This window comes from Emydura macquarii, unplaced genomic scaffold (assembly GCF_026122565.2).
Source record: "Emydura macquarii macquarii isolate MOO-44397 ecotype Brisbane River unplaced genomic scaffold, CSIRO-AGI_Emac_v2 contig_1263, whole genome shotgun sequence".
In the NCBI taxonomy this organism is placed as follows: domain Eukaryota; kingdom Metazoa; phylum Chordata; order Testudines; family Chelidae; genus Emydura; species Emydura macquarii.
In genome coordinates, this window is record NW_027131400.1 from 1,327,361 (window position 1) to 1,435,649 (window position 108,289).

General features: G+C 40.1%; 3 protein-coding genes, 1 long non-coding RNA gene and 1 pseudogene across 9 annotated transcripts; 4 read left to right on the forward strand and 1 right to left on the reverse strand.

Annotated features, from left to right (window-relative positions):
* Positions 1-9,380: 9,380 nt before the first annotated feature.
* Positions 9,381-34,815, reverse strand: CUNH7orf57 (chromosome unknown C7orf57 homolog). 5 transcript variants are annotated; one of them, XM_067550423.1, is made up of 10 exons: positions 34,481-34,815; positions 33,691-33,754; positions 29,665-29,862; positions 28,402-28,510; positions 28,086-28,245; positions 22,230-22,274; positions 16,753-16,853; positions 14,859-14,995; positions 13,193-13,364; positions 9,381-10,678 (listed from the first exon to the last, which is right to left on the reverse strand). In XM_067550423.1, the coding sequence occupies exons 2-10, from the start codon at positions 33,743-33,745 to the stop codon at positions 10,609-10,611; spliced, it is 1,047 nt and encodes a 348-aa protein (XP_067406524.1). In that variant the 5' UTR covers positions 33,746-33,754; positions 34,481-34,815; the 3' UTR covers positions 9,381-10,608. The 5 variants fall into 5 exon arrangements, with proteins under 5 accessions (XP_067406524.1, XP_067406529.1, XP_067406526.1 ...); XM_067550428.1 differs by having other exon boundaries at positions 13,350-13,364; positions 29,779-29,862; positions 34,481-34,730; XM_067550425.1 differs by having other exon boundaries at positions 13,350-13,364; positions 34,481-34,730.
* On the forward strand, positions 31,078-31,280 carry LOC137154681 (U2 spliceosomal RNA; annotated as a pseudogene).
* Positions 34,606-55,007, forward strand: SUN3 (Sad1 and UNC84 domain containing 3). Its single transcript, XM_067550408.1, is given in 11 exon segments — positions 34,606-34,723; positions 44,520-44,607; positions 45,031-45,092; positions 46,832-46,932; positions 48,292-48,332; positions 49,747-49,906; positions 51,447-51,531; positions 52,426-52,541; positions 53,149-53,316; positions 54,080-54,172; positions 54,861-55,007. Coding segments are annotated over 11 exon segments (1,179 nt in total).
* A 4,281-nt stretch (positions 55,008-59,288) lies between these two features.
* On the forward strand, positions 59,289-68,828 carry HUS1 (HUS1 checkpoint clamp component). The gene is made up of 8 exons (XM_067550429.1): positions 59,289-59,509; positions 61,335-61,462; positions 62,762-62,938; positions 63,674-63,781; positions 64,820-64,894; positions 66,920-67,019; positions 67,482-67,613; positions 68,244-68,828. Exons 1-8 carry the CDS (start codon positions 59,458-59,460, stop codon positions 68,324-68,326), a joined length of 855 nt encoding a protein of 284 aa, XP_067406530.1. The 5' UTR covers positions 59,289-59,457; the 3' UTR covers positions 68,327-68,828.
* A 5,164-nt stretch (positions 68,829-73,992) lies between these two features.
* Positions 73,993-77,749, forward strand: LOC137154663 (uncharacterized). Of its 2 annotated transcripts, XR_010920265.1 has the most exons (4): positions 73,993-74,030; positions 75,239-75,380; positions 75,716-75,837; positions 77,615-77,749. It is a non-coding gene; the product is annotated as an uncharacterized lncRNA (long non-coding RNA). The 2 variants fall into 2 exon arrangements; XR_010920264.1 differs by lacking the exon at positions 73,993-74,030 and having other exon boundaries at positions 75,145-75,380.
* Positions 77,750-108,289: the final 30,540 nt, after the last annotated feature.

Genomic DNA, 108,289 nt, shown 5'->3' on the forward strand with positions numbered 1-108,289 from the left:
GCAGGCTATTCACACAGAATTTGCATAAATATGAAGCTATCCTTAAATGTTTGCTCAATGAGGTTATAAAACATTACCCCTTCTGATTCCTTTTCTTTACATCTACTGTGGCATTGTTCTTATAGAAGAAAAACTGTTCTTCCAAAGTGTGAGTGTTTTTTTCCTAGTTCAATCAAGCTACTTAAATCAGTGGTTCATGAGAATGTATAGTAACAAAATAAATAATACTGTTGTCCCTAGTCCTGATATCTTTTTTCCATTCTGGTACCAACATTGCTCTCTGATAAGCAGTAGCAGATGTCTGGGAACTTGCAGAACAGTTTTCCCGTGGAGGAAAAATGAGTAGAGACTATGTATAGTGTAAGTGTAACTTGCTTATTTTACATTATATACACCAGCCATAGAACAGAGGTAGTGAAACAGCACGGAGCAGTCCCTTTTTTCAGGATCTCACCCCAACACCAATACCCCATTCCCAGGGAGCAACGCTGCCTCAAGAATTTGCTCCAATCAGAGGCAGAGAGCAAACACACCTGCTGCCCACATAGCTCCCTCTCCAGAAACTGCCTCTACAAGAACTTTGTGTAACCAAAAAGTAACAACAACATAGCATGTCTTTCCATGACTGACCATTTACATGGAAGACCATTTGACAACACCATAACAACTGGCATAACAATAATTTGCACTTATGTAGCTCATTCCTTACCAGTGTATAGAACTGCTTTATAAAGGTGAACGAATGTAGCCTCACAACACCACTGTGAGGTAGCTATTATTATCTCCATTTATTGGAGGAAATGTACATGTTGCAAATTTTTCATGGGTTTAGAAAGAGTGAAAAGAAGAAGTGATAAGGAATTGATCTGGAAAAGGAATGACAAATGTGAACTTCATTTTTTGTTGTACATTGTAAGATGATTTGTTACCCCCAATTTGTTACTAGTTATGAGTAAAACAGTCAAAGTCAGAGTCACATCATGAAATGCAAGATAAGAAACTGTTTTCTCCAAGAAAAGTGAAGGAGTTTGTGAGTAATGCATCCATGCTGTCTCATGGATACACTTCACCTTGCCCCCATTGTAGTGTTTTAAAAAATTCTTTGAACTCATACAGCTTGCAAAGGAGACAATTTATTGCTGAAATGGCTATGCTATTAACAGAATTAAACAGAATTTACCTGCATACAGCAAAGGTTTCATAAACCGATTATACAACCTCAACAGAGCCTGTTGGTTAGCAACATGCAGCTGCAAACCCCCTTTTGAATAAATCTTTCTGCCAAATAAATCTAGTCACTTAGTGTCTTTTGATTTGGGGGTGGCAGCCTGGTGCCCTGTCATTCTCTCTCACCAGCCAGCCTGATGACTAAGGAGCTTGGAGGTGGGTGAGTATAAAGGTGTGTGAAACCTTGGGCAGATGTATAGTACTTTCCTTCTGCCCTTTTAGAGGTGGAGACAGAGGAGGAGCATGTTGTGGCCAGTTTCCCCACTGATCCAGTGGTGACACACCCTTCCACTGTTAGGGCCCTGGGCTGGGACCCGGAGGAGTACAGTGGGCCTGGGTACCCCTACCCCCTGCACTCCACTCCTAGGGTAGCAGTATCCTCACTATAGGCCAGGAGGCCTGTGTTTGATGCCCCGTCCTACCCGCGGGCCTGAGCTCCTAGACTTGACTGCTCTGCCCTGCCCTGAGGCCAGAGCCCCTAAGTTGTTTACTGGCTCTGTCCTGCTCCAAGGCCAGAGCCCCTGAGCTGCTTACTCACCCTGCCCTGCCTGAAGGCCAGGGGCTATAGACTGCCTATTGGCTAATATCCTGTCCGTAGATGGAGATCTATGACATAGTGAGGTGGAGTGGCCTCCCGCTGAGCCAGAGAGGGAGGAGCCCACCATTGAACCCACTACGCTCCCCAAATGGGAAAAACAACACGTCCAAAAACTATTTTTATATGTATAAAACACAACCAAAACTCACTAACTACCCTAACTACACTGAAGACTAGACTAACTATATATAATACTCTATTTATATTTATAAAGGCTGAGCGAGAGAACTGTTCTGGTATTGAACAAAGTTCCAACAACTGTTGCAGGTCATAAGGAACTAATGGGGGCTAGGTGCAGATCTGCCTTTTATATCCGCACACAGTGGCACGCGGCAGCAGGGGGAGGCCGAGCCTCCCAACACTGAGGGAAAAAGTTTCCAATGGCTGTGCAGCAGGCGCATCGACAAGAGAATAATGCACTTGTACAATCACTCAAAGAACAATTATAGGTGTATTTCCAGTGGCTTTTTTGCAGCAAACACACTGGTGGTGGTATCACTGTGCCATATGCCAGTCGCGGAGCTTTGGCCTAGAGCAGTTCCAAGTTTCTAGGAGTTGTTTCTGAAGCTGAACCAAAAGTTTGGCATCCATAGTCTAAAACAGGTCTTGTCTTATCAATGTTCTCTACATTATCATCAATATGTTCTTATCAGCACCCCATTGCTTCAGCTACACTTTTAAATAAGTTCATCCTATGTTTACACTTTTGTATGGAATTATCTATGTGACCTTTCCAAGTTAATTTATTATCAAACATTACTCTTAGGAACATACATTTTTGAATATCTGAATTGTTTCACCATAAAGAAATAAGTCCTATTCTTCCTTAATTTTCTTCCTGGTTATAAAAGCATGTCCTTTGTTTTTGAAAGTGAAAATTTAAATTCCCAATCATTTCCATACTTGGAAATTCTCTGGAGTGCCTCATTTGTCTTTTTCCATGGCTACTTTAGGCTTAGTCAATATAGCATAGTCATCTGTGAAAAGGGAAATAACTATTCGCATCTGCACAATTTCTGGGAGATAATTTATCATAACTGAAAACAAAGTAGGGCTGATAATACTCCCTTGTGGATTTCCATTTGCAAGCTTATAGGTTTTTTTATAAAGTTATTCCCACTTCGACTTGTATAGTTCTGTCACTGAAAAAATCCCTTATCCACCAAAACATTTTCCCTTTTATTCCAGTTTTGGCTAGTTCTTACAAGAATCCTTCCCTCCATAGCATGTCATATGCTTTTTCCAGTGTCCAGGAACACTATCATAAAGTTCTTAGTCCTTATACTTTTTTGTACTTCGGTTTCCAGTCTCACTTTGTGGTCAATTGTGTGTCTTCCTTTTCTGAAACCACTTTGTACCTCAGTTATAATATCAATTTTTCTCCAAGTATTCCATTAGACTTATATTTATCATTTTCCCCATGATTTCCCCCAACTCCCTTGGTTCACTGGCTCTCTCCTTGATCTTGACCTCCCACTGCCTCCAGAAGCTGCCCCCCTTCTTAACTATCCAAATTAGGAGCACCTGTTCTGGCACAGGGAAGTTGGACCTTCTTCAATTCCTGTGGCCAGCTATCCTGTGGTAGCATTATTATCCTCCCACATACAATTCTCTGGTTCTTCTATTCTCCTTCCATACCAGAGGCTCTATCTATCCCCCATGGCAGGGCCCCTCCCATATCATGTTCTCTGTGTTTCCACCCATTCCCCGTATGCCAGGGGTACTGTGTGTCTCTTCTTTTCCTCTCCCCTCCAAAGTACGGTTCTTCCTCCTCTTTGCCCCTCCCCAGACTGGAAGGGATGGACAGAGAACTGTTGCCCTCTCTCTCCATCTCTCTCCCCCATGGAACAGGCTTTGGAGGCAGAACACCAGGAGGGAGAAAGAAATGAAACCTCCTTGACTGTCCTCTCCTTCTGGGTCTCCCGACTGGCCGCACATTGGCTCCACAGCTGTTAGATGGCTCTCAGCAGGAAAAAGTAAGGAGCAACTTTTAAAACATCAGGGTGAGTAATTCGCCAACTCTGAGTTCTGATAGCCATACTGGACTCTTTTCATCTTATGCATCATCACCTTTTCCAGTTTTTGATTTTCATCAAAGCAATACCTATACCTAGAACATTCCCAGAAATTCTGGAATTGATGGGATGTGGTGTTCAAAAATTATTGCGTTAAATACAGAAAAATAGGCAAATAGAGAAACCAACTTGCTTCACTTTGCCAAATATCCCACAGTTGAGATTTCTTTCTTTTTCCCCCTTCTGATCTTTTATTTACAGACTACAGACTCATTGATTACAGATGAAAACATCTTCACAGATTTTAAGGCCAGAAGTGATCATTATGGTCATGTAGTCTGATCTCCTGCATAACTCAGGACATAACCAGCATTCTTTTTTCATAGAGAAGCTGTATTGCTTATAGATTTTTAGCTAACCAGTAGATCTGATTTTTTTTCCCCAGAGAGATTTGCACGTGTGGCTCTTAGGGCCTAATTTGGCTTGCAGAATTTTTACTACTGCCGATGATGCGTAAGATGAAAAGAGTACAGTATGTCCCTATGGGTGCTCCACTCTGGGTATGCTAGCCCCCCCCGCACCTTTGATCAGTGATTTCTCAAAGCAGTGTCCTTTTGGCCCGCACATACGTGTTAGTCAGTCTCTTATCTTGTGCCATTGATATATAGCACTAAGCGGGCCAACCACCCTCAGTTCCTTCTCTACTATGAAGGTCCATGACAGAAAACTCTGAAGCAAAGGGGAAGGGTGGGTAGAGGAGTACCCGTGAGGACACACATCTAAAATCACAGTTATGGCACAGGATGAGTAACTATTTCTTCTTCTTCTAATAGTATCCTTATGAGTGTGCACTGTCTAGATGACTACCCTCTTAGCAGTGCCCTCTAAGGCGGAGGGAGCTTTGAAGTCGAGTCCAGCACGGAGGAAAGTGCAGCCAAACTGAACCACAGTGTCAAAGGCGAAGTCATGAGTTAAAGCATAGTGTTCAGTCAACGTATGCATAGATGCCTGGAGGCCTGGGACTTAACTCACCCCCATATTAAACCAGCCTTGGACATAACTCAGGAATTTCACCACTAAAATCAAGGAAAATGCTCCACTGCTGGTAAAGCACCTCCACCTCAGGAATGCCCCTAACAAGAGTTATAACACCAAGGGTTATAAAGTAGAGACACCCAGGCGAGGATACAGAAAGAACCAGCAAAGGGTACGATAGATAAGATAGGCTCTGACCAGTGAATTTATGCTGACCATCTGCACAAACAAAGATCATAAATAAGTTACAATTTGGGCAAAAAAAAAATGGAAAGACTTGAGAAGGAGAAAACATAGTTGCCAGTGCGTGATTGGTTAAATTTTGTTACCTACGGGTATTGAATAAAGGGATAGGCTTAGTAAAGCTAAAGGAGGTAGGTAGCTTTACCTATATAAAGTAAATGGAAAACAATGCTTTTGGGGAAAACCATCGCTGGACTGCAGTTCAACATCAAGCTGCTAGAACTCTGACCCCTTTGCACAACTGATGTGCAGAGGCATCACTAACAACCCCAGAGGAGTGGGTCCTGAATGGCCATTGGGTGAAGTTTGTCTACATATTGGGAGTGCTGAGCATAATAGATTTGCTTGGCATATGCAGTCTGTGTGTGTTGCTAATAAATGGATGTTTAGAGCACAGTTATGTAAGGCTCTTTCACAGGGAAAAGATCCCGCAGACCCATCAAGTCCCAAGGGTAGGGGCGGGTACTTAAGTTGACTAGGTTTTTCCCTGAGCTCCATGGATAAGGTAGGTGCCTTACACCCCAATCCCTCAGTAGGGAAAGGTGGGTGGGTACCTAAATTAACGGGGTCATGCCTTGAGCCCTCAGTAGAGTATAGGCAGGGTGCCCTATATTTATGCGGGTAACATGCCCAAGTAGCAGCTTTACAGATTTCAGTAATTGGCATGTTCTTGAGGAAGATCATACAAGCAGCAATGGACATTGGATATACGCATTCATTCTACAAAGGTGATTGAATTCTGCAAGATTTGTAACAAGAGTTAATGCAGCCTGATATCCACTTGGAGAGTCTCTGGTTAGAAATTGCTGACCCTTTTGACCTATCTGCTAGTGAGACAATTAACTTGTGGTTCTTTCTGAATGCCTTTGTCCTATCTAGATAGAAGACCAGGGCTCTCCTGACATCAAGGGTGTGTAGCAGTGCCACCTTGCAATTTAGATGGGGTTTGGGGTGAAAGTCAGGTAGCTGAATGAGCTGATATAGAACTTGGAAGAAACTATAGATAAGAATATGGAGTGGGACCAAAGCCTGACCTTGTCCTTAAAAATACTATGTGGGGGGGCATGTCCTTAGGGGCCTTATTTCTCAAACCTATCGTGCCAATGTGATAGCTATCAGGAATGACATCTTCACAGACAAATGGAGCAGTGAGCAGGGAGCCGGAGGTTCAAAGGATGGTCTTGTGAGGCACTTAAGGATTAGATTGAGGTGGATAATTTTAAAGATTTCCAGGACCTGGTCAAGAGAGCTGCAGGTTCAGCTATATTCACCTCTTGAACCAGATCCTGTGCTCTACTTAGGACTAAATCAAGAACTGCCTCTCCTCTTTGGGTTCCAGGACTAGATGCTCCAAAAAGCAGTCACTTAAGGTTTCAAGAAACTATCTCTGCATTTCATCCTGAGATGACATGTACCCAGCCAATATAGGGATAGTTGAAATCCCACATTATTATTGAGTTTTTATTTTTATAGCCTCTCTAATCTTCCTGAGCATTTTAGTCACTAACACCATCCTGGTCAGGTGATTGGTAGTATATCCCTACTGCTATATTTTTATTATTTAAGCGTGGAATTACTATCCATAGAGATTCTATGGCACAGTTTGGTTCATTTAAGATTTTTACTTCATTTGACTTTATGCTTTCTTTCACATATAGTGCCACTCCACTTCATATGAATAACAACAATAAAATAGTGGGTTTTTACTTAAAAAAAAAAAATAACTGGTCATTACTGCAGTTCTACCACTTAAAAGTGTTTAAAACACTGGCAACAGTGGCAGGGGCCCCCATGGGACAAACACCACACATGAATAATACTTTCAAAGACCTAACTACCTGAGTAGCACGATCTGGACCCGATGAGGGTTCAGATTTCCTGGAACCTTTAAGGTGCTTCGACTTGTTTGAAGTCATCACAGAAGCTGTAACAAGAGTCTGGATTTGGAGAGTTTAACATCAAGGGCTTCTTTAAGGAGAAGTGCCTATCAGATATTCTGCTTCTCCTTGTGAGTTCTGGGTGTGAAGATCTGGCCGATGGAACACCCAGAAGGAAAGTGGACCTCTTCCAAGCACTAAAGGCACCTAACTTGGTTCTCCATGCCAGGAAGACAGCTGGGAACGATGTATCCCTTCAGTTTCAACTTCTTTTTCTTCAGTTCCACTCCAATCCAAGCTACTAACTTAATTACCTATATTTAACACTAACCTATACTAAATAATTAACAAGACAGTAAGAATGGAGAAAAGCTCTGGAACTGAACAAACCAGAGTGGTTCATTTCCATATGTCACAGTGGTTGGAAGGAACCAAGATGGTAGAGGGTCCTGTGCCCCCTTCCATACATTTTTAGACAAGAACACTACCAGAGGGAAAAATGACAAGGAAGAGGACTTATGTATCCAAGTCTAATGTTTTAAATTAATTTGGGAAATTTTGGATAGAACTGTGTGAGGACGGAGCATGAAATATTACAGCTATGAAAGAAAGAGAGAGCATTATAGAAAAGGAAAATCTAATATGACTCATTTGCTTTGCTTATAATTCCCCTGTCCAAGTCAAAGTACTAAATAGATTACCATACTTTTTGTAGCAATTCCTTTAAATATTAGATTTTTTGGCAGTGCATGTAGCTTTAAGTCTGTATTAGAGCTGCCAAAATAATTTGTTTGATGAGTTTCACGTATTTCTAAGAAAATATTCAAATAAGTTGTTTCCCCCTCATTATTTGCCCAATTCTACAATGCATGTTCTTGAAGGGAATTCCTTAAAAGGAAATTTGTAAAGGAACTAAGAGTCTGTTTAATAGACTGAAAGAAGTTCATCATCATGTCTTAAATACTTAGGTCACCAATAGTACTTAGGAGTCCAAAAACTCCACAACATAAATAATCAAAACTATAAAGGACTTAAAAGTGGATTCTGCTCTTAGCTATCCTAGAGCTGGATTGCTTAAATTTGAAGAATTCTGTATTTCCACTTCTTCCCTCTTCTGGTTTTCCTTCACTAACGTCCATGACCGTGAGCACTGAAGAACCTTCCACTTAACACAGTAGGGGTTTCTTTTGCAGTGAAAAAGAGAAGATTAAGATGGCAATATTCCTTTTTACAATTTAAGTAATATAGGTATTCCCAAGGCTTTTATGAATGATATTGATCTTACAGTTGTAGGTCACCATTGTTAGGAATATACTGTACAACTAGAACTGTCCATTGTACTGTAAGGTAGTCACTCTTTTCAGACATTAACAATAGATGTAATCCTGTCAGCAGGCATACAATTTACAATGCTGTTTCAGCTGAAAAATGCTGAATTTCCAGGGTTTGGAGAAGTTTATATGTGTACACGGTTCCACAACATATTCATAAAACTATAGAGTACTTATTCTGCTGAGCGCTTTGTGGAACTACAGGTAGGTATTACAACAAGTATGACATTTTGTAACTGACCATACCATCTGTCCATTATAAAGCAAAAGTTCTTATACAAAATATATACCTTATATTACCACCTCTTTGAAATCCTGTCCACAATCTGCCTGTTATATGTAAACCATTTCTACACACAAATTCCCTTTCTCCCAAAATCACCCGTCATTATTCAGAGGCAGTAGCCCCTGCATAGTTCAGGTTGTAACAAGCTTCCATTATAAAGTCTTATTTTAGCATCCCTATAGTTTTGGCCTGGAAAATTCGTTTTGACCCAAAATTTCCACATTTACTCTTAAGACAAAAGACTTCTGCAAAGTAGGAAGAAAATTAGTGAAACTGTTTTTGATTTATAGGTCACAAACAAATTGTCCTGAATTGAAATTCTGACTTTCAGATGACATTTCTTTGTCTTCCTCTTTCTCATAAACAGTTTGCTACCATTTTTTCAACCTTTCCAAATTGTTAAATCTCCTGGGAAAACTCATGCATTTCTTTATACTTAATAAGAATGTGCTTGCTTATTATGCGGACATTATAAGAGTTATTTAAGCACCTGAGTTTTGTAAATAATGTGATAGGTAAGTACGTTTGCCATTTATTTAGAAACCTGAATGTTTGAAATGAAAAACGAAATCTTGGCCTCACTGAAGTAAATGGCAAAACTCTCACTGACGTCAATAGGGCTAGGATTTCACCCTAAGTTTTTTGGTTTTGAATTAATAATAGGCGCACTTTCATAATAAAGTTTCTAACCAATTTTCATACCAAACCAATTAAAAAGTATTACTAAATCGATGCAAACAAATTCTCAAAACACTGTATTCAGATAGATGCTTTTTTGGTAATATGACTTAAAACTTTTAATTTTGAACTAACAGGTTTATAATGAATGGTGAGTATATTCTGAAAAAGAAATAACCAAATTAACATTTCAGTTGTAATAATAATTGTTGTTATTTTTAATTTTTTTTTTTTTTTACAGTGTAACAGGAAATTTTCTTAATGAACCAAATCCAAAATTATGTCCATTCTGTAGCGGAATCTGCTCAATCAGATTCAATGTTTGTGTGATTTATGGGATTCAAAGGATAAACCCTATTTCAGACAGACAAAAGTAAAAGTGAAAGTGAGGTATTGAAAACTGTCAATACATTCCAGCTTTCAGAGTAACATCTTTACCTTTAATATGCATTGTTATTTCAAAAATATAACTATTTTTGCTTAATATGAACCAACAACACAGAACTCTAGCATTAAATAGATTTTTTTGACCCAGTAAAAATTTCAAGACATACAAAATCATTAGTAAGAATTTAAAGGCTTAAGGTGCAGACAGCATGCATTGCTCAGATCAGTCTCATTGTTTGCTCTATTGAACCACTTCCAGTGGTGCAAAACATGCAAAACTATGACACATGATGCTACAGAATCTGCTGATTTGGTCCTGTTCCTGCAGCAATGCCACAGTTCAACCAATTCTTATGTAGCAGGTGCAGTGCTGTAAGAAAGCCGTAAGCCTGGTCTAAGAGTTTTTTTTACCAGTTCTTTTCAGTTAGGAATGTGATTTTTTTAAGTAGTTATACCAGTACAATCCTTAGTGTAGACATATTTACACCAGTGTACTTTCCCTTTTTTAAAATGGCATAATTGTGTCCACAGTACAGGAGATCGTACTACTTTAACTATACTGGTATAGTATTTGTGTAGACAAGCTCTTAGTGATAAGTAAATTGATGGTAATGCTATAGTACTAGTCTGGTGGAACAAGTGATAATAAAGGCTTCAATTTTGTATGCTGATATCACATTAAAACCAGATCTAGATGCATACTTTAGCAGCTATTACCTACACTGTAAAATTTGCTGGAGTGAAGCACTGAATCAATTTCATCTCTGGTGTAAACCTATTTAAATAAATGAAGTTGCACCGGGGATGAATAACTATAGTGGTTAGATACATGAATCTAACAAATGCCAACCTATAAACATAGAAGTCTGTTTCATAAGCCATATCATGCTTTACTGTTCTTGATGCTCTTTTTAAAATAATAGTATCTTTATTACATCTCTGAAGCTGCAGCTTTTACTTGTTCTCTGTTGGAGTCAATTCGAGCTGGGATGTCTCTGAACCTGCAAAACAAAAAAATGAGAGAATAGATGAAACCTCTGCCATTAGAACAATACAACCAAATGCTGACCTTTCACTTACCAAAAATCAAAAATACCTAAAAGTCTAATACTTCTATATTTATAAGTGACTAGGAAGAAAGATAATGCTACATGTGAAGTTTGCAATGCACTGCTGCTCTCTAACCAAGCATCAATGCCCTATAATGCTTCCTTATCCACTGCTCACTTGTATGCATCCTGTGAGGTGAATGGTAAAACAGCATCAGATATAGCAATGCTCAACACATGAAGCCAGCTGCAGAGGGAAACTAACACACACCCTGATTCTGCCAGTTCTGTGTGGATAGACCCCAGTGCCTATGCAGAAGTCAATGGTCAGTGGAGATGCCTAGCTGTAGATCTACCACTCCAGCCATACTATGCCCTGTAAACTAAACTAAACTAAATTAAACTACCTCTGCCCGTGAAAGTTTGAAATGAGCCCAATCAGAGCTGAACTCTATTTCATGTGGGAATGTGTATTCTCTGTGTGGCGCCCCCATATTCTGATATTCAACTGTGCAGCAGAATCGCAGTAGCTGTGCTCTATCTGAGATGCTCCATACCCATTAAGGATGGGGCAAGATTTATCACTTCATTTAAATGTGAATTTACAATCCTAGTTAATGAAAGTCACTTTAACTGCAGAAGAGTTCTACATTTGTTACCCTCCAGCTCCCTTTCAACACACAAAGCTGACTAAGATTACTACTGTTGCTAAGTGTAACAAGAAGAGGCAGGAAAGATTTAAAAAAAAGACAGAAAAAAAATTTGGGGTGGGAGAGGTAAGGATGGGTAGAAAAAGGCAGCAAATGGAGAAAGAGCCAAGCACTTAACACAAAAGTAGAAATAATAGTCCTAACATTTGTATTCCATATAATTTTCCCACTTATTATTATGTGGAATATCAAATTGAGAAGTAAGCCAGCAATATGTGAACTTTAATAACTTAATACCATGCAATAAAACAGTTTGTCCTCTGCTTCCAATTAATCTTGGATTATTTGGAATGAGTTATATTTAATGTGGGAGATTTACATTATCATAATCTAGGTAAATCCTAACACCTTTGCCCTTTTAGTTATTTCTTTGCATGGTTGGTACTCAGTTTAAAGTTGCAAATTAAAAACACTTATTTCTCACTGTCACTGCACTTGACTCAAAACAAGTCCCTTAACAAGTTGATGTAATACCAACTGGTTAGCTACCTCAGTGACAACTTTCCATCTCCCTCACACACTATGGAACTCCAAAATCTAGATACTCTCTGGCAATATACATAACACCAGTCAATATGTTAAGTGTTTACATGGACCCTTCAGTTTATGAAGTGTTTTGGGACTGTTGCAATTTAAGGATGGTGCTGTAGTCATTTACCTTAAATGGCACCCAGTAAATGTGCACAGAAATTATAGTGGTAGTGTTCTAAATTCTAAATTATGTCTTTCCCAAGCCTGAGCCTTGCTGTGAAATGGGAAGAGATATACTGCTGCAGCAACATTGACTGGCAGCACTAAATCTTTGAAAGAGTGTGGGAAGTGGAGGTGAATTGAACAAGGTACAGCAAACAGTCCTCCCAATGGAGATCTACCAGCATGAAGGGAGCAAGACCAAGGTTGCCCAAAGATACAATGCATGTGGGGCAAGTCAGACCCGCTGGCAATACTATCTAGCCCCTCTGCTTTACATACTGGGAGAGATACTATATCTGAGACTGTATGGGTGTGCTGTGTGTGGGAGGTCTCTACTGGGAGAAAAGCAAGCATAATCTCACCTTACCTATCTAATAACAGCTAGAAAAGGCATCTTATGTCATTAAAAGTCTAACTGTCATACATATATGTTGTGTATAAGTCATTGACTTTTCACCATTAACCATTCTGTCACTTCATTTTCTTTTTTGGTTGATGTTTAAATTCTGTTTGAAGTCACACTATCTAAATTAATTTAAAAAAAAAAAAATGAAAGGTGAGAGACTCAAACAATTAGCCATTAACCTGAAATTCTTGCATCTGTGACGCAACATTTAGTCACACATACCTTGAGTCAGAGCTGGACAGGTTAAGCTACCGTACCCAACCTGCCCCAGTTTCAGATGCACACAGCAAAACGATTTTTTTTTTTTAAAAGCATGCATGCTCTGAGACTCAATGTATGCTCTTTCCCATCATTTCCTGAGATGCTCCTTCCTCACACACAAACCTGTCTCCACCAGAAAAATTAAGTTGGAAATTTAATAATTTATAAATAATAATTAATAATAAGCTTAAATTTCCACACACACAGACCCCAACAGTGGAAAAATTCAGGAAGAAAAAGTGTTAAGTGCTAAGTAGAATCCAAAAACAAGAGTAATAAAAACATTAAATGTTTGTGTTAGGGAGAAGTTTTTATGCTGCTTAGTTGATTAATGAAATCTTTAATTCTCTTAAGACAGCAATGGGTTTTGTGTGGATAGGGACTGGGGTGGCATACATGTTGAGTTTGAAGAGTGACTTCTTAGGCGGGGCACCTATTTCAGGTCCAGACTGAGATCTGGGTTCATCCTTTATTTTTGCAACAGTTTTTCTTTTGAAAGACAACGTATATTTTTTAGCTTTTTGCTTCTTTTCTATTTTCTTCTGGTACTCACTTGGAGGAAGAGACTCTGCAAGAAATAATACAGAAAGAACACTTTACTAAACGTGCCATAATAATAAAATTAAGATAGTGTATAAAAAAAAATGATTAAGCAAGTTTTGAAAATCTTAAAACAACCTAAATCAATTAACTGCTTCTAAACCTATTTATATTTACCAAATTGCCCAATTATTAAGATCAATATTTATATTCTTTTTGAGAGAAAATTTGAGTGAGTAAATGTATCAGTACACCGTTTAATACACATATGGCTCTCTATAGTATGCTAGTATGCATACACTAACATAGTGTGCATACAAGTGTACTATAGAGAGCCATGTCTTTATTCATAATCAAGAACACACAGTACATATTTTTAGATTTGGCTTTTGGAATTCCCCTGTTCACAAGCACTTTAAAAGGCATATGTTACTTAAAAAACTCAAATGTTTCTAAATTAAAGATAACAATATAAAAAATTAGAGGGACAAATGAGGAAATCTTTGAAATAAATGTATTTAAAGAAGTCAAATTTACTATAAGAAATAGCAATTTCAGTTTCATGAAATACCAGTACAAATGAAACATGTTTTCTATGCTTCAGAAATGAATATAGTGAACACAGTCAGAGACATTAGAGATTTGTTGTAAATGGCTACTAGGGTGCCCAGGAGTCTTGCCAACTCTTGGGGTGGGAGGAAAGATTACATAAATGGAAATTAACTGTAAAAGTCTGGGGGTCCAAAATTATATGTTTATATATCTATTAACAATGGTTGTTTTTCAGTGTAATAGGAAAGCATAAATGACATGTAGTTTTAAGACTACCATATAATGATTAATAGAAGATTTTTTAAGTCAATGCTGGATATGGATGTTGCTCTATAATACACAATATAAAACACTATAATACACAAACAATAATGCTATATTTTGTAGTTTTATAGAACAGTGCATGACAAAGTGAGATTCTAAAGCATGAGCATTCCCTAGCTGTGTTTTTGTTTTTATGTTGTTGGATTTTTTCACACTAATAGTGTTCCCCAAAACCTCCATACTCAAAAGCAGATAGGAATTAGTTTTTGCATAATGACCCTCACTGATCTACCTATCCTACCATTGGTTTATGCTGTATTTGGGATGGAGATTTCAGAAAAGAAGCTAAATTCTATGTACTTAAGCCAGGATCCAGCAGAGTATTTAAACGTTTGCTTAACTTTAAGCATGTGAGTAGTTTTGTCTCTTCAGTCTCTTACATAAATAAAGCAAACAGAATTTAGCCACAAGACAAAACCATACTATCACAACTTAAGAGATCTACAAAGCCACTGACACCCTTGCCCCTACAATGAAAGTCACATGTATTTTATTAATTAGGCCCATATTGGAGTAGTTAGACCAAAATAATAAAGTCAGTGTAATCATATTTAAAGTAAGATGTGTGAGCTGATAGACTTAATTCTGATTGCTAACTTTAGGTAACTGCTAAATTAAAGGAAAAAATAGACACAACACACTCCACCTTTAGGCTGCTCGTTATTTTTTGAACTTTGCTGAATCTTTTTCTCCCAGTCATTGCGCTGCTGAATCCAATCATCCCTGTAACCATTGCTAATCAGTTTGCTGAAGTTTACTGGTTCACTGTTTTTCTGACCACGCCTATACAAAAATAAATTTAAAAAAATAAAATATATATCAGACAAGAGTTCAGAAATAAACCATAAAAAGGAACTTGCAACAATCTTTTTATTTTACAGAAAAGAGAGTCTCATCTTATACCAAGGTCTTTTATATGCAAGTAAATAACAAAAATAGAAATGCCATTCTACTAATTATTTTTCAAGGGTTTAATTAATGTAATATGAATTTAACATACTTCTTATAAAATAATGTCATAAGGCTTGCATAATAATACCATTAATTTTTTTTATCATCATTAAGAGAAAAAAATGTGTAGACCTCATTCAATTATACATTCAATCAATGGAAGATTTGCAAGATTGAGGGCTAAAAGATTTGGCCCTGTAGCAGGACGGTGAACAGCAAGCGATGTTAAATAAAAACAAAATAGCTGTCAAAGAAAAGTGAGGAACAGACATACACATCTGTTGTATTGTCATTATAATATTCATCACATCTGTATCTAACGTGGGGAACACAGACTCCTAGCCCTTGCTCCTGCAAACCTGGATGTGAATAATTTTACATAGGAGTAGTCCCTCTGACTTCAATGGAACGGCTCATGTGTGTTTATAGGATTCGGGCCTTAGATGGATCAGGGAAGTGAGATGAAAAGGATAGTTCATATCAGAAATGAAGAATTAAAGCAAATACAAGTCAACAAGTTTAAAAACTAGATTCCTAAGTAGTGTTAACTATATGGGTATATCTACATTGCATTTTGGAGCAAGCCTCCCAGCACGGGTCAACAGACTTGGGCTAGTGGGGCTCACACTAGCACTCTAAAAATTGCTGTACAGACAACACCTTTAAGTTGCGGTTCGAGCTCGGAAGCCTATGGATGCGGTGGGTTTCAGAGCACCAGCTTCAGTCCAAGCCATAACTTCAAAGCGCTGTTTAGACAGCTATTTTTAGAGGGCTAGCTCAAGTCTCATTACCCTAGTTCTGCCAACTCAGACTCGGAGGCTAGCTCCAAAATGCTACATGCTAAAGTTGCATGAATGTGGCATTTTCTATTCCCATTTTTGCTGTTAAATATATACACATTGTTTTCTGTTTTAATTATTAAGCGTATATTATAAAACATAGTGGAACTATTAACCTATTCCTTTATATTTTATAATAATTAAAATAAGTCTAGAACAACTTTATTTTTAAATAGACATAAGTTTAAAAACAACTTGAAACCATCTAATTATGCACATAGCTAGTTGATTTACCCACATGTTCCTATTAGTTACCCTTGTTCTCCCTTGAACAGTTTGTTACACCACTTGTTGGGTCTTGTCTTTAATTAGATGGTAAACTCTTCAAGCCAAGATGGTAACTTAATGTGTCTACACAGAGCCCAGACTAAACAACAATCTCAATCTTAACTGAATTATTTGGGCACTACTGTAATACAAATAGTGATAATGGACATTACAGTCCATTCACTGCATTGCATTGAGAACCAAAATAAACATAATTTTTAAAAAGTCTTGTATTTTTAAAAAGAACAACAAAAAGGTACTGGATGTACAGAATAAACTTCATTGTAGGAACTTAAAAGTTTTGACTGTACTGATTTGTGTGTGCTTACTCTTTCAACTTTGTAGTTACATTTATTTAATGGTATATTTTAAAAATTAAATAGTGTGACAAATTACATTTTAATATTTCAGATAGTAAATGTGGGAGCACTGAGAATCAAGATAGTTCAGGGCCTTAGTTAATACAATATTTGTACTACTTACATAGGTGGAAAGTAAAGCCTATTTCCCCCGTGGAATTCCTTATTTGCAGTAGAGGGTGGTATTCTGTTTGGGTATTTGGGATTTATAGCAGGAAGCTTTACCTGTGTTAAAGAAAACCTAATTTAATAACAGTGTTATGATTAAGGACATATACATAATCAGGGAACATCAGAAAAGGGGATTACTTTGGTGGCTCTAAATATCTTCAGTATTCAATGTCCAGTATTTCCAGCAGTAAGTTTAGGTGAGTAAAAGAGAAAACTGAAGATAATGAGTAACCTTATTTATTTATCACTGGTTACATTAGCAGGCGTTTAAGTGACACCACTAATAAATCTGGTGAACCATAAACATTTATCGATGACAAAAAAGAGCTGTAGTACTTTCTAACTACTAAACTGCCATATTAAAATTTAGCAGTCACAGGTTCTCATCATGGATCAGTCTACTGCATGGAAAAAATGAAAAATTTTGAAGTAAAATCCTGGTCCCACTGAAGTCAATAGCAAAGCTCCCTTTGACTTCAATGGGGTAAGATTTTCATCCCTGGTTTAAAAGCCACAGCATGTTTGGTTAAGAAACAAAGGCTCTCCCAGAGAGTAATAAAGCCATTGTACTATAATTATCTGAGTTGGTAAATTCCAAATAACACAGATACACTGAAGGTGGCCTGCAAAATTGGGTTTTTGCCCTCTTTTCTTAATTATATTTAAGGAAGACCTGAAAGGTGATGGTTTTTAAATTCTATTTGTTTATTTACCCTGGAAATTCAGGTTCAGTCTAGCACGGAAGATTCTTTGCTACCTGGAGAATTAGTGAAATGATCACATCAAAAGACCCAGAGAGTAAATGTTGAGTAACTAAAAAAGGATGGGAATCTTAATCAGACCATTTAAAACTGTTTGCGTGTGTTAATTTATATTTTAGATAAAGATGTTATCAATTGAAGTTAAAGGAAGACTTTGTTAAAGGTTCAATATCCTTGTCCCTTCAATTAAGGTGTTGGAAGTCAAAATAAATATCCCCCAAACCTCCCATAGGTCCTCCAGCAAAAATAGAGACCAAACTTAACTTTCCCAATATTTCTAAGGTAAAAAAACCCCCACCGAAATAATGTTTTAAAACATATTCTTTTAAGCTTCCTTTATACATCATAAAGAAGTTAAAAATGGCACAAACCCAATTTTTAAAGGTCACCTGTAAGAATTTTTTAAATCTTTGTGTATTTTTTAGATTATTAGAACCAAAATTATATTTGAACATATTTTTATCTACTAAACTATCTTATGTAGCTGGTTGTAAGTCCCAGTTATCATGACATTCTAACACACTAGAATATATAGATATCATCACTGCTCTCATATTATTGCAAAAGCTTCAAGACTGGATGATTAGAAGTGAAGTATATTGCTATATAAATCAGCTATACGCTACTGTGCATAAAGCCATACTGTATTATTACAAAAAGACAATATATAACTGTTAAACAAAGTGCATAATAATAAATAATATCAGAAATTGCAACTGGGTTTCAACTATTACAATACAATTTATTTTTGTATAGTGGCATTCATAGGAAAATATAATTGAAACACTTCCTAAACAAATGCATCTTATTTTTTTAAATACAAGTAAATTATGGCGGTTGCAGGTAGCCCATGCAGATGTGGTGTGGTATGAGTGAATAGTGCAATAAAAGTGTTTAATGACTGAGCACGGACTAATCGGGAGGCCAGTGAAAGACAAGATACAATGAGATGTGGTGAGGAGAGGAGGAAGAGGAGAGATGAATATTTGATGAGTTTGGGGAAACTGGATTATTTTCCCTGCACCTCTACTTTATGGAGGACACTGAAGTCTAGGATAGAGTTTTTGTACTGATTCTGAAATGGCAAAACTCCCACTAACTTCATTGGGATCAGGATTTCACCTAGGGTGATAGATTCCAGTATCTGGTAATGAGTAAGGTGATGGGCTATTTCATTGTGGACAAAATTATTGCTGAAAAGTCTGGTCTTAAAAAGATGAAAGAGGTGTGAAATTCACTGTCAAAATATGAAGAGATTACACGAATAATAGTTTTATGTAGTGATGGCTTTTACTCAGACCTGGGAGTTCTAGATTCCAGCTGTTTAAAATCATTCTCCTACTCTCCAAAGCACAGAGAAATTGAGGCTCAATTTTTCTAAGTAATTTGTCTGTGCCTTGTATTTCAAAGTAATATCCTTAGGTGCAATTAATCTGTCTTATTGTTGCCTTCTTCTATCTCCATTAAATTTCAGGCATTTTTTTATTTTTATCAATTTTAATTTTCACAGTTGTGGGAAATTAAGCTGGATCCCATAATTGAGGAGGTGTCAGACAATAATTATTTAATAACAATAGACACTGAGATTCAGAAAAGTTAAAGCTTTATAACCATAAAAAGACAAACTATCAACATCACAGGTCAAAAAAAATAAATTAAATAGCCTTAAATTAAACACTAATAAAATCTCAAGCAGCATTTTTCTTACTTTGCCTATTTGTAAGTTTGGATTAGTATTGATGAAAATATTTTTTATTGGCTTGTGTGTGTATGGTGAAATTGACATAGATCAAAATTTGCTGATAAAAATCTAATCCTTCCAACTCTACACAAATAGTACCACAGAAACACAGTTTGATATATTTATGTATACTATGATAACAGATGGAAAGAGAGATAAAAGGTAAAAGGTTTTGGCAGTGGAAAGAACCAAGAACATAAGATGGAAAAGGAGAAGGGAAGCCTAAACAATTACAAAAGTAGGACAGGAAAAACTTATAGTGCAGAGGTAGGCAAAAGCCTACTGCTTTTGATTGTCAAAATTTAAGTCAAACAAAAAAACAGTCACATTGCAACTGAAGGCCAAGGAATAGTTCACTAAATTGTTCCCTGAAGGTCTGAAAACCTTACTTGATTATGGAAATGAGAAAAATAAAAAGCTATTTTGTCATACTTATTGTGTAGTCTTGTCTTGTGCTCAGTCTGAGATTGGATTTAAACAGGGACTTGGAATGGCTATCTCATTACAAAAAGTAATTTTCTCTGTTCACACATTCTCACCTCCTAATTAATGGTTGTGAATAGGCCTCAACTACTTCCCATTGTTGTTCCTTAAACTTGGATGTATATATATACATGCCATTTGATTTCTATTTCTTGCATCTGACGAAGTGAGTTACAGCCCACAAAAGCTTATGCCTGCAGAAATTAAATTTGTTAGTCTTTAAAGTGCTATAGGACTCTCGTTGTTTTTACCATGATCAAGGAATCTTGGCACAGCCTAAATATATGCCTTGCTGTAGCACGGGTGTAATTCATAAAAGTCAAAATGGCTGAAAACTTAAAAACTGGATAGGAACATTCCGCCAAACCCAGTGATGACTGAATCCAGGGGGGCTAGAACAATTTGTACCGTGGTGGTGCTGAAAGCTATTGAATCAAACTGTAAACTCTGTCTTTAAAGGAAACGTCTTCAAGCCCAGGGGGTGCAGCAGCACCTCCCGCATCCTTAGTTCCAGACCCTATTAAATCTGGTGGTATTCTGAACCAAAAAAGCTCTCTGTCATGCTTATAGCTGTTTCCATTACTTCACACTGATTCTATAGATGTTTTAGGTTTCAGAGGGACACACGGTGACAATCCTGGAATCTTATTACTGTAAATAGATACAATAATAAAAGCTGTGTATATTATATTTTAAAATCATTTTATGGAAAAGTGGGTCATTTTATGTACATTACAGTGTAAAGTGTTCCAACTTTATATGACGGGACATTGACAATTAAAAATGCTGTAAGTAAATAAATTTATTTACCTACGTTTTTTAAAATACCATCAATTACTAAGTAAAAGAATTTTTTTAAATGCTCACTTTTCATTATTTATGCTCTGCTTATTTTTTCATTTCTATTAGTAATGAAGCTGGTTTCAATGAGTGAAATTCCTCTCTGTGTAGAAAGCCCACACAAAATGTATGCATCACTTTAGTCTGGATAAGTGGACCATAGGCCTTGTGCTAGCCTTTTGCATAGGAGTGATTTTCACACTCAGATTCTTAGTACTGAATATTTGGGTTTCAAACATTACCTGGGAATGATTGTTTAAAAACAACTGCTTTCATAGACGTTTTTAAAAACTGTGGAGATGATTCAATTGGCCTTATATTTCACAAAAACTTGACAGATGCACTTAATTTCACTAGGAATAAATGGTAAAGAAATATGAGGAAGCAAAGAAATGTTAAGGTACCTATACATGAAATTAACATTTTATTCTTAATCCTTTTTGCTGTTGCTTCTCATATGCTCATATTGTAAATAATTACCTTTCCTATGTGTTAAATAAAAATAGCTGAATTTAAGATTTCTGGTTTTAGCAACAAGAATGAGAGAGGAAGGACAGCTGAGTAAATAAAATGGTTCATATAAAAATCTGCAGTAATATTGCACATCTCTGTGATTTAGTGTTAAAGCCCTGTTCAAATCTAGGGGTTCTCAGGTTACTCGAGTTTTTAGAACTAGTTTTTAAATTGTATGATATGTCCTGCTAACTATATGTTAGTAGGAGTTTAAATTCTGAGATAATTTTACCACTGAGCTCAAGCATAGTTATGGCAGAAAACAGATTTCTTCATCCATAGTAAGGGAGAAAGTCCAGGAGTTTACTTGGGTGCTTATTTTGAGTTCCACTGCATATCAGTTGGGAATCAAGAATCGAGATAGAAAGAGCCAATGCACACAACTAGTACACAGGAGATGTGAGTTTTAGTACCAACTGTGCCACAGACCTTCTTAATGAATTGGGCAAGTCGCTTACTTTCTATATCCCAGTTTTCCTGTCTTTAAAACTGATGACAATGACTGTCTACTTTACAGGTGGTGAGGCTTAAATCATTAATGTTTATAAAGTGTTTTGAGGTCCTTGAAGATAAGGCATTATAACAGTACAAAATAACTGTATTAAAAGGCATCTCTGAAAAAAGGAAGAAGGCTGACTGAGTGACAATGATCAGGTTATCTTTTTTAAAAATATTTTTTAACTTTTGATACTGAACTTAGTTTTTAAAAACGTTTGAAAATTTTAAATCAGAATCATATAGCTACTTCTAAATCTTGTATAAAAGTGATTAAAATGCGTAATTCCGAAGAAATTGTTTACAATAAAATGTAAATTGTTCTGTACATAATAGAGTTAGTAAATGAGATACAAGGAGATACATTTTAAAAAATAAAAAAGAGCCAGAGTAATTTTAGCCCTAGAAGAAGGAAAATTTTAGTGAAGAAGCTGACACTGTCAAGTGCAATATTACAACATAAATTAAGTCTGCTTTTGAGAAGAATACTTTTTGGAAAGGTAATATATACTGTTGGATAGTACTGTAAAACAATTAGTGCATTAGGCAAATTTATCTTTTGTCAAATCACACCCCCTATTTTAGTGATATACGCACCTCTTTTGTGTTGCCCACATGGACTTCAACTTGAGCAGCATTTTCCTGATAGGAGAATTAATTAATATTGTAACTTATGCAATAGACATGACATAAGATGCTTGCCTTGTGTAAACTGCAATAAAATTTAACATCAGTTGTTGTAAAATTTGACCTGCTGGCTATCACAGGTCAAATTGGGGAAGAGACCAGCCCTGGAAACATTGTATCACTGCCTTAGGGAAAAGAAGTCCCCGCTGAAATATCCTTGCATACCTTTCAATCTGCCAGTGCTCAAATGTGAAATAATGGCTAGGAAGCAGGGTGAGAAAAATTACATTTCAGGATGGTTATGTTAAAAAAAATCAATATCATAATCTAAAATGTCAAATTTCAAAGATTCAGAACAATGAGGCAGCATGATATAGCAGCTGGGCCACTACACTAGAAGTGGAAAGGTTAGGATCTATCCTCAGCTGTCACTGACCTGGTGTGTAATCCTGGTCAAGTCAATTCACCACTTTGTACATCTGTTTGTCTGTATTGCCCATTTAGATTGTAAGCTTTTTGGGACAAGGTATGTCTCTCTATGTGCCTACACAGTGCCTAGAATAATAGTGCCCCAGTTTTGGTTGGGTGCTACTGTAATGAAAATAATAATGTATTAATGAGGCCATTAGGAGATGCTGCAGTATCACCAGTATGCTGTTGATACTCTGTTTAGCAACTCTTTCCTTTAAACTTTGATTCCATGATTTCTTAGCATTCTTCGTGCCTAACCAACATGAGGTCATCATGGATGAAAACTAGCTGGTTTAATTGAGTGTTGAGATGGTTTAGCTTCAGGTCAACCAGGTCATAGTAATGAGAATTGGAATTATACAGAACTTGAAGCTTATTGGAAGTACAATATCCTCTCCTGAATTGGGGGAATGGACAGGCATTCTTGGGAGGAATTCTTGGGAGGAAGCTTTTGGGTTTGGAATTTGTCCCTCTTGCATTCACTCAATTAAAAAAAAAAAGTCCACCTGGTCTGAGTCTGATCTCATTTACACCAGGATCAATCAATCAAAACTCCACTGGAGTCAATTCAAATACTCTTGTGTAAGACCTGTAGTAGTCAGATCAGAATCGGACCCCAAGGATCTAGCACTTACATAAACATTAACTTGGTCCATTCTGTCTTATCCGAATATGAGTCCTTAGGTTAGATTTTACCTATTTTAGTGGGTAGGAGTCAAAGATAGTTTGATCTGTGACAATTGGTGGTGACAGTTTTGTTTAAATTTTGCAACACACATGTAGGTAACAGTGGGTACAATGTAAGTTTCTATAATAACAATAAAGAGAAAACAATGCCAAGTTAAAAGCAGGGGAGAGATAAAGGGCCAAATCCTGCTCGTCTGACTCACTCACCTAGCTCTATTTTCTAGTAGTGTGAGTGAGGCAAGAGTATTTGGCATACAATTCCCCAAAACAGGAAGAATTAATAGGCATATGCTGTAGGCTGGGGAAGAGGACGTAATAAAGGATATCAGAATTGGATACCTTAACTTCACCACCATATTGGAAGGATTTGACCATATTTTAACAGTAATTATTCATAGATGCCAATTTTCTGGGGAAGTGGGATATTAATGAATGAAATTATCAAGAAATAATCCAAGTACAAAATATGGGATATCGTTAAGGAGGATGCTGCACATTGCCAAACTGGGATTTGATTATACTATGTAATGTAACAAAAATGTATGTTTGAATAATATAGTAAAGTTTTGAGTGTAAGAAAGCACCAAACATTTCTGATAAAGTACCGATATATTTAAATGCATTTAAATGTGTGGCTAAATCACCAAATGCAATGAAGAGAAGCAGATTTTGCATGTAGTGCAAACTGTTTTATCTTGCTAAAGAAGGAAGTTCCAGAACAGTTCAAAGTTTAACACAGAATGCCAGAAGTAATCCTAGCATGCCTGTTAAAAACTTGCACATTGTTTTAAATGTAATATGTTTTTTTCTTGTGTTGACATAAGCTGGCACGATGTACAGAAAGCAGGGGCATGTGCAGGAATTTAAATTCCAGCAATTTTGGATGGGCATATTCTGTGTCCCTGGGGAGGAGCACGGGCCCTCCCTGCCAAGTCCCCTGAGGAGCTCTGCGTGCATCCTCTCCACTGGGACCCTGGAGGAGCAGAGGAGCTCTGTGATCCTCTGCCGATTATTGAGAGAGCAAGTGTTCCTTCTTGCCCCCCCTTGTGCACGCCCCTGACAGAAAGCAAAAACTATGATCACCAAAAGTACTTCACAGAGTGTTCAATCAAAAAAGAGGAAACTTAAAAAAAAAATTACAGGGTTTGGGTTTTTTTTTTGTATACTTTGAATCCTGTCAGGTGCCATTTGTTATATCACTAGATTAATCTGGCAGGAGGAATAAGCTATTATACTATCACATTACTATGGTTACAGCTAAGAAGGCATTTTCATTTATAATCTATTTAACAGCCTACAGTTCTCAAACAAAAACTAGAGGCCCATCCTTTGTTTCAAGCATAGGAAAAAGCCATGCCATGTGTAAACCTTAACAGTCCTTTATTTTAGTCAAATATGCCTGAAGGATAACAAATTTAGTCCATAATGAGATGGTATTCTGAAGTTATGTCTTTACTGCAGAGTTAACTCAGGCTCTCACTCAAGTGTTGCCCCAACACTCTTCCTGTCCACATATAAAACCTTCTCACTTGAGTTTAGTAATGATTTCAACCCAGGCCAGCTAGCTCATCTGGGGTTGTAGGCTAAAGCTTGAGTGCTGCTTTCACTTGGTTGGTAACCTGCTCACTTTGCAGTGAGGATGCAGGCTAACTCACTTCAGTGCTGATAGTCCTCCACTACTTTCCACAATTTACACTGTGCCTAGAAGAACAGACAAGTTCCCCCACAAGTCACTGGAAAAGAATCATAGACAAGGGAATTTACTGCAAGTACAAAAGACCATAGGATATAACCCCAGATGTCCTAGTGACGCATATGGGTTAGTGTAGCACCAGTGAGGACAGAGGAATTGCATTGCAGAGTGGCAGCTCACAGCCAGGTTAGGCTAACCTAGGCACTGATCACCCAAGTTAACTCTGCAGTGAAGACATGCCTTAGGACTGTGCTTACATGATAAGAAAACAGCACAAAGAGCTGCAATCTTTCTTAAGGACTGAGCTTTGTCCACTTAAATGTTACAAGTCTTAATAATACCAACAACCACTTTGGCAGAATGTGGCTTTGGAAAAATGGCAAGTAGTATAATTGTATGATTGACATGGAATTTGAGCTCAATCTTTGGCAATAAGCTTGCAGCTCGACAGTTCAATATTGTCTTTAACACTGAAGTGAGTGGGTGAAGTTTAAGTAAAAGATCTCCAAGGTCCCCAGTCCTCCTGGACATGACAACTGTCAGAAACCCATCTTTCAATATCAGGAATGAAAGAGTTCCTAATAATTCAAAAAGATAGAGGAGGCACAGAAGATTCAAGAATCAGCACTACAACCCACAAGGGAACTTTGTTTTCTAAACTGGGATGAACAGGGACCCTCAGGGGTAAAATGTTTTCGCACTTGTCCTTATGGGTTTCCTTAAGTATATCCTTAAGGGTTTCTTTCTGTGACTTCAGCAAACAACTTTTGTACACTAAAGAACTGCCTAATGATGTTGGATTTAAAAATGGCACTTGGCTTTCAGATTTTTAAACTAATGACTGTCCCGTTACTGCATTCAAAGCCTTAGCTCTACCCTAGCAGCTAACTACAAATTATCTAAAGCTGTATCATAAAACAGCCACACAGAAATAAGAAAATGAAAGATTTCTTGGAAATTTGTTTAAAACAGCATTAAGAATCCATTTGTAAAGGTTCAACTATATAGATTGCAGGGTCAAGAAACTAGAATAAAAATTATTCCACAGTGCTCTTTCCATTTTCTTACTAGAAGAATCTGTTGGAATGATAAAATATTTGGTAGGAAGGCATTCTTAAGCAATAACAAGATAGAAACTCCTTATGAAAGTGGGATAAGGGATAAAACTTGCTATGGAAGCGGGGCACACCATGATATTTAAGGTTAAATGCCACCATAACTGCCACCAGAAGAGATCCACTAACAAGCGAAGAAAATTCCCTCTTGAATCTCCTATAGCCAAGACGTTTTTTCAGTAAAGACAGACCATTTCCCCAACCTTAGGTTGATATATGCTTAAGAATACAAGTAGTGTTTGGACTGAGTAACCCCTCAGAAACACATGCCTTCTTCAACTTGTCATAGAAGTCAGATTAGTGCTCACCCTCCTCTTTAGGGCCTAATTCATCAAGGTACTTAAAGAAGAAAAATACTGAAGGAGAAAGCTAGAATGACAGATGCATGAACCAAGGGCCCTAGAGAGGACAATCAGGTAGGACGCAAAATAAAATTTAAACTAGAAAGAGCTGACTGGTCAGCAGATATTGTCTTTGGCATTTAGCCTATGGGAGTTACTTTCTAGATTTGGCATCTTTGGGTCAAATTCAGCAATGGTGAAAATGGTGGTGTAAGTTACATGTTGGGTCTTGACAGATTAGAAAGCAGATCTAGGTAGCATAGGGTAATGTATTCCAATTTCCAATTCAGTGGATCTACAAAATTAATGTAAGTTACTAACTTGCTATGATATGGACCAAATTCTGGCCTTGGTACAAATAAGATCAACTCCCATTGGAATTAACTCATTATGCCTGCTCATTCCAAGGATAAACTTTCCCCTAGCTGTGTTCATAAGTAGGAGGATGAGGGGACCTGCTTAATCTTACTTCCGCCTGTTTTCATCCTTTTAAAAAAGAAAAGGCTTGCATCTCTGCTTACGTCATTGGAATTTACCCAGGAGGCTTCCTTGGGAACTTAAGCTTCTATTTTAAGTATGGGTAAGACTCCTAAGGGACTGGAGAGTTCAGGAAATAAACTTCATGTGTCTAAGTCATCATCTAAATTACAGTGTAATCACCTGACAAGAGTTTGATTGCTTATGTGGAATGACAAGATGTTCCCTGTCCAGTTCTGCATGGGCAAACATCATGACAGGAGCCCGATTCCCAACTTCACTAATTAGTAGTTTCAGCAGAGGCCAAGGGACTTTGGCCCAAATTTTCACAAGTGATTTGGGTTCACAATTTGAGATACTTAGAACCTGATTTTCAGAGGTACTTTCTTTGACATCAAGAGAAGTGAAGGTATTCAGCGCCTTTGAAAATCAGGTTCCAGGTGTTTGAAATAAAGCATGAAAAAACTGAGGCACTCAAAACGAATGAACATGTAAAAAAAAATTTAGGCCTTAACTGCCATCACAGATGGTTTCAGCCTGGTCAATTCAAACTAGAAAGACAATGTGTGAAAAATTGCACTAATTATTGCTTGTGCTGTACCTATTTTGTGGATAAATGGTGACATCAGTTTCCAGCACCGTCAACAAAGCACTTTTCAGAGTATTTCCTCAATTAAACTAAACACAAAACCCAAATAGTCCCCGTAACATTTATCTGTCTCTAACAAGAAAAGATCCAGAGTAAGGCCTACATCGGCAGACAGTAAATGGAAAATAAACTATATTATTAGAGATGATTGGAGAACATTTCACTTTCATTAACTTTGAAATATACAAAATATTCAATATGATTGAAAAATGCATTCCTGGTACAGTATGCTGCAAAAAAACCACTCCGTGACAGAACAATTTTTTAAGTCATTTCTGTAACTTCAGTACACAAATTTTCTGTTTTAATGGAGAACCACTTCCCTTAAGAAGCAAAATAAACAAACAAACAAAAAATTAGGAAATTTTACACCAAGAAGTTTCCAAATCATACCTTTTTTTTCTCTTTGTTCTCCTTGTCCTCAGCATCCCTCTGCCAAATACTTTTCATATCAAAATCAAAAGGTCCTCTTTTTGTTTCATAGTTACCATTGAGCTCATCAGTCCTAAACTCTTCATGAACCATGTAGTCTGGCACTGAAGAAACATGGGCTCTGTAGACCAAGGTTTAACAATTATTTTTCTATAAATAAATTCCATGCTGTTGCAAAAGTATTAGTTCAAAATATAAAATTTAACAGACTAACAAAAGAAAAATACAGTAGGTTATAAAAAGTTACACAGCCTCCATGGAAGTACAGCATACTTACTTAGATTCATCAGCTATTGGTGGTTTACTGTGGTGTGCATACCAGTCAGGTATAGCATAACATACTGGGGATGTTTTTCTTGTACTAGGTGTAAAATGTTTCAACAAATCTTAAATTAAAAAAAATATATATATTAATGCATTTTCCATGGTTAAAAATACATATTTTATGTTGCTATTATATTTTACTAAGAATTTTTATAAAAAAAAATATATTTCTATTTTTATCTTACTGAGATTCAATTGGACAATCAGAACTTTCACTACTTTTTAATCCTAATAGGATTATCACCATCAGTGATTACCCACAAGGCCAGTGAGCGTCAGCAGTGTCGAAGGTCTGGCCAATTCATTTTTCTGTATTATTTCCAATACTGTATTTAATTTGTATCACATATCTCATTTTACGTATCTTGACATACAGTTGTCAACTCAGTGCATGATAGCACATGTAGATGTATTTCTCATTTTACGGACTGGGAATCACTGAAATTCTGTGGAAAATTTATGTCTGTTCAAATTTCTCACTTGTCTTTGATGAACTGAATGAAATAAAAATATGTGTAATAGTAATAAAAAGTATTTACTTGCAAAAATAAAAATTTAATTTTAAAGAAGTATTAAAGTAATTTTAATAAAGCCTTTATAGACTTTTTCAAATTTTATGACAATATCCTTTTGGGATGAAACTATTTTGCCCCTAAGTTTCAATGCTAAAAGCATATTTTTAGTAGTTATAAACCTTCCAAAACTCAGTCCCCATGTAGCTATGTTCTCTGTAACACAACATAAACTGTTTAGATCCCCATGTAATGCAGCTAACCTGCCAAATAATTTATATTGTAGTTAGAATATATGAGCATTAACATACCCGGGTTTTACCATAAAGGAAAAACATTCTGGATCAGATGGAATATACTTTAAGAGCAAATCAATGGATTTTAGCCTAATAATAATATTTTAGGCATGAAAGTTAGGGCAACTAGGGCACAAGCTGGAGCAGAAAACTGTTAAGATTTAGACAATCAAGCATTGGGGTTATTGCAATGTGGTGGAAGACCATAAAGATTAAATTCACTGACAAAGGTTACTGCACTGTTTTCGTCAAGATTCAATATATCTTTCAATTACATATGACATTTCCCTTTCTACAATTTACCCCCAAATGTGCCATTTTTAAATTCCTGGAAAAGTCTCCAGTTATACTGGTCCAATATATAAGCTCCCCACGGCACCAATAAAGCTAGAATGAACTGAGGTTCACCAGGTCGGCCTCCTTGCTTTGCCAGCTTTACATATTCTGAGTCAGTGTCTTTGATCCATTTCCTGCGGCCCCCAAATGCAATTTCATTGTGCTGCTCTCCGAGGTTGCTCAGACCTGGGATCTGGGATGGTGGAGGGATTGGGATTTCTGAGGTCACAGACTTGTCTGATCGTTTCAGTGGAACATGGTAGTACCATTCTATAATCATCAAAAAGAAAATATTTAATTTTTAAAATAAATATTAAAAATATTAAAAATATTTAATAAAGGTTAAATGTTTACTGATAACATTACTGTGTCAAAGAGCAGATGTAATAATCAAAATCCACATTAAACTACAGTGTGACTAATACTATATTTTATTAAGGATGTAAAAAATTGAAATGTTCACTAAGGAGGGAATAATAAATACTTGCTATTCTAAGTAATTGCACATACCAAAAGACTGTGATACCACTGTAGAGCCTTGTTTAAAAAGTCAGAAGTTTCAATTAACTACTGAATATAATCTGAAGAAACATAATGATAAAATTAAACAGTGCACCAGAGAGTAAGCCATTTCCACAATGTAACTAACTTCTTCTAATTTAAGAAGAGTTCCAAGTTTTGCACAGCTAAACAATATTTCACTACACAAGAACCAATCATCAGGTAACGCATCTGCGGGACATCGCTGCATACTGCATACTGATGTGCCATTTTAAGGGAAAACAACCTGAAATCAAAAACAACAAGAGTTTTGAAGCACTTCAAAGACTAACAAATTTAATTTCTGCAGGCATAAACTTTCGTGGGCTGTAACCCACTTCCTCAGATGTAAGGAATAGAAATCAGATTGGGGGTATATATATACATCTAAGGTTAAGGAACAACAATGGGGAAGTTAGGTATAAACAAAGTCCATTCAGTTAGAGTAGTTGAGGCCTATTCACAACCATTGATTAGGTGGTGAGAATGTGTGAACTGTGACAATTACTTCTTGTAATGAGATAACCATTCCAAGTCCCTATTTAGACCCAGTTTGATTATGTCAAGTTTGCAGATGAGTTCCAATTCTGCAGTTTCTCTTTGGAGTCTGTTTTTGAAGTGTTTTTGTAGAAGTATAGCAACTTTCAAATCAGTTACAGAGTGTCCTGGGAGGTTGAAGTGCTCTCCGATTGGTTTATGGATGTTATCATTTTTTATGTCTGATTTGTGTCCATTTCATGGACTCACTCGCCTTCCCTGGCAATGCCTCCCAGAGACGCTCCCTCCACGCTGGATAGCGTTCCCCCCCCATACCCTCCTGCAACCCTCAAGCCCCACACCTCCAGCCCCTCCCACGGGCCACAGCTCATCCTCGATCACCCCCCATTCCCCCCCACTGCGTGTCATCCCCGGATGCTGTATTGCTGTGCTTTTTTAACCTTGACTATTGCTTTATTGTTTTGTGCTTAAACATTTCCTAATAAAACGTTTTTATCTGTTCTTATCAGTTTAATATCTGATATGTTCTCTATCTGAGAACTTTTTTTATTAAACGGATTTTTGGAACAGGGAGATGGAATAGGAGCTTGCTCCGTCCACCCCACGCATCAACCCAGTATTGCAGTACTTCTGGGAATGGTGCACCTCCCTCCAGGGGAAAACAACGTGGTGGTGAAAAACAGAAAGAAAAAAAAAAAAAACAAGCGGTGGATGTGCTGGAAGTATTTTGTGATTTAAAGTGAGGTGTGTCAAGCTAATTGTTTTTTATCTGTATGTACGCTGAGCATCTGTATGTATGTTATGCTTGGATGCTGAGAGACTTGTTTAAACTCTGTACCTGATCCTGTTTTTTTTTGTTTTGTTTGTTTTTTAAAGTTATCTTGAATAAAAGTTTTTCATTCTTTTGCGTAGTTATAGTCCGGTTTGGCCAATGTACCTGGCAGAGGGGCATTGCTGGCACATGATGGCATATATAACATTAGTAGATGTGCAGGTGAATGAGCTTCTTATGGTGTGAGTGATGTGGTTAGGACCTGTGATGGTGTCACTAGAGTCGATGTGTGGGCAGAGCTGGCAACGGGGTTTGTGGCAGGGGTATGTTCCTGGGTTAGTGATCTTCTTGTATGGTGTACGTTTGCTGGTGAGTATTTGCTTCAGGTTGGGGGGCTGTCTGTAAGCAAGGATAGGTCTGCCTCCCACAGCTTGAGCGAGTGCCACAAAAGTGCTACAAAACTCTCGTTGTTTTTTGCTGTATACAGATCAAATGGCTACCCCTCTGGAACCTTTCAACCTGAAATCAAGTCTCTTTAAAAAAATGAGCTTGGAGTAGCCTGATGTACTACACCTACCCTTGAATCTCACTCTCAAATTTTGTAGTTTTACAAACACATTTTCCCTTTGTTTCTTTCAAATATTCATCACTCCCATTACTGTAGGAAAGATCCATACAAACAAGGGAAATGAATGGCTGACTATATGAGGAAAATGATTGAGTTCAATACATACAATTGTGCTGTCAAAGCACAAAGTAAACACAGGAAAAAACAGAAGATTTTTTTTATTCACCTTTAATTATAGCAATCTTAGGTGTTACTTATAGCAAGTGTAGGTAAAACAGTTTCAGACAGAACTGTGGCTTTTACGTTGACAGGTCTCTTTAAAACAGATATTCCATTGAAATCAGTTAATATATTCCACATAATGGCAGTGGAGGAAGTGTATAAATTGCCATTAAAAAACAAAACACCTTTCCTTAGTGGCAGGGCCAACAAGCATTAGATTGTCAGTTTTCTTTCACCACCCTTACTAATTGGTCCATCAGGAACCCGCTCATTATCAAGAACCTTCTCATCCTAGTTAATTTGCTGGGTAACTACCAACTTGGAACCCTATCTTATTCAAACATATTGTCATGTTTGTATTTAATACTTTAAGCCCAGTGAGAGTTTTTACAGTTAAACTACAAACTCTTTAAAATTAGTTTATGATGGAAAATGCCAATGAACTACACTGCAGTGGCAACAGAAATAGGACCAGAGATCCCAATTGAACAGGCTAGCCTATGTTCTGATTTATAAATCAGACTGTGAAATTTTAAGGCTGATTTTATCCCAGTTGAGTTTCTCTCAGGCAACACTGGGAAAGCAGAACAGTTGTATGATTTAGAACGCAACAAAATAACTGTTGGTATGGAAAGAGGAAAGGGTTCAGTCAGGAGCAGCAAACAAAAATCATGCTCAAATCCATAGGAAGCATTTCAAGAAGACAGGCGGGGGGAGGAGTGGATAACTGTGATGTACCCTGTAATCTCCCATAAATCCTTAAAACTGTGTTAATAAACCAGACCTAAGAAAACACAAGGTACTGACTTACAGGAGAACTGTAATTCCATCACTAAAAATTCTACACAAACACCACATTTAAAAAAACTTAGTTAGCTTCATCAAAGTAAGTTCACTTCCTTCTTTCACGATGCTATTTTTAAGAAAAAATGACCATTTTAAATCTGAGTTTACTGATTTTCATGAAAATTAGTGGCTGTTGCTGGACACTACAGTATGCAAAACTCAAGTTTGGGAACAACCTTGGGTCTTCAGGCCAGCACTCAGGTATGTCCTGGAGATGATGTCATGAAGCCCTGGGCAGATAGAGTCACTTGATAAAGTGCATCTAACTAGCTGGATTATAGTGTGGCATTAGCTTCTACCTCTGAGCAAGAGAGGGGGGTGTTTCAAACAAGAAAAACTGAAAGAGGTCAAAATGGGAAATGGTGGTTTCCTCACATTGGTAAGGTTGAAGAGCATCTCCGAGTCCTGTCTTGAATGTCTTGTCTGACCAGGCTAGAGAGAATCCAGAGGAAATTCCACTATCAACCTCATCCTTCTCCACCAAAAATGTTTAGGATTATGGTATTGAGGGATGCATGTTCCCCACAGAATAAAATGCTGATATAATAGGTGAAGTCTCCCTTCTTAGGAAGCAAAGGGTTCAGTTCATTTTGCATACCTGAGTCATGTAAAAAATGTACATTTACATAAAGAGAGCAAACAGTATACTTGCCACAAGGAGCATATCGGTTAGGGGGTCCAGAGGGCTCTTTACTCATATTCCTCATTCCTCAAGCCTATATGAGGGAAGGATCAAAAAAGGGAAAGACAAAAAAATAGTTATTTAACAGGAGTGTAGACAACTTGTTTTTTTAATTGGGGCACGGCTAGAGTTAAAAAACAATAAAATAAGAGCTGTTGAATATGAGTAGCTTTGCATCAAAATTAAATCCGTTCCCTTTTCATAAAGCGAGATAAACGTCTGTTCCAGGCTCAGTGTTTCCTTCCTTTAGTCATGCAATTCCTAATTTATTGTTCTTGGGGAGAAGGCCCCAATTGCCTTTGCCCATGTTTAACCAGGTGGTGCATAATCCCCCCCAACACACACACACACACACACAGCGCCTTAGGCCCCTGGTACCCAACAGCCTGGCCATGACCAGCGTAAGCCAGGGGTCCCCTGAACTAGAACAGCACCTAGGGTGACCAGAAAGCAAGAGTGAACAATCGGGAGGGGGGCGGCGGTACCAGGCGCCCGTATAAGAGAACGCCCCGAAGAGCGGGTCTGTCCCTATCAAATCCGGACACCTGGTCAGCCCAGCAGCACCTGGGCATGGCGGGATGTGTCCCGACAGCTCCCTCCACCCGCACCAGCAAGGGAAGGAGGCAGCCTGAGACCCCAAATCAACCCACAGACACCCCCCCCCTCCCGGACAGACAAACGGACAGACACCCCACCCCACACAGACAGACACCTCCACTGACAGACACGCCCTCTCCCGCCCCCTTTTCGGGTCCCTTACCGGGCGTGCGGCGGGGGGGGAGGGGCCGGGGCAGGTCCCTCTCGAACCCGGCTGCCGCGCGCGCTGGAAGGAACCGACCCAGCGCCAGGCCGCTTTCAGCAACAAGCACAACAATCCCCGTCGCCATGGCAACGGGCACTCTTTCAGGCCCGCGCGTGGCGGAGGCGGGACGCCAGGGGCAGAAGCAAGGCGCGCGGGCGGGCCCGCCAGCCGCCAGCAACTCGCGCGCCCGCCAAGGGGAGGGTGAGTGAGTGAGTGACGGACGCGGACCCCGCCTGCCCCCTCGTGGACTCGCCCAGGCTTTCGAGGAAGCTCTTCCTACCCCCGCCCCTGTCTGCTCCTGCACTGCTGGGCTGTGCGGTGGCCCTGGCGCGTGTCGGGCAGCGCCCCCGGTACCAGAGCCAGGGTGATGCTGTGATCATCAGGGGTGCGTCTGCAGCCTTTAGGGTGGCATGACACTGCTGGACTCTAGCACTCGTATAACTACCAGTGTAGATGGTGAGGCAAGGCTTAGGTGAGCATGCCTGAGCCCTGTGGGTACCTACCTGGAGCTTTATGCGTCCAAGCTGTGCCTCCCACATCTACACTGTTCTGTTTAGTGAAAGATTCTGCCACTGTCTTGTGTAGCTACACTCTGCAGTGTGGACACGGACTGCTTTTCACTGCAGCAGGTAGCTAAACGTACCCTATGTCAGTGCTGTGCAGTATAGACAGCTTGCTCAAAGCTATGTCTACATCAGGGGTGTCAAACTCGCTGATGGTGACGGGCCAAATTCACAGAGCCTGTACGTCAAAGGGACCATGCGGGCCATGCCCGCGGGCCGTATGTTTGACACCCCTGGTCTACATGTTGTGCAAAATGAAGCACTTGGGACTGTTTCAAGGGGAAAAGGCAGTATGCCGCATTTAACAGAAACTAAATTAGTAACTAGCTTAAGCCTATGCACCCACACACACATACACGTGCCCAAACATACCAGAAAACGTTCTATAGTTATATATAGCTACCAGTCCTGATCGTGGCTTGAGGTCGTAGCTTGGGTCCATTGTTGGAGTTCGTGGCTCGTGGCAGCTACCTGGCCAGGGAAGCTGGGCACGAGGAGAGCACCAACGCTCTTCCCCCCAAAGCCTTGCAATCTCACCCAGTCTTTTATAGTTTTTGAGTTTGGCTGTGTCATGTCGCTTCTCTGTGACTGTTGATTGCTGGCACAATAGCAGACGTGACTTTCAGCTTGTTCTTTGATGTCTTTGATTAAGTTTGTTCTTTTGTTTTCTGGAATGGATTCTTCTTTTGTTTTTTAGGGATGTGTTCGCACTCTTCAGCAGTTAGGATGGACTCCACACTTCATCAGGACAAACTGGCAGTTTGGGTCTGACACACATACATACACCCTCCTTTCACACCTTGTTCAGATAACTATCTTATTCATCTAAAGGTTTAGAAAGGGTTTGATACAAGATGGAGTACATAGGGTCAAAATGGGGTTTTACACAAGATGGAGTACATAGGGTCAAAATGGGGTTTTACATTTACAATATGGAGTATGACTGAGAGAAGTTCAAATGTTATAGACAAAATTGTGAAATGGTGATTATACATAACCATATAGAGGTTGACACAAATAAGGTATGAATTAAAAGCTATGAATTAATCTACACTATGAATTAATCTACAGGGTTACAATTATAATTTTATTCCTACATACACAGTGCAATAAGTGCAATAAGAGGTGTACCCAGGGTCTCAGAGCTTCCCTGCTACTGTTGCCAGAGCTTCCCTGCTACCGTTATTTGAGCTGGCTCGATCAAAGCTAGCTCCAGTATGTCCATCTTTGCTGCAATCACACCTCAGATTGCAGCCCAGAAGTACTGTACTGTGGCCCTATTGAGTGTCCTTTACAGTCTGCCCTGCCTGGGTGCACTAAATGTGATGGGCATGTTAGTGACTGCCTTAGCCAATGCACACCATCGTATCTTCTGAAATACCAGTTTAGAGAAGGCTCAAGTAAAAGAGCAAGACAGGGTTTTTCCCTCTTGTTGGTGCAAATGCCACTCAATTCCTTGGTACATGAGGTGCAGTCCAGCACTCATGACTGGCATGTCTGGCTGAACTGGGGGCCTGAGACAGGGTCTTTCACATTTTCTCGGCGTGTGCTCCAACTCTTCCCACAACATCTGTGATTGCAGGGGGATCAGATAGCAAGTGTGAAAAATTGGGACAAGGGGTGGGGAGTGGGGTTATAGGTGCCTGTTTAAGACAAAGCTCCAAATATCGGGACCGTCCCTATAAAATCAGGACATTTGGTCACGCTATTGCACAGACCATCTTACATCATCTTTGTGATTGCACAGCACCCCTGTGGCAATGGCAGCAATTGCTTAAAAGTTACATAGGAAATTATTTTTGTCTATTCTGATTATTCCAGTCTCTAAAGGTGGCTCCTGTTTCCTCTCTTCCTATGTGGTACCAACTACAAGAGAAATCAGCCAAGCTACCTTCTCCTTTTACAGACATGCACACTCTTATTTGCAATGAAGAACCTCGATATCTATAGAAACAACTAGTGGAGCCAACACACTGTAATCTGCCAGCTCTTGACAGATCATAAGAAATGGTCTACTATCCACAGTATGAGAGCTCCTGCCCTTAATGTACATTAATTAATTCAAGAAAGTCCTCTGATTTGTGTTATGCAGGTCAGACTAGAAGATCACAATGGTTTCTTCTGGTCTTAAAATCGAAACTTCAGTGGGAATAAAAGGAGTTCATCCTTTCACAGTACACAACCTTGCAGTATTCAGCTCCACATTATTTCTTTACTCCTTGAGCCTCTTGAAATAAGAATGTTGAACATATGTCCCATCTGGTCCGGCTGTGCTCAGGAACCTTATGCTTGGTTTGTTCATTATGATATCACAAAGAGCAGCCTGTGACATATTTAGCAGCACTCGGTAGGGCAAAGAAAATTCCAGGTTGACTCCCCCTATGATGTTACTCCCTGTCTATCCTGAAGGCAAGTGCAGTACAAGGATAGCTTTTCTTTCAAAGAAGACATAAAATTATTAGATTTTACATTATTTTAAATTAATGATTAAAATATTGGGTCATAAATAATAATAATATGATTAATACCTTATTTCACTTCATTTTCATGCTCCTATTCTTTCAGTGGTAAATGCAAAGCAAATAAAAACATGTACAAAACTTCAAAGTCTTCAGGGAGCACCTATCTACCTCAGGATGAAACAAGCCCTGGCACCAACAGTGACAGCTCAGACACAGAAAATCAAAGCCAAGATTTAAATTGGTATGGATACTTTTCTTTTAAAATATTCAATCTCTATTAACTTTTGTCATGTGTAAAGAAGTTATATAAATAATTATAAAATCTTTTTAAAGTTCTTAAGCTCCAAAATACATTTACCACTCTTTCATCCACTTCAGAAGAAAGGAAAAGAGAAAAATAAAACAACAACATATTCTAAAGGCCCAATCAAGTAGTCATTGAAGTCAGTGGCAATCGTTTAATTGATTTCAGTTGGTTCTGGAACCTAAGTAGGATTTCATTTTGCTTCAAATGAGCAAGGGAGGTGGCAGTTTTGTAATGTGATATATAAATCCACAAATATTTGCACTGCTAAATTATATATTCTAATAATTTACAGATATCAAACAAAGCCATTCTGTTTTGAAGCCTATAGATTAACTGTTTAGTAACATCTACTATTGCAAATATGCAAATATTACCATTTTAAAGTATTTCTATCTGGCCAAATAGTGAATTTGTGAGGGAAAATATGAGCAAAACTTTGTCTTGGAATCTTTCACTGTGTGTGAGAGAGTAGGCCAAATGCCCATTTTTCATCTAACCAAATCATTTGCTTTTCCTGCATCTCTGACCATGTCAGACCTTTCTTCAGTCCCTTCACTGGCTTTCTCTTGTGTGCTCCTCGCTTTTAACTTGAATAACTTATTCTTTCCTGAAAGTCCCTGCAAACTTTTCCCCTACCTTCCCCTGTTCTCAGTTACCATCCAGTCCTCCCATTCCACGCCCCAGTCAGTCCAAGTCACACCGTTTACTGTCCTTTACACATTATTTTCTCACTGCTAGGGCAGGAATAAATAGTTAATTTTTAGAGTGGAGAGAGGTAAATAGTGGTGCACCTATGGATCTGTACTGGGACCAGTGCTGTTCAGCATATTCATAACTGATCTGGAAAAAGGGGTAAATAATGAAGTAGCAAAGATTGCAGATGATACAAAATTACACAAGATAGTTAAGTCCAGAGCAGACTGCGAAGAGCTACAAAGGGATCTCACAAAACTGAATGACTGGGCAAAAACTGGATGACTGGCAGATGGAATTCAATGTTGATAAAGTAATGCACTTTGGAAAACATAATCCCAACTATACATACAAAATGATGAGGTCTAAATTAGCTTGTTTCCACTCAAGAAAGAGATCTTGGAGTCATTGTGGATAGTAAGCAAACAGAATGTTAAGAACCATTAGGAAAGGGATAGATAATAAAACAGAAAATATCATAATGCCACTATATAAGTCCATTCAAGCCACACCTTGAATACTGTGTGCTATTCTGTTCACTCCACCTCAAAAAAGATGTACTAGAATTGGAAAAGATACAGAGAAGGGCAACAAAAATGATTAAGGGTATAGAACAGTTTCCATATGAGGAGAGATTAAAAAGACTGGGACTTTTCAGCTTGGAAAAGAGATGACTAAGAGGGGATATGATAGAGGTCTATAAAATCAGGACTGATATGGAGAAAGTAAATATGGAAGTGTTATTTACTCCTTCACATAACATAAGACCTAGGGGTCACCCAATGAAATCAATAGCCAGCAGGTTTAAAACAAAAAGGGAAGTACTTCTTCACACAACATACAGTCAACCTGTGGAACTCGTTGCCAGAGAATTTTGTGAAGGCCAAAACTGAAATGGGTGTTCAAAAAAGAACTAGATAAGTTAATGGAGGATAGGTCCACCAATGGCTATTAGCCAAGATGGTCAGGGATGCAAACCCATGCCTTGAGTGTCCCGAGTTTCTGATTGCCAGAAATTAGGAGTGGATGACAGATCACTCAATATTTGTCTTGTTCTGTTTATTCCCTCTGAAGCACCTGGCATTGGCCACTATCACAGCATTGGTCTGACCCAGTATGGCCATTCTAAGTTCTTATAACCCAAACTGCTCGCCTGCTCATTAAGGTCCCTCCTCAAAACACTTCTCTTCCAAAAAAAGTCTCATAAATCCTAATCCTCCCTGCAGTGAATACTGAATTGAAATACATAACAATAAATTCAGAACTGTCTAGCAAACTATGAATAAGTTTGCTATTCATAAGAAGCTCTGGATTGTAGAAACAATGAAAACTGTGAAGATACTGTACACAATGCTCTTTAAGATATTTGCTCTTGATAAGAATGGGTAAAATGATTTTTTGAAACATTTTTTTGAATATCAAATGCTTGGTCTTTCATATTAAACAAAAATGCTTGATTCCAAAAATTGTGGGGATCCATAAGAGCCGTATGGTCAGGGCTTGTGTAGCTTGTGTAACTCCCGTCGACTGCTGCCGAATTTCCTCATAAGTATAGACCAGGCCGGCATCAATGTTGTTACCAGATTTGCCTGTCACCTTGGGGTATGCTCATTTATTAGGGTTACCTTCCTGGAAGGGGTAGGGGGATGATTCTATGAATGTACTGCTTGTGTTACTTGTGTGTTCATATGGCTACAAGTCCCCTCCCAATGGAGCTATCCTGCAGGACCTAAGGTTTTCAGGGCTGGGTTCCTCCAGCCCCAGATTCAACTAAACCTCCCACATATACACACACACATTCCAGATTAACCGAGTGCATCTGAGCGGACCAAGCTATCAGCACTCTCAGCTAACCCCTTATATGTCTCTGAACTGAGCAGGCTGGGTGACACAGTACTTTCAGCGGCCACCCTTATATGCCCCTTTGCACCGCACCAGAATAGAGCACACTTCTGAGCAGGCTGGGTCCAAACAGCACTTTTCAGCTGCCCCCCTTATTTGCCCCTGGACTCAATCAGGCTGGGTCAAACAGCACTTTCAGCTGCCACCCTTATATGCCCCGGGACTCTGTAGGCTAGGCAGAGCAGCACTTCTCAGCTGCCCCCTTTATATGCCCCTTTGCACCACACCAGAATAGAGCGCACTTCTGAGCAGGCCAGGTCCAAATAGCACTTTCAGCTGCCCCCCTTATATGCCCCTGGACTCCACAGGCTAGGCAAAGCAGCACTTCTCAGCTGCCCCTCACTACTCTACAATTGTTCTAGTAGTAACCCTCTTGATAAGCAAACCCCAGAAGATTTTTGGGCAATCTAGGGATCTTTGGCTTAGGTAAAAGAAGTGTTGCTGCAGAGCAAGATAGGGAAGCCAAGAACACAAAAGAGTAAATGAAGTTTGGAGAGAGAGACTGGCAACCAGCGTGATTATAAGAATTATTTTATTGCCAGGTATATAAAACTTATGATACTAATAATAATACCATACAAGGAGAGAAAAACAATCAAACGCTTACAATACTACACAATTACAGTTGGGGTATTGGAGAAAGCTATCCCAGATTTGATTACAAAAGTAGAAAGTTATACCTGGATTAAGAGAGAGAGAGAGTGTTGGAGGAAGATGGGGGAGAGAGGGGGAGTCTCACCACTCCATGCAGCTCAAAGGTTCCCAGGAGACAGGCTGTTCTGCTTAGGGTCCGGAGCGCTTGAGACAGGCAGAGCCCCCAACACGATCAGTCAGGAAAAGGGGAAGTTCCAGTGGAGCTGATGCAGCATTTGGATCCAGGCATCAGAACTGAGGTTTGAACTTGGGTAGGGGTTTTTGTAGGGAAGAAACAATGGTTCAAGGGAAAACACTAGGTTTGTTTATGGGTAAACAATAACTCAAGGGAGTAAACCAGAGTAGTTTTCTTTATGCTGGACAATAGGAGCTGATTATTTCTGGCTATGAGCAGTATTTCTTGAGGGAGCTCACAATGCAATCAGGCAGATTGAGTGTTTTGGATATCAATAACTAGAATGGTCTGATAACTGCGAAAATGGGTGTGTGCAGGTGTGGGTTCATTTACATCAGGAGCAGAGATCTCCCATCATGCAGTGCATCCCTGCTTTGCCAATCCCAGAGCTCAGTGCGGTTCCTGCTTTGGAGCTTGGTTCTCCATTCAGTATGCTAATTCTTGTTCCATCTTCGATATAGATGAGGCTTCTGTTCTCCATTCGATATACTAATTGAGATGTCTCCTTTTTACATCTTTGATGTAGATGAGGCTAGGGGAGTTGCCTTAATCCTATCACTCTTGTTTGGAGGGGTTTAGGTGTGTCTCCCACTGTCTTTTCATTGCTTTTGGTTTCTGGTTCAAGCAGAGGGTGGGGGAGGGGATTCAGGTGAGCCAGAGAGAGTTGGGGTTTTGCGCTCTGGTTCCCCAAGAACACAGAGCTGACAGGTAACAGGGTAGCTGAAAAAAGCTGCTGAATGAGCAAGAATAGAATCTGAGCCATACTTAAAATATCCTACTGTCACATACTGGTAACCATTTCAATTATTCTAGGTATCCAATATTTGTGTCAGATTTCAGAAGCAGAGTTGTATAAATTCGAATTCAGCAAAATTGCCAGATTTGTGTACCAGTAGATTTCATTTTGAGGTTCATCACGTTTGTACTTACAATTTCAGGCATGTTGTGGATGACAAAGTTTGTTAGACTGCTAAATATTCTTGGACCATATTATAAAATACTATCTCCAAAGACTTTTCAGTCAGTCTTGAAATCTCTGAATGTATGTACCTGTCACTACTAATGCTGACATAAAACACCTTATCTCACTTTATCTTTCTTCTCTGAACATTCAATTAATTTGACTATGAGTTTAACTGAAGAACTACATTTCTGCATCGTGAAGCCGCAGGACTGCACCTGCAGTGCTTCATAGAAAATGCTAGATGTTAGGAAGGGTATCACTTGTGCTGGTTATTGCTGCCTCTTATTCATCCCTGAGGGATGCAGAAAGGTTTAGTTTTAAAACATGAAGTGTACCAATTAAATATTGCAGGTATGGTTAAGTGTACTTACTGCAGGTTGAACACCTGAAATTATAGCAAATAATATTCATTATGGATTGTACTGTATTCTTTATCTGATGTTATTTGTTAGTTCCTTAAATATTTTCCATAAATAGAAAATATGTTGAAAACATTATGGTCGCACAATTAAACACTCCAGAATCAGGCAAGTTGCATGTGCAACCTTAATGCTGGCATTTCCTGGCTTTTAAATGCTAATTATGTGACTTCAAAGTTTTCTTAGTACAGGATTTTTAATGGAATTTTAAAAAAAGATTTAGAAAACTAAAGTAGTTTCTTAGTTATTTTTATTCATTATTGCCAAATTCCAGAGCTCAGTGATAGTCCGATTAGTTGCATTGACTGTTGGGTAGATAAGCTAGAGAACACAGGGTAAAGAATTCTGTCCCCTGCTCTATGAAATGGTAATTAAATCAAGGCCTTCAATTTTGCCTCCCAGTGTTTACATGTACAATTAATTGTACTGATTTAGATAACTAATTATCTGATTTTATAGGTTCAGTCAGATACGGGTAGCTATGCTTCTAAATGAGTGCAACTGTGGATGCAAATATTTGTGCCTTAGTACTAGCAATTGTTTTTGAAAATGTAGCCCTTGTTGTTGTTGCTGTTTTTTTTATGTTTCCAAAACCATTTTCTATTTTCCAGGCAATCTCTAAGCAAAGGACCCAGGCCCAGTGGTTCTGAAAGCCAGACCCCTGTTAGTCACAGGCAGGAAGATAGGCAGCTTCTACACTCACCCAAGAGTAAGTTCAAGTGATAGTGATTGTAATCTGTCTACTTGTATTTGTTATTATATGTTGTACATTCACAACATATGTTGTGCCACATACAGCAGTTCTCTTTTATAAGTTGTACTGTTGTATGTGCTTTTACGTTGCTGATTGTTTGTGCACCCAGAGAGATGTTGTTGATAGCCACATCCTATAAGGTGTGGAAAAAATATATTAAAGCAGAACTGAATTAGGAGCATGTTAAGGTTGCATGGCTAAGAAGTCAAAAGTCAGAAAGTTACAAAGTTAAGGTTGTGTGTGCCAAATTAATTCTGTTCCCTTACATCTCTGCATTACAATACAGGCTTTAATTACATGTTTGTATGCTATTTCACAAATAATACTATATAATGTTTTTCTACAACCCTAAATGCACAGGAAGCATCTTATAGCATCATGTGCTAGTCAGACAGAGTCCATGGCAGTCATTTATATACAATATTGGCAGAGACCGAAGCTAGAGCGCCACAGAAACTCTGGTCTCATTCATTGTGCACCTTCAAGGACTTGCCTTACAGTGCTGGAGACAAAAAATGATCATTGTGGAGGCTCTATAATGGATCTGTAGTTCAGGTTACATTGGGATTAGGTTAGTTCAAGTGTACCAATTTGAGTTAATTGTTGCATTGGAGACAAGACCTAAGTGCCAGTTGCAGAATCTTAATTACTGATGAGGATGCTTGAGCCAGAAAGAAACCAGCTTGACTTTCTGTAGAGGTGGTGACTAGAAAAGCAACAACATCTCTTTGCTTTATAAGCTGAGAAAACTTGATCTAGAACAACTAGAAACAAGAAAAAAAGGTCTTGTCTTTACTGGAAAAAAGAAAAAAATGGTTTTTTTTTTCAAGTTGGGTTTAAAGAGCAGTGAAGATGCATCAATTTGGGGGAGGGAGGGGTTTAGCAATTCAAGATCAACCCCAGGCTCTCCATATGGTTGAAATCAAAAGCCTTTACTGCTATGCTAACCCGATTTAAGAACGCACCTTTTTTGCAATGAAGACACGCTCTGAGAGATAAGCACAAACCTCATTATGCCTATTTTACAGCAACTTTTGAGAGTAGAACTGCATTTTTAACCATATCTGAGCTCATTCAACTGTATGCTTGTTGCATGTTTTCCAGAAGGTATCAGGCTTGTCTTCCACTTACTAGTGCTATGCATAACAGTTCTGTGGCACTTTGTGATGAAAAACTGCAGTGCTTTTGCAAGGTAAAGATTAACAAGAATTTTTTCTCAAGAATGGGTGGGTGCATAAATAGATAAATGCAAGTGGGCAGGAGAGACAGATTGGTATTAATCACACTCCCAAACTTGACAAAAAATTAAGAGAGTGATTTACATTGGTGTCAATCCGGGCTCTTGCTGAAACCAGTTCTCACAGTTCTGGGATCAGGGGTCATAAACCCAATCACTAATTGTAACATCTCTTCAGTTTTTGATATAGTGCCTGAATCTCCACTGCTGAAGTCAGAAGAAGGTCCACCATTATTTTCAATGGGTGCAGGATCAAATCAATGGTGAAGCCAACAAGATGGGCTTCAACTAAAGACATTTTTTGCTAATGCAGATTATGTATGTGAAATGTATGGATGCTGCTAACTTTATGCTTTCTATCTCCTTGCTGTTTCCCAGGAAGATTTGGGCTCGAAAAATTATTTCACTGGTGCTGTTCCTCCTCTCTTTATTTTTTTTGGGTGAGTTTCTATAAAGTACAGAGTTAACTGAGACTCTGTAAGGGAGACCAAATTCTTTGTTCAGCCCTGGCCCCTTTATGCTGCTTTGACAGAGAAGCCCAGCTGAGAACTGAAGTAACAGCTGGTGTAAGACATCCCCTCTGGATCTGCCTGCCTGCATCTCATCCACTGTCTGGGAAGAGACTGATGTGGGGGGCCCAAGTGCCTTCTCCCAGCTCAACCATATGGGGCCAGAATTTTCTCAGTCTTGAGGAGCAGCAGTGATTGGCCTACACTCTCTGCAGGAGGCAAAGCAGCCCAGCTTGGGAACAAGAGTATCTACTAGGGGCAGAAATCTTCAGAGCCTCAGTAGTCATTTTGATATCACTAACTTTTTTTAGTTAAAATAAGGAGGGGAAATGTCTTTACTGACTATGGGGCAATAACAGCTTGTGAAATTGGGGGTGACCAGGGAACCATTTGTATTGTTTTGATTCAACTGTTTTTGTCTCTTTTCTGATAGTTATCAACAGTTATTAAAAATGAAGTTAATAAACAGAGGGAAATAAAAATAATTCAATAAAAATAGGCAATAGTAATTTTTAAAAAATAAGTGGAAATTGCAGTAGTAAATAACAAAATTAAATAGCAGGGATTACAAAAAGTTAATAAAAACATAAGCAGGTGAAAAAAGAAGAAATAAGCAGAGGTTAAAAAAATAAACAACAAATAAAGCAACTTTCCAGTTGCATCAGAAATCATATTATCATATACTTCATCCTTCCTTCTTTTACCACTGCCTACAATTTGTTAAACCCGGTAGTTATCTCTTATCTTAGTTTTTGACTACGAACCTGCAAAGAATTACAGATGCTTAACTTTATGCACAGGAGCAAAATTAAACCCATGTGTAATTCTTTGCAGGATCAGTGGCTTAGACTCTGGTCTTGCAATGAGCTCCATGGAGGCAGATCCTTGAACCTGCACAGATCTTCACTGAAGTCCATGGGCCTCTGTACAGCCATGGGTTGAGATCATTGCAGGACGGGAGCTACAATAATCCCTGTTCCAAAGAGCTGTCTTTTTATATGCTTTCCCTCCAATCCTGCAAACATATACACATGTGAACAGACCTATTGACTTGCCAGTGAGTAAAGCCAAATGCATGCTCTCAGGCTTAAGGCCCATAAACCTATTCCCAACTGTAGGTACTACTTCTATACAAAATAATAACACGTCATATGTGAACAATGTAATGTAACATAAGTCTTAACCTTTGCATTTGATAATTGAGTTTAACTATGTAACCCATAATGCTGCATTAACACGTTGAAAATATACTTTTCAGGAGAAAAAATTTGAAAATATATCTCCCCAACTAAAAATAAGAATGTCATTCCACAACCCCTTCAAAATATCCAATTTGGAAACTCAAATGGAGGGATGGTAGGAATGTAGAAAAGGAGGGGAGCAATAGAGAGAGAGGTTGATTTTGCTTATTGAAATGCTGATGACAACTAATACAGCTCTTGGATGTCCCTCAAGGCTTCATTTAACATCCATTCCAAAATTAGGCCACAGTCTTGCATACACTTACACATGTGTTTAACTTTGGTGGGACTATTTGCAGATATCTTTACTAAAACTAAGCATGTGTGTAAGTGTTTGACAGATTGGGGACCTTTGCTCTGGAAGAGAATAATCTGCTGGGATGATAATTTTTTAAATTTAAACAAAGTTGTTCTTTTTATGTCTAACAGGTACTTACTACATGGGACTGCTTGACGGAGGAGGAATTCAGATGTTCAGGGGAACATATAATGGCTTTGTCCTCTATGATTTTAACCATTTCTGGCACAAGGTGACTTTTATTATTAGATTTAACCAAATAAAGACTGCCACTACCAGTCAAGCTTTAGGACAGAAAATGCTTACCAATAACTTACACCTTCTTTCTGTGGTTGAGCCCAGATTCAGTAGCATACATTTCCAAGTACAGTATTTTGGGGTTTCAGGTAATAATTCAAGTAATAATTATTTTGTTTTTGGATCTGCTACTATTTTACTATATAGCTTTGAGCAAATCGCTTGTGCTAAAATTTTCAAAAGTGGCCTTTAATTTTGGTTTTCTTCATTTTTGATTGCCCAGCTTTAGATATCTGGGGCCCGATTACCAGACATACTGAGCACCTACAACTCCAGTTGAAAGCACATGATCAAACAACTTCATAATATAACAACTTAAAAGGAAACTCTTTTATTAAAGTTTCAGTGTTAGTTAGACTTGTAACAAAAAGAGAAACTGTAATAGGAACACACTTTATCATAGGGAGTAACAAGAGTGTGGCCAATAGTATTCGAGTCTCTCCTCAGAGATAATATATTTACTTGTGTCAGAAGACAGTGAAGTGATGTTGTATTGATAACAGAGAGGAGATCCTCTCCCAGAAAACAACTGGAAAAGAAAAGAGGCAAAACCCAAAATGAAGCTAGTAATGGAGTAGTTTTAGGGAAGGTTCTAACCTTCAGTTGGCTGGCTACTAGTCATTTGATCTTTTTTTTTTAACCAATATCCAGGAGCCTGTCATGCAAATTCTTTTTTTAGCAATTATTGTTAATAAGAATAGTAATGTCTAAAATTCTGGATATTTCTAGCAATCAGATAAGTTTGAATTATATTATAATAAACATTTATTTGAAATCATACCTAACAACAAAATTCTAGTTCCAGTGTTTTCCCTATTCCCTCCACAGTAAAAGGTGTTTCCTTTTATTCTGATTTCTCTTTCTTCCTGTGTTCTAGCTGCAATATAGCAGCCTCTATGGAGTAAGCTGAGAGACACATCTACAGACACAGAAAAATTGAAAATTCAGTACAAATTTTGTATATATATTTACCTATATGACGTTGGTTCCTATGGTGTTGTTTTGTTTTTAATAAATTATATTTACCATCTTTGATTGAATAAATCAAATGCATGATGAGAGACTGTGATATCTGCTTCATTAATAAGGAAATGTCCAACATTAATCTTGTGATCTATTTAGTCATCAGTTACTGTTATGTGTTAGTGTTAAACACTTTTAATATGTAGGCGTTGTGTCCATGAATGTCTACCATCTCACATTCCTGTACAGAGTGATTTCCACTCTCTGCAAGAGGCTTTTTAAGGGCTGTGTTAGTGTTTGAAATGAATTTTTTAATAATTTTTCCATCTAGGATGAATCAAAGATATATGGAATGGATCTGGAGTCTCTAAGGTAAGGTGGATTTCTGGATGATTACTTGACTTACTGCTTTAAAGAAATTTCAACCCTGGGCACAACAACTGCACAGATAGAGGAGTTGGGTCTCCCACAAACTTTATACACATTAATGATGTTCCCAACCCCAAAAGTATCTGTAGGGATTTTTTTTTCTCCCCTCCCTTAAAATCCAGAGGAAAGGAAGATGTTGGAGCCGGTAGTTTTTCTTCCCTGTCTTGCAGGCATATAAGTTGCTCATGTGCACCACTAGATAAGAAGGATAAACTGCTTGCTGTTCCATCTTCCCCGGATGTTTGAGGAGGAGCAGCAAAGATTAATATTCTTCTGTTGCTCAGCTTTGTCTCCCTTGAGGTGGAGGGATGGAGAAGTTCTTTTGCTGGTTTCCTCCATATTCTGAAATGGATAGGAATAGAAACTTCTGATTGTTCTATTATCTTCCTGTAAGGTGGAATAGAAACTCCTCTGAACACGGTTTCCACTGTAGGTGAAGAAAACCTCTGCTTCCTCCCAATTCTAGTCAGTTGGTATAGGAGCTTCATGTGAAGAAGCCCTGCCTAGTTAGCCAAGATGAGAGGAATAAGAGGACCCACTGCTCCTATGTGTAGAGGAAGGTATAAGTAAGGAAAGGGGGACATATTTTGTTTAGTAACATTGTTTTAGAAGTTGTTGCACTGGTGACTGCACTTTTTAGTGTGTATTTTGCATTGTTTTATATCTGTTTGTGGTCTATGTGAGAGATGGCAATTGAGAGATTGGAAGCGGGCATATTCTTTTGTGATCCTGTCTGTCATTTGTGTGAGTAGTTTTTGATCAAATGTAACCTGCTGTTGGCTTGGTTTGCATTCCATATAAAACCAGTTACTTTTTCAAGCATAAGTTCTTTCTTGTTTTGAAATGCCCTGAAATCTTTGAAAATGCAGGGTATTGTATCTTGTATGTCAATATTTTTCAGGGAGGACCCCTACTCTTTTGTCCATATTTTATTTTTTTCTACTTCAAACAAAATCTCACTCTTTTAAGCCTGCCCTTGCATATTTTTTAATGTAGTTGCAGATATGCTTCCATTCACTCTGTGTTACTCAGGAAGCAGGGTAAAATTTTTGAAAATGCCTAAGTGACTTAGAAGACTAAGTCCTATTGAAAGTCTATTAGACCTAGGCTTCTAAATTGTTTAGATACCTTTGAAAATTTTGCCCACAGGGCAGTGAGGTTGCTCCTCTAGCTGAAGGTATTAGAACTGGTATTTCAATCTAATTTTCCTCTCACTTACAAATTGATCATCTGGAGCAGATTTCTTTAGTGGTATAAAAAGAACTGTTTGTTGCTTGTCTCTCATTCTCATGACATACCGTAAGCGAGACAGTCCAGAGGAATCATGCTTTCTGTCACTTTTCCCCACTTTTTCTAGGCAGGCAAGCCATGTAGTAAAAGAAATCCAATCCCTTAGAGAGCAGGTAGATAAGCTGCAGACAGAGCTTCATGCTCTGAGGCAAGGTATGAAGGACATCACTCAGCGTGCTATCAGTGAAGCCCTGGAAGGAAGTGAGCTCAAAGGTGTTACAACATGGGTAAGAGGACATTGTAGGATTTTGTAGATAGAGATTTCTATCCTTCTTTGTATCTGCTATAGTTCCTTCTCACACATTCTTTTATACTTCATTGGCATATGTAGTGTAACAGTCTTGGAATTCAGGAACGAAAGTTAGGTTCATCCCCAATTAAAATTTTCCCTTTTGGCTGCAGACTTTTTTGCAGGGTAAATGGGATAACATAGGTAGGAATTTTCATCACCCTAACCATCACTAGAATATAGTATCGCCTACCTCCTGAACAAGATGTACACTACATAGACATTTTAAGGAACAGCAGTCTAAGGTACAGCATTGAATTTTCACCTTTACACCAAGAGAATGATCTGGTGGAAAATTCATAAAGAGAACTTACAACCCAATCTCCTGAGTCACTTCTGGTACCCTTGGGCTCCCTTTGGTCCCTGGTGGTGTGGTCCATCGGAGACCTGCTGCCAAGGCTTTCTCCAGTCTCTCCCCAGGGAAACTCTGTAAGGAGGCACTATTTCACAGGGCTTGCAGGGGATATTATGTGTCCCCTCCTAGCTTCCACAGTCTGTCCCACAGGTCTGTGCAGGAGATCCTCAGCACAGGTAATAGTGTCTAGAGAATCTGTTCCTTCATTTGCAGCAGCTGGTCTTTAAGGTAGAAGTGAATGGTATGGCAGGAATTTCCCAAGGGGACTCCTGTTGGCAGTATGCACTTAGTATTCTTGAGTATAACACACATCCTTGCTCTTTTCAGTTTCCTTCTTTTTCTTGGAAGATACTGGAATTTAACCAATTGATACGATCACTCATTTTTATGAACTACTTGGTGGATGGTTATTAAATTGCACATATATAAGGGACCATTAAATAATGACCACTAAGTGGTCATTATATAGATAGTTACCACTATTATGACATAGTATAATGACTATCCAGAAGGAAGGTTACACACACTTTCCTACAAAGATGGCGATTGCCAAAATTAGAGAACAAAGTGAACACAGTAGTTTTCTGACACTTTGGTTGAGATTCCAGCTGGTTTTCCGAACCTCTAACTCAAGAGATAATACATGCACTTGATACCATGCCTCCAAGCCCAGCCTCTTAGGGTATGTCTACACTTTGAGCTGGGGTTGTAATTTCCAGTGCAAGAAGACATACCTATACTAGCTGTGATCGAGCTAGCATGTTAATTATATAGTGTAGCCATAACGATGCAAGCATCAGGAGGGGCTAGCCACTCCAAGTAACCATCCTAGCATCTTGGATGAGTATGTACTTGAGATAGCTAGCTTCTTTTGCCACCATGACTACACTTTATTTTTAGTGCAGTAGTAACATCTACACTAGGGGAGTTAGGGATTTTTCACACCTCTGAGCACCATAGCTATGTCGATCTCAATTTTAAGGGTAGACCAGACCTTAGTCTAACATAATGGTTACTTGATGATTGTTTTACACATACTTTGGATTGTAAGTGAACTAGTGTATATTCTACTTGCAAACTCCTTTCCGCTCTCACAGTTCTTACCTTTTATATTCCTTCACAGACTGTTCAAAGGATGCTGAATAAAGTACTTGAAAAGCTGGATGAAGACCAAGTCCAGATGCCTGATTATGCCCTCAAATCAGCTGGTATTATCATCATTATCCCCAGTTAGAAGCAGGGTCCTCATTGTGCTATGCACTGTAAAAACATATAAGAAGACAGAGTCCTTGCTCCAAAGAGTTTACAGTCTAGTTTAAGACAAGATGTACAAATGAATGTCACCTACAATAGGAGGGAAATGGAAGAGAGGACAAGGGTCACAGTATAATAAGATAATGTATTTACATAGTCTGACAATGTTCCAAGTCTTTTTTAAAAATGAATGCTTTTATTTTAATAATCACTGCCTATTTTCAGTTTTATTGCCTATTATCAATTTTAAATATTTTAATTAGCCACTGCCTTAATAAGCAAAAGAGAAACAAATGCTGATGCATTTGTAAAAATGCATCACTAAAAAACTTGTGCTTGTTCAGGTCAAAGTACATTAAGAGCCAATATGCTTATGGTTTTATCAGGGGGGGAAAGCTGTGCCAACATCCCTTCCTGCCCATTTGAGAAGAGCATATGGAAGTAAGTATGTGGGGGAGAGAGAACTGTAAGAATTATGAGTAGTGTATGTTGATTGGGTCACATAAAAGAGTTGTTTGATAATGAATTTTTTAGGGTCACACGTGGGGATGAATTTCCAGTTTGAAACAGTCATTCACATAAATGATAATTGTATTACAGAGGCTTTGTTCTCCGTATGTTATGAGTTAAGACCACAATTAGTGTTGTTCATTAGATCCTTTGTATATTTCACATTGTTAAAATACCTGTAATGCTATATTAGAGAGACAGGGTGGATCCAATCTTTTATTGGATCAACTTCTGTTCGTGAGAGAGACAAACTTTTGAGCTTAGTCAAAACTCTTCTTCAGGACCATGTAATGCTATATGTGAGATATCTCATTATTGCATGAATATTTTAATTTCAGGTGCCAACATTGTTCAGCCCAGAACTACTAGGAGCTACCGTCATAATAAAGGAAAATTCTTTTGGTTATCATTTCCAATGCTGGTTTTTGTAAAGTCTCCAGAGGTTATTCTTCAGGTAGAAATCAACATAAAAGAAGTCCTGAGAGGTTTTCTTTCACCCTTTCTTCTTTCCCTTGTAGGTCTCCTTTTCCCACTACTATTCCCTGTGTCTGCTTTCCCTTTTCTTCTCTCCCTATTACTTGAAGTTCAGGGAGGGATAGGTGGAGATAGAAGGCCAGCCTATGCTGCTGTACTTCTTGGCATTATTGCAAACAAACCCAGGTTGGCACCACACCACAAGTGAAGGAAAGTGTGAAATAAAAGCAACAAAGTTAAGAATTGGGACCTAGGAAAAAACATGGGTTGTAAGTGTGGGGGAGTGATGTGCGGGGGAGTTAGACCTTTTACGAATGGTGCAGCCAATGTAGTCCATCTGAATACTTCATCATGGAACTAGTATTTATCCTCAGGATTAAACATATTTTATATTTATTTTTAATTAGACTCTAAATATATGAACTTTATTATTTAAATATCATTAGCATGTTTCAAGTTAGAGTCTAAGGCACCAAAGGAATCCCTGATTTCAGGAATTGCATTGATTTCAGTGTAATTATACCCAGGATACCGTTAGCCGCAGAGTTGCCTAAATCAATCATCATTATTTTGTGTTCTGGTTTTAGCCCAGTAATTACCCTGGGAACTGCTGGCCTTTCCCAGGAAGTCAGGGTGAAACTGTCATCAAACTGGCTATGGAAATAATTCCAAGAGCGGTTACAATGGAGCACATTTCCAAGAAAATCTCCCCTACAGGAGAAATCTCCAGTGCTCCTAAGGACTTCGCTGTTTATGTGAGCATCTTCCTTAGCTTTTTATATAGTTTTTTCTAAGTATGGGGGGAAATATAGGAAAAAAGCAACTTCTGTATATTTCCTTCACATCTGCAACTCACTCCATGTTGAGGGAAAGGAGTAGTTCATATATAAAAAACTATCAGCAGAATCCTTGTTATTCCATTTACTCTTAAAAATGAGCATTTCCCATTCCTGTACAGCCTGCTCTGACTACATGCTACCTACAAGAAAAGTAATGTGGTATAGGGGACTTTGCACAGGGCTGGGCACTAGGAACTCCTGATTTCTATCCTGGCTTTGCCATTCACTCACTCAACCTCTCTGAGCCACAATTTCCCCATCTATAAATGGAGATAGTACTTGCTTACCTATCTTACAGGGATGTTGTGACAATTAATTAACCACAACATGAAGTGAAGGCCACAACTAACAGGCTTCTCCTGGTGTTTGTAACTTTTGAGATGTATTTGAAATAAATCCTTGATTTATGAGCAAGAGTTAGATATTTCATGTGTATACCATCTATGTTTCAGTTTTTTGGATATACTATGACACCACTAGCATGATCAAACCTGGCTTTGAGAATGGACTTGTTCTACGAATACCTTGTTTTATGGATTTAGCACATCACTGAACCCCTGGGATATCATGTCATGCTTTTTGTTTTAACTGTGTCTGCATCATCAGAAAACACGTTTAAACCTCTTGTAATTGGGTTTCCACTGTATTTTGTTTCCTCCGTGTCTATGTTTTTCTGCAGGGACTGAAGGAAGAAGATGAGGAGCAAGGAATTTTCTTAGGACAATTCATATATAACTATGAAGGAGATTTATTTCAGACATTCCAGTTGAAGGTACATTGAAGAAGAGAGGAAGTAATTGTGAGATTAAGATGGATACTGTTGCTTGAAGTAGGGGATTGTTTGAGCTTCCCTGCAGAAGTGATCTGCAGAACTAGCCTTGGATGGAAAGGATTGTAACTTAGTCTGTAGTTCTGTTAATGGCTTTTGAACTAACCTTTTTTCTGCTTCACTATTGCTAGAGTCTAACCTGCTGCATTACCCAAAATGAATTTGGGTGATCTGCCTTTAGGCTATATACACAGAAAACACATCAAATACCATCAGAATATTGGTCCATCAAGTTAAACATTAGTGATAATTGTAAAGAAATCTTTTTGTTGATAGTGTTTAAGTGCTTGTTTGTGTAGAAGTTCTGTGCATGGACCTCACACAGATATCAATGGGATTTCTGCATGTTGTAGAGTCAACCTCTAACAAAGTGAGGAGAACTTCAGTGAGTTACTTTGCTTACTGAAACAGGCAAGCCTTTTTGGCTGTGTCTCTATAGTTAATATAGTTTCTTAAAGTACAGTTAACAGGGGTGTAAGAATTTTCATATCTAGTGGGCAATGATTTCACATGGCAGCAAAGAGTAATATGGTGAACAAGTCACCCCTGCACCATGCTAATTGTTAATCGACAGGTAGAGATAAATAAAGCAAAAAATAATAGGTTGAATTTCTTTCCTTTTCCCTTTCAGAATGAACTTTCTGAATTCATGAGGTATGTGAAACTGAAAGTGCTGAACAATTGGGGCCACCCAGTATACACCTGCATTTATCGATTCAGAGTACATGGAGATCTAAAACATACCTAGGAGTTCTTTGAACATAGCCCAATACTTTAGGACCTCAAAATGGCAATAACACCAGCAAATTAAAAATGAAATTCTTAAGATCCACTCCACTTCATCAGCCAAATGAAAGGGTATCCATAGAAGACAAAAATAGAAAAATAAAAATGCAAACAAAAATACTTTTTTGCAAAATTGTTTTTATTCTTCAAAATGTTACTGTTTGTAGAGAAAAAAGGTATACCATCTGGGATGAATAAATAGTATTTGTCTAATATTTTTTAGATTGCCTGGGATAGGAAATTAGAATCACAGTGAAGAGAGAGAAATATGTTGGATGGATTTATCTCCAGATCTAAGTTAACAACCAGAGAAAATAGTGGGTTTTTTTCTTAGAGATGGACTCTGTATTTCCTATCAAAGCTTTCCCTTGTGTTCTATGTGGTACTCTTTGCTCATCCTCTGCTGGCCCATAGTATGGGTTAGGGACTCTGAATTCCGAGACAGTGATTGATCTTGAGATATTCGCCTACCCCTAAACTCATGGGGGCAGTTTCTCAGCTGGTGTAAATAGTCCTACCTCCATTGACTTCAGCATTAACAACTTATACCAGTTGAGAATCTGCCCCTTACATGTTATTTTTTCCTGATGCATCCCCAATCTCCTTTCTCATTTTCACATGATTTCAATGTAAGTTTGGAACCTCAATACTGTTGATGATCTGGGCCTGTATGCGAGAAGAGGCATTGTATTCCCCAAGCTTTTTACCAAGGTCAGAGAATTTGCCACTAAAATCCCATCTAGTCGCAACAGTTATTTTATTATATATATGCACCCCTCTCCCATTTTCTCTTCAGTTTCTCTCTGCCCTTTAATTTGTAACTTATTAATTGGTTTTGTACAAATAGGATAGCTGGCATTCACCTTTTGGAGATTTAATTAATCACCTCTGAGACATGCCATTTTCTATTCCCATAGAATAAATAAATTGTGAATAAATAATAAGATTGGTGCAGATACCTCCTGGATCTTATCATGAAACTTATTCTTTGGTGTCACAGATAGTTAGCAGCTCAGCTGCAATGCTATTGATCAATGTTATTGGATGAATTTTCTAGCAATAGCAATCAATAGCAATAGCATTGCAGCTGAGCTGCTAACTGTCTGTGACACCAAAGAATAAGTTTCATGACAAGATCCAGGAGGCATCTGCACCAATCTTGTTATTTATTAATCTCTCCCATATGCATTCCTCCTGTATAATATTTCCCAAAGTCTCTGATAGCTCCCAACAATTCAGCCAGTGACCACAAAACTACATTGTACTAGTTTGGTTAAGTTAGGTATTGCAATTCGACTGGATGTGTGGCATACATTTCTCTCTCTCTCTCTGAGCAACCAGATTCTGTGGTTAGAAAACTTACTTACATGGCAAACAAACAGCATCTGCAGTGTTTTCCAGATCATTGTAGGCACCATCCTGCAAAATGCAGAGCACTTTCTGCATGGTGCTTAAACCTTCAGCTAATATTTACTTCAATGAGAGTTGAGAACAGAACACGTCATGGAACTTGCCCCCTTGTGATTCAGTTATTGGTCCCTGCAGTTTTGCAGCTCTGAGTTTGGAGAAGTATTTACTTCTAGCTTGTTTTACTAAGAATAGCTTGAGAATAATACAGTTGACATAAAAGTAAAGCAAAATAAATATATGCTAGTTTTGCAGGCATTTTGCCCCCAGTTTATCATTTCTCTTGTTTAATTGTTTTCATTTTTTATAATTAACACACAGACAATACTAAACCAATGTAAGCATTAACCAAATAAAATAGAACTAGAAAAAGAACTTAATTTAACATGCATGGAGCAATCATTAAAATATTATTGAGTCACAAAAGATCATCAAAAATAAATGATGGCGCTGGAAGATAATTCTACATATAAATGCAAAAATATTTAAAAAAATAAAGCTATAAGAATAAAGAATGAGGAGACAATCAAATCCACTCAGAGGACTTGCATGCAGCACAACTATAGGGTATGTGGAAAGCAGACTTGAAGCTCACCTTTGCACTTTTCTTATCCTTCTGAAGCTACCTTCTAATCCTTCACAGCACCTTCAGAAGGATTGCACCCACTGGCCAATTTCGAACAGCCCAATGACTTTGGGGTTAGAGGGAATCTTGGGCTTTGATGTTGCTGGCCATTTTAAGAGAGTTCCATTTTTAAGAGATGTGAGCTAGCTTGTTTCTTCACACTACCCAGCCCCTTCATGGTCCCTCTAGCTGCCCCTCATATGGGGAGAACAAAACTGCACCAGGGACATCTACTAAGTTTTATATTTCAGTGGTATCACTCACTATCTTTTATGGTAATGCAGTAGAGGAAGCCCTGCAGTCTGCCCCCAGGAGGGGTGTGTGCTGGCTGTCATGATCCCTGCCTACTGCTGAGGGGACTTCTTAGGATCTGATTAATGCTAAATGGGTGCAAACTCCAGAGAGGCCTCAGTATGGGAGCCTGGATTTGGCCCCAGATGCTTTGGTTTATAGCAGAGTTTGTCTCAGTATGTTCTAAGATGATTCCCCCAAATAATTTAAACACAGGTGTGCAATTCATTGTGATTTCTGACAAGGGTTATACACTGTGTCTGTAAGAGTGGGTATTAAAGCCTCATGACCCTGCCTCCTCTCTGATATATGATGCAAAATTACTATATACATTAACTTTTCACATGAAGTGGGTTGCTTAAATTATGCTACTCACAGATCCTGCCACTGGAAAATTCTACACCATTGTCATTGTTGCTGGTTTATCTTGTAAAAAACCACTGCTTTCACTGGAAGACGAGGCTGACACCAAGGTGTCTTGCTATGCCTTTCCAGTGAGTATTTGCTCCTTTTGACTATTCCCTCCTAGTTACTGGCAGGACATGGAGTGGGCGCTGTACTCTACTTACACAGAAAATCTCTGACTTCCCCCTCAGCTGCTCCATCCACTACATCCACTCTTGCTTTCCATGAAAGGAGCCTCTGCCCTTCCTTCTCCACTTGCACAGGGTAAAGGATTTTTCTTCTTTCTTGCCTCTTTTCTTGTATTTATAATGATTTCAGCTGCTACATGACATCCTCTTCACACTCTGAACCACCTGCCTTGATAGTTATGGAGAGAGAGAGGGTACAGAACCACTAGTAAACTTCCTGGGGTAAGGATTGTCTTATTGGCTTGTGTTTGTACAGCACCTAGCTCAATGGGGTCCTGGTCCATGAATAGAGTTCCTAGGTGCTATGAATACAAATAATATGCGGTATAATATCAGCTGTTTCAACAGCAGCAACCTTGGATCCTGTGGCTTTAAGCACTGATTCCATATAGGGTTCCCCTTGTACCAAGAGTCAGAGCAGCATAAACTGTTTTATACTATAATGCTGGGTTTTTATTAGTATGCCTAGATGTATGCCTGCCATCAGACTGTAACAGACTGTGAGCTCATCAGTCCCATCTAGTGTTCACATTAAATCATTTTGTTTCCCCTCTCCAGGCAACTCCTGCCTAACTTTAGTTCTTTAAAAATATCCAGTTCAGTGTTTCCTTTTCCTCTACTCCTTTTCACTCTTTTCCTAACATTTCTCTAGGCCTGATTCCCCAAATGGCAACACTAGTTATGCCAATTTAACGCCTTGATTTCCATCAGTGTAAAATTGGTGTAACTGAGTGCAGAGTCAAGCACAGGTCTAGCCTCCATTTTTTTAACGGTTACCTATTTTCACTTTTTATTTTATTGTTTTATACTCTCCCCTCCCCCCCTAATATTTTGGGCCGTGTCTAACACTCTGGGGTTTTTTTTTTTTTTTTTTTGTTCAACTCATATCCTTTTATGTGGCTTGTTTTTTTGTTCTGTTAATATTTTATACCTGTTCTTCCCTATTTCCTTTTGCTCTTCATTGTTGTTTAAAGGAAAGAAATAACATCATCACCATCTTTATACAGTAGCAGGCCCATTCATTAGAGGAATGCATTGTAGTGTGTGTGATCTGCTATCTTTGAAACATCCACTCTATAGGGCTGATGCTGGTGTAAAAGCTCACTGGCACAGCTTTTACACCAGCACAGCTCCATCGGCCTCAAAGCCGAGTGACTTCTGATTGACACCGGTGCGAAGTGGCGAGCGTGGGAGCTGCTGCTTTTTTTTGAATCACACTCTATGGGGCTGAGACTGATCTCGCTGACACAGCTTGTACCAAACCCGCGCAGCTCTATCGACCCCGCAGTGGAGTAACTCCGAACTGACACCAGTACGAGCCGCGAAAGTGGCGCCCTTTATTTCAGTGTGACGCCATTGGGCGCACGTTATACGAGGCAGCAGAGAGGTGGGACTGGCAGAAGGGGAAGCGGAACTGGGTTGCATTGCACGGGGCTGGGTTTCCCGGAGTGGTTGAGCCGGAGCCGCTCCGGTGGAGCGGCGCGGGGGCGTTTATTTTGTCCCCCGTTTCATTGTGGGCGGCTGCCATGCGGTTTCGAGCCAAGATCGTGGACGTCGCCTGCCTGAACCACTTCACCCGTGAGCCGGCTGGGCTGGGCGGGCCGCGGGGAAAGGGTCTGCAGCAGCAGGGGAGGAGGTGGCTGGGCCCGCCGGAGCTCCGGGTAGCAGGGAGCCGACGAGACCGCCTGGTGGGCAGGGAGCTGTCTGTGCAGCAGTGGGGAAGGGGGCCGGGTGAGCTGGAGCTGGAGCTGGGAGATCGAGGGGGAGGGAGATTAAAAAAACCTCTCACCCCCGAGCTTTATTAAGGATCGCCCTAGACTCTCTGTAGCGCAGGGAGTTATGCACCCCTATAGAGTGATACGCATCGGGAGGGAAAAAGGGGGGGTGCTGCAAGCACAAGACCCATGAGCCTCATCTTGCTGGCTGCTGCTGGCCTTGGCCATACAATGCTTTATAAAGCAACTAAATTGGAGTCACTAGCTGGTTTGGGAAACAGATTCCAAAGCCTGCTCACAGGCCAGTATAACACTTGGCCCTTGCATAGCACATTGTTACCCAAAAGCCTTTCATTACTAAGAAAAGGTTGCCTTGTTTTCATTTTACAAATGAGGAAACTGAGGTACAGAGAATTGCAACAACTTGCCCAAGTTCACACAACAGGTCAGTGGCAGATCTGGGAATATCTGCCCATCTGGGATATTTCCAGGGCATGTTGCACTGTAGCATGTAGGCACAATTATACATTATTAAAATAAGAAAAAAAAATTGTGAAAATGGCCTCTGCTCATTGCAGATCCTAAATCACTGTAGTCCTTTCCTTTGCTTGATATGTTTTATCATACTGTATATCTCTGAGTAATATGACCAGGTCAGTTCTTAACCCTGTTTCAGAATACAGTCCATTTCTTTGTGTAGCTGGGACCAGATAACATGAGATGCTCCAGACTGAGCAACATCCATGACAAACTCCAGAGTTTTTCTTGTCTAAGCAAAACTGTGTCCCAGAAAATCCATATATTTATTTTTGCATTGTGGTGTTCACACACAATTACAGTTTGCAATGCACAAACCTTTTCATCCAAGTTTTAGTTTCACATTAGCAGTTTTTAAATTGTGAAACTAACCTGTATGCTAGATGTAATACTCCAAAGCTAGGTCATGTGGATAATTAATTCTGGGGATTTGGGGAGGGAGGCAGGGGACAGGATTGCGATTGTTCAGGGCATCTGCTCACTTCTGGAGATAGGATATCTCACTAGACAGACCATTAGTCTGCAGCTTGTTCGTATGTTCCAAAGATTTTGTTCAGTAATCTTCCATTTTTGTTTGTTTACTATTTGTGGTAATGGTAGTACCTCTGAACCCTAAACAAGTGGGCCTCTTGCCCAGCAATATACAGACAAAAATGAAGAAGACCGCTCCTGCCACAGATTTCTTATTGTTTAGATGTCAGGCAGGATAAGAGAGAGGTGACAAAACAAAATAATTGTGTGCAGAATAGTTGTAGCTTGTCAGTCCCAAGATATTGGAGAGACAAGATGGGTGTGGTAGCATCTTTTATTGGACCAACTTCTGTTGGTGGGAGAGACAAGCTTTTGAGCCACAGAGCTAGAACACTGTGTGGCTTGAAAGCTTGTCTATCTAACCAACAGAAGTTGGTCCATCCAGTAAAAGATATTATCTCACTCACCTTGTCTCTCATAACAAAATAATGGTTTTAGGAGAGGTAACAAAAATAACAGAATTTAGCAAAATATAGAAGTTTTGCCTTGCCACTTTCCATTGATTGATTTATTTTAATAATGTCCTTTTCTACTGAACTGCAACCATAACTTTGTGAGCAAAGTTTTTTGTCCTGTCCTAGAACTTTTAGGAAGTCATTTAATGAAACTTTATCCCATAGGTGTGATTAATACAATTGCCAAACTAGCCAAGACCTGCACTCTACGCCTTACAGACGACAAACTTTACTTCATCCTTACTGATAAAGTAGCAAATGGAGGGGTCAGCATGTGGTGTGAGTTAAGTCAGGTAGGTTCCAGAAAAATAGGCTGATACTGCATAAGATTAAAAATGTGTTCAATTGATTATGAAGCTTTAAAATTAACACTGAGTGAAACATCTCTCAATGTCTTTAAAACTAAGGTGGCTGTTCTAAAGGCTTAAGAGGGACTTCAGTGATGTATAGACTTTTGCAGGAATGTATTTATTCAGCAATCAAAAAAGCTAACAGTGTGAGGAACCATTAGAAAGGGATAGATAATAATACAAAAAATATTATAATGCCACTATATAAAGCCATGGTGCACTCACACCTTGAATACTGTGTGCAGTTCTGGTCGCCTCCGCACAAAAAAAGATATATTAGAATTGGAAAAAGTACAGAAAAGGGCAACAAAAATGATTAGGGGTATGGAACAGCTTCCATATGAGGAGAGATTAAATAGACTGGGACTGTTCAATTTAGAAAAGAGATGACTAAGGGGGGATCTGATAGAGGTTTATGAAATCATGAATGGGGTGTGAATAAGGAAGTGTTATTTACCTCTTCACATAACACAAGAACCAGAGGTCATCCAATTAAATTAATAGGCAGCAGGTTTAAAACAAACATAAGAAGTACTTCTTCACACAGTGTATAGTCAATCTGTGAAATTCGTTGCCATGGGATGCTGTGAAGGCCTAAAGCACAACTTGGTTCAAAAATGATTTTGATGAGTTTGTGGAGGATAGGTCCGTCAATTGCTATTAGTGAAGATAGTCAGAGACGCAGCCCCATGCTCTGAGTGTCTCTAAAATTCTGACTGTCAGAAGCTGGGACTGGACAACAGGGAATGGATCACTCGATAAAATGCCCTGTTCTATTCATTCCCTCTGAAGGCCACTGCTGGAAAATAGGATACTGGGCTAGATGGACCATTGGTCTGACCTGTGACCATTCTTATGTTCTTACATTTATGGGTGAAATGATCTTCATGTGGCTGAACTCTTCTGTTTCAGTCACATATATTTTGGCTCAGATTTTGTGTATAGTGGCACAAGTAATAAGAATGTTTTAACTTCTGTGTTTATTAATGAGAGTTGGCATGTGAGGGACTGAAGTTAATAGGTTAAACACTGATTTTGCCAAAGGGTCCACACAGCTGGATCTTTATGCCTGAGAGCCAGTTTTGTTACATTCAGAACACACAGAGCAGAGGAAGTTTCAAGCTTCAGAATATATGGTACGATATTTTAATTCTGCTTGCTGTGACTTGCTGTATTTTAAATTTAAACAGGTTTTCCTGTTAATTCTCTTCCTCTCCCCCAATTTTTTTTTTTTTATTAAAGGGGAACTTCTTTGATGAGTTCCAGATGGAGGGAGTAGCAGCAGAGCACAATGAAATTTATTTGGAGCTGACACCTGAAAACCTATCAAGAGCTTTAAAAACAGCCCAGAATGCCAAGACAGTGAAGATCAAGTTGACTAACAAGCACTGCCCCTGTCTCACTGTAGCCGTGGAACTGGTAAGAGCAGAAGTGCTTTTTGACTGGCCTTGGGGACGTTGCACACGCTGTAGTAAACAATGTGCTGTTCCTTAAATCTAATACCTGATTCTGAATTCATATATGGTAGTTTCCTGGAATTGTACCAAATAGTCTGAAATGCTGCTGGGAAAAGAATCTAATTTAACTATATTGATAGAACCATATCATCTTATGCTTGGAAAGCACCTAGCATAATGTGGGTGCTACTAGTAGGGGAGGGGAGAGGGGAATAAAATGGTACAGAATAGGTATACCTTTCTGTAATTGTCTTGTCTGCTTCCATTCTTCTTTCCATCCATAGGGCCAGATTTAACACTGATTTATACCTTGTGCATTCCCATTGAAAGCAGTAGGTTGCATGAAGTTAATGGTTAAAATTGTGACTTTTTAATTTTGTTTTCTATGTTTCTTTTCTCCTTTCCATTTAGATCTGCCCCATTCAGGATTTTAATAGTGCATTATATTGCTGTGACACCATTCATTAGCAAGATACTAAGTTGTTTTATGAACATTAATGAATTAAGCTTTGCAAAATCCCTTTTAGGAAGGGAAGTATAATTAACCCCATTTAACATATTGGAAAACTGACAGAAAGTGTAAGTGTTTTGCCCAGGGCATATCACAAGTATCTAGCAGACCGAGAGCTAGAAATCTGGTCTTCCTCACAGTTAATTCTGTTCCTTAACTACAAGAACTTTATTTTTCTCTCTCAAGCCCTCCTTATCGAGCAGTAGTCGCATTGTGACACATGACATTCCAGTGGGAGTTATTCCCAGAAGACTCTGGAATGATTTCCGAGAGCCTAGTGTACCAGACTTCGATGTAAGCAACAATTTTTTTAAGTCACTGTTGAATGCACAAGATTGGGATGAAACGTTATAAGCGGAGTATGTTAATTTTTTTTTTAAAGGAGTTTTATTTTTCATAGCTTGAAAAGGCAGCCAATTATTGTCACTGTACAGTGTGTAGTTGACAAATATCATCACAGGTGTTTGCTTTTTCTGGGAATAAGAGATCTGCATAACTTTTGGCAGAGCTCTCATCAGACTAGTCATGTTTTTACTCTTCAGTAAGCAGCCCCAGGTTGTTCATCTTGTATACTATTTTGAATGATTGTATTTTTATAAGATACAGTTCCTTTCCTCATGACCTTTATAGATCTGTAAGAAAAGATCTCTGTTCTAAAGAATTTACATTGTATATGTAGTTTAAACTGGTTTCTGTCTGTCTGCTCACCATATCTATTACAGTAGATGTACAAAACCCTCCATAAACAAGAGGAAACCAATGGAGTTTTGAACTCATGGGCCGTGGAAATAACTGGGATGAATTGTGTTCTTTTTCACTAGTGAAACCCTACTGAATAATGAAGTTAAACTGATGCAGACTTTTTTTTCCTTTCAGCTCTAGATATTTGTTATAATAGTCATCACCTGAGTTCCCAGGAGTGCTTATCAGTGAGGGACAGAAACTTGGATGCATATTTTGAAAAATTGTTTGGGTTAGACCTGTTGGTGACACACAAGAGATTAGGAACATAAAGGGGGAAACGAATATAATGATGCTTCAGAAGGAGCAGTTAGGGGTTGTCAACTGCTAGGAGCAATATGCTGGTCTGTATGGACCGATGATGTGATCTGATAAGGGAAATATTCTGTTCCTTGGTAGTTCATTGATTTATTTAAATTTTATTGTGCACCCTTTGCTGAATAAGCACTTGATAAGCATTTGGGTGCTGTGCAAAATAAATACAGAAGTAAAGGAAGACCAAGTATCCCATCTAGGCCTATTCCCTTGTGAAATATTATATCAGAATGTTGTGTGTTTTATTTTTAAATGCAGTTGATTTTATTTTTGAAGGTCAGCATTTACTTACCAGTGCTGAAGACCATGAAGAGTGTTGTGGAGAGAATGAAAAATCTCAGCAATTTCATTGTAAGTTAAAGTATCTCTCCTAATACTTGTAAAAGGGACCAGTAGGTATCCCCACTTTACTTTGTGTTGCGATCCCTTGTTAGATCTTGCAAGCGAAGCATGCGTAGTCCAGGTTAGCACTTCTGTGGAAGACCTACAAAGAACAGCCAAGTGCTGCAGAAAGTGATGGGATTCATTGTTACTTTTGGGCCCTGTAAAATAATAGTAAGCTGTGTGCTTCACAATAGGTGGTATTCTTCCTTCTGAATCAGTACTGAACCACTGCTCCAGTATGATTTTAGAGAGAAATGTGATGCCACAAATGCTATCTTTTGGCTGAAATGTAAAATTGAGGTCATACTTAGGTTGTAAAAGTCAATGGGCTAATGCTGGTTTATTGATCAGATTACAACCTCATCCTGCAAATAAGCCCCTCACCCTGCAAATACTGATGCATATGCTTAAAAGAATGAACATGTGTAGTCTCATTGATTTCAATTAATTGGCACAAAGCTAACCATATATCTCTGTTTCCAGAATTGGGGGCTTAGTATTTACTTTCTAGCAGTCTAAATTTTCTTTTCAGTATTTCAGCTTTAAATTGCAATCTTCATTTCTTGTCTGAAATGGTTGGCTGGCATTGCCAAGCACTGTTAAATGGCTGTTACATTCCACACTAGAAGTAGCGGCTCATCAGTGTTGGATGCAATGATCCTTGTATGTCCCTTACTATCCACTCAGGAATATTGTGTGCCTTAAGTATTGGTTGTAAAGTGATTTGAAATCCTTTGAGCGAAAGTGCTGTGGAATTTCAAAGTATCATTAGGAACAGTTTTATTAGCAGACTTTGCTTTACAGTAAATCTTTAGTTATATAGGATAAGAAGAATTATTTTGATGACTGTGGTAGGAGCTCACCACTTCAGTCATTCAGATGATATCTAGGCACAAAAATCATCATTACTGAAAATTTTCTTATGTATTCTTTCACTTTCAAAAGGATAAAAATATCTAGAATTACTCTCTTTACAATTCTATTGGGCAGTGTTATCTTTGTTTTGTCAGTAAAAGTGTGATCAGAGTTGTGAAAAGGATGCATGCAGAGGCATAGATTTTTTTCAGAAGCTCTGCAAAGTTACAAATTGCAGTAATCGAGCACCTTTTATCCCAAATTGAAATCTCTGGTCCTGATAGTACCTACATCAGAGTAAATGGCAACACTTCCATCCACTTAAGTGGCGATGAATCAGTCCTTGCATACGTAGTATAGAGATAATTTCATTCACAACTGACTTGCAGCCACCTCTCCCTTTCATATTTCTAAGGCAGTATCTAGAAGCCAAACACAACAACTATGAGCTCTAAAAAATATTGGAGAGTGAATGAAACTCTGCCTTTACACTATAGCAAGCCCCGCCCCACTTTCCTTTTCTTTATCCTCTCCTCTCTAATCTCCCTCAGATGTTAATCATGGGAAGAACAGTTATTGGGTGAAGCCTTAAGCAAAGCCAAATCTAGACTAAAGTTTTCAAAAGCACTTAAATCTCATTTTTGAAAGTGATTTAGGCACTTAGATTATGCCTCATTGAAATTCTATGGGTCTTAGGCTCCTCAGGACCAAATTACTTTTGAAAATGAGATTTAAGATTCTAAGTCATGTAGGCACTTTTTGAAAAGTTTACCCCTTGTATTTTATCAAAATTCAGTCAGGTTTGAGTTAAGTCTGATTACCCCTGCTAAGGAGTTCAGTTTTATATTATTTATCTCCTGTTGCATTGTCCTTTGCATGGCTGTTGCAGAGGGTGAGGCACTGTGAAACAGCTGCAAGGTTTCAGACCTGGCTTTGTGGACTAGGGCTTTGAATTCATTTCAGAAGCAAGGAGTGAGTTGGTGGAGAGTGTAGTATTATCAGTGTGAGGTGCTCATATTGGTCTTGGTGCTTATGAGGTAGGCTGATGCAAACTGTATGTGTTGTACATTTAAATATAATTTAATTATTTTCAGAGGGAAATATGATTGACAAATGACTTATTTACTTGTATTGCAGGTGCTTGAAGCAAATCTAAACGGAGAAATGAACTTGAAAATAGAAACTGATTTAGTGTCTGTTACGACTCATTTTAAAGGTCTTGGAAATCCTCCATGGGGTAAATCTCCTACTTTGCCCTATGCATATATATGTTTTATCTTACTGCATAGGTTTTGGTACTGATAAACATCTAGGGGCTGATCTTGTTAATACCTGGGGCAATTCACTCTTCAGAATGTTTTAATTAAAATGTAGTCAACAAATTTTAAATTCAAATAAAATGGATGTTGGCTTTTTCTTTTTTTACAGTTTCATTTTTTGAGTGTTTCAGTTTTAATAAAGTAATGAATTATTGTGAAGGAAATAACTGACCAAGTGATCTGATGGGAAATTTGTCCATAGGTTGCAATTATTAATTTTGTAAGAGAAAAGGGATTATTTTTCCCCCACGTGTAAGAAAAAAGACAGCCATTTGGGAAAAAATAACCCATTTAAATATAAAATAGTGTGACTTGACTAGAGCTGACATTCATCTTGTAAGTGTACTTTTGATACAAATTCCTCTTTTATATCATTTTAGTATCCGAGGATGATTCACAAAATTCTACTCAAGACAAAGATCCGGAAAGCATGACTGAGGCACGCATAGACATTAGGAAGCTCCTGCAGCTACTTGCTGGGCAACAAGTAAATCCCACCAAAGCCTTGTGCAGTAAGTTCAATGGCTCTGATTTCAAGAGAAACTTTTAGGGGTATCCAGCCTGAGACATCTTAGAAGGGCCTAATTTTCAGAAAGTGCTGAGAACCCACATTCTGAAATATCAGACTTTTTAAGAAGTGTCTGAATTAGGTACCCACAATCACGAGTCATTTATGAACATTTAGTCACATAAATTTAAATTAAGCTGTCAAATTCATGCAGTGTGCCATTGGAATGCCCAATCCTGCCCCTGTTGAAGTTAATGGCAAAATTCTCAAATCTTTGGCAAATGACCTAGGTGTCTTGGCTACCTTTCCTTTTCTCAAGCGGTTTCCTAGTGTGTTCAAGGCTGTTTTTCTAAATCTGTTAGGTGTATGATGTATGCTACAAATGTACACCGTCAATGGTTGAGACCTAAATGTATATTATAGCGTTAGGCAGATAGAAATGGGTGTAGGTTTTTGTATCCCATTCAGTAAAAGTTCAGACCCTGCTGAGAGGAGGATCCTAGATAATCAATTCAGCATAATGCAGAGGTAATTTCCTCTGAAGATGACCATGCTTATGCCTCTCCTATATAGAAATTGCACTGTGTTTATGTATTTGTGCCATCCTTCCAACTTCGTGGTGTCTGTTTTACAGATATTGTGAGCAAAAGGATTGTTCATTTCATTTTGCTTCATGAGGAGGTTTCCCTTCAGTACTTCATTCCAGCACTTGCATGAATACTCTTCTACAGCTCAGCGGTTTTCCAGTCTGAGGCCTTGTCTACAAAGAGTGAAACAAGCACAGAGTGGGGATTTTGTGAATTGATAGGCTCTTGGTCTATAACATCATTTAAATACATTGTTATATATTTATATTATTTATATTCATAGAATTATTGTAAGAACTTTATTCCCAAGGATATTATATTTTTGTGTTGATTATATATTGGATTAAAGTGAAAGTATGTAGAAAACTGGCCTTTCTGATGTCATGGAGAGGGAAATTATAGAAGCTTATACACTCTGCAGTTCACTCTACTCAGTAACTGAGCAAGTATGTGAGTGGAGATACTGTAACATGAATATCTCTTCTATATATCATAAGCAGACATAAACACAAGTTCAGTTCAAGGCACTTGGGTTTCTTTAGATGAGGCAGCAATGTGGGCACACCAAAGAGCGCTTCTTGGGGGGACCATGGTAAAGACTGTGAAATAAACTTCCCTGGAAATTAAGATCCATCACAAGTCTCCCCACATTCCACTTAATGGGTAAGGTGCATTTCTTTGATCTTGCATAGTTGTGTGTGCATATAAAAAATTGCAAAAGATATCGTACGCACTTCTGCTGGGGAGGAGAAGAAGAGAACAAATGTGATAGATGCTGGTCAGGTGCAAAAACATCTAATCCCTGCTCATGAAAAATAGCTTGCTTTTGCTCTAAACAACTGATGATAAGGTATTTGGAGTTTCAGATCATAAGTTGGGAGAACTTATCTTCTGTTGCTACAAACCCAACTGGTCAATGAGTTCAAGCAAGAGCCTGGAGAAACCATGTCCTGTTTGCACCAAGAGAGGTAGCCAGGATGCCAAAGGTCGTGGGCAGCAGAGCCTTTCAGTGAGATACTGGTTTAGCAACGGGGATCAGCTGGTCTAGAGAACAGGCTGCATTTGAACACTTTGTGTTTGCCCTTTATTGCCCAGGGTGTGGGCTGCTTCAGCTGTCCTGAAGACAGGGTGACTAACATGAAAATATGTGGGTGTTCAATGCAACTGGTCTGAATGCAGTTAAAGATCCCTCAACACTCCTGGGCCTCCCTTTGAGCCCCTAGCCTCGTGTTCCCTTACGCACCTTTCCTGGAAGGTTGCTTTCCTGGTGGCTATTACATCTGCGAGGCAGGTGTCAGAGATCAGGGCATTAACCTCAGAGCCTCTATACAATGTTTTATAAGGACAAGGTCCAGTTATGCCCACACCCGGCCTTTATATAGAAGGTGGTATCTCATTTCCACCTTAATCAGGACATATTCCTGCTGGTATTCTGTCCCAAGCTGCCTAGCTCCAGCGAGGAGAGGCACCTGCATAACCTCGGTATGAGAATGTCTCTGGTTTTGTATATTGACAGAACCAAGCCCTTCTGTCGCTCTACACAGCTCTTCATCGTGGTCACAGATAGCATGAAAGGACTGCCTGTGCCCTCACAGCGGATCTACAAGTGGATTACAGCCTGTATCCGGGCTTGCTATGAGCAGGCCAGAATCGCACCCCCATGGTCCTTAACAGCCCACTCAACAAGGGCACAAGCATCATCTGTAGCCTTTCAGGTGCATATCCCAATACAGGACATCTGCAGAGTCATTACATGGTCATCGGGGTGTACCTTTGCTTCTCACTAGGCCATAATGCAGCAAGCTCAGGACAATGCTGGCTTTGGCAGGGCAGTGCTGCAAGTGTCACGTCCATGATCTCCTACCTGCCACCAGGGACACAGCTGGGGAGTCACCTAAATGGGGAATGGACATGAGCAAGCACTCAGAGAAGAAAGAATGGTTACTTACCTCATAACTTGTTCTTTGGGATGTGTTGCTCATGTTCATTCCGCACCCACCCTCCTTCCCCTCAGTTGGAGTTCCGGTAAGAAGGAACTGAGAGGCAGGGAGGACTGGCAGCGCCTATATGCGGACATATGTGCACATTGCTGCAGGGGGCGCTAGAGCTGGCCACTCTGGGTACCACTGAGAGAAAAAAATTTCTGGCACCGATACATGTGGCGCACACACACACCTAAACTGGGAATGGACATGAGCAACACATCTCGAACAACAGTTACAAGGTAAGTAATCATTTATCCATTCTAGGAGATCATATATTAAGTGTCATACAGATTTGCTAGTTTGCTATTCATTCAAGAGATCATTAACCTATTATCTCCATCCAAAAACAAAAGGTTGTCATCCAGAACCAAAAAGTTAAAACTATTGAAGCAGAAAACTGTTTACCTTAGAAACTTCTCTCTGGGATTCAACAACATTAGTGTTCTGGATTAGAATCAAACAAATCTTTTGCCAACAAATAGAAATGTTCGCAAATTTAATAAAAAATACATTTTATTTACTTTGGAGCAGACTCTGCCACCCTTTCTCATATTGACTAGAACCTCAGATGATATGCCTCATTTCAGTATTACTTTGTAGACAATACAAGCCATGTATTAATTGAGTTCCTGAGCTGTGTTTTGCATACTTTAATACATCGACAATGTTTTGATGGGAAGCATAATGTTTATCAGGAAGTGTGCAAATGTGTTTTATCCAGGTACGATGATGCAATATGTGAGGAATTTTATGTTTTTGGTTTTGACATTTCTACACAGAGACTTTAACCTGATTTCTTTTCCTTAACCCAAGTGTGAAAAAATATCAAGCAAACTACATTCTCCAGATTACTTCCTTTTTATATTTTCTGAACGTCTGCATTTAATTTAATTGTTCAGAGAACCAGTTTACACATTCCTTGATATGCATAGAACCACTGAAAAAGGTTTCTGTGATTCCTGATTTAGCATACACTGACCTGCCTTGTATTCTGGGAGGAAACCTGAAAAGACTGTTTGTTTTAAAATAACTAAATTACATGAATATTTTAATATGCCAAACTCTAGGTATATGCATGCCATTGTAGCTATTTTAGTTGGTTATTCTCTGTAACTTGAAGTCTTTAAATCATGACTTGAGGACTTAAGTTACTCAGCCAGAAGCTATGGGTCTATTTCAGGAGTGGGTGGGTGAGGTTCTGTGGCCTGAAATGTGCAGGAGGTCAGACTAGATGATCATGATGGTGCCTTATGATCTTAAAGTTTGAGTCTGTGTGGCATGGATGTAGATAGGTTTTGTTTTGAAATTTGTAAAGAAAGTAAACAAATTGGTCAAATATATATACTGTCTGCTTTTCTTTTGGAGGCAACTGGTACCTCGGCTGCTACAATATTGAACCACTGGGTCAATGGGAAGTAGGATATGAGGGTGTAATTGGTCATCTTACAGACATTTGTACATGCTCCTGATTCTGTCTCCAGAAAGGGTAAGAAATATTTTCTCTAAATTTGTTTGTAACATTTGTTTTGTTGTGTGATGCTGCACTCATTTTTCATATATGAAAATTTTTACTTTCTCAAAAAAAGGAAAAAAGTGCAGATATGGTGCAAGTGAGTGTTCTATCTAATCTCACATTCACCTCCAGTTTTTATTAGATGTGTATATAGAGTATTTATAACTAACAGGTTTAAATTAAGGGTTGGAATTGAATTCAACAGTGTCAAAATCTAGTGAACTGTTTCACAAGACTTTGGTCCCAAATATCAGAGAATTTAATAGACATTTTATAGTGCTTATTTCTATAGCATTTTGGTATGAATTATTAGACTGTTCTGCCATCTTCGTTTTATAATTCAGCTGCTTCACAACAGGAATTAGAAGTAGGCTTCTTCCAGTTTTGTAACCAACATGGAACTAAAGTTGCTGGGGAGGGACCCGAGGAGTCAAATAAACTGCCTGTGGAACGGTTGTCTTTTCCCGTATGGGATATTGGGTAGAGTCTGGATCAGGTGTCTAACTGAAGAGATATGTCCATGAGATATCCTTTCCTGTCTTGACCTGATAAGTTGTGACAACTATAAAGACAATAAAATAGTAAGAAATCTCAGTGATGGATGGGACTAATTACTAAAGACTTTTCTATGGGTAGATATAAAGTCCAGAGAAAATATAATAAAATGGAAAAAGTAAGGACCAACATCAATTAAACTTTTTTCATTGGATTCATACCAGGCCTCTTATTTGGGGAGACACCGCCAGCAGAAAAGACTGAGTGAACGGAATAACAAGTGTCAAATAGCATGAATAACAGTACTATTCAGTGTTTCCAACTATCATCTCAGATTATTTGATTCATCCATCCTTGGCCAGTACCAGATGTTCATCTTCATCCTCCCAGGACCCTATTTGGAATTTGTAAGGCTTTAGCTTGCTTCTCTCCTTAAAGTTGAGAGGCCAGTCCCAGGCTGTTGCCCCTGCTAGAACACCACTTGCCCTCCCCATTATGTTTCTTACCCTTGGATGTATATATATATATCTTGTATCTGTGATTTCCACTTCATGCATCTGACGAAGTGGGTTGCAGCCCACAAAAGCTTATGCCTACAGAAATTTGTTAGTCTTTAAGGTGCTACAGGACTCTTGTTGTTTTTTATGTATACATAGTGAGAGACAGTCCCTGTCTGAAGACCCTACAATCTAAATAGACAAAGGGGGGGAAGGGGGAACAGAGAGGTGAAATGACCTGTGCAAAGTCCCACAGCAGGTCACTGACAGAGACAGAATAATAACCCAGATCCTCTGACTCCCAGCCCAGTATCCTATGCACCAGAGTTAGTGAGAATGTATCTTGATTGACGGCAGGCAGGAGGTTAGGATGGGGAAGGTTCTTGGCAGAAATTTTGCACTGAATCAGAGAGAGTGTGCATGTCACTGAGATTGTTTTCTTTCTTCTAATAAATTCCTTGTTCTGTGTTAGAAGAAAGCAGCTCTTTCTGTCATTCTCTACTATTGCTACATTATATTCTTTTTTACTTTTTCTGTATAACTAAGGAAAATGAGTGCAAAAGTTGCATTCATGAATTTAAAATCTCAACACTTATATGGCATTGAAGTTAAGAAATTGACACTTTTGGTTTTCAGCAGTTAGAGATCTTTTTGCTTAAGTGCACACTGGGGTCGGGAGTACACTATTGAAATCTATATAATACAGTAATGCAACATACGAGATGGCCAAACTATAATTTTTGTTATGCTTTCATAGCAGACAGTCTAGACATCTGTGGTTAAATTCCTCAACCAAAATGATCATTTATTTTGAAATCTTACTCAATACTTTGGTCTGAGGCTTTTAAATATTTTGGGCAAGCTCTTCAAAAATGCTCAGTGTTGGCCAAACTCTGCTTTCCTTGAGTCAATGAAGTCCAATTAAAGCCTTAGGTACAAGGGATCTAATTAGTGACTGGCAACAAGACAGTGTGGTAGGGCAGGTCACTGATGAAAACTAAAAACTGAGTCAAATTCGTCCCTGGTTCAACTCCATTGACTTGATGATACTTGAGGAATACATTTGGCCATGAGAATGCAAAACTTCTGTGTTTTCCACAGAATAAAACCTCACTAGTAGATTGAAGAAGTCTACATAGAAATGATTCTTCTGATTATTTTAGTCACCTGGTTATAATTTGCTCCAAATTGTACCCTCTTAAGATGTACACCACTCTGAAAAAGTAAATGTATAAATATAACATTTTCTTACTCAGCATATCTAATTTCTGTGTATTTATAGTCATATCTGTTTTATTTATTATCAGATATGAGTGTTCCACTGCTTCTTACTTCTAAGAGATGGTGAGTTGCATTTTATTTCTCTTTATGCATCCTCAACAGAATTTGTGCTGAGCTCCCAATCAGTTATATCTTTGTGAACCTATTGGAAGCAGTGGCACCGCCCCAGGGTCACAGAATACGTGGTCTGAAGAGTGTTCCAGAGCTGCAGAATCTATATGCACCAGGGTCCACATGGTAGTCCACGGCACCACAGTCCACATGGTAGTTCTGCCCCAGAGCTGCAAACACTGGACGCACCAGGGGAATCCTGCCTTGAATTCACTGAAAGTTCATCAAACCAGAGATGTTTCAGACGAAACATTTTGGGCTCAATGAAATCTGCATTTTCCATTGAAACTTTGTTTTGTCTGATGATGCATCAGGAGGAAAGAGCCCAGATTGACTCTCTGAACTCGCAAGAGTTGACAGAGCTGGTTGTTAGAAAAATCATCTTTTTACTTGTAGACTGGGTACGTTTTCGATATGGAGTCAATGGGAATACAATAAACAGTGGAGTCCCATGATACTATTTTGTAGTCACTTTTCAAAATAGAACTATGCTATAGTGGCATTGTGGTGGGGTGTACCTACTCCACACTAGAGGCAAGGAGTTGACCCAGCATCATGGGCAGAGGAAGTCCCGCCTCTTACACTATGCTGGGCATGTTCCAACTCCTTTCTAAGTACAAAAGGGAGCAGCCCATCTCATTTGGGGCTGAACGCCGAGGATGAAGGATGCTTAGTGGAGGCTCCAAGCAGGGAGCCTCTTCAGCCCCCAGCAGAGGGAACTAGAGTCCCTAGAGACCCGAATGGAGACCCACTGTCCATGGCTGACTGCCAGGATTCAGACACTCAGGGAGCTACCGATGCTAGGGAACCCAAAGGCCCTGACGAAACCTGGGTGACAGCATCGAGAGACCCCAGGGAAATGGGGTGAGTGGTATCTCCCACCCGAGATAGGTCAGCATGTTGCTGAGGGATCCCCGCTGGCCAGGGTGGTGACCACCTGTGTCACGGACAGGGCCCTGGGCTGGGACAGGGTGGAGATGGGTGGGCTCATGTCAAGCTACCCTCTCCACTCACCTTGGGTTGACAGGGACTCCCGCCTAAGTTTCTGACCGCAGAGGTGTGCAAACCCCTGCCATAGCTACAGACTGCTTGCCTGCCCTGCCCTTCCTGTATGGATTTTTTTTGTTTCTCTCTGTGCCTCCCTTTTATTCTCTCTGTAGCCTTGGCCAGGAGCTCCTAGATAAAGTCCAGCTATATTTCAATGTCAAGGAAGTGCCGGAAGTAATGACATGCCAAGTACAGCCAAAGCATGGTGATTAAATTTATACCGTCTTCAGCATCTTTTGCATTTTGGGAAAAGAGGTATTGAATATTTGTTTTTATTCAGTAATTTAGCATGATAGTATTGCAGAACTTTCAGGCCTTAAATGATAGTGCCTGTCTTCTCTCTACTCAAAATTTAGGAGGTGTATTTCCAAATACAATGATGATGATATGTCACTGAACTGTCTCCGTTGTCATCATATCATATGATACCATATGTTGACGTTTTATGGTTGACAACGTTGTTTATAGTGCCTTCAGCTGAGAAATGCAGCACCCCTGGGGGAGAAACTGCAGATACTTTTATTATTGATATAATATTTTTTAATAAGACAATCTTCTTTAAATATTTTTAATTTTTTAAATTTTCCCAGGCGACTGGCTGGTGTGTGTGCGTGCGTGCGTGCGTGCGTGCGCTGAGGGCGGAGGAGGTCTTGCTGACATGTTTGTGGTCTAACTTCACCATCTTTGGGGTCCAGAAGGAATTTTCCCCCAGGTCAGATTGGCAAAGATCCTGGGTTTTTCTCCTTTTTCTGCAGCATGGGACATGGATCACTTGCTGGTTTAAATGCATTCTCTGTAACTTGAAGTCTTTAAATCATTATTTGAGAACTTCAGTACCTCCGCCAGAGGTTATGGGTCTATTACAGGAGGGGGTGGCCTATATGTAGCATAGTACTTTCATAATGCATGTTTGGATATTATTCATTTTAATTATTTTTAAGTTTTTATGGTAATGGCAGATGCCAGAAAGTTACTTGATATTTTTTATTTACGGTGTTTTGTTTTAGTTGCTATTCTGGACTGAGATAACAAAAAAATATGGATCCAAAACCCAGCCCTGCCCTATGAATGTGACTGTTTTTGCCAACTTTCCCTAAGAATGTATCTTCCTTTAGTTGCAATCCAGAGGATGCCCTGTAAATAACATTTGCTTTGCAGAGTTTATAGGATATTTTTACATTTCTCCAAGAAGTATTGAAGGTATCCAGCTGAGTGACTGGGATAGCCAGAAAGAGGGTAGGCATATGGGAAACTAGCCTGTATTTGATGATAAAGCTGCTTTAAGATGCTAATGGCCTCATTTTCAGAGGGGTTTCAGCACAAATGATGCCTGTTGAAGTTAATGGAAGCTAAGCTAAAAATCAGGTCACAGGCTATGTCCTTGGTATTTTTGGAATTTTCTACTGAAATATATTGGCAGAGCTCCATCTCAAGCAAGCTAAAATTAACCCTATTTATCTTTTTGACAGATATTTAACCATTGTATTGTTCTCAGGTATAATGAAGGTCTGAAAAACCTTTGTTCTTTTTTTTTTTTAATGGGAAGCCACACAGAGATCAGAAATTACATCTCTGTGGTAACCAGAATCCTGGATTGTTTGTACACCGAGCACAGTGGCTCTGAATATGGGCTGCAGTCACAAATGAGGAGTGCATTGATTTCTTCAATATGCAGGATGTCTATCCGGGGCAGATATAAATGATTGAAATTATAAGAGTGTAGTATGATGCACCTCTGTTTAAAATGCAGTCCTGGGCATTTGGGTTTGACATGATCTGAAAGGAATATTCTACATTAGGACATCATATTGCCAAGCCATGAGCTAATCGCTTTAGTCACAAACTCTATAATCAGCTATCATTAAGATTAAGATTCTGTCATGGGTATTTTTAGTAAAAGTCAGGGACAGGTCACAGGCAATAAACAAAAATTCATGAAAGCCGTGTCCTGTCCGTGACTGTTAGAAAAAATGCCCCAGGGAGAGGGGAAAACAGTGCTGCTGGGACTTGCAATTGCTCCAACCCCGCTGCTCCAGCAGGCTGACTGGTCAATCAGCTGCTCTGTGTCCCAGGGCTGACCGGCCGATCAGCTGTTCAACGGCGGCCCTGCAGATCGCCTAGTCAGCCTTGCCCCAGGGTTCCGGAGGTCCCAGAAAGTCATAGAATCAGTGACCTCTGTGACCAAATCGTATTCTTAATGATTATATTAACTCCCAAAAGCCTAGGTCCTGCATGTCTTTGTGTAACATACCGCAAAGTTGTTGTTTTTCAGCACAATGGCACAAGTAGGTTAAATACTTGGTCTAGTCCTTCATGCCAAGCAAAAGTGATCCTCAAATACCTTCATAATCTCCCTTAATTACAAGTGTATAGGTAAAAGGAGGGAGGGAGGGGGGAGTGTGCGGGAGAATGGGAGAGTCTGAGAACACACATGGAATTAAGCAGGATCTTGCTCATGCTAACAAAATGTTCATGCATTTCCTTTGTAGGCCTTATTATTCCTGCTACTAGACAGAAGTAACTTGACAATCACGCAGCAGCAGCATTCGTATTAATACAAGATTGGGTGCATATAATGCTACACATGTGCTGTGCAGGATCAAGCGTAAAATGTGATTGTGTAAAATTACACCAATAAATTAAAAGATGTTTTGGAATGATACAGACTCAATGTGAATATCACTAGTTTCCTTCTCTCTGGCAGGTAGCAGTTGGTAGATAGCTATTGATAAGAATAGCTGCCTACAGCTATTAGGCCACATGGCGACCTGCACGTACGTAATGAGCCTAGCTCGCCTGAGGCTCAGACCGCTTCAGGCATGGTTGGGCTTGGTACATGTTCCGAGCAGACACCCACTGGACCAGGTGGTCACAGTTCCCCTGGCCATCTTATCCTCCCTAAACTGTGGCAGACTCCCAGGGCAGTGATGAAGGGTGTTCCATTCAGGGAACTGGTCCCGTTGGTCACCCTAATTTCCAACGCTTCGGACGTAGGATGGGGAGCCCACATCAGAGCCAACCTAGGCACTCAGGGGCTCTGGTTGGGGGAGGAGAGGCGCCTGCACATCAACATGAAGGAGCTGAGGGCCTTTCGCCTAGCGTGCAGGGTATTCTTCCTGTCAGGAATTGGAGGAGTGGTTCAGGTGCTGATGGACAACACTGCAGCCATGTTTTACATAAACAGGGAGGGGAGGGTGCACTCCTCAGCCCTCTGCGAGGAAGCTATCCATCTGTGGGACTTTGCCATGAGGCACAATTTCCACTTGACTGCCTCTCACCTCCTGGGAGTGAGGAACGATGAGGCCGTTTCTACCCCGCCACGACTGGTCGTTGCACCCAGAGGTAGTAGCTATGATCTTCCAGAAGTGGGGCATTCCCCAACTGGACCTATTCGCGTCGGCCTGGAACACAAAGTGTCCGAGGTTCTGCTCTCTCCAGGGTCACAAGACTGGGTCGATTTCCACCGTGTTCCTCATGGACTGGACGGGGACCCTCATGTATGTGTTTCCACCCATTCCACTCCTATCCAAGGTCCTGCTGAAAATAAAGAGGGACAGGGCAAACGTTATACTCATCGCTCTGGCCTGGCCGAAACAGCACTGGTTCAGCATGCTGCTGGACCTTTCAATCGCCCCACCTCTGGAGCTCCTAAGGTGGCACAACCGTCTATCCCAGGACCATGGTCACCTGTTGCACCCGGACCTGGACTCCCTGCACCTCATGGCCTGGAGGCTCTGTGGCTGATGGAGGGAGAGGGAGCCTGCTCGGTGCAGGTACAGAAAGTCCTGTTTGGCAGCAGGAAGCCTTCTACACAGGTCGTGTATCAGGCTAAGTGGAGGTGGTTTACCTATTGGGCGGAATCCCGAGGTATTCTGCCCAGCCTCTCGCCTATACAGGCGATCCTAGAGTACCTGCTCCAGCTAAAGCTCCAGGGTCTGGCACTGGCCTCGTTGAAGATTCGCCTGGCGGTCATTTTGGCCTTCCATCAGCTGCTAAAGGGGAGATCGCTGTTCTCCCATCCCATGTCGGTCAGGTTCCTCCAGGGGGTGGAGAGGCTTTATCCGCAGGTCTGTGACCTGGTGCCTCCCTGGGATCTCAACCTGGTCCTCTTGAGACTCACGGGGCCCCCCTTTGAACCCATGGCTTCATGCCCTCTGCTTATCCTTTCATGGAAGGTAGCCTTCCTGATGGCCATTATCTCAGCCCGGAGGGTCTCCAAGATTAGGGCCTTGACCTCGGAGCCCCCTTATACAGTATTCTCTAAGGACAAGGTTCAGCTGAGGCTGCATCCAGCTTTCCTACCCAAGGTGGTTTCCCAGTTTCATTGTAATCAAGACATTTTTCTCCCCGTGTTTTTTCCCAAGCCTCACGGTTCGGAGAAGAGGAGATGGCATTCCCAGGACGTGAGACGAGCCTTGCCCTTCTACATCGACTGTACAAAGTTGTTCCAGAAATCAACGCAGCTCTTCGTCGCAGTGGTTGACCAGATGAAAGGCTCACCTGTCTCCACCCAGCGCATCTCCTCATGGATTACATCATGCATCAAGTTCTGCTACGAGCAGGCAAAGGTGCCGCTTCCGGGAACCATCACAGCGCACTCAACCAGAGCTCAAGCCTCATCTACAGCCTTCCTGGAGAGAGTGCCGCCTGCAGGACATCTGCAAAGCCGCTGTCTGGTCGTTGGTGCATACCTTCATGTCCCACTATGCCATCGTCCAGCAGGCAAGAGAGAATGCGGAATTCGGCAGACCGGTGCTGAGGGCAGCTCACCGGTAACTGCTACCCACCTCCAAAGGTATTGCTTGTTAGTCACCTATAGTGGAATGGACTTGAGCAAGCACTCGAAGAAGAAAACAAGGTTACTTACCAGTAACTGATGTTCTTCAAGATGTGTTGCTCACGTCCATTCCACAATCTGCCCGCCATCCCTGCTGCCGGAGTTGGCAGAAAGAAGGGACTGATGGGGGCATAGGGCCAGCAGCGCCTCATATATCGCGGCATGTGTGTGGGGCTCCAGGGGACACCAGAGCGGGCCCTACGTGATCTGCTAAGGGGAAAAAAGTTCCAGATAACCGTGCACAGAGGCATGCATACACCTATAGTGGAATGGACATGAGCAACACATCTTGAAGAACATCAGTTACTGGTAAGTAACCGTGTTTTTTAAAATGAGCATCAAAGTTGTGCTGCTTATAACGATTCTGTAATTTTCCCAAATTTTTCTGAAAAACCTACTGCAATTAATTTTAATGTGAAACAAATACATTTCTGGGGAGGGGAAACAGTTCACGTACCAGCAGTTTCTTTGAAAAGTCAGTGAAGTAACTTTCCATGACGTTTTTCTGGTTTTGGGGGTGTTTTAATATTAAAAAAAATACATTGATTGGACCTCCTAATAAGTGGCAGGTAAGCATTACTTCTGTGGTATTACCCCATTACTATTTGTCATTCATAAACACAGAAGAAGAGACTCAGAGAAAGCATTATCTTTTAGGTGTAAGGGAAGTTAGCACTGACTCATCATAAAGAGTGAAATCCTGGTTCCACTGATGTTATTAAAAGGTTCATTTCTGTCTGTCTAGGCAGTATTTGACCAACCCGATTGCCTTCTATGATGAGATGACTGGATGTGGGGAAAGCAGTGGACATGATACACCTTGACTTCAGCAAATCTTTTGATAAGATCTCCCACAGTATTCTTGCCAGCAAGTTAAAGAAGTGTGGGTTGGATGAATGGACTATAAGATGGATAGAAAGCTGGCTAGATCATTTGGCTCAGTGAGTAGTGATTAATGGCTCGATGTCTCATTGACAGCCGGTATTAAGCAGAGTGTCTCAGGGGTCGGTCCTGGGGCTGGTTTTGTTCAACATCTTCATTAACGATCTGGATGATGCGGTGGATTGTGTTATGTTTGGATACTTAGAACTTACTTGCACTTAGAGAGAAGCCAGCAGACAGGAACACAGGGAGATGTAAAAACACAGTCTGAGTTTATTTTCCTACTTTAAGACCAGACAGAACTTTGTTAGCTGCAGCAAGCAAGGCAGGACACAAAATACACAACAGATTGCGCCCTCAATGAGTTTGTGGATGACACTAGGCTAGGGTGAGTGGTAGATACGCTGAAGGGTAGGGATACAATAGAGTGACCTAGACAAATTGGAGGATTGGCCAAAAGAAGTCTGAGGTTCAACAAGGACAAGTGCAGAGTTCTGCACTTAGGATGGAAGAATCCCATGCACTACTACAGATTGAGGACCGACTGGCTAGGCAGCAGCACTACAGAAAAGACCTGAGGGTTACAGTGGTGGATATGCGTCAACAGTGTGCCCTTGTTGCCAAGAAGGCTAATGGCATATTGGGCTGCATTAGTAGGAGCACTGCCAGCAGATCGAGGGAAGCAATTATGCCCCTGTATTCGGCACTGGTGAGGCCACATCTGGAGTATTGTGTGCAGTTTTGGGCCCTTCACTGCAGAAAGGATGTGGACAAATAGGAGAGAGTCCAGCAGAGAGCAATAAAAATGATTAGGGGGCTGGAGCATGTCACTTATGAGGAGAAGCTGAGGGAACTAGTCTTGTTCAGTTTGCAGAAGAGAAATGTGAGAGGGTTTTGATAGCAGTCTTCAACTACCTGAAGAGCGGTTCCAAGTGGATGGAGCTAGTCTGTTCTTAGTGGTGGCAGATGACCAAACAAGGCACCATCAAACGCCATGGCACCCACAGTCTGGCCAGTTGAGACAGTCACCAGGCATGGGTAAGGAGTGGTAAAGGTTGTCATTCATTGTGGTGAATGAGGGAAGGGTTTTGTGCAATCCTGCTTCCATAGGAGTTAGTGACAAAAATTCCTTTTACCTTGTTCATTTGTCTCCTTCTAATCCATGGGCCCCATCCTGTAAATCCTTCTGCTGGACATCATGAGCAGTCCAGGTGATTCCAGTGGTGCTCTTCAGTTGCCTTTACTATGTTTAGTTATAAATGTTTGTCTGATTGGCCCCTATAAAGAAAAAGCTTGGTGTTTTAAATTTTGATCCCTTGTTCAAGCTCCCCTTGAAAAACTTGACCACTGGTAGGCAGCTCGTGTGCTCAAACTACAGCCTCTCATCTTTTTGTCCTGTGTATGCAACAGCAACTAGCACAATGGGGTGCTAGGCACTACTGCAATATAATAAATATTATTGTGGTAAGTGTTTCTGCATTAATATCTCCACTAATTCCCTCTGTGCGGTGGTGGGGGAAAGAGGGGAGAGGGTGAGACAGAAGGGTTGCTTTCATTCCATTCAGACTAGAGGTAGCTCTAGCGTCCTTTGAAGGGTCACTGGGGAGGTTAGCTGACCGGTGCCACCCATAACTTGTCAGGAACTCTGTTTCCATTCTTACTGCTGTTACACGCCCATTTTTCTTCTTTCTGATCCCCCCCAACTCCCTCCCCCAGATTTTTTTCACAGCAATAGTGAGCAGTTTTCCATTCTATCCCAATTGCCCCATCTTCTCGCTTGGAGAGCATTTTGGAGAATTCAGGGAACATGTTTGAAGGCTCAGAGGAGGGCTTCCCCACCTGCCTCTCCAAACATGCGTAACAGCCCGGGAAAGGACAGGCCAAAGCCAGAAGATGTTCAGACATTGAGGCCCAGCTGCAAGCAATCTTTCTTAGTTTTAATTTCTGCCTTTAATTTACATGTTCTATAATTTTTGTAATGGCCAAAAATGCTTGTTTGCAAAGTCTGAGAAGCAAATATGTTGATTTTTTTTTAAGGCTGAATTATAAACCTTTGAAAATACATTTTTACAATGAACAGTTCCCCATGGGCAGGTGGTTACATAAATACCCATGGGTTTCTTGCTAATTTTTCAGAAGCATCTGATGTTTGCCACTGTTGAAAGCAGGACGCTGGATTAGATGGGCCACTGATCCAGTCCTATATGGCAGTTTGCATGTTCCTATGCTAGTAGATCTTTACCTACATGGAAATTCTCTGAGGCAACACTTTCATTTTGTGTTATGGTCTGAATTCTAAATCTGCATGTAAATTTTTTTTCTTGTTTCCTTCTCTGACAAACTATAGTCTTCTCCATTTTCAGAGTTGTGATCATCCACCAATTGCTTTGCCCATCCACTCCTTGTGTCCCTCCATTGCAGTCATTAATCTTCTGTCTTAAGCAAACTGGTTTAAATTCAGGATCAGTATCAATGTGCTCCTTAGTCTATTGGAAGTTCTGTTGGATAACACCAGGAACTTCTCCACCTCTCTTCCTCCCCCAGAAGGGACTGAGTCCTGAACTAAGCAAAGTATCTGGAACTCTCACACACTTAGTTACATTCATGCTTAACTACCTTGCTGAATTGGGATCTGAGTGCACTAAACCAGGAATCAAAAGCCTACTTTTTTTCCCCCTTAGCATTCCTGACAATCTCTGTTCCCTTTGAAAATCCACATTTGGCACAACAACAGTAGGCATTCTATTAGCTGGTATCTCAGCCATGTGATCATATAAGATTTGCTTATGGGGACAAGCTAGTTCTTCCCTGCTGAGTGCTGGCTAGCAATGGATGAAGGAAATGGGAAAGTGGAATGTGAATTGACTTTTACTAACCATGGGCTTGGCTTCCAAACGGTAAAAGTTTCTGTATATATTTTCAGTTACCATAGCATTTGCTTGTTCATATTTTAGTTGACAGTGTAAAAGAGTTCCCATTGTAGCCCCCTAATTTGACTTACCCCTTATGCTGTCAAAATTTTTTCTCTTGAGGCTGAAAGCTTCCAAGATTTGTGTGTGTAACTAAATTAATAGCCAATGAATAATATTAACGCTGGACAGTTACAGCACTGCAAGGTTGGCTAGCTTTCACATATGTAGCATTTTCTATTCTTGCAAAATATCAGATATTTACAATAATACCTAGGTTTTATAGTGCTTTCATCAGTAGTTTTCAAAGCATTTTACAACTAGATTTATCCCAGCTTTACAGAAGGGGAAACTAAGACTCAAGTAAAATGACTTGCCCAAGGTCTCCCACCAGGTTACTGGCAGAACTAGGAATAGAACTCAGGTCCTTGAGTCTAGTGTTTTTTCTGCTACGTGACACTACTTCCTAGAAACATTCTATATAAAAGGAAAAAAATTAATTTATATGTATACTTGAATCCTGCTGTTTATTAACTACCATAACATTTGTTTTCTGTATTAGTTTTTTTTATTCCCGATTCAGAGTACTTGGAGGATTTTCGCGTGTGGGGTTCAGTATGTAGCCGCCCATCCGATAGCTGCTTTAAGCACACGCACAGACTCACCATTTGTCTGGTCTTGCTGTTATGATACATATCTCAATACCATGCTGATTCACTTGAAACCAGAAGAGGTAAAAGGTTGCTGAAATTGGAGTTGTGGGTGCTGAATAGCTCTGAAAATCAAGGCCATAATAATATCTAGTTCTTATGTAGTACTTTTCATCAGTAGATCTCAAAGTGCTTTACAAAGGATGGGGAAGCTGAAGCACAGAGACTGGGTTAAAGTCTAAATTTGAAGTCCCTTCATAAGATGCTCTTTTAAAATATTTAGCCTGTTTTTGCAAACCATTATCTGTCCAAAATCATTTTATTAACATTTTATTATGTGAAAACAATGAACTAATAATTCCTGAGTCCTGGCGTGTGTCCTGAGACATTAGTGACCATCTCAATGTGATTCCATACCTGCTGTGATCAGCCAAGCTTCCTGAATTAATAGCACACATATTGCCAGCTCATGATTTTATCAGAAGTTTCATGATATTTGGTGTTTTTTCTAGAAGTCCCAGCTCCTGCAGTCATGTTAATTTCTGAGAATCTCTGCTTTTAATTAAAAAAAAAAAAATTCGCATCCTCATGGTTGCGGAGGAAAAGGTTGAAAAGCCAACCCCCATGCAGTCTAATGGCTCAAAAATCAGCAAGCAAAATGAACTCCAAATGTATTACTTTCTTTAAATCTAATTTTTAGTACTTGACTTGGGATTTTTTAATGCTTAGGGTTGGGCAATACTGCCATATCTCAGATCAAACAGTAGGGGTTTGATGGCATAGTACAGTGATTCCCAACCTTTTTGGCTCGAGAGCTACAGGTATCATTTTTACAACCTTGAAGGACAACCAGTCTCTGCCAGCAGGGCACCATCCCCACTTCAGGCAGATGGAAGGAATTTAGTGAGGAGGCTGCCTCCTCGCTGATCTCCCGTCTCCCTGGCTGCAGCAGGGAAACCACATGCATCTGTAGCCCTGTGCGCTCTACCTGGGTCCCTAGGCAGTGGCTCCCTTCTGCAGCCAGCAGGAGGGGATGCGCGGGACACTTTGAAAGCCCCCGTGGGCCACAGGTTGGGAACCACTGGCATAGCATGTTTGGTAAAGGGCTGTCAACTCTAGAACCACTTCCCCTCCCCTTGGGTTAACCAGAGCATGGATTAGTTGAGCTATAGGGCATGGTACAAGGCCTATTCCTTTGCTTTGTGACCTTCCATGAGTGGGTGGGTTGACCTAGAAGGGGATTGTGGAGGTAGGATCTTTATTTACGATGCCTGATTAATTTTGTGGATATTGTGTTTGGACTGCAGGAGGCAGCTTTCTTTAGGGTGAGCTGGGGAGTTTGTATTAATATGAATCCACTTGAAATTTTGTATGTGGTTTTTATATAAAAGGTCAATTTATCAAGAGCTTTGGTAGGTGTCCAATAAATATAAATGGATAAATCAAAGTAAAACTTCAAATTCTTTTCCAGCCATGTTTTCTGGCTAAACTTTAACGTAAAAGTGGGTGACTTTGTACTAAAACTCATAGCTAAATAGTTTAGCTTGTACATCATTCATATTGGTGTCTTAGGTATGCAGGAAATGTTAACAATGAAATCAACCCAAATTTTTTTCTCTAGTCTGTATGTTTATAGTATACAGCTGAACTTGGTCTCATAGACACCTCCATAGCCTCCATGACAACTGGAATGCTCCCAACAAGACATAATTCCAGTGGCATTATTTCTGTTGTTGCTTTTCAGCTTCAGTGAGGTAATAGCGCCTATTGTGTGTGTAGCTAGTCTAATTTCCCAGAGCTATTTTATTGTGACCCTATTTAATAACATCTTTTTTATCCTCCGAAGAGAATCCACAAGGTCAACACTGGAGAACAATGTAAAGCTACTAGAGAATCTCAGATACATTCAGTAGAGGGTGTGGATAGTGCTCAAAACTGGCATGACTCCCAACAACAGAAAATGCTAAAAGAGGATCGCCCATAACTGGCCTGCCCAGCCATCCATCTCCTGGGGATTGCCAGAGCACAGGAGTGCTCTGGTCATATATCTCCTCCCCATGGGAATGTCCATGCTTCCTATTCCAGGAAGGGCTGGCAAATGAGTCAAGTATCCTTATTCAGTCAGTGACGGATTCTCCGACCTCAAGGAAATCCATTGACTTTCTGGTCTGGTGAGCTGCTGAGTCAGGCTCAGTACACAATCGTGAATTTTTGCTACAGACAAATGGCATAAAACAAACCAAGGAACAACATCAAAACATGTTGCAGTGAGGAACAACCAATAAGAGAAATTAAAGTTGTGTTCACTTGTTTTAGTAAGGAAAATCCAGATCCAATTGCTTTTCACCAGTTTCAGTGGTTATTTTGTTTGTATAGTAATTTTCAAATGCAAAGAACCATACATTTTGCTCACTGCATTTACTGAAATTACCCTTATCACTACAGTGACAAATCCATCTGATTTAGCTTTTATGTGTAAATATGCATTGCAGTTCATCAGAATGTTTTATTGGCAGAGGAACTTACTTCTAAATATTTCTTACCATGGCAAAATTTCGACCAATGGGCAAAAGAAACAAGCAAGAAGAAATATGAGGTATGTAGGGATAGCCAAAACCACATGCAGTTAATTATCTGGTTTCTTTTCTGTTTTTCTTGACCTTCTTTCTCTGTTGGATTTATAAATGTTTAGTCTTGCACAGATTTCTACTCTAGTTTTGTTATTTGGAATAGTGGATCTAAATGGTATAATGTTTACTCTGGTTAATGTTACTAAGGTAATAAATTATATATATTAGTTATCTTTTCCCACACACAGTAACTTTTATTAAATCAGTCTGTTTTCAATATACAGTACTTTTGGTTTGTATATAGTTTTCATGGTCTCTGCACCAATAGATCTTATTATTTTTCCTGCCCAGACTGGTCGTGTCAGGGACTTGAAAGAGAAAACATATTTTAGCTCCAAAGGATATTCACTTGCATACAGACAAAATGCATTACTACTAATCTAATAAAGCTAACTGTATTATGTCACTGGCACAGCATATGTAATGTTCATGCCCATTATCTTAAATAGTTTGTTTTCCAAATGAGCAAAGTGTTTCATGGTAGTTAAACTACTAAAAATTAAACATGTTGCAACAGGACTCTATGAGGGATGTGTGATAAAGGCTGGGCGTGTCAAATGGGCCATTGGGGAGTTGGTGTGCACAAATTCCATTGGCTTTCAATGGGAATTGGGCACCTAATTTCCCTTAGTTCCTTTAGAAAATGACACCAAGACTGCTTTTTATCTGTAGGCTGCCAGTTGATATCCAGTTCTAATCTATTACAGTTGCCTATGAGAAATGATTTGGAGCTCTCAGTCCATTTCCTTTAGGACAAGTGTCCACATCAAACAAACAAAATGTACACCACCATAGTTGGCACTAACAAGCATCCTTGATGCCAGACTCAGAAGAGACACAGTGACTGAATGGACATGGAAAATGAATTCCCTTCTGGGGATGCTCCCTCCAGGTCATGGATGAGGTATGTTGACAGGGCAATATAGGAAAGCTTACACTTCAGTTACCCATGCTGTAATTGTTCTGCAGATACAAAGATTATTTTGGTCCCTAGAGCTTTTGTTCTAGGATCTTTAATAAATACTGAGGCCCTAGTTCAGCAAAACACTTACACATATGCAGATGCAATGACTTTAGGTGCTCTAAACTGTACCTTTGTGCTCTTAAATATGTAAAACAAATAGTGCAATATTGAGAATTATTTTCAGTGTTGTGTACCATTGTAGTGGAAGGATAAAGAATGCACTGAAATGCATAGAAAGTGTGCCAATCACAGCCTTTGAAAGATTAGCAAAAGATACAATGGGCCAATATATCCTAAGGTGTATCTTCATTGGTGTTACTCCAGAAGTGAATCTGTCCCAAAATGAGTTCACAGCCAAGCCACTGAAATCCATGATCCTGCATGTAATTGTACATTTGTGCAGCCTGTTATGCTGAACTCCTTTACTCAAAGCAGTAACTGTGGGAACTACTGTGAGAAGAGTAAGAAAGAACGCCATTGTTCTTCTGACAAAAGCCCCAGTGGGTCTGAAGAGGTTAGCTCCCATGATAACAAACCTGCTCCAAAAGAAAGCTGTGATCTCCGCTCTGAATACTCATCAGGTTTCATATACATATTTATATTCTCTCACTAATTGGCTAGAATAAACATTTTTCAATAATTACAAGGTAGAAGACTAGTCTAGAGCTAAACTGACAGTATACAAACTTCAAAATGATTTTGTTAATCAAATGGATTTTTTTCAAGTTGTTAATAGGGAAAGCTAAATGTTTGTATCTCTTAAATACTTAGTTTGTGTAGTCTAAGCATGTATCTCTCAGTGTATCTCTGCTACTTAGAGCACAGCGGCCTATTTGAACTACCAGTCTTCCATGGACCCAAAATATTACCACTTTGGTGGAGTTGTGGCATGGGTCACCTGTGTACTGATTATTTTGGCTTATGTGTCAGTAACAGGACTGCTGGGGTGGAGATAAGAAACAAAGTATTTTAAACCTTGTGATAGTTTTTGAAACAGTCAGTAAATGAACTGGCAAAGCAGCACCTTGAGGTTCTTTCTTTTCTGCTTGACTTCATTTGCTTTCACATCTCAATTCTAAGGGTGTGATTTTGATCTCATGGAGATGGGTTTTACGTTGCTTTAAATCTGTTGTCTTCACTGGAGTTATTCATGGTCTCAGCTAGTATTAAATAAGAATCAGGCATTCTTTTTACTTATGCTGATGCATTCTAGTGTTACTTTTGCTGCAGACTTTTTAGGAGTGCATCTACGCAGGAAATTTTAAGCACTCTTCCCACTGTTGGTCTAGCTCTGATGTAGCTTCTCCACTGCTAGTAGTGGTGGAAGTATTAAAGTAGGCTGTGACATCGAGCCCTGCTTGGAATCAGCTGAAAAAGATTTCAGTTTAGTGTTCTCTCAACAGGCCAGGATAGCCCCACCTAGTGTTGCACTGTCACTGTACTGGCATCAGCAACAAAGATCAAGTCAAAGTGTGTAATTTGAACCTGTGGCCTACAAATGCCAGAGACATGAGTGCCACCAGCTGAAATTTTTAGTAAAATCACAAATTAAAATTTAGACTGCACTTGTGAAAGCTATAAACTGTAGAGAGAACCTTTTTTCACATTGCACAGATCTGGTCCTGCAAAATGCATTCTGTGGCTCCATTAGCTGTTCTTCTGTACTGTGTACTGCATTTTCATTATCTGGCCACTTGCAGCAAGATACTGTACTGATTATTGGATAACAAGAGGTGATAATTCCCAGAGTCTGTCTAGTAGTTGCCCATAGTGCCATGGACTGTAATATTATTACTTATATTTCTGTTGTGGTAATGTCTATTGGCTACAATTCAGGATCAGGGTCCCATTATGCTAGGTTTTATATGAGGATCTAAATATAGCACTTGCATTCATTTTTCCTGAAACAGCAATTACATGCAGCATGTGTTTAGCACATAGAAGAATCAGTGTGTAAACTTGGCATGTAAACTCAGTAATAAAGGGAAGGTCCATTGAGGTGGACCTGATATCTCTGTTTCATCTAGTGTCTCTAAGCAGCCATCAGGAAAGAGATAGAAGCTGCAGTCAAGGCCATATGAGTAGGGAGGGTTCTGGGACGTTATAGTAAATCATTGTGGAAGATAAGGAAGCTATAAAGAAAGAATGGAGGGCATAGAATCATAGTCATAGGGTTAGGAGGCACTGCAAGGATCATCTAGTCTAACTCCTGGCCAGGGGTGTGCACAAGGGGCGGGGGGAGGAGGGGGGGGGACAAAGCAGGGGCATCCCATCCCCCTCAAATCTCTCTGTGTGACCCTGCAATTCAGGAAGGGAGGAAGCAGCAGGGTGGCTAGCTGCCAGCTGCTGCTGGAGTCCCACGCATTGCCTCTGCCTCCACCCCTGACTCACCTCAGCAGGCAGTCTGCAGATCAAGAAGTAAGTCTGACTCCAACAGCAGGGAAGGAGAAGCAGAAGCTGTAGTGGAGGGTGGAGGAGGAGCTCAGCTGGCAGCCAGCTGCCCTGTTGCTTCCTCCCTCCCTGAACTGCAGAGACACAGAGAGTGCCACTGCTGGGGGGGAGCTGCTGCTTCCTTGCTGCTGGGCGTCTCCGCCAGAGGCATCCCAAGAAATTGGGAGGGTAGGGGGCCATGCAACCCTTAATGTGTGTTTAATGTGCCGCTCCAAAAATGCTAAAGTTTAAATTCCTTAGCATACACCTGCCCCCAACCAAGATGCCAGATTTGTTGTGTCTAAACAATCCAAGACAGATGGCTATCCAGCCTCCTTTTGTTGATAGTGATGATTGCATGATAGTGACAGGAAGAAAACCGAGTGGGTAAAGATAGTCCCAAAACATCAGGGAAAGGAGGGAGGTCTCTCAGGAGAAGGGTAGAATTCCATGAAGGAATTGGGCAGGGTCCCTTGTTCTGGGAAAGAGGTTCAGGAGAAATGAGGGACTGAGATTAGAGTCTATATGCAGTTCATCCCAAATACTCCTAGCAAACGAAAGACTCTTCCAGCCGAGGAGATCACAGCATTCCTGGCTCCCTTCACTACCAGTGTTGTCTCCTGCTATGGCAAAACCCACCATTTTACAGTGGTAGTCGCCATTCCCATAGACCCTTGGATGTAAGCTTCATGGGGCTCTGGACCCACTTCCTTCAGGGCACAGATCATTGTATTCTGCTTTAATTCACCCTGGGAAGGGAAATGCCAGAGGGATTTGGAAAGCCGTAGAGGCCCTTCAAGGAGGGAAGGGGAGCAGAGGAAAGCAAACTTAGTTTGGAAAATGTTATATGGAAAATCATTTTAGTTTCTGAGATGATTTTGCCTGGGTTGTCTAGACAAGCCTGTCTTAGTTCAATTTGTCAGTTTGTGTATCTATCACATATGCTGGTAGAAGAAATATATTTAAAATGTAATCTATATTAAAACTCTAATGTAAACTCAGTCCCCTGTGTGATGCATTTTCTTTTTCCTTCTAGATATTTACCATTGCATTGTTAGTGGCATGGAGAAACAGAGCCACAGTGACTTATTCACAGAGGCATTACACAATGCCACTAAACATCTTATCTCAGAAACAGGTCACGTTTCTGAGAATTATGTCTCACATTCCTATCACTGCTGTCATGATCCTTCTACTGAATTTGAAAAAGTTAGAGTTGCGCAAAAAAAAAAAAAAAAAAAAAAAAGTTGAGTTTATATTAGTCCCCATGCCCTGCCCCCCATTTTGGCTGCTGGAAAGATTTTAATCAGAGTAGGTGTTGGTAAATGAAATGGCTTTTGAAGGTTACTTGTTGTATTTATTTACACAGTGTTTATATATTTCTTATAGTATTTATTCTCGTACCTAAAGATACTATGAGAATGAGAAGGGTAAACTTTGTCTGTAGGCCTTTCCCTTATTCTCCCTACCTTACAGCAGGTGCTTTCTTCTCCTCACTGTTGTATTCTTCTCCCTCTCCTCAACAGAATGAAACCTTCCCATTTCCTTAGTCATCCTCTAGACACTCTGGAAACTACCAAAACATGCACATCTCCCTACCAGTGAGCTTGACTGCCTCTTATTGTCCTCCCGCACCCTGTGGCCCCACATCTCCACTCTGGGATCCTGTCAGGTCTGTGCCCATTTTTCCATGCCCTTAACTTGAACTCCCAATTTGTCCTTCCTTTTTAGTCTCATTCCTTGTATGAGGGAGAGGTCAGGAAACAGTAGCAGAGCTAGGATGTCACTCTGGGAAGGTAAGCTAGAGTAGGACAGTCAGATTGAGCTCCAACCAGCCTCATCTTCCATCTTCCAGAAACTTTCCCTCCTTCCCAACATAGTACCCCCAGTCTCCCCAGAAGAAACCCTAAGTAATGGCCATTTCCCAAAATGATGCTGATAAGCCTGTGCTGTAAAAGCTATTTCAATAATATGGCTGAGAATTTTTTTTTGGTATAAAAGTCAGGTAAGTTTCAATTCCCACAACCACCATAACTCAGAACTAATGCACACTGGAAACAGAAACATTTTTCAGTGTGTCTCTAGATTAATGCTTGTGTGAAAGTCTTAAAACTTCTAAAATTGATCCCATATTAATGTACTGCACAAACATGTTTATTTTAACAGGGCCATTGAAGAGGCTTATTGACATGTCTTAGCCAATCATTTAAAAAAATCACTATAATGTAAAATGTATGAATAGTTTTTTTCCAAATGGAAATATTTTGTTTTTTTGACTTTTCCCTGCTGAAATGTGAAAGTTGAGAATTTCCACAGAAAATATGCCTGTTTTCCAGCCAACATTAATAGTAAATTTTAGACAGTAAACTTCTAGGGCTGGCCAAGAGATGTTCTCACCATCCACAGCCCAGTGAGACAGTGACTAAGCATAACAGATGATGACTTTGAGTAGTGGTGTTGGGATATCATAAGGTCAACACTGAGAATAGTTTGTGTTGCCAAATGATCTACCATATTAGTTCTGGCTGTGTATGTTAGATGAGAAAGTATAAGTTTTACAGTATTTGCCCTGGATTGACATTTAGCAGCACTGCCATTTAATCAATTTCTCCATGATTTAGAATGCATAAGACTATGTTCAAAGAGCATTGAATTTAGCTGCTTATTTGAGAAAGCAAACTGTCAAACGATAAATGCTTAAAATCCTCTGTCTATATCCAGGAAAATGTTGGCCCACATCCTCTGGTCCAGCTGAGCTGTGTTGAGGGCAAGCTCAGAGGATGGGGTAAAAGTTGCATTGTCACCTTTCTGAAGTCCTGGGGCTGGAGTCAATGTACAATGCCCAGTCCTCCAGGACAAGACAAAGCACTCTGTTCTGTCCAGTCCACAATGGACATCCCAGCAGCTGTGGATCAGCCTGGCATACAGTTGCCTCTGTCATGGTGTGAGGCCATGAAGAAGTTAGGTACAAACTACATCAATTTTGACTCTTTCTAGGTTTTTCTAGGTATGCACAAACTCACTTCTGAATTGGGACCTTTGGATCTGACCCTCAGCCACTCCTTATATCTTTGGGCCATTTCACGTTCCATTATCAACTCTATGAACTGTATCCTCCAGAGGACTTGGCCTATGGTCAGTAATGAGTGCAGATCATTAGTTTTTTCTAGTTCTGAAGCCATCTCTACCTCTTCTCCTTTCTTGGGTTTAATTTTTTATTCTAGTTGTCCAGCCCAGATGCATAATCTTCCTCAGAAATGAGTTCTCCAAATTATCCAAAATTCTACCTATCACTTTGATGCTTGCCCATGTTCCATAGTCATAAAATATCATTAGGAAATAATCAAGTTCAAGTTGCAAGTTTCAAGCAGCTGAAAGGATGACTCTTCATGGAAATCAGCAGTACAGAAACAATCAATTATTCAGGACAGTTAAATATAAAATAATCCTCTTTAGGAAGGTCCTGGCTGCTCATGAGCAACTTCACTATAGTTTCAGAGAGTATGAAAAGTTTATTCTGGAAGTCCTAGCATCCGACGTCTCACTTTGCATGCAGACATTTTGGCCAACACTTAAGTTAAATCATACAGTTAGTGGTTTGCACTGAAGTTCGCAGTAAGAAATAATGGCTGATTTAACTATATAATAGCAAAATAACCATGTCTAGCAAGCTGAATTCATCTGGGATTTTTTTATAACTAACTAAAAAGAGACTTTGTCTGTCTTAGTTAAATATGATGTTTGAGAATATTTAAAAAATGGTTAAATCAAGTTCACATTATTTATAAATGTTCTAACATGACACTGGGTATTTTGGCTCCCAGTTTATAGTTATAGGATCAAATCCTGCAGTCCTTACTTAATTCAAATTTAGAAAAAACTTGCACTGAGGTCATAGGGTGAAATCCTGACCCCATTGAAGTCAATGGCAAAATTGCTATTGACTAAGATAGGCCTAAGATTTCACTTACAGTGAACTGATAATCAGTGCAAACCTGAACTGTACATGTTTCTTTTTAATTGAGGCATATGTATGTGCTCTGTGCATTTTACAACTGTATCGTAAATATTTTTATTTTATTCTGTAACTTGATTCCTCTTAAAGTAAAATAATTGAAAAAAATGCCATGGCAGCTGTATTTAAAGAACTAATGTAACTGTTCATAACTGAACCAGTAGATGGTGCTAGAGGGCAGAGGAAATCTATTCCTTTTAGCTCTCATAACAAAACTCAGCTGTCTTAGTTTGAGGAAATCAAAGCTACAAGCACAAAAACTCCTTTCATACCTTTCATCAATTTATTTTTGCTCTCCTCTTTCATGAACGAGACTTTTCAAATGTGCAGTCTGGCAGATACTTCATTTGTATTGGAATCTTTTGGATCTTATGCTCACACAAAAATATTGCCTCCGCCACAAGCTTCCTATGTAGCCTTGGGCAGGTTACTTGGCCTCTCTGTGCCTTAGTTCCCCATCTGTAAAATCAGGATAATAGGACTTCCCTACCTCGCAAGGGTGTTGAGGATAAATTCATTAAAGATTGTGAGGCCCTGGTATACTATGGTGAAGGAGTCAATAAAAGTACCTAAAATGGATGGATGGATGGATGGATAGACAGAACTCTGTAAAACAACTGCCCATATGAATAGCTTTACTTATGTGACTGTCCTATTGAATAGTCATTGGAGCTAGTGACGTGGGTGTTTGCAGAATAGGATAATAAGTTGTTGGCCCAAATTTCTCCTGGAGTGAAGTCTGATTTGTTTGTCTATAGAATAAAAAATACTGAATATCGATTCTCTCTCTGATCTTGTGAAATTGATTATTAAAAATGGACAACAAAATTAGACTATGCCAAACTGTATGTGGACTGCAGTTTTTCATAGAAATACATACAGGCCTCCCCCACTCTCTGGCATCAAATAATTTACTAGGCATCTGATTCCCTGACTCCTCTTGGATTTAAAGATCATATGGGACAAGCTTGCTTTTGACATTGTTTATAATATATGTAGGCCATACTGGTGGGGTCATTCTTGTTCCTCAATAATGAGAGAGGAAGTAGGAGATTCAAGAAGCCAGAGAAATTGTTAGTCAGGGGCTAATGGTAAAAGTTTAATAAGGAAAGTGGAGCTGTGGACAACAACTTATAGGCTCCTTTATTCATTCTAGAATTAAGGTGATGCAAGTCATATTTGAAAATGTAGGGAAGTAACACACATTAAAAGGTTGGTTGAGTGCCTTTAAAGGAATAAGTAAAGAAAGGCTGTTACTGTTTTATACAGTTCCACCTCAAACTTGTGTTGGCCCAAAGTCTTAGCAGCACTACTCGCACAAACTGTTTTGCAAGGCTACTTTCTTTAACCTAGACATGCACTCAAGATCCAAAGCAAAGATGGTGGTGTCCAAAGCCTCAGACATACCTCTAGCTTTACTGTCAGACTGTGGGGAGTATAGTGCTTGATAAACATTCCAGACCTGTAACTAGTACAATAAATGTCAATATGTGTTTTATTTCTAGAGTCTCTGATGGCACAGTCATTGTAATGATCTATCTAGAAGCCTTCCAGCCTTATTTCACGCTGTCTGGGAAGATAGGTGGAAAGGACTGGAACACACTTTGTATGCATCAGTCTGTCAGCAACACACCAGTCACACACTGGCTTCCCCTGGCCTTGGTTACTATTTGCACGGTGACCCCCAACAAACTCCCAGTCCTGAATTTTCCCAAAAATGTGTCGTCTGCACTGTCCAGCCTTCTCCCAAACAGTCAGCATCAAGTGTTTGCTATTTCAACTGGAGTTACCAAACAGTTCGGTTTAAACACAGCACCAGATGGGGTTAGATTAAAAAATAAAATAAGTTTATTAACAAAAGAAGATAGGATTTCAAAGTGAATTCAAGTAGAAGAGAGTTAGACATGGTAACCAGCAAATAAAATTGAAAACATGCATCTAAAAGTCTAAAACTTAATCTAGCAAGTTTTGGTCCAAGGCTTGATTTAAGATGGCCTGTCTCACCCACAGTCTTCTAGCAAGATGGTTACAATCCTCTCCTCTGTCAGGATCTCTCCCAGAGCCTCACAGGTGCTGGTACCTTTGTCATCTTAGGTGAGAGAGAACTTGGAATTTTCTGCCCCTTTCTTTTATAGTCCAGTGAACCTTTGAAGTAGATTCTTCTGAAGATTACCCCTCAAAGCAAAGTTTATTCAGATAGTGAGTAAGATGACATGGAGTCTCTGTGTTTGCGAAAATGCAGATTTGCTCTGTCTCCTTCCCTCTCCTCCCACTGCTATCTTGCCATCCCTGTTTACTGTTTATGTGTAAATTTGAGGTGTAAACACATTCCTTTGTTTACGATAGACCTGTTAAGCAACTTTTGCCTAGGCAGGGCTGTGTGGTTTTGAACATATGCTAATAACATCATTCAGGGAGATTTCATAACTTGTTGCTACGTATGGTTCACAAAGATATTATTGACCAGTGAGTTATTAGTGTTCAAATGATTCTGCACCTGGCATATTTTGTACAAAGATGATTACAATATTGAGTATGGTATGAATACAGGGGTGTTTTTGGTCACAGTGCTATAAGTAAATTACTCTTTAAAGCACTCAGAATATCCCCTAAGTTTTGTGAGTTTATGATCAGACTCTTTGGGACTGGAGCCTCAACTGGTGTAAATCACTGTAGGTCCATTGACTTCAGTGGTGCAGTTCTGATTTATGTCTGCTGGGAATCTGGACCTTTACGTTCTGCAGCAGTAGAGGAGATGATGGCTCCCCTGAAAGAGGCCTCAGCTGTGGAATGTATGTTTAACTCTCCAAGGAGAGTATATGTTGCTTATTCAGTGATGTGCTGCCAATATTTTAACAAGGGGAGACCACAAAAATTTCCCCTTTTAGCCTGCAATAAACTCTGCATCCTGGCGGGAGGGGGTGTGATTGCACAGAGGGAAGGGAAGTATGGAATGTATTCATTTGCTTTCCCGTTGAAACAAAACTACTTTCTCATAAACAGACAGGGAGGTAACACCGCTTTGCAAACAAACTTATATTCAGTGGCACTTGACTGGGAACGTGTAAACTCAGAGGTACTCAGTTCGAGTCTGTACTGATCTTAACTGCAGGGTTGCAGCACAAAGAAGTAGTCCCTGGGGATATACAATGTCTCAAACCATAAAGGTCCACACCATATGCTTACACTTGCCGAGTTTTAATTTGCAGCTAGACATCAGTTTCTCCACTGAGGTTCCATTTTAGCAATGCGCTTAAACACATGTTGAAGTCTATCCTTATTCAGCACAACAGCAAAGCATTAAGTCCATTGACTTTAATGAGAGTTAAAAACATACTTAAAATGAAGCATGAGCTTAAGAGTGGTGCTGAATAGGAAAGGTTGGCTGAATCAGGGCCAGAGACATTACATAAATCAGCAGCTCCTGTAAAATTTTAACTTAAGAGGCTATAGTCATTCTTGGCATAACTCCATCGACTTCTATAGAGTTATACCAAGGACCCAAACCTTGCTTAAGATTTATTTACAAGAGATACCAAAACCTCTTTTATAAAGAGATCTATAGTATTCAGAAGGCTAGTTAAATGCCAGAGAACAATTTAGTTACAATTTAATTTGCCTTACTACAGCCAGAATGTTGCAATAATTCCTATGGAGTGAATAGTGTTGTTTTGTATAAATATCCCTTTGTTTGTCATTCCCCTGCCTCTGTCAGCTAGTTTGGCTGGCCTTAGATTCTGAGCTCCTTCGAGCTATGGCTTCTTGAATGTCTGGAGACAATGTTGGTGCTACCATAAAGAAGAAACATGTCAGGGAAATGGTGGTGATTATGCTCACAGCTTTGCTTGCTGATATGATATCCCGGGTGTTGAACCCAGGCCTGGGAGTTCCCAGACAGCCACTACATCCTGGCCTAATTCAGGGTTTGCTGAAATCTGGTGGGACAAGAAGCTAATAGGACTACTGCCTCAGCCAAGGTACCATCCACGGGAGCCCTGATTGGACAATCACCAATTGGTCCAACAATGCTATTTAAGCCAGAAGGAGGCACAGAAAGTTGTCTGAGCAACAAGGTGATTTCCTGTTGTGCCTGCCTCCTGCTGCACCCAACCCTGTTTCTGATTCCTGCTCCGCTCCTGGCTCTTTAAATCTCTCTCTTCATCCTCCTAATTGCTGGTATCTAAAAAGCTCCCTCCTCTAGCCCTTCTACATCACATGCTTTCCTCCTTGTGTAAAATAGATATTCAGTAACACCATGCAGCCTTTATATATTCCATTGTCCTTACCTGATCCAGGATAGCTTGTTGGTTAGTATATTCAGCACAGTTTCAGAACTGGTTTGTAAATATTGAAAAGGAAGTACTTTTGTGCCAAGTTATCACTGAATATGTGAGAAACTAGAGTGGAACAATTAAGTGCACCTGCAGTCAAGTAGATCTTCAGTTTCATGCCACCCTTGTCCTACAGTCTACTGTAAATTTATATAAAGTATTCAGTATGGAGATAAGTAATATTCTATGGAATAGGTCAAAGCAGGAGTGGCATAGTGATTAGTTTCCATTTAGGTAGCTCCTCACATCTCAAAGTTCTTCACAAAGTTATGTGCGTTAGTACAGTGCCATTGGAATGTAGGATGTAGAACACGTTCCCTGTACATTGTGCAGCTAAGGGTGGCAGATGCGTTGTAGTCCAACAGTTAGGCTTCTGAAAATGCCACAGACATTTGGGGTGGGAATTCCAAATGTTCTCAGCTTTGACCTAATTCTGCTGTCTGCGAAGTCAGTGATCAAACTTCCATGGATTTCCCTGGCAGCAGAGTTAGGCCAACACTGAGCACTTCGGAAAATCTGAGCCTCAGAGCTCACATCAAATGCCTCAGTTTTTAAGAACTCATCTGAAAGCCCCCTATACAGTAAACTGTAGAGTATGTCTGCACGTGTCAGGACGCATGACTGCAGCATATATAGCTTTGATTGAGTCAGCTTGCTAAAATTAGCAGTGTAGCTGTGATGGCACAGGCTGGCTGCCTGAGTACAATCCCTCCTGGGACCTGTTGTATTAAGTTAAATGGAATAAATAGGCCAAAAGTGTTAACATAATCCAGTCTCTGTCCAATATTAAACAGCATTAAAAATTATTTTAAAGGTAAAGAAAAGAAGGGAAAACAATTAATGCATTTGGAATGTAAAATACGAAATAAAGCTTTCATTTTAACAGCATTTCTTGTTCCCTTTCCCTTTTGCTGGAGAGAGTTTTAGATGGGGAAAAATGCTTGTTTTGATAGTCTCTTAGATGGTATCAAAGATAATTGTCCTTTTGTGGAAAAGAGAAGTCAGCTGAGATGAGCTGGCACTGTTGTTAAAGTGCAAGCCCATTTCATCCCAGGTGGTGTTTGGGATTCAGTTGGAGTCAGTAGAGGTGGTGATGTTATGTGGATCTCTCTCTCTGGCCATATCGGGCCAGGACATCCCTTGGGATTAGGATGCAAAAGCTCCAGGGTTTTAGGAGACAGTGGGGGTGACAGCCATAGTGATGAAGTTCACTCCAGTACCCTATGTCTTTTCTTCCTTATTTCCACCTCCCCCAAAAGTCTCTTTTTTTATTTTAACACCCAAAAAGAGAATAGTGAATGGAATAACCATTATTTTGTCAACCTATTAAGCCTAATATCTGACATACCAATTTTGGTTCATTATATTCCAGTTCCACATCTTCTGTTTTTACCAGTCATGATCTTAACACAGTCCTTGGGTTATATCAATAAGCCTTTTTGTGTAGACTAATTCAGCTTTTCTGGTCTTCCTTTCCCAACTTCTCCAACCAACGTTTGTTGTTATAAGTTATCATGACGTCTTATGAACTGTTACATACTTTTTACAGTTAAGCTCACAATCACAGTAAATGCATTGGCCCAATTTTCACAACAGACCTTAGATAAGTACCTTAGCCCATGCCACCACCTGTGCTGCTGTGGCTAGTTTTAGCAAACTGTATCGATCAAAGCTAGTTCAAAAATCTTGTCCCAATTGCTGTGTTGACATACGATTGGTCTATTTAGCTACCTTAGAAGGACAAAAGCTTACTTGACAGAGCTGGGATTTGAATCTGCAGTTTCAAGGAGTTTAGATTTGTCAATTTCTGATGCTTGCCTAGTAAGCTATAACCTCTTTGATATACACAGTGATGATGAATTGCTACCATAAACATAAAATCATATTTTCCAGTTTTGATACTTTGAAATAGATCATAACGTAACCTGCTGTAACATGTCCCCTTTCCAAGTTATCTCAAAGTTCTGTATAAAAATATCTGGTTTTCACATTAAATACAATTTGAACACAATAATACATTCAGCGTGGCTTTCCATGTGTCAGTAGAATGAAATCCTTTATTCATTTTTGGTTTTAATTGTTTGTTTATTTGGATTACGTTAGCACCAGCTGGACCTAACAGAGACTGGGACACCATTCTACATGCACCTGGACAATCCCTGCCTTGAAGAGTTTACTCTGTAAATAGAAAGAAAAGAAAAGAAAAAGAAAGGATTATTATTCACATTTTAAGAATGGAAAAGTGAGACACAAAGTGATAAAATGATTTGGGTGAAGTCTGTGTCAGATCTGGGAATTAAATCTGTTGTCATTTCTCTCTTTGGGCCGTATACCTTGTAACCTGTTAAATGCTGAACTCATACTGACTTTGTAGTTGATTGATTAATAGCTTTTCTTTTTTGCTTAGATTGCGTCTTTATTCCTAGTTTGGTACAATTGGATGAAAATACTATCTAATTGGTACTTCTGGTCTTAGACAACTAAGATCTCTCAACAGTACTGCATGTATGGTAAGAAAGTGCTACCTTTTGATATAAAAATAAGGTCTTGTCTACACTAGAAAGGTTTGTTGATGGTAGTTACCTTGGGGATAAAAAAGTGCTATAACTACAATGCTCGCGCTCGTCCATAGAGCAGTCATTGTGCTGCCAAAACGCGTCCACACTTGGTGCTCCAGTATCGGCAGTGAGAGCAGTGCACTGTGGGCAGCTATCCCACTGTGCAACTCACCACCTTCTGCTGCTAGGAATTGTGGGAAGGGAGAGAGGAGTGCGGTGCAGCATGGGTGCTTGCTCAACATCCCATGATACATTGATTTCCATCCCATCATTCATTGCATTCCCGCATTTTGCGTCATTTTTAAACATCCCCTCGTTTCCCGGACGCCCACCATCTCTATCTGAAAGGATCATGGATCCTGCACTACTCTCCACTGTTGCTGTCAGTGTTCTGAACACACCGTGGCTGGTTACGCAGTATATCATGGGCTCTGAATTGGAACTGGAATCTGAGGCTCCTGACCTGCTGTGTGATATGAAAACAAACAGTACCAGAGCATCTGCACATGGTGAACCGCCGCTTTTGGGCATACAAGACAAGCACTGAGTGGTGGGATCGTATAGTTATGCAGGTCTGGGATGACGAGCAGTGGCTGCAGAACTTTCGAATGTGCAAAGCCACCTTCATGGAACTCTGCAGAGCTCGCCCTTGCTCTGTGGCGCAAGGACACCAGAATGAGAGCTACCCTCTCAGTGCAGAAGCATGTGGCGATCGTCGTGTGGAAACAGGCAACTCCAGTCTGCTACTGGTCAGTCACTAATCAGTTTGGAGTTGGCAAGTCCACCATTGGAGCTGTGTTATAGCAGGTGTGCAGGACCATCAATTGCATTCTGCTGTGAGGGCCTGTGACTCTGGGTAACGTGCATGAAATAGTGGATGGCTTCGTGGTGATGGGGTTCCCTAACTGTGGCAGAGCAATAGATGGCATGCATATCCCAATTTTAGCCCCAGACTACCTTATGACAGAGCACATCAATAGAAAGTGGTACTTCTCTATGGCAGTTTTTCTCAGCCTTTTAAGTAGCAAGTACCCCCTAACTTCTGAAAATTGTAATAAGTACCCCAACACTCAATTTTCCATGGGATTTTATATTTCCAGACTAATGGGAGCCATATATTGGAAGAAGGGCTGAGTATATAAGGCCGTGATATGACAGATGTCAGATCTAGTGTGGGTAGGGTTACCACCTTTACACCAGGGGTGCACAACTCAAGTATGTATCTGGGCTAGAGGTGATGTTGGCCAAAGGTAGGAGGCTTTGAATGACATGCCAATGCTGGAGGATATAAAGCGCCGTGCATAATTTTTTGCCTCCTCCAGAAGCTGGGGGCTTGCCCACCTCCCAGCTGGGAGCTGTGACCTAGCCCTGGCAGGAAGCAAGGGGCTGCTGCCCGCCTCCCCCAGAGGATGGCAGCTACCGCCCACCTCCCAGCTGGGAGCTGTGACAGGGTGGGAAGTGGGTTGCTGCCGCCAGGCTTCCCCAGACTGCCTCCCCTTCACTCTGTTTTTCCTGGGTACCCCCTGCCTGTATCTCGCATACCCCAGGGGTACCACAGGTTGAGAAACTATGCTCTATGGTACTGCAGGCACTTGTGGATCACCATTGGCGTTTCACTGACATCAACACAGGTTGTTCAGGAAAGGTGCCACTAATGCCATGGCTCACGAAGCTTTACATGGGCAACCTGGATAGCAGCAAGGAACACTTCAATTCCAGGCTGAGCAGGTGCCGAATGACGGTTGAATGTGCATTTGGCAGGTTAAAGGCACACTGGAGGTACCTTTATGGCAGGCTGGTCCTAAATGAGGACAGTTTTCCTGTGGTTTGTGCTCCATAGTTTATGTGAAGCCAAGGGCAAAAAGTTTGCCCCTGGGTGGACCACAGAGGTGGATTGCCTTGCATCTGCATATAAGCAGCAAGATGCCCAGATTATTAGAGGAGCAAAACAGGGGGACCATAGGGCTCATGGAGGCATTGAGAATGAGAGCTGATAAGGTTTTTTTTGTGAAAAGCACTGTGCCATTCTACGACTGCTATCCAGCTTGAGCTGTGTGTCAGTGGCAGGTGAAAGTACCACGTGCAACACAGAAATAGAGTGATTATTGTTCTCAGAGCTTGCTTTTATTAAATGCAAAACAGTTCCCAACACACAAAACACACAGGCTTGGAGGGAAGAAAGTAGTGGGGGGCAGTGTGAGCTATGATAGCTGGGTGTAAGTCCAGCTGTAGTTCTCAGAGCTGTCTGAGGGGGTGGAATGTAAGTGGTACCGAGATAGGCTGGGAGTTTGGTAGGAATGTGGAGGGGAGAGGAATTTGTGGAGTGCAGGGAAAGCAGTTCTGTTGTTGCTGTGCGGGGGGGAAGGGTGTGCGGGGGAACGCATGCATGAACTATGTCTGCAATGACACTATTGTCTTTAGCAGATCTGATTATTCCTCCATGGCCTTGATCATGCACTCATGGCCAGCCATGACCCGCTCCAGGTTCTCCTTCCTTTCCTGTCTCTCCATCTTCTGACTTTTGGGTACTGATGGTCTCCATAGCCTTTATTATCTTTTGGCCACCTCAGAGGACTGGAGTAGTTCCTGGAACATCTCCTCCTTGCTTCTGTGGGATTGCTTCCTTATCAGCCAGAGGGGTCTGCTTGTGTTGGGGATTTACCTGTGAAGGTCACATCTGTGGAAGCACAAGAAACAATTAACAAAAGCATTATTGTGGGTGCCCTAACACTATAGATGCATTACTGTTAAACTCACCTATTTCGCACTGTCCCTTGGGCAGAGCACAGTTTCTTGAATAACTTGGGAATGGTTAGTTTGGCAAGATGGGGTTGGGGTGGATCTTTCAAGTGGGTCGAAGTTCTGGATGGGTGGTTGCTTGGGGCATAAATGCAGGTACATAGGGGAAAAAATCAAATTGTGCCATCATTCTCCACAGGCAGGGGCCATAGAATCTGGTATCTCACTCCTGAGAGTTAATAAGAATGCTAGGATGCATCTCCTCCGCAGCTTCAAACTGGGTCACTATGATGCCCACCTGTTCGCTGCTTTAGTTTTTGCACAAGTGATTGCCAATTGGCACGGGAAGGTGTCCTGCAATGGGGGAAGGAACAGAGTCGCTCTGCCAAGGAATCTGAGGCAGAGAATTGGAGAACACCTACACGAAAGTTTCCTAGAGATCTCACTGGAGAATACCTGTGAAATCTCAGAGTGCATTAATGTGCTTCTCAGCAGCACTGCCTAGCTGCACAAGGGAATGGGAAAGCACATGGAGACACAGCTAATCTTGTGCATGTCTGTCTTTTCAACTCCCTATATTTTAGCCAAACTAAGGCCCCTCTTGCTTTCTGTGCACAAGCAGCTCAGCTTCCAAACACTTTCCAGAGCTCTCCTATCCTGCATCCTGAACACCTGAGCTGTAGGGCTGGGGCTGGCTGCAACTATTTGTGGTCAAGAACAGCTCCCTCACTCCTAATCTCACCAAGCAAACCGGTCCCCCACTCTGGATCGTCCTCCAATTCCACTTCCTCGTTGACGACTTCTTTCATTAGGGTTGATTCTGGTGTCCGGTGGCCCTGAGGCTGTGATGGGGTCCACAGGTGTCTTGGGGTGGATGTGGGGTCGCCGCTGAGAATGGCTTCCAGCTCTTTGGAGAAGCGGCAGTTTTTTGGCTCTGCACCAGAATGATGGTTTGCCTCTCTGGCCTTCTGGCAGCTGTGCTGCAGCGCCTTGATTTTCGCTCGGCACTGCAGCATGTCCCACTCATAGCCTTTCTCCATCATGGCACAAGAAATCTGGCCAAAGATATCAAAGTTCCTTCAGCTGAAGCGGAGTTGGGACTGCAACGCCAACTCTCCCCAAATGCCAATCAGGTCCAGCAGCTCAGGTGTGGGCTGAGCGGGAGAGCATTTGGTGCATGAGGCTGCCATGGTCAGCTGGGAAGATAAGATGCGAGCTCTCTCCATACCGACCAAGCAGGAAGTAGAATTTCAAAACTTCCTGGAACTTTAAAGGGGGAGAGGCAGGTGGCTGCAGACCAGCGGAGTTCAAACTGATAGCCAGAGCAGTCAGGATGGGCGTTGTGGAATGCTTCCTGGAGGCCATTTACTGCAACATAACCAAGAGAGGAGTTTACACTGACACTTTGTCACTAAAAGTTCAGCGCAAAAGGCTCTATGCCTCTCATCAAGGTGGTTTTATTTTGTCCAAAAAAACAGGGCGGTTTTTTCGGCGGGGGAGGGGAGAGGGATGATTGAAAAAAGCTGACTTTTTTTGAGAAAACAGTCTACTGAAGATCAGGCCTAAGTGGGGTTGTGCAGGTCTTAAGGACTTAACAGAGTGTGCATTGGCCACTTGAGTAAATGAAGTCTGAGTCCAGACAGATCTGGGCTGCAGAAAGTAAGTTTGACTTCAGTAGTCTGTTGCTAAATTGTGGACTCTTCCTATGACTCCCCACAATCATATAATGTCTATAAAATTCTGTTCTTGGTAGGTTCACTTGCTTCCTATGGAGTTGGTAATGGCAAAATTTGTAGTGAGGTTAGAGGTAATTTTGCATATTCATTGGGCAGGAGCAGATTAATGGGTCAGCAGAGCTGAGCCCTACACCTTAAAATAGTCCCAAGGTGTGCAGCACTTGTATCATGGGATTGTGATACCTGACTGTTATCCATGTCTCATTAAATCCTTCCCTATGGATGAGGCAGGTGCCTAGCTGGCTCACTGAATGACATCTGGCATATACACCGTCTCCTTGCATGTTCACATAATACTTTATATATCAACACTTCTACTGAGAGTTACAGTAAAGCAAGAGTCCTGTGGCACCTTAAAGACTAACAAATTTATTTGGGCATTAGCATCCAACAAAGTGGGTTTCTGCCCATGAAAGCTGATGCCCAAATAAATGTGTTAGTTTTTAAGGTGCCACAGGACTCTCGCTGTTTTGCTAAAAACAGACTAACACGGCTACCACTCTGGAACTTAGTAAAGCAAGGGAGATTGGATTTTTGAGTCCAGTACAAAGTAAGGTTAACATTACATAGGGCAATATGAAATAAATCAGGAGTACAGCTGCTTATAGAACTTGTTTAATTCTAATCTCTAATACATCCTCTGTTTGATGACTGTGTCCTTTATTGGTAGGTTAATGATATAGATGATGTAATTGGATTTTTCCTTTTTCTGATTTAAGAGGATTTATAGGATACCCTATTGCCCATGCAGGTTTCCAACCAGTTTTCAGTGTTCATTGAGGACTGTATACCTTCCCACAGCCCAGCTGTTGAAGCTTAGAAGACTTTTACACACTGGACTTGGAGACAAAGGGTATGTCTATATTGATGGCAGCATTGTCGGCGCCGCTGGATTGATTCTGCAGGATCAATTGAGTGGCAGTGGAGACCCGCTCAATCAATCCGGACGTCAATGCCGTTAATCCACCCCTGCAAAAAGATTAATGTTGCATTCATGGGAGGGCATTTCCTGTTGGCGGAGCGTAGTGGGGACGCCACACTATGTAGAAGTTAGGAAGTTGACAGGTGATATGCAAGCTACTGGTAGCAGCCCTTTCTCTCGTTGTTTGTTTGAGTAACATTTTGCTAACAGCAGCAGACAGGTTGATAAGAGAAGCACTAATATATCTTCTTGGGACTTACTGTGACATTCCAGCCACCTGAGTAGCCTAAGAAAGCTCCCATTTAAAAATAATATTTTGGACTCCCTCCCAAGTGCAGGACTCCCCTTTGCAACCTACCCTCCATAGCCCCTTAAAAAAATAAAATAAATAAAATTAGCCCTGTTTAGGGCCAGGATGGGGAAGATTCAGTCCAGCACCAGTAACTTTTTTTTCTAGATATACAAATATCTAAACTCAAAGACCAATACCACATGCCCTGCAGGGCTAGAAACGAGGGCTTTACTTATTGGAGAGAGGAGGTAAAACATTCATGCAATCTGCAATGCCTAACGTGTTGTGAGTTTTCCGAATGTCTTAGGGTTTCATATATTTCCTCAAGTAACAATTATTTTCAGTCTTTAGGAGTGAAGCCTATTCTGTGTTACTGAACTTAAGGAGAAACTGTTGGCTAGAAAGAAGCACTGGGGCAATAATAGTACAGTTTGTCATCTGTAATCTCCCCACTAACCTCTTCGTTCTGGTACCTCTGCTGGCTGAAATGCCACCATAAAGGGGCATCATTCTATCCTCATTTATAGAGTCAGTATCTACTAAATCAGCTCACTTCTGAATTACACCATCTTGACTTCAGAGATTAGTTTTCTTTTTATTTCTGTTCTTGATTTAGATCTTTTTGTTCCCTTAAGAGCTTTTGTTCATTGTCTTTTGCTTTTATAGAGGTGAAACTCCTTCAAAGATTTCTAAAACTGAGTAAAAATATCTTTTAACATACTATCTACAGTGCATCTTTTGATAAATGTATGCTGGATTTAGAATTTCTTTAAAATCTCATTTTCAGTTGATGTGACCAGGTCTTTAGCCACACCTCCCTCCCCACTGTTCATATTGCTCACACCTTACTCCCAGGGGAAACAGTTTGTTTCCCCATACCAGTTGCAGATTACTTCCTCTCTCCTTCCCCACACTTCTAAACATAAGAATGGCCATACTGGGTCAAACTAATGGTCCATCTAACTCAGTATCCTGTCTTCTGACAGTGGCCAATGTCAGGTGCTTCAGAGAGCATGAACAGAAAGGTAATCATCAAGTGATCCATCCTGTTGCCCATTCCCAGCTTCTGGCAAATAATGATCCCACACTTGTTCAGCTGCACTGCTTGAGTTTGGTGGGTGAGGAGTCAACACACACTCCAAATGTTCTTCTCCTACTCATTGCCCACCTGCATGGGGGAAAGCAGTGGCCCAGCAGAGCCTGCTCTCTCCCCTCAACCAAAGCAGTGGTTCGAGGAAGCCATATAAGGGGGTGTGTGTGTCTTAATCT

Coding starts and splice junctions, on each gene's coding strand:
- CUNH7orf57 (XM_067550423.1), bottom strand. CDS start 33,745: ATGAGGAATATGAGTAAAGAGCCCTCTGGACCCCCTAACCGATATGCT. Junction 29,863..33,690: donor TAACCGATATGCTCCTTGTG/GCAAGTATACTG, acceptor TGATGATTATAG/AATGGTACTACCATGTTCCA. Junction 10,679..13,192: donor TCACTCTTCAAACTCAACAT/GTATGCCACCCC, acceptor TTTGTTTTGCAG/GTTCAGAGACATCCCAGCTC.
- HUS1 (XM_067550429.1), top strand. CDS start 59,458: ATGCGGTTTCGAGCCAAGATCGTGGACGTCGCCTGCCTGAACCACTTC. Junction 59,510..61,334: donor CTGCCTGAACCACTTCACCC/GTGAGCCGGCTG, acceptor TTTATCCCATAG/GTGTGATTAATACAATTGCC. Junction 64,895..66,919: donor AAAATCTCAGCAATTTCATT/GTAAGTTAAAGT, acceptor CTTGTATTGCAG/GTGCTTGAAGCAAATCTAAA.